This window comes from Lutra lutra, chromosome 2 (genome assembly GCF_902655055.1).
Source record: "Lutra lutra chromosome 2, mLutLut1.2, whole genome shotgun sequence".
In the NCBI taxonomy this organism is placed as follows: domain Eukaryota; kingdom Metazoa; phylum Chordata; class Mammalia; order Carnivora; family Mustelidae; genus Lutra; species Lutra lutra.
This window is the reverse complement of record NC_062279.1, coordinates 136,886,509-137,030,687: the sequence shown is the minus strand read 5'-3', so window position 1 is coordinate 137,030,687 and position 144,179 is coordinate 136,886,509. Positions and strand designations below refer to the sequence as shown.

The following is a 144,179-nucleotide window of genomic DNA, read 5'->3' as shown; positions in this document are numbered from 1 at the left end:
AAGCATGCATACTCAGGAGAAGGGGCAGAGGAAGAAGCAGCAGCAAACTCCCTGCTGAGCAGGGAGCCTGACTGGGGTGGGGGTGGAGCTTGATCCCAGGACCCTGAGATCATGACCTGAGCCAAAGGCAGAGACTTAACCAACTGAGCCACTCAGGTGCCCCTAAAAATAGTTAAAAAAAAAAAAAAAAAAAAAAAGGTTCTGGGGCGCCTGGGTGGCTCAGTCAGTTAAGCATCCCACTCTTGATTTCTGCTCAGGTCATGATCTCAGGGTCCTAAGACCAAGCCCCATGAGGGCTCCTTGCTCAGTGAGGAGTCTACTTGAAATTCTCTCCCTCCCCTTCTGCCCCTCTTTCTACTCACTCTCAAATAAATAAACCTTTTTTTTTTTTAAGTCCAATGTATAATGTATGGGGATACACATATTTTGAAATGTCTTTTGTTTCTTAAAACTTTGTGAAAGCAAATGTCCAAAATAGTCATATCTTTTTCTACTACAGAAATCTCAGAATATTTCTGTTAGAGTCTTTTAAACCATAACAAAAATCTTTCAAGTCTTAAAAGTTGGAGGTACAAGTCAATGGCTAAGGCCTTCAAAGGAAAAGAAACTCAGTATCCAGGTCTCTACCAACCAAATAGGTTAGGCTAAAGCTCAAGAGGAATAATCCCCCCCAAAAATGTTTTCTCCTTACTGCTTTCAATCAGAAGAATGAGCTCTGTGCTCCCAGATTCATCACATTTATGGCTTTTGGTTTACTTATCACTGCCAGCACTTAAGTAGTTAAGTATTCAGCTTAGATAATGGACACGTTTTATATTTTTTAAGTGTCTCTTAAATTTGCAACTGATTCATCTGAGATGTTCAAGTACAAATGGCAAGCCATAAGTAGGTAAAGGAGGAAAATCCTAACTCCTCCCTTGCCTCTATTCCCTCTACTTATTTCTTTAAAATCACGCTTTTGGGAGTAAATTCTCTCACCTTCACCGGTCTGCTTATGCCCTACTTTATCTCTGCTTCATGCTTTAAGTGCACAGCCACAGAAGTGATGCTGTCAAAGAGGAGTAATGATGTTAAGCTACTAAGGAAGAAGAATCTTCTTAAGATTACCAATTATGAACCAGTTGCTACACATATGTTCTCATATAATCCGCTCACCTAATCTCATATGGTATTATCATCCCAATTATCATCCCAATTGAATCCCAATATGAATCCCAATTCATTACTATCTGAAAATACGGTATTTTCAGAAAAGAAAATGGTCCCTGAAAGATTAAAGAACCTGTCTTAGGACTAGAGTAACTGACTACCCCAGTTTGCCTGAGATTGAGGGGGTTCCTGGGATACGGGACTTCCAGTTTTAAAACTGGGCAAGTCTTGAGGTGCCAGGGTGGCTCAGTCAGTTAAGTGTCTGCATTTGGATCCCGTCAGGACCCCAAAGTCCTGGGATCATGCCCCACATCTGGCTCCCTGCTCCTTTTCCGTCTCCCTCTGCCTGGCACTCCCCCTGCTTGTATTCCCTCTCTCTCTGTCAAGTAAATAAATAAAATCTTTTTAAAAAAATAAAATAAAACTGGGAAAGTTTTGGGCAAAATTGGTCACCCATCTAAGTACACATAGTCCATCCTTACCCTTTCATAGGTTCAAATTTGGGCCAAGTCAGTTGGGCTCCAAAGCCCATGCACGCTCTCCCAGGACTCCTGCTTTTCCCAAACTAACCTCCTCCTGAAACCTCAGAAGCCCCATTATTTTCCTCACCCTCAGGATTCTGCGCCTAACCTAATTCTGATGAAAAAGATTTAGTCTTTTCTTATTCTGTCTTTTCCTCTGTAGTATATATAGATCTTTCTTAACTCCCTAATAAAGAGTACCCAAAAGACCACCACAGGCAGCTTGAATGGAATGATAAAAGATTAAAATAAAAACTAAAAGGCAAAAGGGCCTATAGACGGCTGATTTGTTTTCAACCCTATTTTTCCTTTACATCATTAGCATTTAAGCCCCTCTGGGGAGGTGGGTGGTGGTGAAGGGCAGCGGTTGGAGAACTAAAAAATAAATTGTTCTTGCCTCAAGGATGTGAAAGAGGAATGAAAAGATGAGTCTGCTTCCCCCACCCCACACGGGACTGAGGTAAAGATGTACATACTAATTTAAGCAAAAAAGTAAATAGTATAAGGAAGGCACAGCTTTTTCCTGGGGTCTGCATGTTTTAAAGGGTGGTATTAGCCAGTGGCTGCAGACTTAGTGGTGGTCTGGAATGAAGAAGCATATACCAGCAGAAGGTCTCAGCCCTGTCACTGATCCTCATTTTCCAATCTAACCATTCCAATCCCTCAGAACCCTAATCTTGGCCTTGGGCCTACTCCCTTCTCCACTATAACTGCCTCCCTAATCTCCAGAGCCACCAATAAGAATTAAGAATTGAGAGAGGGTGGTACTAAGAATGTGTTTTCCGGCAAACCAAGTAGGAACTATTGTGTATAGAATGGTTCTGCAGGAAAATAGACTTTTCTCAACAACTCAATATCAGATTGAAACTTCTGAAGCACACTGCACACAAGAGAACACCTAATTACTTCCTCAAAGGCAATAAGGCTTTACTTCCACCATATCTGAGACAGTGCTCAGACAACTGTTTAATATACAATATTTATTAAATATTTTCCATGCCTGAGAAATTTCACTGTTTTTCCTTCAGCCTTACTTCCCTGACTCCCAACACATGAGACCCTGCCAACGAGTCAACGGATACCTTCTACACTCTTTGCTACTCAAAGTGTGATTCACGGACTAGTTGCATCTGCATCACTGGCGGCTTTACAAATCAGAATCTGCATTAAAAAAAAAAAAAAAAAAAAAAACAAGTTGGCCGGGTAAATCGCGGGACATTAAAGTTTGTGGAGCACTGCCTTCTAAGTTTTATATATATAAATCCTTCCGAGCCCCAGCTCCAATCTCTACATCAGCTTGAGAAAAGACGGAATGCACACGTTGCACAGGGCCAGCGATCAACCCACGGTGGGGTCGGGACCTGTCACCCCAAGGCATCCTTCCTCCCTGACACTGCCCCCTCCGCTCACCTTGATGCGCTCCCCATCTATCTCCACCGCACGTTCTCGGAAATCCACCCCGATGGTAGCCTCGGTGCGGTCGGGGAAACGGCCGGCGCAGAAGCGGTAGGTCAGGCACGTCTTGCCCACATTGGAGTCACCGATCACGATTATCTTGAAGATACGGGAGCGAGCCGGAGGCAGGAACACTGAACCCCCTGACACTGCACCGCTGGACGAGAAGCTCGCCTCCAGAGACGACTCCATCTCCGAAGCCATTCTCCGGACCCGCCCCAAACTGAGGCGGAGGAAAGGAGACGCAGAAAGAAAGAATACGCCACCTCTAGCGAGGGCGCCCAGTGTCCGGGCTCGAAGCGTAACGTCGCAGGAGCCACCGCCCTCCGGCCCCGCAGCGCGCGTGCGCACCTTTCCGCCCCCACGTCGCGCAGGTGTGGCGTCCAGCGGCCCCGTCTCGCTGCTCCTCCCACCTAGCCCGCGGCTCCGCCCCGCCGTCTCTCCCCTCGGCCCGGTCTACCCGGAAAGGCTTGACGGCCGGGGGCCCTGCCCGGGGGCTTGACGGCGGGTGCGGAGAGCCGACCTGAAGACGGCTCGGCAGAGCGCCCTAGGCCCGGCACCCAGACTGGACCGGCCTCGCCTCGTCCAAGACTCACGCCCTCCGGAGGAAGCCGCGCAATCACTCTGGGGGCGGGGAGAGAAAGACAGCTGAAAGGAAGGAGGTACCACCAGGCCTCTCTCGCGAGAGAGCCGAAGAGCCGCCTTAAACGGGGGCGTGTGCCTGGTGAGGAGTCGAAAGGTCTTCGGAAGGCTGGGATGTGGGGTTCCGCGCTGTTGTTGACGTTGTTGGGGGTTCCTCGGACTTGCAGGTGGAAGCGGGTTCTCTCGGCTTGCAGCGGGGGAGGGGGCGCGGAATCGGCTGTGCCGCCTGCCCCCTCGGGGTTCCCTGGACCCCAGGACTTGGGACCGTAGCAACGAGGACTGTAGGGGGTGGGGCGTGAGGTGCCGCCGGAAGGCCCGGGACGCGGGTGGAGGCGAGCGCCCGGCCTAGCGGAATTGTCAGTGAGGCCGTGGGGAGATCGAGGCCGCCGCCGCCGTGGCACGGAGATTTCCTCGCCCCCTAGGCCATGTGAGGGTATCCGCTGGACTCTGGTGCCCAGGGCTCGTTTTGCGGATGCCCCAGGCCCAAGAAGTAGAGCAGATCACTGGTGGGACACTTAGGGGCATTGAACCGGGAGTTGTTTCCAGACGGACTCTCTATGAGAATAAAACCCATTATGCCCTAGTTATGTCTTAATGCCTGGGTGATGATGATGTGGCCGCTCAGTATTCCTGAGCGCACGCAGTTGTTGTCTTGGCCCACTAAGAAAAACATTAACAGACGAGACCACCCAACCGGAAAGAATCTTCTCTGGAATTCGTCAGATGAAACCTCCCGCACAGTAACTCAAAAGGTCCAAAATGTGCGAACTTTGTTTTTTTGTGAAAAGTTGTTTTGTTTTGCAGTGACAAGACTCCCCCCCCCCCCGCCCCCCTTGAGCAAATGCTTATGCCGCTTGTAAAGTCAAGGCCTATGGAGAGGAGGACATGGTAGGCTTTAGAGTAAAGGGAACAGTACAGCACTAAAAGTTCTAGGAAAGGAGATAAATTGCTTATTCCATTAGGTAAAATGAAAATGTAGTCATTGGAAATTAGTGGAAGAACCCGAGGCTATCCAGAATTACTAGGAATTTGCGATAGCCCTAATATATAGTAACTTCTTTTGCTGTAGAAAAACTATACAGTCACTAATAGAGCAAGTTATGTTAGCCAGGAAAAAAAAGTTTACTCACCTGGTTGAATGTGTATGCCAATTACATTTATTCAGTATCCTGTTAGAGAAACTAAAACACGGGCTGGAAAATTCTAATTGTTTATCTGTGAGGTTATTTCTGTGAGGATTGATCATCCCAGACACTATTAAAAGGCCTTGAAATATATTCCTCTAATTTACTCTACCTGTAAAGTACCCATTCAAAGAAGCTGAAGATTTAGGACAAAAACCAGTTGAAGAATTCAGAGCTCTGGATAATTAGATAATTGCAAAGGATGAGTTAAAAAAAAGCATTAGCATCCTTGCATCCTAAGACCCTTTTTCTTTTGTATTGTTAGCTTTTTCAGATTAGCTCTTACTAAACGTGTTAGAAATTTTTTTTGTCTGTTTATCCAAATCCTATTCTTACTTCAAAAGTTTCACCTCTGTGAAGCTTTTCCTGATGACTTCAGTTCAGAATGTTCTTTGTTTTTTGGGGTATTGCTTATTTGGTCTTTGAATACTGTCTTCACTGTTTAAGTTTCATAATTATATGTTGTGTCTTACCAGCCAGATTGTCAGCTCTTGAGTACTGACGGAAAGCTCATTGCTTTTCAGCAAGTGATGAATAAATTAATCAAGTGAGAAAATTTTTTGCATAAAGTTTGTCAGTTTGAACCCTTTACTAATTATACACATTTCAGCACTACTTAAAGAGAAGAAATACTATAAACACTTGACACCGTTATGAAGCATTTTATATTTTCAGCTTGAAGTTTGAGAGACTCTGTGTGACTGAAGTATGTCACTCTTCTTAACTGAATAATCCCAGAACCTCCAGGTTGATACTTGGAGATTCTGCTATTTGAAGAGTGGATGGATTATGAAGCCTTGTTTTCTGAAAATTCATTTTGTCCTTGGAATTCTTCTCTATTTGCTGGCACTACCACTTGACCTCAAAGTATCATCAGCATGTAACTTTTTCTTAACACTTTGCAATATAGCTGAGAAGAGACTAAATTTGAACTTATAGCAATACAACTTAAAACTGGAACATTATAGGGGCACCTGGGTGGCTCAGTGGGCTAAGCCTCTGCCTTTGGTTCAGGTCATGATCTCAGGGTCCTGGGATAGAGCTCTGCATCAGGTTCTCTGCTCAGCGGGGAGCCTACTCCCCACCCCACCCCACCCCGCCTCTCTGCCTACTTGTGATCTCTGTCAAATAAATAAATGAAATCTTTAAAAAAACTAACATTATAAACGGTTTAGGGTACTTATTTAGGTTTATAAATTTATAATTTAGGGTACTCATTTAGATGTATGTTTAAAAATACTTTTCGGGACGCCTGGGTGGCTCAGTGGGTTAAAGCCTCTGCCTTCGGCTCAGGTCATGATCCCAGGGTTCTGGGATGGATTCCTGAGTTGGCCTCTCTGCTCAGCAGGGAGCCTGCTTCCTCATCCCTCTCTTTCGGCCTCTGCCTACTTGTGATCTCTGTCAAATAAATAAATAATCTTTTTAAAAAATAAATAAAAATACTTTTCTAATGGAAAAAAGTGAATGAATATTAGAACCACAAAATAAGGGTAATCTTATGTACAAAGTATAATTATTTTCAGCTTTTTCTGCAGAGATGCTGCTTCCCCGTGGCAGAGGCCATTTTTAAACTGATCTTACCATGGAATAGCTCCTAGGCAATTTCACTCTTATGTTCAGGACTGAGCACCGAGGATAAAGGAGAGTTCTCTTGCTTGCCCAGGTAACGGTTTCTCAGTTTCTGCCCTGAGGACATTTTGAGCCAGTAATTCTGTGTTGTGGGAAGCTGATCTGAGTATTGTAGGATGTTCAGCAGCATTGCTGGCTACCACCAAATATATGCCAGTACTATTCCACTCCTAGTTGTAATAACCTAAACCCTCTGTAGACATTACCAAATGCCCCTGAGGGGCAAATCTGTGGCCCCTCCCTGCTGTCACTGAAAACCACCTGCCTATGGTGGGACTCTTCTCACAATTCTGGTTAGCTGTCCATCCCAGCTGATAGTAGGAGTCACTAAGAGAGAACTCAATTCCCCAGAGAAGTATAGAATTGGTCTTATGGGTCTCCACAAGATTAACATACCACTGTGTTTAATAGTAACCCCAAATATAAAATAGATACTGCAGGGGCGCCTGGGTGGCTCAGTGGGTTAAGCATCTGCCTTTGGCTCAGGTCATCATCTTGGGGTCCTGGATCAAGCCCGGCATTTGGTGCTCTACTCGGCGGGAAGCCTGCTTCCCCCACCTTCTGCCTGCCTCTCTGCCTACTTATGAACTCTCTCTGTCAAATAAATAAAATCCTTAAAAAAAAAAAAAAGATACTACAGTATAAATAGCAGAGTTTCATTTTAGTACCTAAACAGTAAATTACTACTACCATTTTATAGGTTGGTTAGCTTACTGAGTTTTAGAATTAAATCCAGAAAAATAAAACAGGTCAAAAGGGAAAGAGCTGGTTCTTTGAAATGATCAATAAAATATGGCAAAACAAAAATGGCAAAGATTTTTAAATCAGAAGATGTGAAGAATGAAAAAGGAGTTAGATTCAGAGGGTTTTTTTTTTTTTTTTTTTAAATAAGCTCTACACCCAGTGTGGGGCTTGAACTCAAAACTGACAAATCAAGAGTCACATGCTCTACTGACTGAGCCAGCCAGACACCCCTAAAGGGAATTTTATTTTTACTTTTTTTAAAGATTTATTTATTAGAGCACATGCACGAGCACAAGCAAGGGGAGGTGGAGGGACAGAGGGAGAAGCAGACTCCCAGCTGAGCAGGGAGCTCAACATAATCCCAAGACCCTGGGGACAATGTCCGGAGCTGAGGGCAGATGCTTAACTACCTAAGCTACCCAGACACCCCAGGAATTTTAAATATAAGAGAATACTATGTATAACTCCGTATTCATAAAAATATTTTATTGAGCACCTACCACATAAAAAACAGGCACTATATGAGTTGCTAAAGATACTGTGGTTAACAGACCCAATTTGTGAAACCTGTTTAACAATACCAGAGAAAAAAGGGGTTGGCACCTCTAACCCCTGCATTGTTTAGGCTTCCACTGTATATTTTATATTACGTGTGTTGTAGTACGATATTACTCGAAGGTAAGCTGTGATAAGTTAAAGATTCATATGGTAGGGGCGCCTGGGTGGCTCAGTGGGTTAAGCCGCTGCCTTCGGCTCAGTTCATGATCTCAGGGTCCTGGGATCGAGCCCTGCATCGGGCTCTCTGCTCAGCAGGGAGCCTGCTTCCTCCTCTCTCTCTACCTGCCTCTCTGCCTGCTTGTGATCTCTCTCTGTCAAATAAATAAATAAAATCTTTAAAAAAAAAAAAAAAAAGATTCATATGGTAAAACTTAGAACAGCTACAGTAAAACACCGAAGCAGCCAACAGAGAAATTAAAATGAAATACTACGAATTAATCCAAAAGAAGACAGGAAGAAAAAGATGTAGATTGAACAAGTAGAAAATGATATATCAAAAACTAAATTAATTGTAAATGGTCTAAACACTGCAATTAAAAGGAAGACATGCCTCCCTAAATAGAAAAGCAAGGCCTAGGGGCTCCTGGGTGGCTCAGTGGGTTAAAGCCTCTGCCTTCGGCTCAGGTCATGATCCCAGGGTTCTGGGATCGAGCCCCGAGTCGGGCTCTCTGCTCCTCAGGGGGCCTGCTTCCTCCTCTCTCTCTCTCTCTCTCTCTCTGCCTGCCTCTCTGCCTACTTGTGATCTCTGTCTGTCAAATAAATAAAATCTTAAAAAAAAAAAAAAAAAAAGAAAAGCAAGGCCTAATTATGTACTAATGCTTACCAAAAAAAAAAGTCATCATCAACATAAAGACACAGACAATTTCAAAGTAAAATGATGGAAAAAGATAAGCAAACAGAATAAAGCTGGAATATCTAATATCTGACAAAGTAGACTTCAGGAAAAGGAATTTGGCCTATCTTTAGGAAGAGATAAAGAGGGGCATTTCATAATATAAAAAGATCAATTCATCAAGAAGAGAGAGCAAGAAGGCTTAAAATACATGAAGTAAAAACTGATAGAAAAGGGAAATAGACAAATCCAAAATTATAGCTAAGATTTCAACATTTCCTTCTTGGTATTTGATAAACAAGTAGATGTTTAAAATCTGTAATGATGGGGCACCTGGGTGGCTCAGTGGGTTAAGCCTCTGCCTTCGGCTCAGGTCATGATCCCAGGGTCCTGGGATCGAGCCCCGCATCGGGCTCTCTGCTCAGCAGGGAGCCTGCTTCCCCCTCTCTCTCTGTCTGCCTCTCTGCCTACTTGTGATCTCTGTCTGTCAAATAAATAAAAAATTAAAAAAAAAATAAAATCTGTAATGATAAAGAAGACTTTAACAATATTATCAACCCATCTGACCTAATATTCAGAGGAAATTACATCAAACAATGGCAGAATATGCATTTATTTCAAAATGCACATGGAAGATTCACCAAGACAGACCACAAACTGGGAGATCTTTTTTTTTTTTTTACTTCTCAATAAATGTAAAAATAACTGAAAATTCTATCAATCAATGTCCAGTCAGGAAATAGAAACCACATAGGAATTTGGCCATGTAATGTTTAATATAAACAATTATTAACTATGATGGGATTGAGGTAATAAGGGATTAGCTGGTAGAAAATAAAACTCTATTATCGGCATATCAGATATAAGAAGCAGTTGCTATCCCTAAGTGGAGATCCCCAAAGCACCCCTCCATACACACACCCTGCCCCCAGCTCCAGGCTGAGATCTAGACCTTGTAACAGAGGACAAGGCCCTGGCTTAATGACTGGTAAAGGATTTGTTGTGGTACTGTGCCAGTGAAACATGATGGTAATCCACTCTTTGGAACTTGCTGAAAGTCCATCCTCTAGGGTACCAGAAAAGCTGTTCATAGGTAGGTATCCTGCAGACAAAACAGTCTAAAGGTGGATTTGCGGGAGCTGCCAGGCGCTGGAGAAATTGCCCATACCGCTGGACCCTTGTGCTGCAGGAGCCACTTGCACTATAGGAGCCAGGCAAAGGAAAAGTAAGCAGTGCAGGATAGGGGTTGCTAGAGAGGCTATGTGTTTGCAAGTGCCAGCTAAGAAAGCAAGAACTAGGAAGGAAAGTTTTTTCCAGCATCCTCTACTGACAGCCTCACACTGTGTCATCTAGCAAAGGAAAAATGTTTAAAGAGCTTAGTTCCAGTTTTAGGACAAGCAGTGAATCTAGGAGATAGAATAATTCTTAATAAAAGCTTAGAGGGGCGCCTCGGTGGCTCAGTGGGTTAAAGCTGCTGCCTTCGGCCCAGGTCATGATCCCAGGGTCCTGGGATCAAGCCCCGCGTCGGGCTGTCTGCTCCGCAGGGAGCCTGCTTCATCTTCTCTCTCTCTCTCTCTCTCTCTCTCTCTCTCTCTCTCTGCCTGCCTCTCTGCCTACTTGTGATCTCTGTCTGTCAAATAAATAAATAAAATCTTAAAAAAAAAAATAAAATAAAAGCTTAGAGATGCTACATCTACAGATGCTAAAAAGGTATTTGATACAAAATTTAACATTCATGTCTAATTTTAAAATCCTTGGTAAATTAGGAATAGGATACTAATAAAGGATATTGAACATTTTCTTCTAGAAGTATGGCTGGTAAGGTTCTTTGAGGAACCCTGATGCCAAACAGCTATAATCTGCATGAGACATGCACTAAAGGGCATCATTGGTCCCCAGGAGACTGAGAAAGTCCTAAGGAATCCCCACTACCATCACACACTCAAACCCTTGGCACAGGCTGATCACCAAGCAGACAGGAGGACATGTGTCTGTAACAGCTGCAATCCAGACACAGAACCCTGGATTAGCTGCAAGTGACAAAGCCATACATAGAATATCCTCACCCTCCCATAAAGAACTGAATTAATATGAAGTCTGTGTTGCTCCCTGGCTACAAGCAGAAAAAGAAGCAAAGTCTCCCGGGAGGAAAACATCCCCAATTTAGGTCAAGAGGACTTTCAAAATTAAGGTCAAGCAATGAGCTCACAATCAAATAACCCAAACACAAAGAAACCATTTGGATATCTGTAGGAATAACATTCAGTAGATATATTAACTCCAAGGCCCTAGAGAGTAGAATTGAAAGATACAGAGTATAAAATATCTATGTTCCAAAAGTTTCAAAAAGTACAAGATGTAATCACAAAGATGAGCAAAAGACTAGTAAGAAAGAACAGGCAGATTGAGAGGCAGGTAGGAGAGGGGAGAATTTCTAGACAAGAAAAATAAATGACCAGAATGACAAAACTCAGTGGAAAGATTAAAGAATAAATTAGATATAGATGAAGAGAGAATTAATAAATGAGAAGATACACCTGAAGAAATTATATAGAATATACTATAGAAAGACAAGGAACTAAAAATATGGAAAAGATATTAAAAGATGGAGGCTAGGGGGTGCCTGAGTGGCATAGTCGGTTAAGCATCCAACTCAGTTTTGGCTCAGTTCATGATCTCAGTTGCAAGATGGACCCCTATGTCAGGCTCCATGGTCAGTGCAGAGTCTCTCCCTCTCCATCTTCCCTTGCCCCCACATTGGTCACTCAAATAAGTAAACTTTTTTTAAAAAGTTTTTTTTTTTTTTATTAGAGTGAGCAAGCATGAGCAGGGAGGAGGGTCAGAGGGGAGAGGGATAAATAATCTTAAAAAACAAAAAGGATGGAGGCTAGGATGAGAGAGTCTATCACATAACTAATTGGAATAAAAGGAGGACATAATAAAAGAGAAGCAGTATTTTTCCTCAACATTTTATAAAACTTCAAACATAAAGTGGAAAAAATTTTACAGCAAATATTCAAATCCACCACCAAGATCCTAGAATTAACATTTTATTTCATACACTATATCATTTATCTATTCTCCTACCCATCCATCAAAGCATTATATTTTTTGATGTATTTCACAGTACATTTGCAGTCCTCGCCCTTAAGATGTTTACCATTAACTAGTGTCCAATATTGTGTTACAGGGTTTTTTTACACACATACACACACACACACACACACACACACACACACACACACACACACACACGGTAAAATTTAAGGACAATACAATGCACAAGTTTTAAATGCATCATTCCCTGAGCTTTTACAAGTGCATATACTGGTGTAACACAAATGCCTATCAAAACATAAAACATATGGGGCACCAAAGTAGCTCAGTCAAACCTTGTATTGGGCTCCATGCTGGGAGTGGAGCCTCCTAAGAAAAAAAAAATAAAAACATATCCATCACCCCAAAAGTTCCCTCATGTCCCTTGTCAGTCAAACCCTGTCCCCTACCTCCCATTGGTAACCACTGCTATAATAAGAGGCAACATTTAAAGAAACAGTACCATGACATTTGCAGTAATGACAAAAAACATGAACCCAGAGGTTCAAGAATCACAAAACCAAAACAGGATAAATAAAAAGAAATGCATAATAACACACTGTAAAGAAACTGAAGAATTCACAAAAAAAGATCCTAAAAGCAGCCGGAGAGAAAGGGCTGATCACTTGCCAAAAAACCAGCAATTAAAACCACAATGGGGGATGCCTGGGTGGCTCAGTCTGTTAAGCATCAGCCCTTGGGTCAGGTCATCAGCCCTTGGTTCAAAGTCCTAGAATGGAGTCCCACACTGGGCTCCGTGCTCCGCGGGGAGCCTGCTTCTCCCTCTGCCTGCCACTTCTCTGCTTGCTCAGTCTCTCTCTCTCTCTCTGACGAATAAATAAAATCTTAAAACAAAACCATAGTGGATTTCTCATCAGCATCAGTGGAAATCAGAAGTTAATGGAATAATACATTTCAAATGCTGAAGGAAAATAATGAACAATTAAGTTGTGTACTTAACCAAACTATCTTTCAAGAACAATGCTGGAATCGAAACATTTAAAGGTAAGTGAGAACTGAGAGTTTACCTCAGAGCCCTGCATTAAGGGAACTCCTAAATAATAGATTTGAGTGGCAGGATTTCTAGAGGTTAAGAACATTTACTTTGGAGAACCGCCTACATGCAAATCCCTATTCTGTCATTTGCTAGTTGTAGGGCTTTAGAAAAGTGAGTTAACGTCTTTGGGCTTCAGTTTTCTCATTTGTAAAATGTTGACAATAATAGTATATACTTCATAGAATTGTTAAGTGAGGATTAGTTAATAGAAAATAAAACATTTAGTACAAAGCTGAACATAAATACTTTGTGAGAGCTTTTTAAAAAAATTAAGAAGGAAATTATCCTAAAAGAATGTTTGAGATACAAGGGAGAATGGTGAGTGAATCAAACAGTAAAAAAGCCTGTCAATCCAAACACTGCCTTAAGAAAAAAAAAGTCCAACTTATGAGATTTAAAAAACAAAACTAATATCTTGAATATCAATAGCATGTAGGTGTTGAGAGGATGAGTGGTCAATGGAGTTAAATTATTCTAAGATCATTGTTTTGTTTGGAAGGAGGATTAATATGCTGTTTACCTTTACATTTTTAAAGTTAGAGTTATAAGAAAACTTCTAGAAAAGAATATAGAATTATGAATTCCCAATAAATGGAGAAAAAATGGAATTAAAAAAAAATCTAACCAAAAACTCAGTTTAAAAAAGTGCAAATAAAAGGGTGAAAAAAAATTGCTTAGAAAAAGCAAGGGCAAAAAAAAAAAAAAAAAAAAGTGCAAGGGCAAACATAAATTTAAAAAGTAAGATGTAAAAACAAGTCCAAATATATAAAAAATCACAATAGATATGTGTCTTAAATTTACTAATTAAAAGATAAAATTTGTCACATTGAAATAAAGAGGAAAAAGTCTAGTTATTTGCCATGTACAAGACACTCGAAACATAAGGGCCTAAACAGAAGATATGGGATAAAAAAACATATCAGGAAAATCCTAACCCAAAGAAAGCTCACTTACCTATATTAATATCAGAGAAAAAGATTTTAAGACAAAAAACATTATTAGAAATAGAAAGGATCATTATCTAATGAAAAAAGGTTTCATTCACCAGAAAGATAAAATAATTCTAAACCTGTTTGTAACTAATAAAATGGACTTGGAATGTATACAAGAGAAAAACTACAGATTTTTGTGGCAAATTTCCAGGCAACCTTCTCAATTCTTGACAGGTTAAGCAAAAATAAATAAATAAATAAAAATCAGTACACTGGCCTAGGCACCGGGTATACTGAAGTCAGTGAGGTAAAACATTACCTTCATAGAAAGCCTGTATGCTAGAGAAGGAAAACATTTTAACAAAAATATAATAAGGGGTGCCTGGGTCTCACAGTGGTTGGGGTGTCCAACTCTTGGTTTCAGCTCAGCTCATGATCTCAGGGTCCTGAGATCAAGCCCTGCATTGGGCTCCATGCTCAACCGGGAGCTTAGGACTCTCTCTCCCTCTCCCTCTGTCCCTCTCCGCCACACTCTCTGTCTCAAATAAATAAATCTTCAAAAATACGTATACCATAAATTTTGGCTAATGATAAATAAAAGTAAAATAGAGCAAGATAAGCAGTGAGAGCATGATTGGAAGAGGTGGCATTTCATGTGAGTGGTTAAGGGAAGACTTCTTTGAGGAACTGGTATTTATGCAGAGACCCCATTAGGTGAGGGAGCGGGTGATGAATATATATGATGTGATGGGTTTTCAGGTAAAGGGAGAAGCAACTACAGAGACCCTGACACAAAAATAAGGTTCAAGGAATGCAAATATATGTATTTATATTTTTAAAACTTACTTAGAATCAACACAAGTTTTTCCATTTTAAGTGAAACGCAGAAACCCTACCATCATAATAGGCCCAAACAACCTATCCTCTTTATGTTATAGTTGTCATCAGTTGCATCTACGTATGTTGAAAACTCCATGAGGAAATGTAAATTTTGCTTCCTATGTCAAACATATTTTAAAGAACTCAAACGGAGAATGGTCTTCTATATTTATACAAACATTTACCATTTCTGGTGCTCTTCCTTGCATTCCTGATGTTTAAAGTTTCTTTCCAGGGTACTTCTCTTCTGTCTGAAGAATTTCCTTTAGCAATTTGTTTAGAACAGGTCTGCTGGCAATGAATTCTTTCAGTTTTCTTCCTCTGAGGATGCCATTATTCCATCTTAATTTCTGGAGGATATTTTCACTGGATATACTATTACATGTTGGCCATTCTTTTCTTTCGGCACTTAAAAAATCGTGTGCCACTTTCTATTGGACTACATGACTCCTGATAAGAAGAAATCTGCAAATTGTTACCCTGAAGATAATACATTGTACCCTTCTGGCTTCTTTCAAGACTTTGTCTTTATTTTTCAGTTCAATTATTATGTATCTGGGCAGAGATTTCTTCACGTTCATCATGTTTGGGCTTTGTTGAACCTGACTATTTTTGTCTTTTGCCAAATCTAAGACTTTTCATTAATTATTTATTCAAATTTATTTTCAGCAGGATACCTGGGTGGCTCATTCGGTTAAGTGTCTACCTGCTGCTCATGATCCCAGAATCCTACGATCAAGCCCCACTTTGGCGGGGAGCCTGCTTCTCTCCCTCCCTCTGCCTGCCTCTCCCCCTGCCTCTGTGTACTTGCGCTCATGCTCTCTTTCTCTGATAAATAAATACGTAAAAATTTTTTAAAACCTTATTTTCAACCCTTTTTGTCATTGTGCCACAATCCCTCAGATTCCATTCACTGTTAAGCCAGTATTTTTTTTTTTCTCTCTGTTGTTCAGATTGGGTAATCTCTATTGACTTATTTGCAAGTTCACTACCACTTTTTTCTGTCATCTCCACTCTGCTTCTGAGACTACCTCATTGAGTTTTTTAAAATTTTGGCTACTATAGTTTTCAATTCTCAAATAACCATTTGGTTTTCATTATATTTTTCATATCTTTGCTGATACTTTATATTTTCTCATTGGTTTCAAAAGTGGTTTTGGTTGCTTGTAAGAGAACATCTTTTTAAAGATTTTATTTGAGAGAGAAAGAGCATGAGTTGGGCTGGGGCAGAGGAATAAGCAGACTCCCTGCTGCATGTGTAGTCCAGTGGGGTGGGGTGGGGCTTGATGCAGGGCTCAATCACAGGACCCTGAGATCATGGCCTGGGCCAAAGTCAGATGCTAGACCGACTGAGCCAGCCAGGAGCCCGACTTGTAAGAGAATTTTTATAATAGTCAAGAACTTTGAAGGGCCTGAGGTTTTACCTTACCTGCAAATTAATAAGTTAGGCTGCCTGCAGTTTCATAGATAGTGGCAGAAATATCCGGGGTCCAAAGCAAAGAACAATCTGTTACCCACAGCAGTAGCAGGAAGCAAAGCATCAGCATTTATGCCAGTTTCCTGAATCCCAGTTTCCACAGAATGATGCCTGGAGGACAAGGTGATACCTGTACCTGAAGTGAGTTGCATTACAAGAGAGGAACTCTATGGGAAACTCTCCTAATGAGGGGCTAGCAAACTATCCACCTGTGCCCTGGAGACAGATACGATATTTTTTCATCCTGACAGCAAACAAATCTACTTTTATCCTCAGAGGAAGATGTTATCTCTATTTTTCAAGGATGTTTGCTATATAAGCATCCCTGAAAAGACAGCCCAGGAAAAAAGCTATTAATGCCTTTGCCCAAGAAAGGACATGTGGAAATACAGGAGATCGATGGAGAATTATCTCCCAACAAATAACTGCTTTAAGGCTTTTCTAAGATAATTCCATCATCTCTGTTCTCTCGATTGTTAGCATCTTTTTTTTCCCCCATATAAATTGAAAATTTCCTGGTTCTTCGTATGCTTAACAATCGTGGATTGTATCCTCAACATTTTGAATATTGCTTTGAGACTCTAGGTCTTGTTTACATTCTACTGAGAATGCTGATGTTTTTGTTTTAGCAGGCAATCACCCTGGATTGGTTTAAAGTAGCCTTCTGTGGGCGGGAAAGGGCATAGTAATATAAATACCTAGCAAAAAAAAAACCCCAATGTTTACTACATTCCAAGATAATAAACCTACAGGTGACTTTCTCCTCTCCTCTGGAGGAAATCTGCTTGCATTTCAAGATAATGAGTAATTCTCCTGAGGGGGGAATGATCCAGTAACCAGCAGCCTTGATAAAAGCTCAGACTCCTAAGTTCAGATTATTCTCCTGTGATGCAGCCCACTGCACATACATCTGGCCCTCATCCTGTCACCTGTGGGAACTGAGACATGAGGAACTGACATAAAATATTGCTGTAAACGCTATTTGCTATGAGTAACCAATCCTCTATGTCCCTGGCCCAGGAGTTTGGTGTCGTCCGTCAGTATATGTGTATGAAACTGTGGCAGGCCACCCTGCCAGCTCACAAGGAGGATACACTCTCAGACACCTCCGTTTCTGTCTTAACAGGGGCAGGATGTAGAGGTTGAAGTAGGCAAAGGCCAGATCATGTGGAGCCATAGATCAGGTACTGGATGGGTTACTGAGGTCAAGAATAATGACAGGACTAGTGGTGGAGAGAAAGGCAGGATATCACATGCTGAACTCTTCTGTGATAAGAGCAAAGGGACTGCCAGACCAGTAGGTGACTGTCACAAGAAGGGAGAATGGATAATGTAGCATAACAGTATGCACATAAGGGAAGAGGATTTTGGAAGGAAGAGGAAAGGTGTGGAATTGGCAATAGGGAGCAAGCAAGCCACGTACCTCATCTTTAGGCCTTTTGTTTAGTGGAGTGAGGGATTAAAAACAAAAACAAAAAACCACAACTCAAGAGTACTGCAGAGGAGAGGCACCTGGGTGGCTCAATCATTAATCTTCTGCCTTCAGCCAGGTCATGATCCCAGGGTCCTGGGATTGAGCCCCACATGGGGCTCTCTCCCTCTGCTGCTCCCCCTGCTTGTGTTCTCTCTCTCTGTGTGTAAAATAAATAAATAAAATATTTAAAAAATAAATTAATAAAAGTATTGCAGAGGAACCCATGTTTTTCGGAAATGGCTAGGTTTTTGGTTAGAGTAAGAAAATAAAGGGAATGTTTACAAAAATTGTTAAAGATATAGGGCATTTGATCTCAGCACAACAGAAGAATCAAGTAGATTAAAAGAAATGGGAAGTTAGGCTAGATTAAAGCAAGGCATTTTGGGATTAAGAATCTGTATATGGGGCGCCTGGGTGGCTCAGTGAGCTAAAGCCTCTGCCTTCGGCTCAGGTCATGATCTCAGGGTCCTGGGATCGAGCTCCACGTTAGGCTCTGCTCTGCAGGGAGCCTGCTTCCCCCTTTCTCTCTCTCTGCCTGCCTCTGTGCGTACTTGTGATCTGTATCTGTCAAATAGATAAATAAAAATCTTAAAAAAAAAAAAAAGAATCTGTATATGGTCTTGACCTGTAAAAAGAGGCAAAGAGGCATATGAGATATGGAAACTAAGTAACGTTCAAATTTTACTGACAGAAGAATTGAATACATAAAGAAGCATACCCTGTTGCTGAATGGAAAAGCATATTTTAAGGATGTAAATTTGCCCCAAGTTAATCTATAAATTTAACACAGTATCAGTCAAAATCCCAACTAACAATTTTAGGAAAAAGGGAAAGGCAAAAGTTGACAAAAAGATTTTAAATTTCATCAGAAAGAGTAAGTGTTGTAGAATAGTAAATTAAATTCTGAGGAAAGGTACTAATCAGGGACCTTGCTCTCCCAGACGAGAAAACATGGGAAAAGACAAATTGTATTGAAAGCTTAAAAAAAAAAAGTGTATCCTTTAACCCGGACATTCCACTTGTAGAAATCTCTCCCAAGAAATAGTTATTGAAAGGTCCCCCAATGATAGGTCCATGATCAAAGGAGCGAGACTGATAAAAAGCAAAAGTCAAGCAAAGCTTTATTTTGCGCCAAGCATCGAGAATCAAACCGACTGTTTGGAGCCACCTCTTACAGAGAGTGCGACCCCTCCCAGCCTCACAGACTAACTTTTATAGAGCAAAGGCCATGTGGTTGAGCCTGGCCACACACAGGTGGCCAATGAGATTGCAACACACAGAGAAAGCTGCACAGTCATGCTAGGTCACACACGGGTGGCCAATTGAATTACAATTCACCCCGCAGTAGCTATTTGAACTAGCCTATCACCTTGGTCAGGATTGGCGCCCAAAAGGCGGGGCCCACACTCCTTGGTAGCTAGGGAGACAGTATGCGGGCTTTACTGATTGGATGTCTCCACCTGGCCCGACTCATCCCTACATTCGGGCTCTGTTACCTCCACCTGACCTGCCCTGCCCTTGTATTTGGGCTCTGTTATCAGGGACTGGTCGACCATATTTTACTGGTTTCCTGGACTTGCTTTTAAGTAAGTTCCCCTGGGGGGCAGGGGGCAGGGTCAGTTTGTTTTACTGCATAAACAAAATCACTGTTTAACTGGATGGAATTGCTCTGGCTAAATAGGCCCTTACAGTTATATAATATGGCAAAGCTGTTTATCAGAGCAATGTCTGTAATGCCAAAACAACAGGAACAATTCGTGTTCTCCAAGTAGAGGATGGTTCAGACAAATCATGGCTTAAATACCTGGAGAACGTCACGGAGCCTCTCAGAATTATGTAGTGTAGAATTACATTAATTACTATGGAAGTTGTTTGCATATTCCCTTTGTTAAAGAAAAAGCTGATTATAAAACAGGATATACAATAGTATCCTCATTTATATAAAATTTAAAAATAATAATTTATATACATAGGTGAAGAAGTAACCTGGATGGAAGGTTATATATCAAAATGTTAACAGTGGTTCCCTTGAAATAAGAATTAAGGATGATGAAACAATTCTTTTTGCTTTTTGAATTTGTATCCTGAAAAATTAGTGAAGTTTTCTCCAAAATGGGAGAGCAGTTAAACTCTTCACTGTTGCCACCTGGTGGCTACCGCAGAGAGGTTTCTTACTTCTTTTTCTGTCACTATAAGAAACAGTGCACACAACATCATAATTCTAAGTAGTAAAGAAACCTGCAGTATCACCTAGTTCTATCCATCATTTTAGAACTGAGGAAATAAAGAAAAATTTGAAGCCACTTGTCTGAAGTCACGCTGCTGATGAAACTTATTATTAGTAACAAACATTTGTTGAACCAGTTTTCTAAGTACTTTACATGGATTATCTCATTGTATTCTCATAGGAATTCATGAGGTAGGTCCTGTTTTTACTCTCATTTATCCCCATTTTACATGTGAGGATCCTGAGGCTCAGAGAAAGTGAGTGAGTCACACAGTGGGGCAGAGCTAGCCACTCTGAGGTCCACCTGCAGCTGCTCTACCCCAGTGCCTCTTCCTTCCGCACTTTTGGTGACAGCTCTCAGCATATCCCCAATGTCACGTTCCTCATAGTTGAAAAGAAAGTATAAACACTTACTGAGAGGAATATGAGGAAACAAAGAATCTTCTGTCAGAGATTTAGGACTATGGATAGACTTTTTTTGGGTTCCCCTGTGCCAGTTTTACCCATGCTATGCTCCCTACTTAAATTTTTGATGACCAGAGCTTAGAGTTAACATCACTAGGTACACTTACTTGTTCATGACATTTTCCCCTTTCTCTTTAGCTCTTGCCCAAATTCTCAGGGAAAACAGTCTCCAGCTCTGCATCTATTTTTGTGCTCAAAACCAAATGGCATAAGTGCTAATAAGTGCAAAAATTGTATTCAGTGATAAATCTTTAAGAAATGAAATTGAAAGTCTGAAATAACTAGGGCCATTACCCTCTGAAACCCTAAGAAAACCCAAAAAATCTTTCAGAATTGCCCCCCAAATGAATACACTTTGAATTATCATCTAAAGCTGCTTTTCCTCAAGTACCATCTTACTTGAAAATAAATTAAAATTTAAAATTAGTACAAGGATTGGGGCATAAAAGTGTTTTATTTTTCTGCTTTTTATTTTTAGAGGACAGTGTGTGAAAAGACCTTAGGTGTTAGTCTCAAGTTAAAATTCACATATTAACTGTCATACATTAACTATGATTTAAGTAAATTATTAAATTTTTTAACTTAAAATTCTTATCTCTAAAATTAAGAATCCTAGCATCACCAAAGGTGGTAGAGGATTAAAAGAGATGACATAAAAAACTAGGACATACAGGCATCTAGCAGGTAGACATTTTCTTCCCTTCTCCCTGCATTATGCACTCATCCAGATGTTCTTTGCACACTTGGGCTAGGATTTACTTGAAAGAATCATTTACATCTTAGCCAGTGTTCTATTTGAGGTGTTGCAGACTCTTTTTTATATGATATCCCTTTTTCAATCTATCAGTGAGTGCTGTGGGCTTCATTTTCAGAACAGATCCCAAATTCAACTATTTCTTATCCCTACACAACGACCCCCCGGTCCAAGCCATCCTCATCTCTCATCTGACTGGTGCAGCAACTTCCTGACTATACTTCCTGCTTCCATTCTTCTCCCCACCATCTACTCTATGCATGCTGACCGTATTCTTTCAAAAATTATATCATGTCACTTCTTTGCTCAAAATCTTACAAGAGATCCTCATCACTCTTAGACGAAGAATCTGAAGTCTGTACCAAAAGCTAAGAGACTTCCATGGTCTGGTTCCTGCCTACCATTCTTGTACCTCTCTCCTCCCTTTTCATACCATTGCTGTTTTTTGCTCCTGCCAAGCACACTCCTTCCTCAGGGCCTTTTTATCTGTGGTTTGCTCTGCCTGGAATGCTCCTCCTACCTAGATCCATCATGCCTCGCTTTCTCATTCCTCACCTCAGAGAGGCTGAAACCTAGGCACTCTGTTTAAACAGATACCCTTCCAAAACTCTCTTTATACTCATTTTTCCTATAGCATTTACCATACCTTGGCATTGTAAAACACACACATACGTATATATTTACTGTATCTTGCCACCTGAAATGTAAGTTCTAAGAAGATGAGGACTTTATATATATATATATATTCCTTACATCTAGAACAATGATTGGCATATACCAGGTATTCAAAAATATTTTTTTAATGAATCCATGAAAAAAACTTTTGACTTCCTGCCATCAAATTAGCACTTCTAGAGCCCTTCTTTCCCCTCTTCCTCCCTTTAAGTAGATGATTTTTTTTTCCTCTCTGAATTTGTCTCCTGTATTATTCGGCCTCCTTAATGATCTTGACTTAGCCTTTACATTCAAATCTCTAAGTGTGTACATTTTTCCTAGCAGCCCCAAGTCTCTCCCATTTTAAATAAAACTCAGAAGAAAAAAAATCCTCTGTATTCATCTCTGGTCAGCTGCCAAACTCCCTTGCTTTTTTCTTTTTTTTTTTAAGATTTTATTTATTTGACAGAGATTACAAGTAGGCAGAGAGGCAGTCAGAGAGAGGAGGAAGCAGGCTCCCTGCTGAGCAGAGCCCGATGTGGGGCTCGATCCCAGGACCCTGGGATCATGACCTGAGCTGAAGGCAGAGTCTTTAACCCACTGAGCCACCCTGGCGCCCCTCCCTGGCTTTTCAAAGTCAAACTTTCTGAAATATTTCTTTACCCTCTTTGCATTGCCTATCTTTCATTCATTCTAGTTTCTCCAAAAGTCCTTAGAAACAGCTCACTCCTGCTTTAATTTTCTTCCCTGAGCTTTTCTAAGACATACTTCTCTTACTGTTTTTCTCCCACTTCCCTGCTACTCTTCTTGTCCCACCCTTAAATTCTGTGTATCTCAGGTTCTGATTTGGGTTTTTCTTATTCTACACATTGTCCCTTGGCAATCTTTCCCATGTCCATAGCTCCAATTAGCACCCAAATCTGCATACCTAGCCCACATCTCCCTCTGTTAGGCTCACAATTTACATGACCTAGTGCTTACTTGATCCTCACTTAGGTTTCCACAAGTGCCTTAAAATAAAGATGTCATCTTCCTTCTCCAAACTTATTTTTCTTCCATTGTTAACTTATTTTAGTGAATGGTACCATCGCTTTCAACCAGGCGTTCATGGATTCTATTCTTGGTTTCTCCTTCTCCTTCAACTTCCCACACTCCCAGTCCAGCCAATCATTAGGTTCCATTAATTTTATATTGGATCAAACTGTGCCCCCCAACAATGATGTCCAAGTTCTGACCCCCTGGTACCTGTGAATGTGACCTTATTTGCAGATAGGATCTTTACAGATGTGATTAAGGATCTGAAGATGATATCATATGACTGGTATCCTTATATAAGAAAGAAGAGGAGGAAGGAGAGGGAGAACTGAGATCCAACAGCAGGAGAGAAGGCCCTGTTCAGGCCCCTGAGATGCCAGGAGCTACGGAAGTCATGTTGCCAAAGGCCAAAGAGCACTAAGGACTGCCAGCCCAGCCCAATCAACACCTTGGTTTCAGACTTCTGGCCTCCAAAATTGCGAAAGAACAAATTTCTATCCTTATCACCAAGTTTGTGGTCATTTGTTATACAGTCCTAGGAAAACTAATGTATCTATCTTCTAAGTATCTTTTGAAATCCATCCATGTTTCTCCATCATCACTGCCCCTATCTAACTCAGACCACAATTAAAACAATCCTCTGTCTTGTCTCCCTGCCGCTAGTCTCGGCCCATCTTCCTAAAATGCATGAAATTTACCGTCCTATTCACCATCTGTGAGTGGTTTACCAACGACTCCTGGATTAAGACTAAATGCCTGGTATCATGGTTTATAGGACTTCTACTTTGGTTTCTGCTTATTCACATAGCCTTATTTTTCACCTCCTTTCACACTTACCCTCAGTTTTATGCTCTAGGCACAGAAGTAATTTCTGATATATATGGGACACTTACTCTCTTCAGACACAGCTAAACCTCACGGCAACCCTGTAAGACAGAAACAAGCTTCTTTCAATGTCTCAGCCTTTTTTCATCTTGCTCTGGGACTTTACATATGCTGTCCTCCACCTAAAATAATCCTGCTTCCTCTTCACCTGTTCTTTGCGCTCTCTCCTCATCTGGCTACTTCACACTTGAACTCAGCTTATACGGCATTCCCTCCATGAAGCATTCCTAGATCTTCCTAAATTGGGTTATGTGTCCCACCCCAATTACGCATATTCTCATTACACTCTGAGCTTCTCCTATCATAATATAAAATATAATCGTCTTACATTTCTATTTTTTTTTTAAAGATTTTATTTATTTATTTGACAGAGAGAAATCACAAGTAGGCAGAGAGGCAGGCAGAGAGAAAGGAGGAAGCAGGCTCCCTGCTGAGCAGAGAGCCCGATGTGGGGCTTGAACCCAGGACCTGGGATCATGACCTGAGCCGAAGGCAGCGGCTTAACCCACTGAGCCACCCAGGCGCCCCACATTTCTATTTTTTTAGTCCATCTGGGCTACTATAACAAAACATCACACCTGGGTGAGTTGTAAACAACAGACATTTATTTCTAACAGTTCGGGTTGGAAGTCTAATGTCAGGGTGCCAGTGGTGAGTGAGGACCCTCTTTGGGGTTACAGACTTCTCATTGTAACCTCACATGGTAGAAAAGGTAAGCAAGCTCTCTCGAGGGCCCATTTTGTAAGAGCATTAATCCCATTCATGAGGGCTCTACTCTCATGCGTAATAACCTCCCAAAGGCCTCTCTTCCAAATTCTGTCCCCTTGGGGATTAGGATTGCAACATATGAATGTGGGTGGAACACATTCAGACCATTGTAACTAGCCTGTATCTCACACTGTTTTATGCTTCCTGTGGACTGAGGCTGTACCTATCGCATACCATTGTAACCTCACCCCTACAATCAGGCATCATGCCTGGGACATAAGAGATGCTCAATCAATATATGTTGAATAAGCAAAAGAAACTTGAATAAAGGTTGCTAGTAGCATTATGTCTCTAACACCAGCTAGGATAGAAAGAGATGTATTGCCAACTGTTGCCAACTGTTCCCTTCCTCAGAATTGATGCCTCCCAGGCCTTTGCCTTGGGCCAGTCCTCAAATATCATTTCCAAGTATGGCCTGAGACCTGTAAGATCCATTAATCCTCACTTCCCTATCATACTCAGCAATTCCCCAGTACAAGGCTCTCCAAGTGGCCATCCTCTCCCATTCTGCCCTACAATCCTCCTAAGCCCTAGCTCTTCTTGCTCTTTATCCCTGTGTCCTCTGGAAATCCTGCGGATTCAAAACTAACTCACCTATTTTTCTCATCCGTGCAACAAAATACTCCTTCTATCTCTTGGCTTTAATGAAAAATTGCTTTCCCTTGAGAAGACTACCTTTTCTACTTCCACCTTGGTGTCCTACTGGGTTGATTATTCTTTCAGAACCCTGGCATAGAACTCATCCTTGAGGTTTGAATTTAGTTCTGACCATTTCCAAGTATTGGCTATTACATAATAGAAGAATTAGAGTTGTCTATAAGGACTTGACAACAGCAGTAAAGATATTGTGGAGAGATCCTACAACCCTGAATTGTTTAAAAATTTCACTGAACCTAACCTCTGAAATTCAGCCTCTGAATTTCTCTCGCAACACCCAAATTCAAAATGAAAAATAAAACAAGTGGTGCCTGTACCTTGGAGACATGGAAACACCATGTAAGCTGCTGAAACTGCTCCTTAGCAAACACGAGGTTTCCTCCAGGTGTAGGATCCTGGGCCCATGACATACAGCTACTACAAGTAGGGATGGAGTCTTATCAGTTAAATATCTGACCTAGAGCAGTACTCACATACTGATTTAATTTCTAAAAGCCCACGATATGCTTGACTTTGTGGCAAATTCTAAAAAGCATAGCTTTTTCTTTTATGACTTACCTAATTTCTAACCTTACATGAACAGTTAAGACTTTCCAGCTATTAAGCTCCAGGAGGAAAGCTCCTATAGTCCAAAATACAGATTGAAATGACTAGTGATTTTTTTTTTTTTAAGATTTTATTTATTTGTCAGAGAGAGAGAGAGCGCACAAGCAGGCAGAGGCGGAGAGAGAAGCAGGCTCCCCGCCGAGCAAGGAGCCCGATGCGGGACTCGATCCCAGGACCCCGGGATCATGACCGGAGCCAAAGGCAGCGGCCTGACTGACTGAGCCACCCAGGCATCCCGACTGGTGATCTTTTTTGAGCACTTTCTGGTTGCTTATGTTGGCTCACTGAGCCATCTTCTGAACTATGACTTGTTTAAAGTGGATTAGTCACCCTGTACGATGACCTTTCTTTTTTTTTTTTTAAAGATTTTGTTTATTTATTTGTCAGAGAGAGAGAGGGAGGGAGAGCAAGCACAGGCAGACAGAATGGCAGGCAGAGGCAGAGGGAGAAGCAGGCTCCCCGATGAGCAAGGAGCCCGATGTGGGACTCGATCCCAGGACGCTGGGATCATGACCTGAGCCGAAGGCAGCTGCTTAACCAACTGAGCCACCCAGGCGTCCCATGATGACCTTTCTTATGGTAAGTTAATATATTTAAGCTGGCAGTCTAATTTATTCAGATGTTCATGTGAACTAGTCTCACCAAGCTTTATTACCAGTAGATAAACTTTTAAGACAGAGTTCCTGAACCTGTGCTTTAGCCACATATCAGGCCCAACCCTGTTGTCTAACATATTATTACTTGAAGCAATCCATTAGCTGGTCATACACAAAACCGTGACAATGTCAAGTAATATGGAAATACAATTCTTTTTGATATCTTACAGGCTGATTTTGATGATAGAAATTATCTACCTTCTGCTAATCAAATTAAAGGCATACATGAAGTTTATAATACATTTCTAGGTGAGGTAAAAGTCATTCACTTAATAAATATTCAGTGAGCATTTCCTTTGTGCAAGGACTTATGGTCAGGATAATAAAGTATATAAGAAAAATACAAGGTGCCAGGTACAAAACCCAGTTTGGTAGCAAAGATCTCAATAAATAAAAATGCCAAGTAAATCAAGAACTAAATACAAACTTGAGCTGTTACAATCAGATGTTTTCATGTGAGTAGTAAGACAGTGGTTGAATTTCCAGGAAGGGGGCATCACTGTGGCTTAAAATGGTGAGGGATGCTTCACAAAAAAAGTGAAAAATACGTTTCTGAGCTTTGGAAAGGAATGGGAACTGCCAGGCTTTCTTTCTTGCTAAAGTATTACAATTAGAAACCAAGAATATAGGATCTATCTGTACTTACCTTATACCCCAGTTAAAATATTATACTTCAGGTTGAAGAGTAACTCCTCCCGAGTAAAATTAGGGAAAACATTACCATTACTGAAAACTATTATAAACACAAATTCTAATGCTAGATTTTGTTATTAGACATCATCTCTTAGCAAAATTAGTTTCCACAGAACGGTGGGAATTGAAGCCAAGGAACAAGCTGAAGAAATTGGAGATGAGGACATAGACTTCAAGAGAATCTCTCTTTCAAAATATTTTGGAGGTAAGATGGAAAGGAGAGATAGAGGGCAGAAACCAGAAAGAAATAAGCATTAAAAAGAGAGGGGTCATGGGGCGCCTGGGTGGCTCAGTGGGTTAAGGCCTCTGCCTTCGGCTCAGGTCATGATCTCAGGGTCTTGGGATCCTGGGATCGAGCCCCACATCGGGCTCTCTGCTCAGCAGGGGGCCTGCTTCCTCCTCTCTCTCTGCCTGTCTCTCTGCCTACTTGTGATCTCTGTCTGTCAAATAAATAAATAAAATCTTTAAAAAAAAAATAAAATAAAATCTTTTAAAAAAATTCCTTTAAAAAAAAAAAAGAGAGAGAGGAGTCATGATATTTGAGAGATCTGAGTATGATGACAATTTGAATGAAAAGGAGCTTGTAGAGAAGGGGAAAGAAAATTGGAGCCAGGTCCCAAAGGAGACCAGAAAGATGGCCCTTGAAAAAAATACCTTTTCTCAGAAATCAAGGGAACAGGGGAATGGTTACAAATAAATTTATAGCTGTGAAAGGAAAGGTTTTTTACTATATGGCCTCATTATTTTTTGTGAAGTAGGAAGTAATAGTTGATGTTATTGTGAAGTACGAAGGAGTGAAAAGGGGGTTTAAAGAGAATGGAGACATTCTGAAATAGAAGACAAAGGCATTAATGGTGGTGTTAGCTACCAAAATGAGTTTGGAAATCATAAAAGTATAGTGGTTTTATGATTGTTTCTAGTATCTTAGCTGAATGGCTTATAGGGCCAGATATTATAGGACTGATCCAGAATTGTGAGTTGGATGTCAGATCGAGGAGAAAGACAAGGAGGAAGGGAATTGAGGGTATTGATGCCAGGCATAATACAGCACCGTTCTAGAAATGTGCTTTGGGAGAAAGATACCAGGAAAGGAAAAATATGGAAGGGGATGGGAAGCACTGGTGAGAGAGCAGGTCATGTGACCAATTAAGAGATCAAGGCCAGATATGGAAGAAATGTGACCAAGAATAAACTGGAAGGCAGTATTACAGGAATAGAGCTCTTGATGAGATTCTGATCAGGCATACTGGGGATAATATGGATGGGAGAAGGGTACTGAAATCACTCAGAACTATTCTATAACAAAGTAGGGAATATGGCCAAGGGAATGGGTTGACGTGGCCTGGGAACTGTGATATTTGGGTATTGGACAGATCATCCACTTGAATGCTGAAATCTCCTAGAAAATGATTTTAAAAATTGAGATTTGAAGGGTTAACATGATCAAGGTACAAAGACAAGAAAGCCTGGCAATGTCTGATAATTAATACATCTATAACCTACAGCTCTTGACCACGTTACTGCCGGTATCCTATCCACTAGTGTAGTTTCTTTTGCAGGACACTGTGTTTCACTTGAGGGATACAGGGATTGTAGTTCTAATTTATGGAATTGGTAAATGAACTTAAACATTTATCTTCACCATTTTAAAGATGGTGATCACTGCAAAAGGAAATCCAAATGCCAGCATAACAGGGGCTTATGGGGAAAAAAAAAAGATAAGTCTGAAACATAAAGCACTATCAGCATTAAGTATGTGGTATGTATCAAAAGGGATAAACAGGGGTGCCTGGGTGGCTCAGCAGGTTAGGCCTCTGCCTTTGGCTCAGGTCATAATCTCAGGGTCCTGGGATCGACCGCTGCATCAGGCTCTCTGCTCAACAGGGAGCCTGCTTCCCCCTCTCTCTGCCTGCCTCTCTGCCTACTGATTTCTCTCTCTGTGTCAAATAAATAAATAAAATCTTTAAAAAGCGGGGAGGGGGGGGATAAACAGATACTGTATAAAAATGTATACTTAAGAAAATATCCATATCTCATTTCAACAATTCTTTCTTCTAAGGGACTTCTCAATAGCACAAGACATTTAACTTCACTAATAGCTCTCTGGGCAAAACAGTAGGATCCAGGAACACACCATACATAGTTTTGTGTGCCTTGAAACAAAAAACCTGGGCTCAAGTTCCTGTTCTAACATCTACAGGTCTGTAACCTGAATACCTAATGCACCACTCGCACTACTATTAGCGGGTTCCCTCGGCAAGTCATTTAACATCTCTGAGATATTCTGTAATGATTATACCTACATATGAGTAATTATAAAAGTTAATAAATTTAGATATTATGGGAGCCACTTTTCCTCCTGAAAAATTATGTCACATACCCTGGTGATCGTCCCTTCATTTTCTCATTCTTGGTACATCAATAAAAATATCAAAGCAAAATTTGGGGCGCCTGGGTGGCTTAGTCAGTTAACCATCTGACTCTTGATTTCAGCTCAGGTCATGATCTCAGGGTTGTGAGATCAAGCCCCATGTCAGACTCTGTGCTGGGCATGGAGCCTGCTTAAGATTCTCTTCCCCTTTCCTTTTGCCCCTCCCCCCTAAAAAGAGGAAATTTTGTTTCAATTGTAGGGGCATTTTTATCTATTTTTTTAGTGGGGCATAACAAATAAAATTGTTTTTTAAAAAATCAATAAAATTATTTAACTTCAACAAAGTATCTTATATAGACCCAAAATTAACAAGGACATCAAATCTTAATGTTTTGCCACATTGAAGAATACTTTTTAGTAGAAAGTATGGCTACCTATGTGCCTTTCCCTCCTATAAAGAGAACCCTGGTCCTGAATTTTGGATTTATAATTCCCAAACCCGTTTTTAAAGCTTTACTTTTTTTTTTTTTTTTAAGATTTTATCTTTAGGGGCACCTGGGTGGCTCGGTGGGTTAAAGCCTCTGCCTTTGGCTCAGGTCATGATCTCAGGGTCCTGGGACAGAGCCTGTCATCCGGGCTCTCTGCTCAGCAGGGAGCCTGCTCCCCCACGCCCCACCGCCCTCTGCCTGCCTCTCTGCCTACTTGTGATCTCTGTCAGATAAATAAACAAAATCTTTAAAAAATATATTTTATCTTTAAGTAATCTCTATACCCAATGTGAGGCTCGAACTCACAACCCCAAGATCAAGAGTCACATGTCCCACTGAATGAGGCTGCCAGGCACCCCTTTAAAACTTTACTTTAAATGAATATATCCATAAACCACACAGTATTGTCTTACATTAATAAATATACATATAAGAAATATAATACGCCATTAACTTGCTCTTTTTTTTTTAAATCACCACTGTTTTGGAGGGTAAATGATTCACTTAATGCTGGCTTACTCATTTTAACTGGACAGCATTCCATTAAATGAAAATATAGCACAACTTATTCATTCTTATGTTACAGACACTTTATTTCCAAATTTCATTATTATAAACAATACTGTGATGAACATTCTTCCATGTCTCTCTGGCAAATACGTAGGAATATTTACAGGGCATATATATGTGTGTGTGTATATCCTAGTGGAATTGCTGGTTCATATGCACACATTTAATTTTAGTAAATGAATATTGCCAAATTGCCCTCATAATGACTATCAATTTATACTCCTGAAGACAGTACCTGAGAGTTCTATGTTTTTTCAACATCCCCGCCAACATCTGATATTCAGACCTCTGTTACCATCTTGACTAACACAAATTTTAATAACTTGATTTTGACCCCATTGATCCTAATTGTTGCAGAACTTTGATTTCCCAACATTATTATCTTCTACTCCTAACTTTCTATTATTTCTTGGTCTCTTATGTTAGTTTCTTTTCCTCTACCCACTTCTCTTGGCATTGCAGGTCATCATCTTTGTTTATTCTCTTTTGAGCAGTCTTGTCCAGCTTACACTACTCACAACTAATTCCTCAAATCTACAAGTCACCTCTCTTCTAAACTTCAGACCTATATGCCTAGCTGCCTACTAATCTTATGGGACTTACATGTCCTATAAACAACTAAAATTCATTCTGAAAAGACCTCTCTTTCCCCCTCAATTTCTTCTTCCCAACTCTTACTGCTTAATGATACTCTCAAAGACAAAGTGTTTCATGCCCAAACGCTGGACATCATTAACTTTTACTTCTCCATCCACTGCCCTCTCCCCTCCAACAAGTCAGCTGATTTTTTTTTTTTTTAAGATTTTATTTATTTGAAGAGAGAGGAGAGAGACTGGGAGAATGAATGGGAGGAGGGGCAGACTTACTGCAGAGTAGGGAGCCTGACTCTGGGATCAAGACCTGAGCCAATGGCAGATGTTTAACCAACTGAATCACCCAGGTGACCTGTAAGTCCCACCTTTTTAACATCTCTTGTATCTTGCTTTCCTCCCCATACTTACTGTTGTTGTCCTTACCACTTTTTGCCAGAGGTTATACTGATCAGAAACAAGCACTTTAGAGTTAGACGCACCTGGGCTTGAATGCAGATTTTTATCACTTATAAACTGTGTGACCATGAGCAAATTATAATCAAGTTTTCTGTTAAATGGGAACAATATCTACATCATGTGTTCTCTTCAAGGATTAAATGAGCTAACAAATGCAAAGTGCTCCCTACATTGCTCGGCACACAGTAAGAACTCAGTGATAGCTATTCTTCATTAGCTCAACTTGAGTGTTGTAATTAGCTTTGGCGTCTACAATCTTTCTCCCCGCCCTCATGATCACAATGCGAGCAGAATTCTCTCATTTACCCGTCCCTCTTTCTTCAATAACTGTCCTCTGTTTACACAAAGCCAAACTGAGCCTTCTAATAAATCTAACACACTTTAATCCAAGCCCCAGCCTCATTTCCTAGATTCTATTCTCACTAGTTAACATAGTCCCTGAATACATGTTTCATGTATCTGTGCCATTAAGTACATGCTACCTACCTACTATATGTCTAGGAAACTGATCTTTATCTTTCCAAGCTCTAGGGAATATTATGTCAAGCTTTTCCTAGCCCATTCAAAAAGAAATGAGTACTGACTCCAGGGCTTTATAAATTGCTGCTGCACTCATTTCTTGATTTGTCTGTCTCCTTTACTAGCCTGTAAAAAATGTGAGAGCAAGGACTAGGTCATCTATTTCCAATATGAAGCACAATTCCTGGGGGTAGTAGGCATTCATTAACTACTGGATAGACACTGGAAGGACACTGGAACTGGCCTAATTCCACACCTTCTAAATAACTTTAAACTGCAGAAATCTGTCAAGTTCGCTAACACCAGTAAACATTTCCAAGAATGTCAAAATGATCACTGAAGGATGTAGGTATTACAGGTGGTTTTTCTACTGTGAGAAAAGGCAAAACAATGTAAAGTTCTCATGTGAAGTAAAATACTAGGGAAAAAAATAAAAAAACTGAGCCGTCAGTATTCAGATAAAGATTATAAACTATTTCCTGAATATGCTGGCCCAATGTACTACAGTCAACAAATAAGGATAACCAAGTCAAATACTCAAACAGAAAAGAACATCCTTTTGCAAATAATAGTATTTATAATGAATGCTTACTATGTGTCAGGTCAGGCCTTGTGCTAATCATTTTCTATACAGTATATATGTTACTTAATCCTTCCAACAACTATAAACTAGAAATTCTTATTATCTTGCCTAAGGGAACTGAACCAGGAGTTAAACCTAGTTCTGTCTCACCTACAAGCTTATGTTCTCAACTACATCACACTATTGTACCAAGCCACAAAGTGGGCATTTAGTCACAAGGATCAGAGAAAAGTAACTAACACATAAGGCCAGGCTTCTATGTGAAAAGACCAAAACAATTTAGATTTTCTAGTTTGCAAAGGTGAGGGAAGATCATCCACCTCTAGGAACTCAAGAATGGTGACGAACAGTATTAAAACCAGACTCGTTTATCAAATCCTTTAACCAGCCAAGAACAAGCTAGACAGAATTGAGGCTTGTCTATAAAACAATTCCTATTTTACTAAAAAAACCCATACTAGATTGGATAGTTTTGGGTTATCTACCCAGAATGTTATTTCAACAGATCTCACAAAGCAGGTTTTAGTTTGATATAGGACTGCATGTTATGTAAAGCTCCTTTCCAGGTTCTACACTAACAGGCCAAGACTTAGCTTTGAATTCTGTCTTTCCAAGAATCATGGTTCTTTTCACATCTGATCTGTTAACAGTAATCCACTCATTTATATAAAATGTCCTTTAGGGAGAAAAAACACATGTATTTGATTGGGGGTTAGGTATGCATGGATTTCCAGGGAGTACACTCTAGCACCCATTCTTATTTAAAAGTCCATGCTCTGCTTTGGTACTCATCCACTCAAAAATTCAAGCATCTATCTATCCATGGCAATTATGTTTTAAAACTTGCTTCAATGAAGACAAGTTACCATGACATCCAATAAAACTATTGATTTTTTTTCTTTGAATGCCAGCATCTCTGGTAGTATAGTAGCAGCATGATTTAAGTAGGGAAAAGTCTGTCATAGACTTTGAAGAGTCTTGACAGAAGCTTGACAAAGGTCTTGACAGAAAATTCAAACCTAAGTTCTTCCCCTTAATGTTAAGATGGGGGAAAGTTCATCTTTTTGCACTTACATAGTTGCTTCCTTCTTCAAGCTAAGGGAAAAACTCAGTACTAAAAAATATTTTAAATTTCAAAGACAGTGGTCCTCAACGTTGGCTATACCTTAAAATCACTGTGGGGTATGGGGGAAAGGAGACAACAACCCATGCCCAGGCCTGACTCCAGATCATTCAAATCAGAATCTTTGCAGGTAGGCCCAGGTATTGAGGGTTGTCTTTTTAAAATAGTGCCCCTGAAACTTTAATAAACAGGGTTAAATTTATGACATAAAAGGATTAAATTGCCTACCTTAAGATCAACTGTGGACCACAACTTCTCCTTGTGATGAACATTGGCTGTAGGTCATGTGACTAGAGCTAACCATTGCAGACCTTACCCCAGTGTCTCCTTACTTGTAATGATTAAAAGTAGAGACAGTAGGCTATAGACAACAGAGCTCTCTAGACAGGTGGTTGGTGTGTGTGTTACCAATCCCTTTAAAATGTTGGAAAGATGAAAAGCAACCACTGAATGACAATCTCTGTAGTGACTTAATTCCACGGGATGGGATGTTACCTGGGTGGCTGGTTGCTAAAGACATGAAGGATGAGTAGATTCACTGCTAACTTATGCGACAATGAACAGGCAACTGAAAAAGTTAGAGGATGGTCCTCCAGTCATCTGCTTCCTACAAGGCCAGTCACAACCATTGCAATGACAAACTACAGGAAAGAAACAAAAATTAGATGTGAGAAATGTACTTAGAATAAGTAAAATATAATGATCTGTGGTATTTTGAGGAAATTCCCAAAGACCAAGAGAGAAGCACAAGATGAATGGGAATACCCTAAATCAGATCTAAGCAAATTATGCTTAACAGTAAAAAATGCCAGCTGAACACGTTTCTGAATACTTCCACTACTGTTATTAATGCATAGTAAATTTTATTAGAAGTTAATGAAGGGAAGAATTTGCATTTTATATATCCATAGTTCAGAACTTCAAATATAAGATATGGGAGATGTTTATTTTTTACTTCTTTAAATGGCTCCCTTTTCATTTTTAAAGATATCAAACAGTAGTCTGTCTACTAGAAGGCAAGTAAGTAGTTTGAAATAAAGAAAAAAAGTGGTAGCTAATTTAATTACTCATTATTAATGAAGAAACACCAGAGTTCTGGAAAAACACTTTAGAAAACCCAGCACCTATCTCAATTGTGATCAAGCATCAAGCATTAAGCAATGGACCTGGTAAACTGGCAGATTAAACAAGTGGCAAGTTCATAAAAGCCCATTAGGAAACTATAGTGGACTGGAAAGATAACACAGACTGGTGTGGAGAAAGGCTTCTTGTTTGTTAAGACAATGCACAACTAGATATAGAAGGCAAATGTAATTATTAGCTGAAAGCAAGCCAGGGGACCCAAATCATATTCCCCAAATCTCTTTGCTCCTATGTTGTTTCTAAATGAGAGGATAATTTGAACTTACTGAGACCAAGCTGATTTAGCAACAGCAGAATATACATCACAGGAAAATTTTCATCACATATTCAGGCTCAAGATCACTATTTTTTAGTTAAGAATTGTACCACCTGTGTGAAATAATACAGACTGTTAAAAAAGACACAAGACCTAATATAAAAAAATACAAGAACTACATTACAGTCTTTGTTAGACTGCCAAGTACCAACTTTACTTTTGCTTTACAAGCCACCTTAAAACAGTCCATATTGTTTTTGGCATCTAGCACTCTAGGAAGAGCACTGAACATTAATATTGCAAGCTTAACTATCACTGACAATTTGGTAAAAATTCTGATATCAACAGTACCAATTTTTTCTTCTGGCTACAGTCCCAAGATGGTGTCATTCCAAAGGCAACTGGATAAACCGAGGCTGCAAACCGTGAAGACCCACTTTCTACCCCATACTGCTCCCTTTCTTCCTGCCTACCTTTATGTCATCATAAAAGGAGCAGAACTTGATGGAGGTAGTAGCAGTGTTAACTCAGCTATATAACCTACAGTATGTAAGATACTCTTCTGCTTTATTGAAATGAGCATTTTCTCCCAAACCTTCTGCACACTACCAATACTTTTAACATCCACCCTGTAGGCTGTATACTAAAAAAGGTGAAAGTGCAATTCAATAAAGAACAATGGCCTTTTCCAAAAATGTTTTATTGCTACAAGTAGTGAGATTTCTTAATCATCAAAATTGGAACAAAACCTAAGGTTTCAGCTCCTTATGGGGCAATACAGCCATTTCATGTGACTTTGTTTTTAATTTAGTTTCGGCAGTAGATTCAACAAAGTTTAGATGGTAGCTGGATGGCATCAAGAAAGCTTGCCTATAACTTCAAGTGGAGCATGAGCTAGAACACGAAGACCACCTTCCATCTGACAGGTCAGTCTTTCTTGGAACTCATTTCTTAGAGTTATTTCAAAATTTAAGGCTCATAGTTACTAGACACATCATCTTGTAAGAAAATTTAACACTTCACTTTTTACCTTTTCCCAAACAGACTCTACACATGGCAACTGGAATATTCCTAGAAATTGTGCAGGAGAGAGACCTCCCTGAATTTATCACCACCTACCTGAAACTAGACCACAATTTCTGGCCTCCTCCTACAATCACAGCTTTAATTTCACAGCTCTAACAGCAACACACCATGGAGTACAAACATCACTGGAAAACAAGGGCCTGATAAAACCCACAGAAAAGCTATTCCCTAATATTGGGACTACTTCTAGCCATACTATTATAGATCACACTTTGTGCATAATAAATATAGAAAAATGTTGAAAATGTAGGACTCAACCATCTAATTAAAGCTGAGTAAACTAACCTAGTCAGAATTTAATTTTTAAATGAGAAATGACAAGAGTAGTAAATATAAAGAAAAACAAAAATAACTTTACTTTCCTATGTTAATACAGGTCAAGGGACCCTTTCTTCTGAAAAGGGTTGATAACACCAGTTCTCAGCAATAAACATAAGGCACTTGTTTAGAATACAACATCACTGCATTTCCCGCCCCCCACTTGTTTTTCTAACCCTGTTTTCCCCCACAGTATCATTTGGAATTAATAGAGTGAATGAGGCAAATGTGAGATGATCCAGTTGATACTACTCAGAGCAAGACAGTACAGTACAATGCTTTAGGGTTGCTGTCTGGACATAAAATGAACCCTGTCAAGATCTTCTGACACCAGACAATGTATCCACTATCAAGTAAACCTGAAAGAAAATAAAATATTTATTCAATAGTTCCAGTAAAATTGGGTTGGAGTACAATATACATGTTAGGAATTTAGCTCCTCACGGGTGGCATCTGCATCAAGAGTTCTGAGTATTTATGAATTTTCATTCTAAGACAATCTACATCATTTGAACATTATCAAGACAAATATATGAATTTCATTTCAATATACAGTAGAGTTTGAACATAATTCACACATATACCCCTATTATATGGCTGGTGCCTCCTCCCAACACCTCAGTAGTGGCAGAGGTAGCACTAGTGTTCTTTCCCAACAATAAGAACTTCAGTTGCCACTCATAGGAGAAGTTGAAAAAAAGTTTGTTTGTTTTTTGCCATCTGTTAAGATGTTCCTGAGACAGGGCCAGTTAAAAAAACATAACAAAGCACTGGAGTTCAGTTTGTACTTCTCTTTACATCACTAATTCGTCAGACTGGGACGCGGAATGCAGGTCACGTACTATGAAAGGTTGAGTTTAGCACAACTGTTCAGTCAGTAGGAGCAGAAGGTCTCCTGAAAATTCCCTTTAGAATATACGTCTTATAAACTTAAAGTACCACAAAAAGGTCAATTATATATACAATTGAGTCACTTAATTTGCTCGGATCTTGCAAACGCAATGAGAATATTGAGCCTGAGGCCGGATCTCAGTATATAGGTTTAACATTTTAAGGCTCGTTTTCTCCATCAAAATCGCAGTATTCAGTTTTCCTCTCAAATGATGAGTTAGGAATTACATTCATAGTACCTGCCACCATCCTAGCCCTCGATGAAATCTTAATGCAGGAGAGGCACTACACCCGCATTACGGAGTTCCCCTGACATCGGCACTTGGCCCATCCTAAACGCTCCCATCAGCACTAGTTGTACAGCAAGTTACATTGCCTCTGGCTTGCACCTCTGTTTCCACCTGTGTATTTTCACAGAAGCCCAACACAGATTAGTTGAAATATTCACACAACTGTTTTTCAAAACAATTTATTGCATCATATTTGGTACCTTATGTTTGACAACAAAAAGGAAATTACATCTGTAACTGCAGGAAAAAGAAGCTGGTCTGTTATTGAAAAAAAAATCTTGGGCCCTTTAAAAATTACAAAGTCTTGGGCTTGCCTGAAACGACTGAGCAAGAAATATATTCTTAGAAATGTAGGGCTTCAAGTATTACAAACCTGTGACACTGTGGAAAAATTCCAGAGGTATCTAAACTGCAGCACTTTTTTTCTGCATATCGTGAACAAGGCCTGCTGAGGTTTTAAACTATTAGTCTCTTGATCAGTCATAGAATGGTAGTCAGGAGTTCTGCTCTTTAACTTCAAGCCACGGTAGATTTTCTTTTTTCACTCTTGGGTGAAAAAATTCATGCGTGCTAATTAGTTGGTGCCACATCACAGTGCATTTGGTTCTTGCATTACAGTTTTAACAAGTTTGGCCAAAACAATGCTGAAAGGTTTGCATTGCTATTTTAGTTCTTCAAGTTTTAGTTAAAATTGAGATTGTTCCAACTGGTTCCTTCAGTTAAAAACTGTGGTACAAGAACACCAAACTGATCATGTACAGTGAATTTTGGAAACACAACAAGCGTATTGAACACCCTCTAGGTTTCTTATAGTTCTGCTTGGTATCTATATGTCCCAGCTTCTACAACATCAAGCATCTGTTGTAGGTTTCTCTGTAAATAGTGATTCACATTGCATACTTCCTATGGTCAGAATCAACCCCGTAACAAAATCAGTCAGATGCTAAAGCCCCAACAACTCTTTGTGCTCAGTGAAAGAATCCAGTGCTAAAACAGCGTTTTTGCTGTCTGAGATATAGTAAAATCTCACAAGACAAATTTTAAAGTAATATTTCTGCCACACACCTGCTTTGTTAGCTGTAACAGCCTCCAGATTTTATATAAATTAGTTAAAAAACATGGGTGGGTAGGTAGGAATAGAATAAGGTATCTTCTTTTAATCCCTCAATTTTAGCAGCTTTTAATTTTTTAAGAAACTGAACCTATATCCTGTAATATGTTAGATATTTTATATATACTTTTTCAGCAGGATAAAAAAACGTAAAACACTATTTGAAGGCAAGAACATTTACTCTTCTCATTCTGTGTAAGTTAGAGCAATGCAGCAGGTGCGTGACAAAAATATTATACACTAGATATGGTCCAAAGTCATTCCAATTGCTTGTTTAATGATGTTCAAATTTCATTGGCCAGTTCTTCAGTTTCTGCAGAACTATCTCCATTAACTGTGATCTTCATATCCTCTTCATATCCAGGAGGCATGAAAGCCAAAGCATAGGGGAAAAGCTTATGACAATTTGCTCTATAAACTTCAGCAGCTTCTTTACAGTCTCCTAGGCTACCATCACACAAGGCTTCTAATACCTCCATACAAGTCTAAAGAAAGAGAAAAGGTCATGTTATAACTTGTCAAAGAAGAAATTTGTACTGTGAATTTATTAGACATTTCATTATCCACAGATTTTTCTAAAACACACATATTTAAGATACACAAAAGCATTTCACTTGCACATATATATCCCGTAAGAATTAGTTTCTTTGGAATTGCAGGGTTTACACAAAAGGATGAATTTTGTTGCAAGCAAAGTGTGCAGGGTGCTGCATTTAAAGACCCACTCACTCTGAGCAAGTGCTCAAACACAGGTGGAAACCCTGCCTCAGCCCAGGCTGGCCCTGTATATAAATGCACAACTTTCTATGGTAACGTCGGTTACTTACACCTTCCACAGTTTTGTTTTTTAAGAGGCTTAGAGATAGTTGGCAGTATCAAACATTGTTTTTCACCCTTGTATTCAAATTGTAGTACTCTACTAACGAAGCAGGAAAGGAAATCTCAAACCAAAGGGCATATACACAAGAAAAATTTGTTCATAAAAACTGACAACCGTTTCAACCAAACCCCTTACTGTATCTTCTTATATTTTAAAATATCTTATATGTTGACTTGCATTTCCTATGTTTTATCTTTTCACCTAAAAAAACATTATGTAGTTTGCAGATATATAGTATCCAACAACTTCGCCACTCTAGAAATGTTCTAATCTAAATGATGTATTAAAATATTAGCAATCAAAAAGTCAAATGTTTCTTGAAGGTACTTACTTTATTTGCTATTAAAGCAATATATCAAATGCTTATTTTGTCTGGCTAATTATCACAGGAAGTAACACTATGTCCTTTGTTTTTAGTCTAAACTAGAATCTGTATTTTGCAAGACATCCATTTGTCTTTTACTCTATTTAATCTCATGTTACATTACAAGTTATGAAATGAGTGTTTTAATTTGACCCTTGGCATATGCATCTTCAACATGTCAGAATCTTCACCGAGCGGGTGCCTGGGTGGTTCAGTCAGTTAAGCGAATGACTCTTGGTTTCAGCTCAGGTAGTGATCTTGGGTGGTACTATCCAGCCCCGCATGGGGATCATTCAGAGTCTGCTTAAGATTGTCTTCTTCCTCTGTCCCTCCCAACTCCTGTGTGCATGCATGTGCACTCTCTCAGTAAATAAATCTTAAAAAAAGAGCCTCACAGAGACCACTGCTTGCTCAAAAATGCAGATAGGGCAGCGCCTAGGTGGCTCAGTCGGATGCGCATCTGACTCCTGATTTGGGCTAGGTCCATGTTCTCAGGGTGGTGAGACTGAGCTGCCCTGCTTGGGATTCTCCCTCCCCCTCTACCCCTCTCCCCAACTTACATACACACTCTAAATAAATTTTTTTAAAAATGCACAGATATGAAGTGAAATCTAAAATTAACTATGGAATATATGATTTTACTAAAACATATATCTAGAAAAAAATAAGTAACAGATGTGGAACTAGCTCTTGAATGCCAGGTAGCCTGCTATGTGTGTGTGCACACATAGACAATCGTACATAAATTTAAGATAAGGTTAGTTTCTGATATGTATTCATAATGGTTTGGTAAACAGTATGCATAAATTAACAAAAAAGTTACCTGGGTAAAAATTATTCTCTTCGTAAAAAGAGAAATTCTCGTTAAAAGAGAAACAGAGAAGTAATCAGGTACTCTTAACAGAGATTATGAGAAACTCTTTACCTGGAGGTTTCTGTTAGTGAGGGATTCATCAAGCGTTGTTGCCAACTCTACAGCTCGTTTCTGACTAGAAGGATCTAAATAATATACCATTTTGGCAGCTAAAGGACAAGTAAAAAGGAAATCTGTTTTATTTCAAAGTAAAATCAGCATCTTATCCTCTATCCATTCAAATATAAAATGTAACATATATGTGAACTCAGTGAGGCACTTTATTAGAAAAATAGGAACAGTCATTTGAAACACTGTTTAAAAAAACCCTGAAAGACCAAAAATAGCTTAAACTAGGATTAAAGTAAAAAAACTATGAAGAAATAAAATATTCTAATAATAGTTGTGTTTGTGCAGCGGAACCATGGATAGTTTTCTTTTGTAAAATGAACATAATTTGGGGCTGAGGGGAACACTCCGCAAAATGTGATGGGGATGGGGATGTGGGAGGGAGACATCCAACCTTGATGGTTGGGCCATAAAGCTGAATTCAGAATTCCACAAAGGCATACAAAGCTGCTTGCATTCTTAGCCAGGTATTCTAAAAGCATCCTATTAATGCACTACCCACACGGTCCCATCAAGTCCAGACTCTGGACTGCCAGCATGGACCCCCGCCTGTGAAAAGGTTTCTAGTTCTGCATTGTTTAGTTTAATATCTTATATAAGCATGAGAAATAAAAGATGATGGTCACATCCAAGTGAATTTTAAGAACACACTGAAGGGAGAAAGGAAAAAAAAAGAATGCTTCTCCACCTTCACTATATGTAATATACAGCTAAATGCAGTATACTTGCTTTGTTGTAAAGACAATGCTGAACCAGGAAAAACTACTGACCTTGTTGCACAGGAATAATTTTTGTCTAAAAGATTTAAAAGTTTATAGGAAGCATATTTAAGCTGCCTATTTTCATAAGACTAAAATGTGAGATAATTGCAATACCTCTTCCATGAGAAATATGTAACCTTGTCACTGATTCATTACGATAAAAACTGAAATTGTTTTAGAAGGTTAAGATAAAAAGAAAATAACGTGATTACCTGATAATCTGTGTGGCAATGAATCAGAATTCCTTTTCAGAAAAGTTTCATTAAAATTCTTTGGATTCGTTGCTCCAAAAAGACGATTCATTTCTTGTTTTAATACTGTTCTAACTGTATCAGGTAAATCTTTACTTTCACACACTGCTGAACAAATTAAAAACAAACTCAATTAGTAGTTAGATACTCTGATACAGTTTGCAGAAGTTAAAAAATTACGTGGAAGAGTCTGATGAAATACAGCAATTATATGTAAAAACTAGATGAACCTACTTATAATTCAACATTTAAAGAGCTTATTATATAAATGTAAAGAATGTGTGTCAGCAGAATAATCTAATGATTTTCTAATAGCATTCAAAGACATTTCATTGATAAATGATTCATTTTCAGAAAAAAACAGAAAGCAAAACAGATAATGAAAGATGTTAATTCTGCAGCCTTCCAAGCCCAAAGGGCTGCCCCCCTCAACTTCAAATCAAGTCTGTGAAGTAGGGGCTTTGATGACACCTACCTGATAAATACTGTCACAGTAATTATGCAGTGCTGAAGACAACAGAATTTTCCTCACCTCCATCTTCTATACCCAAGTAAGGCATTATAAAATTTAGCAATTTTAAAAGACAACATGACTGACTTCATTGACCTTTATTTGCAGGGGCTATTTATTTATTTATTTATTTATTTTTAAAGATTTTATTTATTTATTTGACAGAGAGAGAGAGATCACAAGTAGGCAGAGAGGCAGGCAGAGAGAGGAGGAAGCAGGCTCACCACTAAGCAGAGAGCCCGATGCGGGGCTCGATCCCAGGACCCTGAGATCATGACCTGAGCCGAAGGCAGAGGCTTAACCCACTGAGCCACCCAGGCACCCCTGCAGGGGCTATTTAAACTGAGTTATCACTATATAATAAATTCTAAAGGATCAACAAAGTATTTTCCTGTAATGACTACATGCTAATAATAATCTTATTTCCAGGGCTTGGGATTTAGAGATGGAAAAGCTGACCCCCCGCCCCAAACGCTGACTGAATTTTGGTGTGCTTTTTTCCCATCATTATTTTGGTATAGAGAGAGAGAGTCTGAAGCTTTGAGCCAGACAGACCTGGGTATGGATCTAGGCTTGGACAAGTCATAACCTCTCTGAACTTATTTCTTGATCTGTAAAATTGAGGAAATACCTAACCTAAAATGATCACAGTAAAGAAAGGTTATATATAAAAGAGCTAATTATATAATACCTAAATATATAATTTGACAAATTATTATTACTTTTGTCATAGATTGAAAATATATCTTCCTTATGGTTAGAAACCATGGTGGTCACTTTTTAAATATTGTACTGATGAATATGTATCCTATGTACTTAGCTCCTTATGTGAAGCAAAAGTTGCACAGAACACTAACCCTAACTTTGTGCTATGCATTCTGGTATTTTCTACTCTATTTCTATTTTAGATTTTCAAATGGTAATAATGACTTACTAAACTGCTTTCATTATCTCCCTAATGGATCACTATCCTAAGTTTAAAATTAAACATGAAATCTTGGATAGCAAACATCTACATGAAATATTCGACATATAATTATTATGTACCTGAATAATTAATTATAGGACTTTTGTTGGTTAAATAACATTTCTTCTATCATTCTATAGAATTGAATGGTTCAATTAAATGAGGGCTTTTCTCCCCAATTAAATGAGTTATTAAAGAATATAGCTTAAGCTCCATCATGGCTGTACTTTCAACTTTTGCAATTTATCAGTATTTGATTTTCAGGGGAAGCAGGAGTACAGAGAGAACTGAAAGAAAAGTTGGTAAAATAGATTATAGCCAATTACAGTGAACATTATGTCAAAACCACAGGTTTTCTATAAAATGTGCTACTTCCATGGGCTTTGTTGGTTTGCATTAAGTGCTTTCCGGACACTATATGAAGATGGGAAAGTAACCATATAGTTACATTACAGTTGGTTACAGGTGGAAGCTAAACTTTTCATGTTTTTATGCTCTTTATTAAATGTTTTCCTCAGATTAAAACAATCTTCCCAGCAAAATTAAAACTGCTTTAAAAAAAAAAAAGCCCACACAATTAAAAAATCTATATATTCGGGATATATAAAGAGGAAATATTTATGTAACTTCCAACTTCCATTAATAGCTATTTCCAAAAATATTTGTCACTAAATCATAAAATGTTTGAGGCTGACTCTGTTTACTCCCCTGTGTTATGTAGATTGGAACTGTAATTTCCAGGAAGATACTAATTACAACAACAACAAAATTCTGCTGCAGCACAACTTAAGAATGTTGTATGGAATTCTATAGAATGCAATTTTACCTGTATCTTTATGAAAGGAGCAACCTCAAATGTCACAATCTATTAGATAAGCTTTTATTGCTAAAGACTAGTGGGCTGCCGGATCAATCTAAAAATCCTTTGAAAGTGATTAAAACAAAAAATATTGAGGTCTTAGGAAAATAAAAAATCCCAGACTATTTATCTCCCTTGCTACTTCTGATTGAACAATGTCTTGTGAATTACGGAAAAGCAATACTTGAGGGAAGGGTAATAAAACCTTCTCTAAGGCTTTTGATTTGAGTCTTTCAACATCTTAAAATTAAAATAATGGTTGATTCATCCTAAAGTAGATTAAATTAAGTTAGCACTCATCAATGGTTAACAGTCGCATTGAAAAGGGGGCTGATTCTTAGCAAAAAGAATTTCTCTGGGGCACCTGGGTGGCTCAGTGGGTTAAGCCTCTGCCTTTGGCTCAGGTCATGATCTCAGGGTCCTGGGATCAAGCCCCACATCGGTCGGGTTCCCTGCTCAGTGGGAGCCTGCTTCCCCCACCCTCTGCCTGCCTCTCTGCCTTCTTGTGATCTCTCTCTGTCAAATAAATAAATAAAATCTTAAAAAAAAAAAAAAAATTTCTTTGGATTCCCAGGCTAGCTGGCATTTTCGTTTATAATTTGGGTAGAAAATGTTCATATTTTCGGGACACCTGGGTGGCTCAGTCGGTTAAGCCGATGCCTTCGGCTCAGGTCATGATCCCAGGGTCCTGGGATCAAGTCCCACATCAGGCTCCTTGCTCGGCAGGGAGTCTACTTCTCTCTCTGCCTCTGCCTGCTACTCTGCCTGATTGTGCATGCTTCTCTCTCTGGCAAATAAATAAATAAAATCTTAAAAAAAAAAAAAAAAAAAAAAAAAAAAAAAAAGCTCGTATTTTGTGTAAGCTAAAGACTACTCATTACTAGTTAAAGGACAACCTAAAAGTGATTACCACTCAAAACAGTAAAGTAGGTAAATGAGAGTATTAATGAAGTTTTTAGGAGAGAAATACATTAGTACAGAAGAAAAATAATCTGCAAATAAAAGAAAAAAGGATTTTGTACAAATGACAGAGGAAAAGACAAAAGATTCATTGTAGAACAAGATGACCAGTGATTTTAAAAGCATGTAAGTGAATAATGAAACAACTGAATACCTAAGCTCCTATCTTTTACTTAGCACGAGCAGGAATGTAGTAGTTTCAGTTGCTCTAAGTCCTACAACTTAAAAAAAAAAAAAAAAAAAAAACTTGAAAATCATCTTCATAATTAAAAGGGGGAAAGGAAGATGACCTGTATGGTAAATTACTATGTAGCAGATACTAATTACATTGGTAGTATAACAATATTCGGAGGATTTTGAGGGTGCTCATAACCAGATTAAAATGAGTATATTTACTTGGAGAAGTTTCTATAATAAAATAGGTGTTGATGCACCTTATTATCCCCATACTTCCCAGAAAGGTGTTACTTTGAGAATTTCTTTGTGAAGAAGGAGTTAGTATAATATAACTTGACATGACAAACGTGTTCTTGAAAAATTACTTCAAAGTTAGTGTTGTTTTTTTTTTTTAAGTACCAAATATATTAGTTAAAGGAACCCTGTGGGGTATATCAAAGATGCCCCTACTCTGTGCCTTTGTAGTTTCACAGATATTTTTATACAGTACACACCTGTTTTTAACAGAGGTAGTAAGCAGTCTACCCAATTCTTGAAGGCTTTTTAAAGAGACAGTGCATCTTTATCACTCCAAATTATCACTTAACTGTCTAAATTTCGTCAAAATCAAAATTACTATGTAACTCTCTTCCTGACAATGCTGTCAGCTAAACATCTGGAGCAACGGGTATAGCTAACAGGGACACAAAATAATTCTACTTTTACATCAGGACCATCCTGACTTTGTTCTTCTGAAGTCCAAGAGCATTTTAATTCTTGAAAGAACTGTTCCAAGGAAACAGTCGTATGTTCATCAATCCACACACATACTGTAAGTAAATATATTCAGATATGCCACTTTTAATTCCTATTTCAAAGGTTAGTTTCCAAATCCATAGAATTTTATGTATTATTTTACTACATATTTTATGTATTATTTTATGTATTTAATTTTATGTATTATTTTACTACTATTTCGTTTTAGGAAAGAGCTGATTACACAGAGTAAAGTGTTTTCAATTCTGAAAACAGCTTAAGTGCACTCCATCCTAACCAGGAATGGATTTAAGACCATTACTCTTGGCCTTCATCTTCTGACTCACAATTTCAAAAAGTTTAATACAAAAAAAAAAGACTAGAAATTTTATTTTCTCTAAATACAGCAATTCTGGGCTTCTGGGTGGCTCAGTGGGTTAAAGCCTCTGCCTTCAGCTCAGGCCATGATCCCAGAGTCCTGGGATCGAGCCCCACACTGGGCTCACTGCTCAGCGGCAAGCCTGCTTCCCCCCTCTCACTCTGCCTGCCTCTCTGCCTACTTGTGATCTCTCTCTGTCAAAAAATAAATAAAATCTTTAAAAAAAAATAATAAATAAATACAGCAATTCTTTCTTCTATTTTCTATAAGGTGGTTATGTTATTTATTAATTTCATAATTTAAGAATCTGAGAAACATTCTATGATTCAGTGTCTAGAACAGGAATCATTTTTTTTGACAAGCATAAATATAATTTAAGTAAGGTTTTATTTTTTCTCAGAAGTCAAAAGAATGTTCTTAATCAGGACAATTTAGCATTTCTCAAAAGACTGATTGGGATGCCTGATTTACTCTCATTATTTAAATATGTATGGATTCATATGTTGAGTATTCAGCAATGAGATAGGTAATTTAACAGTATTTGCAGATTGTTCTATTATAAAGATTCAATCACTTAAAAATTAAAACTACCACCATCACTTGACTACAGGAATACTTTACTTTAAATGTATAGCTCTTTAGTATAAAGAATAATATGAAGACCTGAGCTCTCATTCCTGCTTCATTACTAATTATTTGTGTTACCTTGACTAAGTCATTTAATCTTTTAAGGTCCTAGATTTCTCAACTATAAAATGAAAAATAATTAGCATAAAATTCTACCTTTTACATTCTCATATTCTTTAGTGCTACTTCACATTAAAAGTAATATATGGATCTTACTATGAAAATATTTGAAAAGTAGTGACTACCTTAAAGTTCTTTTAAATCTATATTTAGTAACAAAAATTTTATGACTCCAGGAATTCTGAAGATAGATATGCAAGGAGGTAGCTAGTCAATTTCAACGAGATTTTTCAATTTTAGAACAATTTATTAAAAAGCTTTACACAATGAGTATGATTCAAAGTTTCAACTTACATGTAACTTTTTAGAAACAGGAACAAAGGTGATTCTCTATTTGGACTGAACAATTCTATATCAAAATCATGTAACATTTCTAGACTTAAAGACCTTCATCACAAAGAAAAGAATCCTGCTTTTCCCCTTAGCTAATTTAAAATCCATCAGCTTTAAAACGATTGAGTTTATGACAAAGTTAAATAGAGCACTTATACAGTCAGTACCCACTACTGTAATCAAATACTTAAGTAATGTAAAACAAAAACATACCAGCACTAAAGAGTCGAATCATACACTCATGAAGCCAGGGATGACTAGAATCAATAGCAAATGCCCTCTTTACTGATTGTAGCATCAAAAGAAACTTTTCTATAAAAAGAAAAAGTAAGATATATTTTGATCATTTGATAAAATAAGCTGCCCTCCTTTGGAGGATTAATTTAGAGAATTACAAATAGAGAAACTAATTTAGAGTCAATCATATGTGAACTGCAACATGACTGAAGCAAATGATTTCCTCAGATTAGAACATTAGCTAATATTTTCCACACAATATTAAGAAAAAAATGTTCTATGAAGTACAAAAAATTTAGATAGCATTCAATAATATTTGAACTCATGCCATATAAACAAAATTTAAGCCATTTCTTAACCTCCTAATTTAATAGAATGGATTTTCTGCACTACTTATAAAACTTCATTACTTATACTTCAGACTAGCTCTTTTCTTGGGTTTTGTGACATTCATATGAAATGGTTTCCCTCCTTTGAGTGTCCTCTCCTAATCAATCCCTGGTTCTGCTTCCTCCTCGAAAGGTACAATATTCACTAAGGTTATGTTTTCAGTGATTTCTCATCTTTCTACACTATCCCTACACTCACACCCCCATGTTTCCCAAGCTTCAGTAGTGTTTCCATCTGTTGAATGGAAATTTCACCTGATTACTCACTGCACTTCCAAGGCCCATCTAAAAACTAAAAACCACTTCTTTGTTAAGACTTCCCCATTTGGTACCATTCTCCAAATAACAAAATTCAAAACTCCAGGCTCCTCTGACATTTCTTTTTCCCTTACTCCAACACTCAGAAAGCTAAAAATACTGCCTTATCACACAACTACAGTGGATTCCAAATGCTGAAGAGCCCTTCAGAGGTTAGAACACAACCAAGAAGCCAATTGTAAGGAATTCAGATTGCCCTTCCACACTTTAAGGAGAACAGCTTTTTTATACTTCAGGATTCTGTTTAAGAACATTTGTTGTATTGCAGCACATGGGTGTCTCAGTAGGTTACATGTCTGACTCTTGATTTTGGCTCAGGTCATGAACTCAGAGTCATGAGATCAAGCCCTGCACTGGGCTCCTCCATGCATGGAGCCTGCTTAAGATTCTCTCTCCCTCTCTCCCCCCAACCCTCACACAGCTCCCACGCTCTCTCTAAATAAAGAAAAGAAAGAAAGAAAAAGAAAAAGGGGAGTTGTGTTAACTTTTCTTTAAAAGTTTCTAAATTACTGGACTATTTATTAAATTTCTTTTCCAAATTACAACACAATCATTTTGGAAAACAGAAATATAATGGAAACCACTGTAATCACTCAAATCCATCAAAAGACCATCTGTTATTTTTTTATCTATTTTTTCCTGGCCCTTTCTCTATCTTACATACCCATGTAAATATCTTAATAAAAATTAAAACCAAACTATAGTTTTGTGTCCTATTTCCAAGCAATGCTATATAGCAACCTTTACCCAACATTATTATTAATTACTTTGGATAAACTTGATTTTTTAATGGATACTCTATAGAGGTACCATTTTATTCAATCTCTTTTAGAATAGTTACACTGCTTGGAGCAAAAACCTTCTGTCAGATCTTACTAACCAATTTCTCTTCCCTTCAGGATGCGTCACCCTAATGATATACTTTTTTTTTTTTTTTTAAATGAACTACCTGGATTATAGCAATTCAATACCACAAAGTCTTAGTATCTATATATAGTCTAGGCATTCTAAGCAAGACAACCAAGACGTTCCATTATATCTTTTACCTGACTCAGGCAATATAGACAACCTCAATATTATTTAAGCATATTTGTGTTTTCTTAATGCATCTTCTTCCTTTCCATGCATCTTCTTTTAGAAATATCCATTTTTCAAGATACACCTAAAGCACCACACCTTCTAGCAATAGTTAATAATAACCAACATTTATTCAGTGCTCCCTCTGTATCAAGCATTAATCAATGCTCTGTATCATTAACTAATTTTATTCACACCTATACATAGTAACTACTGTATCTGACCTTAATCTTAGTTATGTATGTATATCTATTGTTGATTTTAATGTCCTAGGAGACCCACAATATCGTACACATGTAACAGGCATTTCTGTGAGAAGCTACATTGGGAAAAAACCCTACGGTGGTGAGAACACTGGATTTGGGTGACTATATCTAAGAAATACAGTGATCAATTTTGTCAGGGCCACTATACCCTAATTGCCTACCTTTCCTAAAGTAAATCTCAAAGGCAAAAAGATGCGTTTCTATCTTGTTCTTCACCAAGTTCTTCAACGGTGTTAAAAATTTAATAGCTTCTTCCAATGGAGTTTCAACCTAACAAAAATAAAAGATATTATACAAATGGAAGCAAGATGGAGGGAGGGGAAAAAGGATGTGACCTTATTTTATTAAAAACACTTCACTTTCTGGGTTTTTTCTTTTTGGTAAAAATCACTTACCCATTACCCAGAAATACTGTCATATTTTAACTTCCCATAATCTAAAGGAAGGGGAATTTGAACTCTACAACTCTTCACAGGTTTTTAACCATATATAATACATTATGTCCGGATAGAAACTATCCAACAAGTAAAAAGAAAGATAAAACAGAACCAGGCAAAGAAAGACAGTGAGATGAACAGGTAAGGTAGCCACGGGGTAGGATGGGGGGAGGACAGAAAAGAAATATTAAATAGGATGCAGAGGGGTTGAGAGAGAGAGAGAGACAGAGAGAATATTACAGAATGAGTCAACATTCTTTTTAAATTCAAAGTAAAGTATGATCAAGCTATTAAAGGCAGTAAAATATCCATTCTATCTTGCTTTGTTCTCATACAAATTCTATAGAATCCATATTTATTCCAATGCCATACTAATGGTGAGATAGCATTTAAGAAGATTTATATTTATTGAACTGTCTCTGTCACCCTTTATTAATTATGTAGATGTCTTATTAATTATATCCTTGTAATAATTCCTGGACAGGAAATACTTACTACATAATTGTGTTACTGTTACACTCCTAGACTGAGTATCTAAGACAAAATTCATCTCTGTAGACTGGGATGGGGCTGGAGAGGAATACCATATTTATCAGAAAGGCACTGACTATCCATGCCTGTATTTGCCTTGTCTCATCACAGAGGTAGTAAGATTTATCCTTGGTGGAATTTGTATTTGCCATAACAATCCAACATGCCTCTACCAATATGGTAATTGTGGTTTTACCAACACAGATTCTGGCTAAGGAAATTATTTCACAGCATTAAAAACAAACAAACAAAGAAATAAAAAACACCATAGGCAAGAAAGTGATGTCTAGGAGTTTTACCTTATACTAGCATGTAGGCAGCTGGCATTATTCTGAAGGACACATGCTCTAAATAAGAAATCACTATATGGCACTGTCAGTCTACGAGGCGTAGATACCAAGAGACAGCAGGGAGAGAGGAGACCTTCTAAGTGTGCCTTTCTCATACATTTGTATATATTTTGCTTCTTATTTCCACAATTTTATGTTCTACTGATTTGGGATTTGTGGTATACAGAGGAGAAAGGTCTACCAGGGAAAGGTAAAGAACTGAAAACTGAAATTGTAATGGAGCTGTATCAAGTTTTTTAAGACTTCCAGAGCACAGACTGAAATGAGGATCACTGTAATGACCAGGGTAATTTACTACCAGGGAGATATGTCTGCTGTCACAAAATGGAAACAAGGAATATAGTGAAGCTAAGTCAATATGAGCATTATACTTACTGAAATCTTAAGTATTTAAACTTAGAAAAAGAAAAGAGAAATTCTGCCTGCAATCCTAATAAAGAACATATGCCACCACAAAAAAATCTGGACCTGTTGTCCCCACATGTTTCTGTGTGCCTTGTATAGGTAAGATTTTTATCATTTTGTCTGACAAAACCATACACATATGGTTATGTACATAACCATAATAAAGCTACCTACATTCTATATTCATATATACATAATGAAATATGAAGTTATATATACAAAAGCCTATCAACAGGGTTGAGTTCTAAAATCAGTGTTTAAGATAAAAAAAAAAAACAAAGAAAGAAAAAAGAACCATCAAGTCCCTAAAGCTGTAAAGACGACAAGATGCATAGAAATAAATCTCTCTCTCTCTCTCACAACTTTGCATTCTGTGCATGACAACCCTATTAAGTACCAAAATGAGACTCAATATAGCAAAATGTTCACACTGGGAGAGGCACACAGGAACTGACATGGACTAAACAAATGGTAGTCGTAATTCCTTGGTCTCAAACTCAGCTAGGGTCCTGTGTTCACTGAGTGGAGTACTGGATGAAAATTGCCAGAATTATGCATACTCATTTTTGTCTCTCAAACTTACATCTAGTCATGAAGATCTGAATTTACTTAAGTTGGAAGAGATACAGAATGGGACTGCATTGTGTTGATGGGCAATGAAAGAGATTTGCAAGGGCAGTTTTGATCATATGCGATTTTTAAATTTATAAGCTGATGTGAAGTCTAATCTGTATTACAATATGTTGTATAGGAATACATCTCCCTATACTCCCAGAGTAGCAACAGAAAGTTTAAAACTCTTAAACCCCATACAGACAGAATAATAAGAATACACTGATAAGGAGAAACATATGTGTGCACAGAAAGAAAAAAAATAATCCAGCTGAGATGAATACTACCTGAAGGCAAGGAGGAACATGGCATAGGTGGTACATGAGGGAATTCATAAATACCAATTACTGCCTCATGGTAAGTTGGAGAAACAAAGACTTCAGGTTTATACTCAGTTAACTGAATATTAAACTCACTAAACCTCTTCCTATTTTCCTTTTTTCTTTAAGTGGAATTACTGCTAACTTAATAATGCTTTTATTTTATATTACATATATAAAATCCTGAACTGGTGACACTAAATTTACCATTAATAACACTAAGAATGATATAACATTAATAATGATATAACATTAAGAATGATAAAATATAGGATCACAAAAAATCAGAATCTAGACACTGTAAATCCAGATTTGGCAAGCAGCTTTTTAAACAGCCTATAATGCCAAACCTTATTATGATGGCTTGGTGTAATCTAGCGCTGCCACCACACTGGGGATATAAGTAAGTGTGGATGCTATTAGAAGGGGGCATCCTGGAGGTAGTTATCCTAGGAAGAGAAGTGTGCCATGTGCCTAACAGGCAAGAATAGTATGTATTAAATGGCAGCCTATGAAACTGGGTACCTTTCACTGGGCTCTTTCCAAATAAAGCAATTTCTATAAGGATTATTTTCTTCTGAGACTCTATAATCTCTAGCTATAAATAATTAGACTATAACTTGGTATCTGGCATAAAAGCAGCTATTTTATGGTGGACACAAGGTCAATAGTCTATAAGGAGGCTTGGTATAAAAATTCTGCTCTGTGGGGGTAAGTAACCTTTATTAGACAGTAGCTAAGCAATCCAAATAGATCCTCTCTTTAAGAAGTATAATGGAAGATATGAAGTGTTACAAAGAAAAGTCATTAGGAAAAATTATGGGCTATAGAGAAAGCATGTAGAAAAAATGGTGGTGGCACACGGTCAGTGACAGTGGAAAAAGTGGTAGTAATAAAGCTGAGCAGAAAGATGGAAAGCTCTTAAAGCTGATATTACCCTTGAATAACTGTGTAATTCTCCATGAGGCCTAAAAGGTCAATTTTCTGTGCTTCCTCACTATTCTGTATATTCTTCCAATAAACTCTCAACAATAAAAAGGTAGTATCTTTGTGCCTAGAAGTTATACATTTACTTGTGAAAAGATGTCAATATATCCTTTGAAATCCAAGCTAGATTTCCCTATGGTTCTTAGCAATACTGCTATGAGATATTATCGTCCATCTGCTCTGATTTGATCCTAAAACTATTTTCAACTCTACTTATTGTATTGTATTGTAATTTTTCTTAGTTATAAGGCAGGTGATTTTGACTTTTTAGTTACTAGTGAGGCTAATACTAGTGCAATGTGCGTACTGTATTTACTGCTTTAACATAATAAACTATGCAATTATTTTCACATGGAGTAGCCCAACACCAAGGGCCAGAAGAAAACTGCATGGATATGTTACTAATCAAAATGGCTCATCTGACAATGAATACCTTGGTTTCAGCTTAACAGTTAATAATGGCAGATATGATTTTTGGCGTGGGGGAAGATATTTAGGGGCTTTTAGAGAGATTAGGTTCAAATCACAAAGTCCAATAAAGAAATACCGTAAACTGACACACTGTTAAGAGATAAGCTCAATTTGGTCTAGATATAAAAAGTTGCATGGGGGCGCCTGGATGGCTCAGTGGGTTAAAGCCTCTGCCTTCGGCTCAGGTCATGATCTCGGGGTCCTGGGATCGAGCCCCACATTGGGCTCTCTGCTCGGCAGGGAGCCTGCTTCCTCCTCTCTCTTTGCCTGCCTCTCTGCCTACTTGTGATCTGTCTCTGTCAAAGAAATAAATAAAATCTTTAAAAAAAAAAAAAAAGTTGCATGTTACCACTTTTAACAGATGCTTCATTCTTTGCACATAAAGTTCCTTTAATCCTAACATCCCTGCCTAGTAGGGATTTTTTCCTAGTCCCATTTTATACAAGAGAATACCATCAGAGAGGTTAGACAAAGTGTCCAAGACACACAGTGAAGTATAAGTGCTGATATGTGGACCCAGATCAGAATGACTCAAAAGCCCAAACATTCCACTATACCATACTAGATTACTCTGGATCAGGAACATTATTCCATGAAAGAAAAAAAGATAGGAAGACAGAAAGACAGAAAGACAAAGGAAGGAAGGGAGGGAGGGAAAGAAGGGGAAGGAGAGACAGAGGGAGAGGGAAAGAAAGAAAGAAAGAAAGAGAAAGAAAGAAAGAAAAGGAGAAAGAGAAAGAAAATAGACAAAAAATTAAAATGATTTTTCACTCTAAAATCTATAATCAAATTAGTTAAATAAGACAGCATAAAATGACAATAGCTGGTCACAAAATTTCACTCAATTGTGCTCAACACTATTATTAAGTACCTTGGCTAGTTTCTCAGGGATAAGCTCTTCTTTTGGACCTCCAATTTCCTCATCATCATCATCCTTTTTCTTTTTCTGATTTCTCTGCTGCTTTTCTTTTTCTGCATTTTTTTTCTCTTCTTCTATCTGGGCTTTCTTTTGAGCTCTTCTTTGTTTATTCCGTAGCTTCTTTAGCTCTTTGTCAGACATGTTTGCTGTAGGCAATATGTTAATTAATGAAAAGCATATTAATCAGGTTAGTAACAACCAATCACTAATTTAACATTCTCATTAAAACTCCCAGACAAAATATGACATGTTATACAAGTTCATGTGCCTATGTGTACCTTGCCATTTAATGGTTTCACAATGGCTAGAGAACACTATGATCCCTTCAAAAAAATGTTCTGAAACTAGGTGGAGACCTGGTGTCGCAATCATAGCAAAACATAAGAGCATGCAAGTTCCCCCAGCAATTTATACTTGCAGTTCTAGAAATCTAACAAGCTGTTTCGTATTTCTACGGCCTTCAACTACACTTTTTCTTAGTCATGCCTCTCTACCCTTGTGAGTTATTCATTCTCTATACTCAGTGCTGCTACTATGACATATATATTCACTTGTCACAATACTTCATTTATACATGTGCTTCTCTTTTAGACTGTGAACTCTTGGTGAAGAGACCCTGTCTTATTCATAAATTTGTATTCTCAGGGCCTACCAGAATACTAGCAGAATATACAGAAAATATTCAAATATTTGTTCATGGAATAATAAATAACTATATGGTAAATCAAAAGCTCGACACTGAAAATTAACAATAGCTCTTGTGGTACAAACTATGGAGTGTCTCAAAAGAAAGACTGAAAATCACAAATATTAGATAATAAAGTAAAAAAATCTATAGTCTTCAAGCAATAAATATGAAAGTTACGTGTGCAACTGGTATTTATTTGGGTAATACTTAGTGAGAAATGAATAAGGTCATTCTAGAGTATATCATCACGGTGGTGATTTTCAAATATGCCCATAAACTCTTTCCTTCAAAAGGTGGAACCTATTTCCCCTTCCCTTAATTGTAGGCTATACTTAACTCACTTCCAACAAATGGAATATGCTAGAAATCAAACTGTATGACATCCAAGATCAGAACATAAAAGCACAGTGGATTCCTCCTTGCTTTCTCTTGGACCACTCAGAAGAAACCAACTGCCATATTGTGAAGATACACAGACAACCTTATGGAAGGACACGTGTGGCCAAAAAAGGCCTCCAGCCCTTAAAGTAAGCCATCTTGAAAGCAGATTTTCCTACTAAAATCGACCCTTCAGAAGTCTTTGGCTGCCATCTTGACTTCAATCTCCTGAGAGAACCCACATCTTTCAAAATCCTACAGCTAAGTTAAGTGACTTCTGAATTCCTGGCCCACAGTAACTCTGAGACAATAAATGTTTGCTATTTAAAGCTCTGTGTAAGCAATCTGTTAGGCAGCAATAGATAACCAAGGCAGATTTTGGTACCTGGAAGTGGGGTGCTGCTGCAATAAAAACCTAAAATGTAGGACTGACTGTGGTTCCAGAGCATGGCAAAAGGTGGAAAGACATGGAAAAAAGTATTAATGAAGCTCAAAGGACCCTAGACTATTTAATAGAGTCTGGATTTTGAAGAGGCTGCAAATGAAACATGTCATACTCACAGAGAGGCAGAAAGTTTAATAACATGTATTTAGTAACATCATAAAATGTATCAAATGAACTGAGTGATCTAGCTAGAGGGATTTCCAAACTGAAAAAAAAAAAAGGTTGTTCAGGTAGCACCTGATTCCTCTTGCAGCTTGTGATTAAATGCAAGAGAAAGAAACAAATGGAAGAAGGATTTGACAGTGTTCAAAATTCTCAGCCTCTTTGGAAATGGCTCCTAAGCAAAGGTCAAATTCAGAGAACTGCCAGGAAAATATGTCAACGGGGAAAGCAGAGTTTGCCTTTAAAATCCTTTGAAACTCAAAAGATGGTGCTTCAGCTACTGGTCACCCAAAAGGCTCTTTTCTCTTAAAAACTTTAAGGGTATGATTCACTGATCCTTTCAAACAACAGAGCTTCTAAGAGACTCAAGGGTGCTGTCCTCTCAGCAAAAACTCAAGGTAGACAATGATATTTGTGCATGTGGCTTCCAATAAAATTCACAAAAAATCCATAAAGTTCTTAAGAGAATTCTATGGGCAGAAACAGCAAATTTGGACTGAAAGGAATAGAGATAGTATAAAAGACCCCCAAATTTTGGAAGCAAACTGAAAAACTACTCAGTTGCAAACAAATGTTAACTTTTTAAAAAAAAATTAATTTTAGTAATCACACTACCACCCAACATGGGGCTTGAACCCCCACACCAGGATCAAGAGTTGCAAGCTCTTCCAAGTGAGCTAGCCAGGCACCCCACAAATGCTAACTTTTAAGAACAGGAAAGAAAATGCAGAAGGTGGAACCAAAAAACCAGAGCACAGAACCAGGAACCATTAGAGAATTAGTCCTACATCGTGAGCCCTCATCAAAGAACAGCTATCCTCAACTGGACTTGAGAACTGACAGAACCAGTAACTCCTGTGTTCCTTCCATTTCCCCTTCACCACCCACTTTTGACCAAGAATATTCCTTTGCAATCAATTTATATTGGACATGTACTTGGCACAGGATTTTTTAAGATTTTATTTACTTATTTGAGAGAATGAGCAAGGAGCCCCGGCACAGGATTTCATATCAAGAACTACACTTGAAGAGCTATACCAGCTATACTAAAGAACCATATTCAAGAAATCACATCAGCACCAGTACCTCATATACATATATAACTAACTAGACTTCAAGTTAATGCTGTAATGGAATGAGACTTCTGAAGGCCTCGGAAGGGGCAAGTGTAATCTGCATGTAAGAATAATATAAATAGGGCGCCTGGGTGGCTCAGTCAGTTAAGCGTCTGCGTTCGGCTCAGGTCATGATCCCAGAATCCTGGGATCAAGTATCGCATTGGATTCCCTGCTCCTGCTCTTGCTCTCTCTCCAACAAATAAAATCTTAAAAAAAAAAAAAAAAAGGGAAAAAAAGAATAATGTAAATAATTTGTGTCCAGAATGTAGAACATGGCAGTTAAAAATATGTCTACAAATTGTTTGATTCTTCTCCCACTAAAATATAGGTTATACTTGGTGACTCACTTCCACCAAACAGAACATGTAGGAAGTGATGGGGTGTTATGTCAAGAGAACAGAACGTTAAAAGTGTTGTGGCTTCTTCCTTGCCCTCATGGCTAGCTACTATGTATCGTGGAACCGAAGAAATCCTCTAGAGAGACTAACAATATTAAGGTCACCTGCCAAAAGCCACGTGAGAAAGCCATCTGGGAAATGGATCTTCTAGCCCCAGTTAACCTTTTTCTTTTTAAATATTTTATTTATTTATTTATTTATTTGAAAGAGAGAGAAGGAAAGAGAGCCCACAACAGGGGGAGTGGGAGAGAGAAAAGGAGAAGCAGACTCCGGCTGAGCAGGGAGCCCAATGTGGGGCTCAATCCCAGGACATGGTATCATGACCTGAGCCAAAGGGGCAGAAACACTTATCCAACTAAGCCACCCAGATGCGCCCCCCAGTGCCCCATCAACAACTTAACTACAGCTTTATAAGAGACCTTGAGCTGGAACAACCTAGATAGTTCTAAATTCCTGAACTATGAAAATGGTTGCTCTAAGCTGCTAAATTTAGGGAAATTTATTATGTGTCAATAGACAACAACCATCAAAGATAAATACATACCCATTTCTCTTTTTCCTAGTAAAGAAGCCCTTACTACTAAGAAAGAAAATTTTAAACAAGGACCAAAAATTACATTCTGGAAATACAAGACATTTATAAATGAATAACCACAAGAATTCAGACCTTTTAATGACTTGTAAAATAACTGCTACCACTTGCATCCTTACTATATACTAGACACCATGCATACATTTTACTTAATATCCTCAATAATCTCATGGATTAGAGTATAATATTATTTTATGTATGAGAAAACTGAGGTATCAGAGGAAAAATATTAACTCAAGATTAATAATAAAAGGTAGAACAAGGATTTAAATCCACTTCACTCTGACTCCAAAGTCTGGGTTCTTTCTTTCCACTATGCTATACCAGGAGTCAATAATCTTTTTCTGTAATGGGCCAGATACTAAATATTTTCAGCTCTGTAAGCCATGGGTCTCTGGTGCAACTAAACGCAGCTGTTGTAGCACAAAATTAGCCATAAATAATACATAAACATAAGTTAAGTCCCAATAAAACTCTATTTATCAAATCAAACTGCAGTATGGATCTGGCCCACTGGCTATTCTGTGATCTTATTCTGTATTATCTACCACTGCCTTGAAAGGACTCACCTAACTCATAATAACAGAGTTGCCACACAAAAACAGAGAAAGGAATAATCACATCAGAAGTTAACACAGAAACTAAGAGTTCAAATCCTTTTTCACTTAATGTAGCACTAGTTATCTGGATAAGCACGGTGTCTCAACTTTACATGAATTACCTACTACTTGTGTGTACAAAATAAAGGCTCAGAATTTTCACTTAGGAGGAGCCAGAGGAGAATTCTACTATGTTGGAATATTGCACTATCATGAAAAAAAAATTATGTGTATTTGTATATGTATGCATACAGAAGTGTATACATAGCAAATAACACCCAAATCTAAACTACTCTATACAGCCAAATCAACATTCACATAAGGCAAAATAAAAGAAATCTGGCCACACGAGTAAAATTCTAAGTTTACTGAAAATAGATAAAAACACCACAACTTCTCAACCAAATGAAGGGTAACTACCAGATATTTACTACAAACAGCAGGCATTATGGCAGACCATAGAAACATTAAGTCTAAAGTTAAAAAAAGCAGCAAGCATACTACTGCTTCCATTAATTAGCACTTTTAGCAACCTTTACCAATGCGATAAGGCATGAAAAAGAGAGGTATAAATACTGAAAGAAAACTACCAGTGTTTACAGATTAATTGCTTACTTAGAAAATTATTTAAAAATCAACTGAAAAAACTATTAAGCTTAATATCAGAGTTCAATAAGTATACCAACAAAAACTACAACAATATTCATTTAGAATACTGTAATGGGGAAAAAAAAAAGACATGTAGAGATAATGCTAACAGTAAATTCGCCAAAGTTATATGACAATTACACTAAAACACAAATAGGAGATACAATGCATTCTAGTATGCAAAGATGCGATATTATTTAAGATATCCCTACCCCAAATGGTAATCTGTATCTTAAATGCAATTCAAATTAAAAACTCCAAAAGAAACTTTCTGACAAGCTAATTCTACAGTTCAAATATAAAAGAAAGTTGATATAAAAGCAAGAAAATTCTAAAGACATAGTATTAGATTTTTTTAAGGAGACAAAGAGATCATAATAGAATCCTGTATACTGATGTCAACACCACAGTTTAATATCTTTACAAGCAGCTCTGATGTATGTTAGAACCAGACACCTACAACCCACTACGTTGTATTTCACAGTTTAGTTCATGATAAAGGTGGCATTTTATTTTTTTATTTTTAAAAATTTTAAGTAATCTCTACATCCAATGTGGGGCTCAAACTCAAAACCCAGAGATTAAGAATTGCATGCTCCACAGACTGAGCCAGGCAGGTGCCCCTTTTTAAATCAGTGGGGAATATGACAATGTACCAATAAATACTGTTGAGGAGCCAGCAGTCTATTTGGGGGTAATAAGCTACCTTCTACTTCACATCATTATGTAACAATTAACTCCAGATGAGGGGTGCCTGGGTGGTACAGTCAGATGAGCATCCAACTCTTGGTTTTGGCTGGGTTTATGATCTCAGGGTCATGGGATGGAGCCCCATGTCTGCTAGGGATTCTCTCTCTCCCTCTCTCTCTACCCCTCCACCACCCTCTCAAAATAAATAAATAAATCTTTTAAAATATTAACTACAGATGATTGTAAACATAACAGAATATTGTAAGGAAACACAGAAGATAAATACTTCTAAAATATATTTTAAATTCTGAAGTAAAAAAGCCTTTCTATGCAAGACTTAGAAGTCACAAAAGACTAAAGAAATTTTGTCTCATAAAAATACTTTTCCATAATAAAAGATACCCACCATAAAGTTAAGACTGAAGTAAAACAGGAAGAAAATTTCTACAATACAAAAACAAGGATCAAAGTCCCGAACATGAAGAGAACTTCTACAAACCAAGTTGAAAAATAAAATGGGAAAAGGCATGAACAGGCAATTTACACAAGAAAGCCAAAGGCCACATGAAAATATATACAGATGTTCCATTCTTAAAAATCTTGGAATTAACTGGCACAGCCAGTTGAGTGTCTGATTCTTGATTTCAGCTTGGGTCATGATTTTGGGGTTGTGAGATTGGGCCCTGTGTCAGGCTCCACACTCAGCACAGAGTCTGCTTAGGACTTTCTCTCCCTCTGCCCCACCCCCCAGATGAGCGTGCCCACATGCGTCCTCTTTCTAAAAATAAATAAATCTTTAAATAATCTAGGAATTATGAATCAGGTATTTTCCCCAAAATAGTGAAAATGTAAAGGATGGATAATTTTTTGAGTTAGCAAAAAAGTAAAAGATAAGCTCAACATAGTGTCTGTGATAATAAAAACTGATGAAATCTTTTATGGAAGGCAATTTGACACTATTTCAAATTCTCATACTCTAACCCAGTAATTTCCACTTCCAACAATCCATGCTAAATAAACAAGTACAAAATGATGTACAAGGACATTTACTATAGCACTGTAATGGTGAGCGGGGAAAAAAACCCCACACAGGTTCCTACATAGCCTTTAAAATGGGGCGCCTGGGTAGTTCAGTGGGTTAGGCTGCTGCCTTCGGCTCAGGTCGTGATCCCAGGATCCTGGGATCGAGTCCTGCATCGGGCTCTCTGCTTCAGCAGGGAGCCTGCTTCCCCCACCCTCTCTGCCTGCCTCTCTGCCTACCTGTGCTGTCAAATAAATAAATAATCATAAAAATTTAAAAAAAAAAAAAGATTTTTAAAAAAATAAATAAAATGACTGGTGACTGTAATGGGTTACATGTAGATATGGAGCAACACTATGAAAAAACAAGTCTAAGTTGTAAAATACTGGAGAGAACATCACTCATTTATGGGATTAAAATTAAAAAACAATGAAAACCAAAAACTCAAAGAACTGCCCTAAAATATGTGTTTGGAGTTTACATACACATAAAACAAATATGTAATTTTGTACAAAAGCAACTGAACCTTTTATAGGGATAACTTCTGAAAGATTATCTATGGGTACGAAGAATAGTAAAAGGGGATTTTCACACTTGCTAGTTGTATTTCTGAATTGTTTTAACTTTGTCTAACTAGAATTAATTGCATGTCATTTGTATAATTTGAAGAGGAGGAGAAAGGCAAGAGGAGCGAACAGAAAGGTAAACAAAAGAAGCCACAGGATCACAGCTCTCAGCTTCAACTGCAAATTGTTCTGTAGATTCTTACTGGCATTTGCTTTCTAGTTAAAGAAGCAACAACAGGAAGAAGGTCAAATGAAATCTATACAAGGGTTTTAATTTATGATTTTAAATTTTAATAAAAATTAACAAAAGGAATCCAAAGGTCTTTAACAGGAAGAAGGAAACCGAAAACAACCAACCATAACTTCAGAAGAAAAATAAGCTCAGGAATGAATAATAAAATCTGACACACATTTTCCTTCTACATGCCTGTATCATTTTTATTCTGAGATCCCTTCCCAAATAATTATCTAAGGAAGACGATACATTCTGGCATCATGGCATAAAAACAGCACTTTAAAAATTGGCCAAATGATAAATCATTAGGCAATTTCACTAGTTTGATTCCAAGCTGGCTTTTAATGTTTAAGCAATATTCAACTTTCAGTAGGTTAATTATAAATATTACAAAGAAGACTAACTAGATATACTAACAGCCAACACTTATGTAGAGTGCCGACACTAATGATACTTAGCAATTTACAGTACAGGGTAAATCAGATTTTAAATGTTAAACTCATAAAATTCAACTTCTTAAGAGCTAATGATCAGTTACAAATTAAATTCTTGCTTAACTTTTTAAAGTATAAACAGTATTTTTCTTTTATTGCTTAGGGAAATCCACAAAATGTTGATCGTTTTCTAAGCATGTATAACATCTTCCCACAAGGTGCCTACTAAAAATCTCAAGAAAAATTTATGCTACACAAAAATACAAAGACGCATATACACACCACAGCAAATAATAAGATATCTTTGAGGATTATACCTGTATCAGCTTCATGTTCTTTATTCTCATCTGTAAGGGGGTTGTCATGAAGCTTCAAATAAATCTCTATAGCAATTCTTGCTGCTTTAAAGTAAAATGGATGTTGTCGAAGTACATCTTCTAGTTTTAGTAAGTCCACGTATGATCTAAGGGTAATCTTCCTCATACAGTATGTATGAAAGTCAAACTGGTCGTCAGTGATTTCTATAAAATGCTAACAAAATTATCTCTTTTATTATACTGAAATAAAACAATGTCAAAGAAAACTATAGAACTCAAACTCCAAATTACTTGTTTCCTATGCATGAAAAAATTAGTAAAATAAAAATATATTAAAAATTACAATCATCCAATATAAATACTTTGCATATCAAATAAGCAAATACAACTGGCCATCCCCTAGCACAATATATGGCATACACCAAGCACTGAATTATTTGCTGAATGAAAAGTAAACACATGATTTGAAATATATGTATTTATTCCTTCCTTAATCATACGTAAAGCTAGCATGACAAATCAATTAATTAACATAATCAACTAATTAACATAATACACATAATGATGTAGTACATTTGCACATTAAACATTCAGTTTTTATATTTAGAATAACCTGCAAAGACTATGTGTAGTATTTGGCAATTTTCCTAAAAATACAAATTTGAATCCTACATAACATTATTCTGGTATGTGGGAGAGAAATCAATTAGCATTTCATTCGAGTAACCAGAACCTAACACATTCAACTAGCTCTGGGGTTCTGAGCTTAGTAAGAGAACAGCATGAAATTATATAAATTATTTTTATCTGTGAAAAACAGAAAAAAAGAAAACTAACCATTCGTGATAGAAATAAATCAGAAGAGGACTAAGAAAACAATGCATGTATCAGAAAATGAGGAATTATACAGGCTACAGAAATACTGTAAAAAGGATTCAAAGTTTATACTTTATGACTATCAAAGATATATTGTATCACCAATCAACCCCTGAAACAAACAGCTTTCTAGGATAACTTAATGAGCTTAGCATTATTGAAGATGGAGCAGCAATGTGAAACATTCAAAAATCAATAAAAACAGCCAAGCTACAAACTTTCTATCAAGTTTTTCAAATGAATTCTTGCCAGAAGAGTAGATAATGGGCAACTCTGCTGAAAATGTGGTCTATAACATTTCCGTTAAAAAACCGTAGAAATGTGGGCACTGATACTTAGAAATCACTTGCTGTGAATTATAAAGAAGAAAAACTATAGTTTTTCTTTCTCAAAACCTTCAACATATAACAAAAAAATGAGAAACTCATATATATATAGTACTTACTCTCTCAATCTCATGACACTTCTTAAGTGCTTCACCAAATTTATTCATTGCCTTATAAGCCTGGGCACATTCTGTCTGGAACCACATGCACTGCATTTCATTCAAATTCTCTACTGCTGATGTTCCTTCCTGTATGAAAATTATAAGACCATTTCTTACCAAATACAGCACTTCATCACAGAATTTAAGAAGGAAAATATGGTCAACTGATAAACGAATTCTTTCAAAATCACTTTCTATCTTTCTAACCATTTTCAGAATTAGAGGAAACACTTATGGGTAAGGAAGTGGAATTATATTTCTAATCACTGAAAAAAAAATGTATCTTTGTAAATAATCAAAAGATCTACATAACTGGAGTTCGAGAGTAACATAAGTAAGAGAACACTAGCACCCAGCAAACAGTCTTAACATTAGTTCCTTTCACCCCTAAAAAAAATTCATCTGAACATACATCAATATAAATCAGAGTTTAAAAACCCACAACCAACTAAAAAGAAAATTTTATTTATGTTTTATACTAATATTGATTTGTTTTCTTCTCCTATGGCAATTCAGCTAAAATCCTACTTTCATACTAAAAATACTAAAAACAAATTTTGAAAAATATACAAGTATAAACTATTCATGAGAACATTAGATGTACAAACCCTTGTAAACTTTGAGCACATTTCTTCAGCCTCTTTTATCAGATTGGCTTTTAGCATGTACTTTGCACACTTAGAATTGATAAATCTGTCTGCTGTGTCCAAGGCCTGGGCCTCATCCATCCACCTCGCAGCTTCTCTAATATTTCCAGCATGCTTATAGAAAAGCAAAATAAACCAGTCAGTATGCTAATTTTACCATGCAGGTAATTAGTTACCTACTGATAAATAACTAAAACACAAATGAGAAAAAAAGGTATTCTTCTGACTGATCTTAAGACCCTAATCAATGCAGACGCATACATTTTGATACTTTTCTGGCCATGTAGAATACAGGCTCTCTGACAGTAAAGACTTGTTTTTGTTTACAGTTATATCTCACTGCCTGTATCAATGTCTGGCACATAACAAATACCCAAAAGTAATGGCTGAATTTAAGAATAAATAATAATTAAAATCTTTAAGTCAGAACAGCATACAGTTCATAAAAGGGTTCATGGTTGAATACCAGGGAAATTCTATTAATATATAAAAGTGCTTATTTTTTTAAAAATTATTGATCAATATTGAAAAGTTAAAAAAAAAAAAAAAAAGGCAAAGATATGGCCTGTAGGGTGGCCTAAAGCAATCATGGAAACATTACTGCCTATTACCGGACGTTCCACGATGTGTTTTAATTTACATTACTAGTCCATCTGTCAAAGCCACAAAATTAATGAGCATAACCTGGCTTTGAAAAGTGCTTTCAAAATAATTCTTAATTTTATTAGTTTTGGTAAAGAAACTGTAAGTTTACAATCTCTTCCCTAAGACCTATTATTACTACTTTATATTTGTATTAAGAAAAAGAAGAGCCAACATTATGATGATGCTAAAACATATGACTGGAGATTTTCAATTAAGACCAAGAAGTTAAGAAGGCAAGTAAAATAGTAAAATCTTCAGTTTTACTTCACTGAGATTACCAGATACTGATCATGATCATACTCCAATATTAACAGAAACAAACATGTCGCAGCAAATTACTTTCAAGTAACTATACTGTTATTACTTAAACCCAAGAAAATAACCAGATGTGTGTGTATCTAAGAATATGTAATATGAATAACCACATATCTGAATAACCACATGCATGTATGTATATCTGCGTGTATACAGAGATAAAAATGAGTAAATTATGACCATGACAAATCTAAAAGTAATCAGACTGAGAAATGTTCTATACTTATTCCAGGTTTTACGAGCCATCAAATGTATCATTTTAATTATCGCTTTCAGAATCTACAAATTATAGAAAGAAGTTTTTATAAGACTCATTACCTTATAAAAAGGGGGGGGGATTTTTACCTTATAGATTTTAGCTTTCACAAGAAAGAGTTCTATCAATGTAGGTGTACTTTCAATAGCAGTATTTATGTATTCCAGAGCAATCGATGGCTGACCAATTTTGTCATAATGTTGTGCCAAGTAGTACTGGACCCAAAGTAATGTGGTTGGTGGTTCCTCTTTTCCATCATCTTTAAAAAGTGGGGGAGGTGGGTGGGAGAGGAAATAAACCAAGATTAGTCATTACATATATTAATAGAGTACCCACCTCCAAATGGCTTTATCTTTATTAAAACGGAAAAGTAGTTTGAACCATTTATTTATGTATCTAGCTACAAAACCATCCTTAAATTTATAAGATCTTTGGAAGGGACCATGTTGTCTGTTCTGTATCATTATAGCCCCTAACACAAAACCTTGAATTTAGTAAAGACTTTATATAATAAATATGGCAGATAAATGAGATCAAAGATATAAAAAAACTACCTAAAAAAGAAACTGAAAGGAATGGGGAGGGGGAGAGACAAATTGTGCTAGTACTATGAAACTATAAAGATCAGGATGTTATTTATGAGGGGTGAAACAGGTATCAGAAGAAACTTTGATTTTCCATTAATGTGAGGTTAAAAAAAAAACCAAAAACGCCTGACTGCTTAATTGGGTTTCTAGCTAATGTACTAAACTATACATAAATATACTTGTGATGTGGGAGTTTTGGGTGATTATACTAATATATTCTAATATTATGCTGATATGCAATGATGCTAATTTAGGTTGAATAAAAACTATACCCCAAAATTGAGATAAGTAAAAATGCTTACTCTACATTTTATTTCATAATTTTTATACGCTCACAAGAAAATGTGTAAGTTAAATATACAACCCACACACTATAAAATACTTTTTTTAATACCAATATCTAAAATCTAAGAACTGTTAATTTGCTTTCAAAGAAAGCAATAGATTGCTTATTTTTATCCTAGTAAAAGCAGGATGGCTCAGTGGACAAACAATAGGAGTGGAACTCACCAACTCCCGATCTGATAGATCTGCAACTAAAGTGCTGCATATTCTTGGGCATGTCATTGAACCTCTTCCACATTTGTAAAATATGTAGGAAAATGCTGATAATCAAAGGAACATCATGATGATTAACCAATGAAACCATGGTAACGCCTTCTAAAAAGTATTATTAAAATTAATCTGAGACCTAGAAACAATGATCAACCCAATAGCAATGAGCACCCCAGGTCCCATACTGGGCTTTCCCACTGTAAGAACCAGGGCTCCTTTGGAATAACAATTGATTCCAGGTCTGCTATGGGCAGTGTACCAGATAAACTGGAATATCTTGTCATACCAAACTGCAAAAAAGCTATCAACTACTACACCATGGTATGTGAAGGCTGGAACCATTCGAAACTGCAATGATTTAAAACATCAAGTATGTTTAAACCCATGAATTCATAATACCTTTAAAATGTGTACTGGCATCTTTGAAGGATGCTACTAAATGAATCCATTATTCTGAAAACTAGTAAAGAAAACAACAAAAAGTAGGAGATAAAGGGGAAAGACGCAGCATTTACCTTGCTTTTCCTATACAAACCAAAATACTGGATAAACAGCTAACAGATGAAGGGAAATTTCTCTTGTAAGATAATAGAAGATGAATGATAGACTATCACCAGTTTGTAATTCCTGACAGTTGCTAACATACAAAACACTAAATGCCTCCTGATGGAAGAATATACTATCACCCCCGCCGCCAAGAAATAACCTTGTCCACCCCCTATATTTAAAGGGGGAAAACAAAAAAAAAGTAGATCTTATTAATCCTCTACTCAGACCTGTCCATGAAAAGCTTAAACAAGTTTGGAAACGTTCTGTATTTGCCCTGGCCAATATGGTAGTAGGAATTGGCTTTACACAGTTACTGAGCAGCACCTGAAATGTGGCTACTGCAACTAAGGAAAGTTTTTATTTTATTTAATTTTAAAAATTTTAATAGTCACATGAGCCTGATAGCTATTATACTAGACAGCACAGCTCTACATCCAACTACCAATTTACAACAAATTCAGAGGACAGAGGAATAACGTGTTAAGCAACACCATAAGAATCCATTCAAGAAAATATGGACTATGGAAAAACTTTAGAAAAAACCCTAATTTTTTAAACAAATAAATTGCAGGAAAAAGAGCAAACAGAAAACCTATGGATTTTTTATAAGAGAGTTGAGACATATCAAACTCAAAGCACAGATTTCACATGGATCCTCATTCAAACAAACTTTAAAGACAAGGGATGTGGGGGGTGATGACATTTCTAAGACAACTGGAAATGTTAAGCATGGACTTTTTTCTTTGATCTTAACAAAGTACTAATGTTCAGTGTAATGATAATATTATGGTTATAATCTTAGACTACTGAAATAGTCATGGATAAAATGATGTGACTGGGTTTGAGATTTTACTTCAGAATACCATGGGAAAAGAGGGAATCAGGTAAGAATATACATGAAATATGTTTTCCCATGAGTTAAAAATTATTAAAACTGGAGGATAGGTAAATGATGGAGGATCATTGTATGATTAAGTCTAGTTTTATAGATGTTTTAAATTTTATATTTTTTTCCAGTAAAATACGATTCTTTTCTTAGCCAAATATTTTCACACAGTGTGCAAATTAATGTATCTCCATCTTAAAAAGAAAAAAAGTTTAAATATACTAAGCTTACTGTCTAAATAATGAATATACTGACCTTCTGATTAAGAATTTCGTAATATATTAAAAATTTCAAGATGTTTTAAAACATAAAACTTGAGCACTTACCATTAGGGTTAAACAACCGGCAGCTTTTTAAAGAGGTTTCATAACCTACTACTAATTCTTCTATGATTGCCACCTAGAGTACAAACAAATAAGCACACTTTAATAAAATATATATATACATGCAGCCACCATTCTTGTACAAAATGTTATTTATTATTTTAAAGAGCTGCATCAACATTCCAAAAACTGGTGTGTGTGCGTGGATGCACGCGTGCACACACACACACGCACACACACACACACTCTCTCTCTCTCTCTCTCTCATGTACACACCCTTTTACAAACCTCTTAACCTAAGGATAAAAACTTAAAAGCAGGGGCACCTGGGTGGCTCAGTGGGTTAAAGCCTCTGCCTTCGGCTCAGGTCATGATCCCAGGGTCCTGGGATCGAGCCCCGCTTCGGGCTCTCTGCTCAACAGGGAGCCTGCTCCCCCCACCCCCTGCCGACCGCCTGCCTCTCTCCCTACTTGTGATTTCTGTCTGTCAAATAAATAAGTAAAATCTTTAAAAAAAACAAAAAAAAAACCAAAAAACTTAAAAGCAAGTAAGCCATACATTTTTGAAGGTATTAAGATGTAACTTTCAGGGTGCCTGCGTGGCTCAGTCAGTTAAGTGCCCAACTCCTGATTTTGGTTCAGGTTATGATCTCAGGGTTCTGGGACTGAGCCCCACATCAGACTCTGCGCTCACTGGCAAGTCTGCTTATTCTTCTCCCTCTGCCCCTCCCCCTGCTCATGCTCTCTCTCTCTCAAATAAATAAAGTCTTAAAATAAAATAAAAAAGATGTAACTTTCTAGAAACTTACTGGCAACTTCTTTCCCTTCTAGGAAGGAGGGAATTTGCATCAAGCTAAAAATCAGGAAAAGGTTGGCTAAAAAGAGGTAATACTATAGGTAACACTACAGATGACTCTTACCTCGGTTCATTTTTATCTCAATTCACATAAATAACACCCACAGTTAACATCTGCCCTCTAAGAATCAAAATTAAAAACTATGTGAAAAGAGAAATTCTGAAAGTACAAAATACCATCAACTCTTGATTTTAAAATGCAAGGAAAAGCATTAGTAAAAACAGAACAGCAGGTGGGTTTCTGCAATCCAGAATAGTGAGTGGATGTCCAGGTTCTGGTTTCTTCTGAGTCATGACTATACCACTTGCTCCTGGCTTTGTAAGAGATCTGTGAACACTTTTAATTTATTAATTCCCTTCCTCACTTAATCCATCTATAATGGATTTGTTACTATAGAAGCTCTCCTAAATGACCTCAACTTAACCGACTCAACAGATTAACACCAGCACTCTCCATTACCTCGAAAATTGTGAGGACTGAATGGTCATAGCTAGGTTATTCTGGTGTGCCCATGTTCTTCTGCTCCCACAAGGTGAGCTACCTGCTTACTAAGAGTTTTGTTTTCCCAAACCTGTTTGAATCAGTTCCAGTTATTATCATCATTACAGAATTCAATATTATGCAAACAATAAATGAGAATGAAAGAAAAAACTGTTTTACGTTGAATACCATGGAAAGACTCAAGGATAAATTAGATACTTCTAACAAATTAAGGTTTCAATGATACAACCACAAAAGGGAAAATCATTAATAAAGAGGCTTCTATAATCAAGATTGCTTTGTAAGCATCCAGTTCCCATAATATTGGTACTGAAAACAAGAGATCACATTTTATGAATGTGATTTATGCAATTTAAAAAAGAGTGAAAGTCATCATAAAGCCTATAGCTTGGGCCTCTCAACAAAAGACTGGAAAATAAGCACACCTTCTGTGCTTTAGGTTAAAGTGTTCAGCATGTTCAATTTGTCCCATCTTTCTAATTCTTCACTGTAAACTGATTTCTATTTAGTCAACCAACATGTCTTGATGTCACTGTACTTGCAAGCAAAATAATCTAAATTAAAATTAAAACGGCCTCTTAAGAAGCAATTTGAGCATTTTTATACATAGCTCAAAGAGTAAGTTAACTTACTGGAACAGCAAACGAACTGCTGACAGAATTTTCTTTCCACCAAATAAAGAAGGAGAAAGATTACTAAGCAAAACCTTAGTTTAAAAATCACATCTAACTTTCACCATGAACAAGGATTAGAGAAAGTACTGAAGAAATCACTACCTTACGAACTTTCCATTCCTACACAGACTCAAAGTAAATAGCAGAAATAAAAGAGAAAATAGGAAAATAAAGAGGTACAGAAGCATTTAAACTGCAAGACAGGAAAACAAATACCAGATTCACCAAATGTGTACCATGTACACAGATAATCAGGAATCAACAATTCCAAATACTGAGCAAAGAAATGATAGTGGGGGGGGAATGGTATTTTGCTTTACCTTTTCTTTATCTTTGTATAATGACCTCAAAGTATTGAAGACTGGTGGACAACCTTTGCTGAAATTCATCCTTAGAAACTTATCCAAACATTCTTTAAACTTCTCACCTTGGAAGAAAAAAATTCTGTTGATTTGCATTTACCCAGACAACTCTAAAATGCATACTTTAATATTAATATGCATATTCATATATCTAAAACCAAGAAAACAAACTGTAAATCCTAACATCATTTTCATTCCTTTGCAATTACTCTCACCAGATAAAAAGTTCAATGGTAGTCTTCTTGGCACCAGTCCCCTGGGATATTTAGTCCAGGCTTCCTCATAAATTTTTAGTCGTTCTAACATATTAGCTGCAAACAAAGAAAAAATTATTTTTTATATAACTTGTATGTTTTTTCTCACAAATTATAAATTTCTCCAAATATATATAAATCTTATTAAGCAGAAAAGTTGAAGGTGAAAAGAAAATTTCAAATAACCACCCAAATACACCAATCATTTTAGAGTATTTTTTCCTAATATTTTCATATTTTAAATATCTATAATCATCTAAAATACATAATTTTTTAATCCATTCTGCTTTAGGTACCTTTCAGAATCTAAGGACTCAGAGTTTACTTTATTTCTAAGAAAATCTTGGTTATGTTTCCATAGCTTCTCTACTATTCTCTTCAGCCTATCCTTTATTACAGAACTTTTGGATCTATCCCCTCATCTTCCATTTTTCCTTATTTCTTTTATATTTTCTTTTACTCTTAGCTGAGAGCTCTCCTCGGTTTAGTCTTCCAGTTCACTAATTTCTCCTCACTTGTGGACTCTCTTCCATTCAATCTGTTAAGATTTTTATGTCGAGAAGTAGGCTTCTCATTTCTTAAATTCCTAATTGTTACTTTCTCAAAACTTCATAGTTCATGGCTACAATTCCCTTTTTTCATCTTAGATTCCTCCATTTACTCTCTTTTGCTGTACTAATGATAACCATTCCTTGTTATAAGGTTTCTCTTGTATTTATCAATGTATCAGTAATGGCTCACTTCCAGTCTTGAAGGAGACAGCCTCAAATCAGATTATCATGGCTAAGGACCTTATTTGTAGATGACATGTTTCTAGGTCTGTCCTCCCAAGTAGGTCCCGTTCATGGGAGAGGGTGAAGGGAAGTTGTGGGGAGACTCTCTGGACCCAAGTTCATTTGAGTGATGGAAATTTAGTCCCTCTTCCCACATAGGAAACAGTATTGCTCTTTCAGCTTGGTTACATTCATATGCCCTTGGGAGGCCATGCTGCTGTGGACACAGAAGTTAGGCTTGTTTCTTTCCTTTAGGGAGATATCTCTGTAAGTAAGGAGACATTTCTATCCGTAGGAATTTCCCTTTCAATTTTTGTAGCTGCCATGCCATTTGTGAATTTCTGCAAGTTGTTTCTGAATTCTTTTCTCAACTATTTCTATAAATGTGTGGAAGAGAAGTTTCAGAAAATGCTCACTCTCCCATTTTAAATGGAAGTTTGCTACTGGACTTTTGTATTCAGATTCTGAAACCAATTCTTTTTTTTTCCTGAAATCAATTCTTAATGACTATTTTCTAAGTTATGCTTTTCAATGAGTTAATAAAATATTTATCAACAAAAGCTGCAACTAAAACTTAAAAGTTTTAATACTACCTGGTTTGAGTGCCTTTTCCAGACCTTTGTAATAGGCCCAGTTTTCAGGATTTCTCTCTTGTAATCCTCTATAAACATCGGCTGCATCTTCCAAACGACCTAACTGCAACAGAAGTTCCCCTGATGAAAAACAAATTAAATTAAATAGATATCTTCTGATTATAACTTTAACTTTTCCTTAAACTTTCTCTTAAAGCCTCTCCAATGTTGGGAATTGGATTCGGTATCATCCTAAATTCCCAATACCCTTCAACAAGACTACCGTATTATTGTCTCTTTTTGAAGTTCTTATGTAGAAATGCCATCCTTTCCACATCCTCAACTGATTAAGGTATTTGTCTAACTACAGGCTATTCCCAAATTCACTAAACACAGTTACCAAGCCACCCACCTACTACTTAATTATGCCTGACATAACACAATTTCGTATCTGAATTATTGACCAAATCCAACACTCTAACCTTATGATGTCCAAATAAATTATAAAAGGATTCAGCTATAGCAGCCCACAGTCATGGCCACATTCAAAACCTGCTTTTTCTAGCTCTTCCAACTACCAAATAGGGCACCTATCTTGCTTTAAGCTTCACTGTCTTGTCTAGCTTATTACTGTCTCACTAATCTTAGAGAAAAACCAATTCCCTTTCCTTCAGACCCTTCAGTAAGTCACAGATTCATTGCTGGTTTTCTCTGAGCTGCACAACAAATCTCATCCCCAAATGACATTGAGAGACGCAAATATCAAAATCCGTCTCAAAACACAAGGCTCCCTTATTTACCAATTTCAAGGCCTGGATCATCCCAAATGTTTGCTTGCTACACACCTTCTCACAAAACGCCATTAGAAGAATGGACAGAGACACCAGTTTCACTAGAAATCTATGAGTTCCAAAGTCAAATGAGCTTCAAACACTGCTCAGATACACGTTTCCTTATCTTTAATGGGTTTCCATCCACCAAAGGCATTATTTTCAAACCACAACTTCACCCTTGCACGCTCTGCTCTCATCAGACAATAAAGACAAACACAGGGTATTCACTGTGTGCCAGTAACTTTCAATGGTTTCACATGCATTAAGTTATTCAATTCTCAAAACACTATTATTTTTGGGGCACCTGGGTGGCTCAGTGGGTTAAGGCCTCTGCCTTCGGCGCGGGTCATGATCCCAGGGTCCTGGAATCAAGCCCTTCATCAGCTCTCTGCTCAGCAGGGAGCCTGCTTCCTCCTCTCTCTCTCTCTGCCTACTTGTGATCTCTGTCAAATAAATAAATAAAATCTTTAAAAAAAAAAAACCATTATTTTCATCATTTTAAAGCAGAGAGAACATAAGCAAACTTGCTGAGGGACTTTCAGATAGTTAATTGTTGGAATCAGGATTTGAATCCAAGTAATTTGGCTTAAAAAGCCCATATTCTTAACATCAGTGGCTCTCAGCCAAAGGCACTTTTGTCAATATCTGGAGACATTTTTTGGTTATCACAGTAAGGGATAGGGTTGTGCCTCTGGTATTCTGGTAAGTAGAAGCTAGGGATGTTGTTAAACGTTCTACAACATATAGGAAACTTCCACCCCCAACATCTCAGTCCCAAAACAGTGCCAAGGTTGACAAACCTGCTCTCTACTAATCAAAAGCCTACCTCACTAAGAACAAAAAAATCCTGCGACTTTTCTCGCCTATACTATACCCACCCAACATTTCCTTAATTTTCTCCCACCTCTTCTTTGTAGAAGGAACCGGTGATTTAAGAATCAACAATGAAACTTTCTGCTATTATGCCCTCTCACCCACTCCAGAAGTTTGCAAATTATTCAGACCACTAACAATGCCTTTATTACTGGAGTTTCCAAAGATTAATGTTCTACTACTCTCAGTTCCTTTCTATTCTCTTTATATACCCCATCTCCATCACCTGACTCACTGTAATTATCAATACATACTTTTTGGAATGAAATGATGGCTGTTTCCTATTTCACTGAGAACATGGAAGCAATGAGAAAGGAACTCCCAAATACCCACTACATCTATATATCTACTTGCCTATATATTCTACCTTCTCTTGCTACTGTGAACTATTCATGTTGTTATCTAAAGCTAATCTTTCAAGTTATCCACTAGATCACATCTTCTCTGTTGTATCAAATATTCTGTCTCTACTGGATCATTCTCCAGTGAGCCTAAGCAGATACTTTTGATTCTGTATTCTATTTCACCTAGCACAACCCCACTTATCTGTTTTCCTAGATAACAAAACTCCTTTTATGAGTCATCCATGCATTCTATCTTTAATTTCTTGACTTCCAATGTCATTTAATTCTACTTAATTTGTTTAACTTTTTCCACCCTCCTTCCAAATGTTCAGAAAGAAAATGCTTTTGTTAAGGTCACCAATGACTTCCAAATTCCTAAAATCCACTGATCAATTGTGAATCCTCACCTAACTTGATCTGTCATTCTTTCTTGCTAATATAATTATCAAAGTGATCAAATGAAATGAGGTACTTAAGAGTATTTTGAAAACTAGCATGTATTTTGACAAAGAAACAAAGGTCCAAGCCTTGTGACTGGTCATACAGCTAGTTATAGTAGCCAATACAGAAATCCAAACTAGTTTTTTCCAAGCTTGTGATCTTCCCATGAAGTCAGAAATACCCTTCCTTTATAACTAATAGATTGTTACAGAATGATCAATTCAAAGGAAAGTCAGCTCTTCTGGATCTATAGCTCACAAATGAGCTCCAGCAGAGGTACAGACTTCCATTTTTTTTTTCTTGCCAATAGCAGTATCCTCTGCTGAAAGCTCATCTGGCAAATAATGGTCATATCCACTATGTAAGCAAGTACTGTACTTTTTTTTTTTTTTTTACTGTCCAAAGTATTTGTTAGTTGTTTATTTTTCAAGACAAACAATTCCATAACCCAATATCCGTGCTTCATAGTTCAGGAACACAGGTCAGTGACAAACTTCAACTGAACTCAACCCAAAGCAATTCTATACATTCCAAAATCCCTTTGCACTCTGAAAGATACCAGCCTTCTTCATCTCAAAATCTTTCATGGAATCATAATTTCTGTAGAAATCTGCATATGCTTTCTTTCTTGGTTCGGCCACAGCAAACTTAGAGAAAGCTGCAACCCCCAGGGATACACAACAAAGGCTCCAACAACATAAAATCACAGATGCTTGGCCAGAAGGCCTCGCATCGGAGGTTTCATCAAAGCACTGGAAGTCATGGTAGTTATGCTCCTCAACACCAACCTCAAACCTAACCAAGTACCGTACTTTTTTAGTGTTCAACTTCAACAGGAGCCAAAGGAATCTGAAACCAAGCAAATATCAGTTCCCTGGACTAACCCAGGCAAAGAGACATTTCAGATGGTAATTCTTAGAAAAGTACTTCTATTTTCAGTTACTGGTTATTCTTCTTTCATTTTCCATAATAAGGTCCTCAAGTTTTAAAACCGAGACTCCTTTTTTCAGCCTTCTAATAAATGGCAGCATTAGAGAGCTTTATTGAGGGATCTATCCCTCTTATCACAATCCAAACACATAAAGCCAAATGTCTGGTTTCAATTCATATTCTATGTCCAGAAAGACATCCAAATAAACTAGAAAGACCTCATTATTGCCCCATATATACTTCAGTAATGACTGATTATCAACAAATATTACTGTCAATATAGCAATAGTTTTGCTAATAAGCTGTTCCTAAGAAATTAATTCCTGCCTTATAAAATTAAGCAATTACCTCCTGTATTTTGATCAAACCCTATTAATATTTTCAAGCCAAAAACTTTTTAAAGAAAAATATCCTGAGTCACTTCATTTAATCTTGTTTTTTACAATTATTCTTTCCTATATAAACATCCATTGTTTAAATGTGTATTTTCCAACATTACAAATTATTCAGCACGTATGAGCAAGAAAGAGATTTTCTATCACCAAAAAGCTGAATTATATTCAGTTATCAGCAGCAACTAGTTTTTTAGTCTTGCTCTTTGTCATAACTTAATACTAGCATAAATGATATCCTTTAAAGAAAAATACCTTTGGGGCACCTGGGCGGCTCAGTCAGTTAAGTGTTCAACTCTTGGTTTTGGCTCAGGTCATGATCCCAGGGTCCTGGTATAGAACCCCACATTAGGCTCCCTGCTCAGCAGAAGTTGGCTTCTCCCTCTGCCCCCACCCCCACACTTGTGCGCGCACAGGCTCTCTCTCTCTCTCTCTCAAATAAATAAAATCTTTAGAATAAATAAGTAAATAAAAATAAAAAATTTTTAAAATACCTTTGGTTTCTTCTACAGCAAGTTTATCACAAATTTGCTTTTCATAGGTACAAAGATGTTCCAGGGCTTCTCTATAGAGACCTGCTTCCCGAAGAACTTGGTTCTGATATAAAAGGAGTTCACTATATTCATAATCCACTTTATCAGGGGATGTCTATATATGGATATAAGGAATACTAACAGTAAGAATTTTGTTTTCATATTAAAAAACCATTTAAACACTCAAAATACATTTAAGAAATCAAAGGATAATAACTGACAAAATTCATTTTCTAAAAAGTCTTAAACATTTGTCTAGAGAGCAACTAAGTAAAAAATGACAGTATTAATTTATTAACTGAATAAACTTAGAATCCTTAAGTCCTTACATATAATTAGTAAACAGGGGAGAAAGGAAAGCTCTTACTTAAGAGTAGAATGTCAAATAATAAATCTAGAAAAAGTAAGAGAGTTAAAGAATCACCACTTTTTAACTATCATAGAACAGTTGATTCAGGCAAGAATCACAATCGATGAATGTTAAAACTAGTGGTAAGTTTGATGAAGAACAGGCTACTCATAAAATCTCAAACTGTTTACTAAATACAGAGAGGAAAAAAATAACAATTTTTTAGTATAAAAAGCCGGCAGGCACCACCCTAACCAAGTAATTAAACAGAACAAAAAAACCTTCTGCACTTCTCAATGTGATGAACAGAGAAGGAGTAAATATAACTCCTGTAGTTTCCTCCCCCAAATTCTTAACTATTTCTAATAATGAAGAAACATCAAAGAAATCCAAATTGATGGACATTCCACAAGCACCTGCTGTACTCGTCAAAAATTTCAATGTCATGAAATACAGATAAAGTCTTTGAAATTTTCAGATTAAATCAGACTGCAAAGAAATGATAACTAAATGCAAAGTATGATTCCATTAATGGGGGGAATCTTAGAAAGGATATAAATAGAGCAATTAATATATTTTTAATATGAGCTGTGGATTAGATAATAACAGTCTATCAATGTTAAATTTCCTAATTTTTGATAATCTATATTGTAGTATGTATAGAGTTAATAACGATAAGAATTATTCTCAGGAAATATCACACTAACATAACAGATTTAGGAGTATAAGATCAGGGTGTCTGCATTACTCTCAAATGTTTCAGGAAAAAAATTTTAAAAGATAAGTAAATAATAAAAATTGTAAAGTAAATGTGCCAAGTATTATCATTAATGTGACTGAACTCCTATATGGAGTTCTTTGTACTAGTCTTGCAACTCTTCTTGAAGTTTGAAACTATTTCAAAATAAAAAATTTGCAAGTCTCTATGCACTTCTTTTTTATGATTATACTTAGAATTAGACCCAGTTTACTAGGTCTGGCTTCTGGTTGTTACCTGTTGTGTTTTCCTAAATTCTTCTAAAATCTTTGCTGCCATTTCATAATCTTCTAATAAATGGTAAGCAATAGCATAACCAATCCATGATGCTCTCTGTGCAGGGCGAAGCTGAAGTAATTGATACCTCGTTTCCTTTAAGGGGGAAAAAAACCACTTTTTCTTAGGTTTACAGTGAAAGCAAATGCTCTTTAAAAAGATTATATTAATTTATCCAACAATGCTGAGTAATTTGCAACACAACACTGGGAATAATAACAGAAAATAGCTACAGACACCCATATTGTATAGCTTTATAGGAGCAAAACAATATTTGGTAAGAAGTACAATGAGCTTCCAAGATAATCTTGTAACTGTTTTAGAACTTAAGACTAAATATGCTTTATTAATTCCTGAACTACTTTAAAAAAGAGAGAGACAGCATGAGAAAGAGTACATAAGAAAAACATTTTTTAAAAATACAGGGCCCAACTACTGAGTTAAGATCTATAGAAAACAACTGAGCAGGTACTACATGAACTTTATAGATTTGAATTAATAGACTGATGTTAAGGGTTAAAATATAGGCACAAAGGGGCGCCTGGGTGGCTCAGTGGGTTAAGCCGCTGCCTTCGGCTCGGGTCGTGATCTCAGGGTCCTGGGATCGAGTCCCGCATCGGGCTCTCTGCTCAGCAGGGAGCCTGCTTCCCTCTCTCTCTCTCTCTCTCTCTGCCTGCCTCTCCGTCTACTTGTGATCTCTCTCTGTCAAATAAATAAATAAAATCTTTAAAAAAAAAATAGGCACAAAGACAGAATAGTCTCAGCAGAGGTAAAAAGAAGAAACAGGGACGCCTGGGTGGCTCAGTGGGTTAAGCCGCTGCCTTCGGCTCAGGTCATGATCTCAGGGTCCTGGGATCGAGTCCCGCATCGGGCTCTCTGCTCAGCAGGGAGCCTGCTTCCCTCTCTCTCTCTCTCTGCCTGCCTCTCCGTCTACTTGTGATCTCTCTCTGTCAAATAAATAAATAAAATCTTTAAAAAAAAAAAAAAAAAAAAAAAAAAAAAAGAAGAAACAAATACGCTTTCCAGAAAAATGTGAGAACTAAAGGTTGTATTTACACGTTAACAGCAGACTAAGGCATTGCCTATTTGAGGAACATCAATGTTAATTTTCACTGAATTAACTCCATTCTACACAGTAATCCAATTCTGCCTCAGTAAAATAATTTATTTAAAAAATCTGCTTAGTCTAGTCATAACATATACACAATCACTACTAGAAGATGAATAAGAGTCAATCCAATTCTGTTTAAAAACAAAATTTTGTTTTCAGTAAGTACTCACAGAAGTTTTAAATATTTTAATACTACTTTCCCCTTAGAATAAAAACAAATGGCTATTTTACTTACCCTGTAACCCTCAAGATCTCTCATTTGAATCTGTAGTAAAGAAAGGTCCCTTAAGATTTGAAGATTGTCTTTATCCCATTTTAATGCATTCCTATAACATTTAATGGCTTCATCATATTTCTTGTCTGACCTCTGGAGAAGGCCATAAACATGCCAACCTAAAGGATTTAGTTAAGGACACAACCTACAAGTCAAGAAATAATATTCCAGTAATATTTCTCAAGAAACTCAGAAAACTACAGCTATTTATAAAATTATAAGCTTTAAGGAAAAAAAAAGGAGAGAATATAAAGATGGAAGTTTAACACTCTAGAAAACAACCCAGCTTTTTGAGCCAGAGAAAAAAAGGACTCACTCACCAGAGAAAAAAGGACTCTTATTAGCTGTGACCTTGGTAAGTTACTTAGTCTTGCTTTGTTTCCTTAATTATAAAATGTAAACAGAAAGTTTACACAGCACAGTTTCATAACTAAATGGAAAAGACTGGTACAAGATAAATGCTCAATAAATGTTATGAATTATCTATTTATTGAGAGCAAGAGAGAGCGAGTGCACATGCGCACATGAGTTTGGGGGGTGGGAGGGAATGGGATGTGCATGGTACACAGAGGGATAGGGAGAATCCCAAGCTGGCTCTACACCACTGGTCTGGATCTCAGGACCCTGAGATCATGACCTGAGCCAAAATCAAGAGTCAGACGCACTGGGTGTGGTGCATAAACAATGAATTTTGGAACACTGAAAAATAAAATAAAATAAAATAAAATTTAATTTAAAAAAAAAAAGAAAAAAAGTCAGATGCATAACCAACTGAGCCATCCAGGTACCCCTGGAATCATCCTTACTTTTAAAAGAAAAAAAGAGGGAATTGGTATATACATGACATATAATTATTTTACATCATGTACATTTTCTTTAACTAACAATATCCTTAGTATAGAATGTTTAGTGCAGTTCAAAGTTCCTGAAAGTCAATACACAGAAGATAAAAACCACATGTAAGATAAAAATTCATTTAGCAAATAATTAAAATATCTTAATAGGGGCGCCTGGGTGGCTCAGTGGGTTAAAGCCTCTGCCTTCGGCTCAGGTCATGATCCCAGGGTCTTGGGATGGAGCCCCGAGTTGGGCCCTCTGCTCAGCAGGGAGCCAGCTTCCTCCTCTCTCTCTGCCTGCTTCTCTGCCTGCTTGTGATCTCTGTCTGTCAAATAAATAAATAAAATCTTAAAAAAAAAAAATCTTAATAATCAGGGTGTAGGTGACTGAAATGGATTGTTTCCTGCATTCAAAAAATCGGAAGGGCTAGTAAGGGCACAGGTAAGTAAACTATAGTTGGTTGTAAAAAATGCTATAAAGAGGGAAAATATGTAAATTAATTCCACTCCCCTAATAGGTCCTTTTCACTTCAGATCTTGATTACTGCACAGTCACCTATCCTCCTACCTTCGCTCTCTCTACTTTTATTCTCTCCAGAGTAACCTTTCTTTTAAAAAAAAAAACAAAAACAAAAAAACATAAAATCAAAAGAATTCACTTCCCTTTCTAGAAACTTGTAGTGTTTCTCTCTTAGATCAGATTTAAACTTTTCAATCTACCAACTTTTATGCCTGGGATCCTCAACAGAGTCAGTTAAATACATAATGTCCAGGATGGCAATTTAACTGAAAAACATATTTAATACCATACATTTTATTTGAAAAATCCTTCTTTCACACTATAAATGACAAAGTAAAGCTTAACACAATCTTCTCATTTGGCTAGTACATGTTTTTAAAAGCCTAAGGTACTACCCTCCATAATCTGGCCCCCATCACCTTTATTTCAGGACTTTATCACCTCTCAAGCACTGCAACTATCTTTTAACTGCTTCTAAACTCCTATAAATTTATACTTAAGGAGTTTAACATTGCTAAAAATTTAAAGAAACATATGTCCATCAAGAGGAACACAAGTAAATACATACAGAACACTATGTAATCATTAAAAAGGATGAAAAAGTATCTACAACAGTCTTACTAATTAGTCCTTTGATAACCTTAGAGTTTCCACTTACTCCCAACTCATTTCTGATTTACTGGATTAGTTATAATTTTTGAATAAGCTGTAACATTTTATGTAATACTCAAACATGTTCCTATATATGCTTCCAGTAAGTACCTTCTTTCACCAGACTATAAATCTCTCAACAGCAAAATCCCTAACTTTTCTTCATCTGTAGTTTACCAGGTCTGGTAAACACCTGAAATTCAAATATCTCAGCACTAAAAATTGTGCCAGCTCACAAAATAAGTAAAGAAATATTGTTAAAAATGGTTCATAAAAAAAGTAACCTAATTTTAATAAAAATAATTTTTAAAAAAACAAAAATATTAATTTTATGCAGAAAAAAAAAGAGCAACCCACAATTTTTTCTCTATCTTCCTTCAGACATTTGTATTTGCTCCTAACTTCACACGTCTCTTAAAATTTACCTCGTATAATACCTTGGGATTATCAGAAACTATGTTAAACATCTACCTCATCATTAAATCCTCAAAACACCACAATGAGATAGATATGGTTATCCTCCTTTCATACACTAGGAAACTAAGTCTTAAGATCACAAAAAGATGATGAGGTGAAATTCAAACTTAAGGGAAGCTTACTCCAAAGCCTGTGCTCTTCAGCAGTATACTATCTGCCCCTTTATTATTCTTATTGTATAATTTTTTTTCTAAATTTATAATGATGATGAAATCTCCAGGGTGTTACTTTGTTCGTAATTGTGGGAAGAGCTTTCGCAAATATGGTACCCCCACCTGTGGGAGATAGGTTTCAAGACTCTCAAAAACGGCCTGAAACAATCAACGGTACTGAAACCTACATACAGCTATGTTTCTCCTTTACACACACCTATGACAAAACTTAATTTACAAATTAGGCATGGTAAGAGATTAACAATAACTAATAACAAAAGAGTACTATAACAATACACTGTAATAAAAGTTGTGTGAATGTGGTCTCTCTTTTAAATATTTTATTATACTGTACTCAACCTTTTCCTTGTGATGCGAGATGATAAAATGCCTACGTGATGAGATGAAGTGACGTGAATGACGCAGGCATTGTGATGTCGGGTAATACCACTACTGACCTGACAGTGCATCAGAAGGATCATGTGCAGGTGAGCTCGCGGCAGGTGAGCTCCAGTAACTGAAACTGCAGAAAGTGAAACTGCGGATAAGGTGGGACTATGGTATTTTACAAGGTGAGTCCAATGTATCCGAATAGAAGTAATGTGAGAACAGGGGAGGTACACAAAAATGTTTCAAAGTGACAGCTATTACTCAATTTAAAACTCTGGAATTACACAGTAAGAGGAATCTAAGACTTCTGACTCCCAAATTGCTGTCTTAGCTTAAGACATCCCAAACCAATCCTTAAACATCTCAAAAAGGATACACACATGACTCTTCAAGTCATTTCTCAAACCTCTACGAACCAATTCGTACGCTTCTTCCTTTTTCCCCAAACAGTTCAATGTTAATCCTTTCATAGCCAGGGTTTCTATTTTTAAAAAAAGAGAAAGAAAGAAAATGAAGAAAAAAGAAAGTAATTAAACATTAAAAATAATTAACAAAAAAGTAATCATAATCTGAAAAACAAATGTTACATTATCCTAAGAATTTAAACTTTCAAAAGGGTTACTTGGAAAAATTTCAGACTTCTACAGAATTAAAACATTTTAAAATTTGACAAACCAAGAAGAAACACATTTCTATAGTCTAGGCATCCCCAGAAATCTTTTCTAAATAAAAAGATACAAAAATGCATGGATATCTGGTAATTCCTATGCTAACAAGATACAATGACTCTATTATTGTTCTTCAAGGGAATTCCATGGGTCACCTCATGTAATTAATCACTACCTTAAAGTATGGAAAACTTTACCTTAAAACAGACTTTATTTCTGTGAACCTAAGTTACATTAAAATTAAATTCACTGTTCAGGGACGCCTGGGTGGCTCAGTTGGTTAAGCAGCTGCCTTCGGCTCAGGTCATGATCCCAGCGTCCTGGGATCGAGTCCCGCATCGGGCTCCTTGCTCAGCGGGGAGCCTGCTTCTCCCTCTGACTCTGCCTGCCACTCTGTCTGCCTGTGCTCACTCTCGCTCTCTCTCTGACAAATAAATAAATAAAACCTTTAAAAAAAAATTCGCTGTTCAATGGTTAAACAATTCATATAAATTATCTAACAATTCACTTTCATAAATTTTTAAATGATTCTTTGGGATTACTACCAAATACACAACAAAGAAAATGCCAGGCACCTGTCATTCACAATCAAAAGATTAACAGAGTTCAGGGAAATACTAAGTTCTCAGAAAAGGAAAAGAAAAAAAGAATCCTAATTTTATAACATGCATGTTATGAAGCATATAGGAATAAAAAATACTCATTATGATTTACTTAAATTTTTAGGGCTAAAATTTATAATTTATAGAAGAATTAATTAAGAATAAAAAGGATTAAAAGAAAGGTATTACCCTGAGGAAAAAAATCAACATTTATTAGAAAAATACAGTTAAGGAAATAGAAAAGTGAGGGGATCAAGTACAAATCATTATAAATCATATAAAACTTTAAAGGAAAAGGAAGCAAACAAAATATATTTGGCAAGTAGCCAAACTAGCAAGGTAAACAGTATAAAATAGTTCTTTGTTGTCAAATATATAAAATCTATTCATACAAGTTTTACCAAACATCTTAAAAGTGCCTTAATTAATGAAGCCCTGTACTGCTAGTGAGTCTAAGACAAACCATCATTTTATGTACTATTAAAATACTTTCAATTAAATTATGGCACTTCATACAACATACCATCACTCTAACAGAAAGAATATATTTTTTGAAGATTTTATTTATTTGACAGAAAAAGAGAGAACACACGAATGGGGGAGAGGCAAGCAGAGAAGGGGGAGAAGCAGGCTCCCGGTGGAGCAGGGAACTCAGCATGGGGCTCAATCCCAGACCCTGGGTTCATGACCTGAGCCGAAAGTCAAGGCTTAACTGCCTGAGCCACCCAGGTGCCCCAATTTAGACGGTTTTATTCCCCCTGCTTTCCACCTCCAATTTTATTATTACAGTAAAAATACACAGGAGTAAAGAGAGCCGATAAGAACTATTGCTCTCTCCCTCTTCTTCAATACTAAAAGATTATCTAATTACTGAAGAGCCAGCCATGTTTCCTAACTGTACAAATCAGACTTGCGAAAGCTTAGCTTTCCTACGTGTCTTCGCAAGTTCAGCCACACATTCTTACCCTACCAACATCTCACTGTCCAATCTTACCTTCACCTAGGCAAAAGGTATATGTAAATTTTCAGAACATTACTATACACAAATAAGTCTTAAACATGACTGTCTTGAAAACCCAAGATACAATGCTGAATAAAAAGATGCTAGCTCATAAGCTAAGGACAAAATGGACACTTTCTGAGTAAGCTTAATGTAAGACATCAAATTTTTCCAACTCAACGTAAGTTCTAAACCAAAACTGTCAATATCTTAAATGAGCTTATTTATTAAATTTAAACATATCTGTCCCTGTTAATTTCCTCTGCCTTTTCTACAGCACTAATCTTCAAAATGGGAATAAACCAGAAATCAAGTAGAATGTGTCACAGTTTTCTTGACATTAAATTCAAACTAAAGTATTAAAACATCTTCACACAAGAGTTGGAGAGGTCCATTCTGTCTGAAAAATAGTTAGGGCAGCTGAGATAGTTAGGCCTTCACTTACTTGGGTACCCAAGTAAGTGAAGCCAGACATGTTAGCAAAGCTTTATTTACTTGCACTTACTAGTCTATGGTATTTATACTTACCTCCATGCTCTGCAAATTTGGGATTAGAAAGGATTTGTTTACAGAATTTCAACCCATTTCGATACTGTTTATGTTCATAACATCTCTGTCAAAACAAAAAAGAAAAAATTGGGTTCAGCAAGAAATGCAAACAATTTTAAATTCGATCCTCAAATTTTGATTGCTAAATACAACAGAATGATCAAATGTTATTTCCATATTCTCCTAAATCCCACTAAAATTCCAGTAAGAAAATAAAAATACAGAAGATTCAAATATAGAAAGTAAAAGCAAGACAAAGAGAATACAGACAGAGTAGGTAAAATAAGAAATCATTAGCTCACTCCAAAATGTCCAGCAAATGTTATAGAAAAATGAAATCTGCAAGAAAATAAACGTATGGAAATTGTATTATAAAGTATTATTTTCTTCTTACTGAAGGAAAGAAATCTCTCAAGCCACAGGAACGAACAAGTATATGCAAAATAATGCAGAAGAAGAAAAAGATCTATACCATGGCAGATCTTAATGAAATTTCAAAGCCTTGGAAATAAAGAAAAGGTCCTTAAAAACTTCCAGAGAGGGGAAAAAAGGCACATAAAAAGGATCTGTAATTAGAATGTCACTGAACTTTTATTCCAAAGTCACAATGCAATTCTGCTAAAAACTAGAAAACCTCCAAAATTCAGAGTGAAATCAAGTTTTGACCTAGAATTCTAAAGCCAGCCAACTTATCAAGTATGTGAAAATGACAAAGGCTTCTCAGAAAGTTAAAATATTATCTCTATGCATTCTTTCTTATGAAGCTATTAGAAGAAAACAAACAAAAAAAGACAACATGGCACTTAGTAAATAAATTTAATGCAGAAAAAAGAATAGAGAACAACCACTCCAAAATAAAAAAGGAAGCCAAAGGCCACCATGACACAGATTTCCATTAAGGACAAAATGGAACTCATAGATTTCATAATATGGAAATTATTATTCATAAGCAAATGACAGACACATTTGGGAAAAATGAGCAATAGGTCTACAGAAAACCAGGCAACTAAATGAGACAAATATTAACTCTAGGAGAAATAAAGGACTTGTATAAGAAAGAAAAATACGGTCTTAGTGTAAAATGGAAGAGGGGGACATATTTTTTCATCATAAATGTTTTAGTGCTATCTGACTTTCAGGTATCAATGTGTGGTTTCACTAATAATTACTGTTTTTTAATGTTTGTGGTTTTTTAAAGTAGGCTCCATGCCCAACGTGAACCCCAGTGCAGAACCTATACTCACTGCACTTAAACCAAGACCTGAGCCAAAAACAAGAGTCAGATGCTTAACTGAGTGAGCCATCCAGGTGCCCCAATAATTATTTTTTAAACCATTCTACTTGTTACAGAGAAAAGCCTGCATCTTAAAGATGTAATGATCTACGCCAGAACTCACGTCATAAATTTAAGCAAATTTTACTCACAACTTTTAAAACAGTATCTTCAAAATCTGGGAGGGAGGCTTAATGTAAATGATGACAAAAATCAAAGCAGAAAAAAATGTGTAGAAAGAAATCAACTGCTTAAGCTCAATGCTAGGGCCAACTACAGAACTGTTCTATAACCAAGTATGTACTCATCATCTCTACTTCGCTATTTCTCACCTCAAACTTAATATATCCAAAACACAACTGAATTTTCCTCCCAGAATCTCTTCTCACCCAACCAGATATGAAGGGGGAAAAAAAAAACAACCCAAAACCCTATTTATCTTGGGTGCTTTCTTTCACTCATACTTCCATCCTCCAGTACCATTAGTCCTCTATAAGAGCTTCCTAATTCCCTACCCCCTCTCCCTACTATCAACTATACACTTGGCAGGCGTTATCTGAGGATAAGAGAGAAGGGAAAGCAGAAGCAGTAACTTAGGGCTATCATCAACCATATGTAGTCAAAGAAACATAACTAATTAAATTTCGTGTTCCTCTTTACTAAGTAGAAAGCCCAATTACAATATAAGTATATTCTTCTTATAGTAATTATTTATAACCAACTATAATTTATATATATAATTTATAATTATAATAATAAATAATGTAAACACTAGCTAAAAGGGACACTCTTGATGTGTCAATATTTTCCAGGAACTGTATACATACAAGGACCATTTTAAGGGCATTGTTCTTAAACTCTTCAATTACCTTTCTGAAAATTTATTTCTTTATATATATATGTATATATATTTTTTAATTTTTTAAAGAATTTATTTATTTATTTGACAGACAGAGATCACAAGTAGGCAGAGAGGCAGGCAGAGGGAGAGGAGGAAGCAGGCTCCCTGCTGAGCAGAGAGCCAGATGCGGGGCTAGATCCCAGGACCCTGGGATCATGACCTGAGCCAAAGACAGAGGCTTAACCCACCGAGCCACCCAGGCACCCCTATATTTTTAATTTTATCTAAGTAGGCTTCATGGCCGGTGTGGAGCTGCCCAACATGGGACTTTAGATCAAGAGCTGATCAAAAGTGGGACACGTGGGCACCTGGGTGGCTCAGATGGTTAAGCATCTGCCTTCAGCTCCAGTCATGATCCCAGGGTCCTGGGATCGAGTCCTGAGTTGGGCTCCCTGCTCAGCAGGGAGTCTGCTTCTCACTCCCCTTCTGCTCCCCCTGCTTGTGCTCTCTCTGTCAAATAAATAAATAAATAAAGAGTGACCAGAAAGCAGTAAGTTCAAGAATTTTCAGGGTTCACATGGTACTGAGAATTCCAAATAGCCAGAATGGCATCTTCACTGAACACCTGCAGATTTCAGTAAATACTGCAAAAAGGTCTGCTCAGCAGAAAACAAAAACTAACCCTAGAATAAGTGTACTCTAGACCCACTCTAAGCAGAGTCCTAGGCTGATATACAAGTACCCTCACTGTCTGCTATTACCAAAATTCAACACTCTTTAAAGACAATTAAGTCACAGAAAACAATGTAGAATTCATAAATACCCAATATTCAACAAAATATTATTAGATAAGCTAAGAAGCAAGAAAACATGATCCATAACCAGGAGAAATAAGAGAAATGATGAAATAATGAGGTAAAAATATCAAGACAAGTAGATGCTCAAGAGTTTAAGAAAAACATAAACATGAGAAAAGGGAAATAGAACTTATAAAAAACAACCAAACAGTGCAAAATATAATATTATACAATGAAAATGTCATCAGATTAAAGGTACTGACATTGTAAAAGCAAAAAAAAAAAAAAAAAGTAAAAGCAAAAATGAAAAAGAAGACACAGCAATAGAAACTACCCAAACTGAAATATAGAGAAAAAAGATAGAAAAAGTAGACGAGCAGAGTCCCCATGCATCTGTTGCTAAAAACTGTTGAGTACCAGTCTTAAATATGTAGGGTAAAACTTCATGAAGCCAAACAACCCTTCTTTACAAAAGAAAATCCTAAAAGCACCACCAATCTAAATGAAAAAGGTGTTAACAATAAAACTTCCATAAAAAAACCTTTTTTTTTAAGATTTTATTTATTTGACAGAGAGAGATCTCAAGTAGGCAGAGAAAGAGGGGGAAACAGGCTCCCCGCCGAGCAGAGAGCCCAATGTGGGGCTCAATCCCAGGACCCCGAGATCACAACCCGAGCTGAAGGCAGAGGTTTAACACACTGAGCCACCCAGATGCCCCAAAACCATTTTAAAATATCTTCATTATAGGTTGGGTTGACAGGCTCCTTTATCCCTTAAACAAGTAAGTTTAAATGTTTAACATAGTATTAATAAAATGCAAGCCAGGGGACACCTGGGTGGCTCAGTCAGTTAAGCATCTGACTTCAGCTTGAGTCATGATCCCGGGTCCTGGAATCAAGCCCCACATTGGGCTCCCTGCTCAGTGGAGGAAGTTTGCCTCTCCCTCTCCATCTGCCTCTCCACCTGCTCATGCTCTCCCTCTCTCACAATAGATAAATAAAATCTTAAAAAAAAAAAAAAAAAAAAGGCAAACCAGAGAAGACATAAGCAATGCCCAACAAAGATCCTGTATCTAGAATATATAAAGAACTCCTTTAAGTTAGTATCAAAAAGATAGCTCATTAAAAAATTGGTCAAGGGGACAACTAGGTGGCTCAGTGGGTTAAGCCTCTGCCTTCAACTCAGGTCATGATCCCAGGATCCTGGGATCGAGCCCACATCTGCATCTAGCTCCCTGCTCGGTGGGGAGCCTGCTTCCCCCTCTCTCTCTGCCTGCTTGTGATCTCTGTCGTCAAATAAATAAATAAATAAAATCTTAAAAAAAAAAAAAAAACATAATGGGCAGTGTTATTTAAAAAAAAAAAAAAAAAAAAAAAAAAAGAATTGCTTTTATGGGGTACCTGGGTGGCTAAGTAGAGGTTGAGCCTTTGCCTTCGGTTCAGGTCAGGATCTCAGGGTCCTGGGATGGAGTCCCGCATCAGGCTCTCTGCTTGGCAGGGAGCCTGCTTCCCCCCACCCTCTGCCTGCCTCTCTGCCTACCTGTGATCTCTGTCAAATAAATAAATAAAATCTTAAAAAAAAAAATTGCTTTTATGCCTAAGGCTTAAATTTACCAAAGCCAATACAATAAATATGGTACTAAAGGTCTTCTCTGGTAAAGTAAACAAATCATATAAAGTGTGGCCACTATGTCATAATCCTAGAATTAAATTTGTAGGTAATTTTTACAGACTAGTAACATTATGAATAGAAAACTTTACTTCAAGAATTAGTCAAACAGTAAAGAGGTACCTATGGAATCAAATAGCTCTGACTTCAGATAATAAACTAGTTACGTAGTCTTAAGTACTTTGCTGAGTATCAGAAAGAATCCTTAAATCCTGGAGAAAACTTGCCAGGAAAAAACATGTAAAACAGTACTAATAGCTAATACTTACTGCACATTTACTGAATGCCATGTACTGTGCTAAATGCCTTACAAGGAAAACTCATTTACTCTCACAATGTTATGAAGTAAATATTCTTTTTATCCTCATTTTAGATGAGATATCTGAGGTCCAGGGAGATTATATCATTTGGCCAAGGTCACACAGCTACAAAATGATTGAAAAAAAGATTTAAACCAGACGATCTGGATTCAGAGCCATTACACCTAGCCATTATAACTGCCTTTCTACTACAGTTTAGTGTAGCACAGACCAAAATAAAAACAAACAAACACACACAAAAAAAAGGGAAAAGGTTCTTAAAGAAAACCTCTAACAGAAGAAATAGAAGGCCACTGTAGAAAGCAGACAGGCAAGAAAGCAAGCAAGCTAGCTAGCTATATCCCATTACAGAGAGAACTGCTATTAACATTCTGATTTTTTAATAAGGTTTTAGTTCAAAAACTATAGAGCAGCCCACTGTCCCATAGAATAAATGTGAACCTGTATAATTGATAAGCATATAAAAATTATAGACATTTATATTCCCTTTTAAAAAAGATTTTTATTTGACAGAGAGATCACAAGTAGGCGGGGGGAGGGAAGCAGGCTCCCTGCTGAGTGGAGAGCCCGACGTGGGGCTCAACCCCAGGACCCTGAGTTCATGACCTGAGCCAAAGGCAGAGGCCTAAACCACTGAGCCACCCAGGCACCCCTAGATATTTATATTCTTACTTGATATGCAAAATGTGACTTTGTTTTGTATAGTTGAACTTAAAATACTCGGGATTCCAGTTGCTTTTTTCTTGGTCTTACTGAAAATACCTTACATTGTTCACAGCACCACATTTTTCAAAGGGACTGCACACTAACTTCTCATTTACTCTTCATGATACTCCTGTAAACTAGGAATAAAAGGGTTAATCCTTATTGTATAAGTAAGATTTAGAAAACAAGCAATTTACCTAGATAGTGGCAAAATTTAGACTACATCCTAGGCCCTCTGAGGCCCAGATGAAAGCACTTTCCATCATATGTAGAAATTTTATTAACATAAAATGTTATTAAAGGCTATAGTTTTTTGGGGGGGAACAATTGGGTACCTCAGATGGTTAAACGTCTGACTCTTGATTTTGACTCAGGTCATGATCTCAAGGTCCTGAGATCGAGCCCCACATTAGGCTCTACACTGGGTGTGAAGTCTGCTTAAGATTCCCTCTCTCCCTCTCTCCCCAACCCCTGACCCCTACTTGCATTACCTCTCTTTAAAAAAAAAAAAAAAAAGCCTATAGTTTTGAGGTGCCTGCTGGTTCTATCAGTAGAGCATGTGACTCACTAAATCTCAGGGTCATGAGTTCAAGTGCCACGTTGGGAATGGAGCCTACTTAAAAACTAAATAAAAATTTTAAAAGCTGGGGTGCCTGGATGGCTTAATCGTTAAGCGTCTGCCTTCGGCTCAGGTCATGATCCCTGGTCCTGGGACAGAGCCCCAAGTCAGGCTCCCAGCTCAGCAGAGGAGTCTGCTTCTCCCCTGCCTCTCCTGCTCCTGCTGCTTGTGCTCTCTCTCTGTCAAATAAATAAAATCTTTAAAAAAATTTAAAAAGCCTATAATCTTTTAATAGACCTTCTAATCAAATCCAAACATTACCTCTTTTTTTTTTTTTAAGATTTATTTTAAACAGAGAGGCACATGGAGGAAGAGAGATAATCTCAAGCAGAATCTCCTTTGAGTGCAGAGCCCAACTCGGGACTCAATCTCAGGACCCTGAGATCTTAGCTGAAACCAACAGTCAGAGGTTTAACTGACTAAGCCACCCAAGCGCACCTCACCTGGTTTCTTTTCTTTTCTTATTATTATTGTCAAATAAAAGGGTAACAGAAGTGCCAAAGTAAGGTGAGAAAAATGAACACACATAGATTAACTGGATAATTCCTCCGAATAATTCAGTTTACTGAATGAAAATTTAAAAACTCCACTTTCTTTAAATGTGGTAATACTATACTACCTAGCTTTTTATTTTATCACATTTCAAACCAATAATTAAGTTTCAATTCCTAATGATTATGTTCTCAATTAATGAATTCTGACAGTCTTCCATTTTAAAATTATACTCAATGCCATTAAACCAATGATTGCTGTCAATGTGACCTGTAAAAATAATTCAAAATGGCATACTCCTCCCAAAAAACTGCTAAGAATTCATCTCTATATACTTAAGAATCAGTGTGTATTTAAGAGATATGAATCCCAGTCTCTTTTTCTCCTAAAAGCACTACTTCTACAACAGCTCACTCTTTACAAATGAAAGTAGTATTCCTAGTTTAATAGAAAAATAGCAAATATAAAATATATAAAAAGTCCTTTTTTGAACCATTCAAAAAGAGATGTACAAAATGAAAAAAATCTGCTTATTTTTCAAAATCCTATGTAACACTAACACTAAATTAATTCTACAGAACTATATAAAAGGCAGGCATCATGACAAGATTCTTTTTTTTGTTTTTTAATGATTTTATTTATTTGTCAGAGAGCAGAGAGAGCACAGGCACCAGAGAGGCAGGCAGAGGCAGAGGGAGAAGCAGGCTCCCTGCAGAGCAAGCCCAATGTGGGACTCGATCCCAGGACGCTAGGATCATGATCTGAGCCAAAGGCAGTTTCTAAGGAACTTTTACTTAGGAAAAGAAAGACGCAAAATACCACATACAGTATACTTTGAAGAAAAGTTTCATATTCAATTCATTTAAAATAGATTTTAAAAAACAACATGGTAGACAGACATATTAAGTTCTCCACAGTGGAATCATCCAATTAAATAAAAGTACAAGACTACAGGGGTGCCTAGGTGGCTCAGTCAGTTGAGCATCTGACTCCTAATCTCAGCTCAGTCTTGATCTCAAGTGTTGTGAGTCCAAGCCCAGTGTGGAGACTGCTTTAAGAAAAAAAAAAACCCAGAAGCAGTCTACAACCCTATCTCTAAAACTCTTGTATTTGGGAGTTCTTGAAATTCCAGAACTATAAGGGTTTCCCTTGGTATGGAATGAATACCACAGTGTTCTATTTGTTCTCTTACCTATAACACAGGTATATGTTAATTCAAAATTAGACATAATAGTTTCAAAAACAGTAGAACATTGAGACTATTATCTTCCATTAGGAATTAAATTTTAATACTAACACTATGCTCTAGAAAGGGTAAACCATGAGGCAACGGGGTGGCACAGTTGATTAAGCCTCTGACTCTTGGTTTTGACAAAGATGGTGGTCCCACAGTCGTGGGATAGAGCCCCATGCTGGGCTCCACGCTGGGTGTGGAGTCTGCTTGATATTCTCCCTCCTCCTTCTGCCCCTCCAACTTGTGCTCGCTCTCTCTCTAAAAATAAGTAAAAAGATCTTTAAAAAAAAAAAAAAGGTAAAGCAAAATAGGATATAATTAAAATAGAGTAAAATGTCACAGTGCCTGGGTGGCTCAGTTGTTAAGTGTTTGCCTTTAGCTCAGGTCATGATCCCAGAGTCCTGGGACGGAGCCCCATATCAGGCTCCCTCCTTGGCGGGACATCTGCTTCTGCCTCTCCCACTCCCCTTGCTTGTGTTCCTTCTCTCACTGTCTCTCTCTGTCAAATAAGTAAATAAAATCTTAAAAAAAAAAGTAGAATAAATGGTCCTAATAGATTAAAATAAAAATTAAAGGGCACCTGAGTGGCTCAGTGGTTTAGGCCTCTGCCTTCAGCTCAGGTCATGATCTCAGGGTCCTGGGATCAAGGCCCACATTGGACTCTCTGCTCAGCAGAGAGCCTGCTTCCCCTCTCTGTCTCTGTCTCCCCACTTGTGACCTCTATCAAATAAATAAATAAAATCTTTTAAAAAAATTAAATTAAAATTAAAAATTAAATTTAAAAAAATGTGCTAAATGATGGTACCATACTCTGAGACTCCTGCTTCCAAAATGTATAGGAAAAACTGGCACAAATACTACTTCTGGAAAAAAAAGAAAAAGAAAAAAGATGAAACTTCTGCTAAGCATAAAACAAGTAAATATGAAATAACTGTTTTCAGATGTTGGAGAGCCAACACAAGGTTGTCATCTCAGAAGGGAATCAAGGTAAACCCCAAGAAAATCCTTTTCTCTGCCTAGAAGCATTTTCCAGACTGTAGAATGGGGGCGGGGAGATACGGTTGGGGTGGGGAGCAAACAACATGGCAATCTCACTGATCTAAACAGATAATCTGAGTTAGAAAGTGCTCCAATAGTTAGTATTTATGGGGCAGGGTACCGGAGAGAACTATACAAAGATGAAACTTTGGAAATCTGCGCAGGAATCTTCAGTCAAATGTATTTTTTTAAGATTTTATTTATTTGAGGGGCGCCTGGGTGGCTCAGTGGGTTGAGCCGCTGCCTTCAGCTCAGGTCATGGTCTCAGAGTCCTGGGATCAAGCCCCGCATCGGGCTCTCTCCTGAGCAGAGAGCCTGTTTCCCCCTCTCTCTCTGCCTGCCTCTCTTTCTACTTGTGATCTCTCTGTCAAATAAATAAATAAATAAAATCTTTAAAAAAAAAAAAAAAAAAAGATTTTATTTATTTGAGGGGCGCCTGGGTGGCTCAGTGGGTTGAGCCGCTGCCTTCGGCTCAGGTCATGATCCCGGAGTCCTGGGATCGAGCCCCACATCGGGCTCTCTGCTCAGCAGGGAGCCTGCTTCCTCCTCTCTCTCTGCCTGCCTCTCTGCCTGCTTGTGATCTCTCTGTCAAATAAATGAATAAAATCTTTAAAAAAAAAAAAAGATTTTATTTATTTGAGAGCCAGCAAACAAAGGGGCAGAGATAGAGGCTCTCAAGTGAGTCTGCACTGAGTGCAGAGTCTACATGGGGCTCAATCTCACAACCCTGAGATCACGACCGAAGACAAAATCAAGAGCTGGATGCCTAACTGACTGAGCCACCCAGGCACCCCTGAATCTTCTGTCAAATATTAAGCTAAGTGGGTTGACTGAAAGATTCTACAGAAGCTAGGCAAAAACAACTATGAACTAGCATGAACAGAATAACTACTGGTGCTCATTCATACATGGATGGGAGGAGACATCAGAGTTCCTAACAACCAGTTAGAGACTTCATTACATACTCCAAGATTCAGTAGAGACCTAGAAAGCCAACACTTTAGGAATAAGGCTAATCTAGACCTACTTTTATTAAAGCCTTAAAACAAGCCCTGGAGAGAAGCTGACACACAAGGAAATTAACAGTCTGTCAAAACAAAATTCTACTAAGTCAGACAACAGTAGCCAGACGTTCAATGTCCTAGTGTCTGTTAATACCTAATATTATGAAAAAAAATTATTAGAAAGGTGAAAAAGCAAAAATTGTGACCCACAACCTATAGAGAAAAAAAAATCAACAGAAATTCAAAAATAATGATGATGGAAGTAACAGAGATTTAAACCAGTTAACTATTAGGTAATAATAAAGGACTGAAAGGAAAACATGAACCCAATCAGAAAACAGAAAAACTCAATATAAAAATGGAAACTTTGTGGTGGGGGGAGGCACCTGGCTGGCCTCAATGGAACATGTGACTCAATCTTAGGGTCAGGAGTTCAAGCCCAACATTGGGGATAGTTAACTCTTAAAAAAAAAAAAAAAAAAAAAAAAAGGAAGAAGAAGAAGAAAAAGATGGGCTCCTGGCTGGCTCAGTCTGTGAAACATGTGACTCTTGATCTTGGGGTTGTGGGTTCAAGCTCCATGTTGGGTACAGAGATTACTTAAAAATAAAATTTTCTTTAAATTTTTAAAAAACAAGAAAAATCGAAGCTTAAAAAAAAAAAAGACATTGTAGACTAGAAAATACCAAAAAGTGAAAAGTTAATCATATAGGCTTAAAATATTAGACACTGCAGTGAATTTGAAGCCAGTACAGTGAACATAAAACCACTGAGAGAACTTAAAGTGTCAGCAATGAATGTGAAAACATACAACAGAAATGATCCAAAATGGAAGCTAAAAGAGGAAAATGAAGGGGACAGCTGGGAAAGAAAACAGACACACTCAACGACCTGTGGAATAACACTGTCTACATAGACTACAACAAGTAGTCTAAAAGTATAACACATACATGTAACAGGAACACCAAAAGAAAATAAAGACTGAAGTGGGATAAATATAAAAAACTGCAAATTTGGGCACCTGGGTGGCTCAGTGGGTTAAGCCGCTGCCTTCGGCTCAGGTCATGATCTCAGGGTCCTAGGATCGAGTCCTGCATCCGGCTCTTGCTCAGCAGGGAGCCTGCCTGCTTCCCTCCCCCTCTCTGCCTGCCTCTCTGTCTACTTGTGATCTCTCTCTGTCAAATAAATAAATAAAATCTTTAAAAAAAAACAAACCTGCAAATTTGGGGCACCTAGGTATCTGAGTCAGTTAAGCGTCTGCCTTCAGCTCAGGTCATGATCCAGGGTCCAGGGATTGAGCCCCTCTCATCAGGCTTCCTGATCAGTGGGGAGCCTGGTTCTCCCTCTCCCCCTGCTTGTGTGCTCGTTCACGTTCACTCTCCCTCTCTTTCTGTGTCAAATAAATAAATATTAAAAAAAAAAAAAAAACCTGCAAATGTGATAAAAACTCTAAATCGGCAGATCCAAGAATCTCAACAAACCCCGAGCAAGATAAACTGAAAAAAGATGGGAAGAGAATAGAGGCACATCACAATCCAATTGCTGAAAAGTAACAAAAGAAAAGCCTGTATTATAAAAGAAGGTCTCCAATTACCTCAGCTTCTACCTTAAGAAATTAGAAAAATAAGAGCAAATTAAACTTCAAGCAAGCAGAAAGGAAACAAAAAAGATTAAGAGCCAAATCAATGAAATAAAAAGAAGGAAAACTGAGGAAACCACTGAAACCAAAAGCTAGTTCTTTGAGATCAATGAATTTAAGCTCTCGCCAGACACAGGCATTATCACAAAAGTGCAGAGTACAGTGAATTAACTAGAACCCCAGCTTTCTAGCTAGAGGATGAAAAGAGAAGACTCTGGGAAACAGAAAGTACCAAGAATATCACAGAAAAGGAGGAACTAGAGAAAGCAACCCTATAGTCATTTATGAACTCCATGGTTCAACCCTAAACTGCACATACATGGATGGATCTGATCCTATTCATGACACCAAAGACTGAGAAATGAACTAAAAGATACACTGTCCAAGACTCAGATTAGTTACATGGTGGCACATACAGGATTTTAAAACTGACTACAAAGATTTTAAAAACTGAACTGATATTACAACCACAGCCAAAAGAAAGAGTTGCAACTTGCAGCTTCAACCTAACCAGATTTGCTAAAACAAAAATAGCATTCTCCACAGGATCTCAATAAGACCCAGATTCTGGTAAGCTGATATTCAAAATGTCCAGGATAAAATTCAAAATTATATGGCATGCGAAGACACAGGAAAAATTTCAACTTGCAAGGAAAAAGACAACTTATGGGTGCAAGTATGGAGATGAGAGAGATTTAAGACTTTAAATTAGCTATTATAAAAATACCAGAGGAAGCAATTACTGAACACTTTCCAACACTCTTTTTGGGAAGATAAGAAAACTCATCACATGGGCTCAATACCGGAATGGAGATAACAGGAAAGAATCAGTGTACTGGTAAATCAGTAAGAAAAATTTATCCGATCTGAAGAACAGAGAAAAAGACTCTTTTAAAAAAATGAACATAGCCTTAGGCACTTGTGCCAGAAGAATCCTGGAAGAGGGGATCCTCTGGGATCCCCTAGGTGGCCCAGCACATTTTATCAGCCACCAATGCCTGAGGTGAAGCACTATATGGTACCATGAGGTCATAGCAAATCAAACTCATGATGTTAAGTAACAGAACTTTTGTCATAATACTGAAAATTATTCCACTATTCTTCCCTAGGAAAATGATCTCTAATTTGACTAACATGAAGGAGGTTGGAGCACATGGGTGGCTCAGCTGGTTAAGCGTCTGACTCTCTATTTAGGCTTGGGTCGTGATCTCAGGGTTGTGGGATCAAGCCCTGCACTGGGCTCCATGCTGGGTGTGGAGCCTGCCAAGGGTTCTCTCTCTCTCTCCCTCCCTCCGCATACTCCCCACTTGCATGCTCTCTCAAATATATATATAATAAAATGAAATGAATATGAAGGCTCTTAAGAAATCTCCAAACAGGTGGTTTATATAAATAGAATAGCTGGCCGTGCCTGGGTATCTGAGGCAGTTGGGTGACTGGTGCTTGGTTTTGGATCAGATCGTGGTCTCATGGGTTGTGGGACTGAGCCCCCACATGGGGCATGGTGCTCCGTGGGGAGTCGGCTTGAAGATGCTCTCCCTCTGCCCTTCTCCCCACTTGCACAAGTACTCTCCAAAATAAATCTTTAAGAAGTAAATAAATAAAAAAGAATACAATAGTTGGACAAGGAGTGCCTGGGTGGCTCAGTCAGTTCAGCATTTGCCTTCTGCTCAGGTCATGATCTCCGGGTCCTGGGACTGAGCCCCATGTAGGGTTCTCTGCTTGGCAGGGAGTCTCCTTGTCTCCCTTTGTGTGAGCTCTCGCTCTCTCTGCCTCAATAAATAAATAAAATCTTGGGGGAAAAAAAAAACAAAAACAGAATAACTAGACAAGTTGTGAAAAGCCCAGAGAAACTATCTAAGGTTATCTATTGCAGAAATAAAGTTCATCAACCTTTTCTGAATCCTTGTTACAGAAAAAACAGTTCCCTAGAAGTGGGAACTATGACAGGGCAAATAAAGAAACTAGGCAAAAACTGTACATACAATTTAGATTTGGCGTTAAGATTACATGATTTTCTTTAGTATTATATATATCCTTCCACTGCTTTCCTTCAGCTAATGCCAAGAAACATTTCATTCTTTAAACTGAAAAGAATGTAGCTTCAAATCAAGCTAAATGATAAAAGCCAAACTTGGCTTTAAAAGTCAACCATGTTGAAATGATGCCTGGGTTTTCTTCAAAATAGTCTAAGGGGTAGAGGTCACAGATGAAAAAGAATGAACCAGAGTTGGTAACTGTCAAAATTAGGAGATAGGCTCATTATATTATTTTATTTTCACGTTTGAAATTTTTCACAATTAAGTTAAAAAGAAAACAAGTCTTAGGTATGCCAAAATCAAATCAAGAAGTGTTTATTCAGGGGTGCCTGGGTGGCTCAGTAAGTTAAAGCCTCTGCTTTCTGCTCAGGTCACTGGGATCAAGCCCCACATCCCATCCGGTTCTGTGCTCAGCAGGGAGCCTGCTTCTCTTCCTCTCTCTCTCTGCCTGCCTCTCTGCCTACTTGTGATCTCTGTCAAATAAATAAATTTAAAAAAAAAAAAAAAAAAAAGGGCGCCTGGGTGGCTCAGTGGGTTAAGCCGCTGCCTTCGGCTCAGGTCATGATCTCAGAGTCCTGGGATCGAGTCCCGCATTGGGCTCTCTGCTTGGCAGGGAGCCTGCTTCCTCCTCTCTCTCTCTCTCTGCCTGCCTCTCTGCCTACTTGTGATCTCTCTCTGTCAAATAAATAAATAAATTCTTAAAAAAAAAAAAAAAGAAGAAGAAGAAGCGTTTATTCACTTACCAGAAGCCTGACTAGCACTTAGTGCCAGTGTAGTGATTCTAGTTTAGTGATTCTACTTCCGCAGAGCAGAAAGGTATGGTGAAAGACCACATAAAGCCTTTAGGAGTCAGAGATTAGAGCTGTAGCCATTTAACATTTCAGTTCATCAATAATTAAATAAAAATTAAGATTCTTAAGGGGCACCTGGATGGTTCAGTCACTTAAGCATCTGACCCGTGATTTCAGCTTAGGTCATGATCTCAGAGTTGTGAGATCAAGCCCACATGGAGCTCAGGTTGGGTGTGGAGCCTGCTTAAGATTCTTTCTCTCTCCCTCTGCCCCTCCCCCCTTTTCCCTTTAAAAAAAAAATTAAAATTCTTCAGTAAAGCTCTCACACTACCCATATCTCAGGCGTTCAACAGCCGCATGTGAACAGTGGCTAATGTCCTGGAAATTCAGATGTAGAACGCTTCCATCACCATGAAAAATTCTATTGGACAACAATGGTCTAGAGTTCAAATCCTAGCAGCCACTGAAAATAACAGCTTGTATCACTGGCCTAACTATAGCCTCAACTATATCATCAACCACCATGGAGGGTTTAGGTAAGAACTGAATACAAACTTTATAAAGAACCTGAATAAGCACTCAATCTAAGTGTTTAAATAGGGGCACGTGGCTGGCTCAGTCAGTGGAGCATGTGACTCCTGAGCTCTGAGTTCCAGCCCCACATTGGGGGTAGAGTTTACTTTAAAAAACAAAACAAAAAAAAATTTAAGTTTAAATAAAGCACAGTGGTATCAGTTACAGCTTACAATATTTATACCTAACCCAGATTGACTGAGCACAGAGGAATATGAAAGCAGAAACTAAATTAAATTATACAATAAAGAGGAACGAAGGGTCTGAGATGATGGAAATGTTCTAATCTTGAAAGGGGCATATAGGTTTCACAGGCATATGCAATCATCAAAATGAATAGAACAGTACCCTGAAGACAACTAATAAAACAGTACACTCAAGACCCATGCATGTTACTGTATATTATACTTTGACTTTTGAAATTTTTTTTAAAAAAAGAAAACAGAGGGACCCTTGGGTGGCTGAGCATGGAGCCTGCTTCTCCCTCTGCCTGCTGCTCCCCCCGCTTGTGCACACATCTCTCTCTCTCTGATAAATAACTAAAATCTAAACAGAATCTCCATTTACAACACTAAAAGTCTAGTAATTAGACTGAACTTATCAGGTCAAAAATCAATTCACCCTTCTATACAATTTGCACCCTGAGGGATTATATATCAAGTATTTTTGTTTAAAAAAAATAATTAAGGGACACCTGGGTGGCTCAGTTGGTTAAGCAGCTGCCTTCGGCTCAGGTCATGATCCCAGCGTCCTGGGATCGAGTCCCACATCGGGCTCCTTGTTCTGTGGGGAGCCTGCTTCTCCCTCTGCCTCTGCCTCTGCCTGCCACTCTGTCTGCCTGTCCTCGCTCTCTCTCTCTCTCTCTGACAAATAAATAAAATCTTAAAAAAAAAAATTAAAAAAAGAGAGAAAAAGAAAACACAGAGGGACACCCGTATGGTACAGTCAGTTAGGCATCCAACTCTTGGTTTTGGCTCAGGTTGTGTTCTCGGGGTCATGAGATCAAGTTCCAAGTTGGGCTCCATGCTCCGCACAGAGTCTGCTTCAGACTCGCCTTCCTTCCCCTTCTGACCCTCCCTGCTGCACTCTCTCTCTCTAAAATAAATAAATAAATCTTTAAAAACCAAAAAACAACATAGGATCTCTACCTCTATCTTCTTTCCCAAAATTATTTTAGTTGCAACTTCCATTTGCAGACAATATATTGTCCTTCTCATATCATACAATTTCTGGCAAACCACAAGCACCATGAAAAGAAATCCTAAGGATGACTTCTCTCCTCCTAGTTTCATACTATTTTTTTTAATGTTTCTCTTATTTCTACAATAAAAAAACAAAACTAAGATCCACTGAGAGAGAGACTTAACAAGTCAAGGCTATTTTATAGTCTCCAGTCAAAAGAAACCCTAAACATCATCTGGTGCAAGTGGTCACATAGCTCCTATGTGCTGCCAGCTCACTCTATTAAAATGTTTTCAGATATACTGAGCCAAAATCTCACTCTACCTTCTGTTTACTGATTTTAGCTCTGTAAGAGTTCAGTTTTCTAGGGCGCCTGGGGGGCATAGTCGTTAAGCGTCTGCCTTCAGCTCAGGTCATAATCCCAAGGTTCTGGGATCAAGCCCCGCATTGGCTCCCTGCTCAGCGGGAAGTCTGCTTCTGCTTCTCCCTCTCCTGCTCCCTCTTGCTTGTATTTCCTCTCTCGCTGTCTCCCTCTCTTGTCAAATAAATAAATAAATAAATAAATAAATAAATAAATAAATAAATAAAATCTTAAAAAAAAAAAAGAAGAGTTCAGTTTTCTCTTTCAGGCTAATCATCCTTGTTCTTTAACTGTTCCTTTTAAGAAAGTTTTAAGTCCTTTAACAACCTGGGCCACTCTCTGAGGTTAATACAGTATTGTTTCCATACTTGTATAATTTTTCAAAACTAGTAAAATTTCTAAAAAAAGAAAAAGAATCATTTAAATGAGGTTTGTAAATTTTATTTTTCTAAATAAACCATTTTTAAATTGTATTTACTATTTCACAAAACAAAAGGCATTTCAGTATTTTAAAGTAACAAATACACAGTCTCAGAATAAAACAAAGAAAGTTCTGTAGGAATTTTACACCAATATTCTTGTGGCATATCAGCCTGAGGGAGTCTATATCTTTCTTAAATTTTGGACACAGAAGTTAAAATCTGATATGGTCTTACTAGCAGTGGAATTCAATGTGACAATCACCATCTGCTTTCTGGATACTACACCACTGTTAATGCATTGTAAAATGTGTTTTATCTTAAATCTTTTTTTTTTTTTCTCAGTATTCAACTACATCACCTGAGAAAAAAGTTGAAGATTTCAGATTCTGCTTAATACGAACAGAACTCTGCTAAAGAAATGCTGTTAGCTATGAGCTCTAATGCTAGAGATAGGACAAAATTCAGTAAAACTCATGAGTACATACACATTTGATAGTCAACTATATAATAGAACATTGTAATTATTTCAATAATAAATACTTCCAAGAGAGTCTGAAGAGAAACAATGGAGTGGCCATGAAGACACAGAAACAGAAGTATAATCAATTACTCCGTTTATATGTATAAAACCTGAACTGCAATTTAAAAAAAAAAAAGACACCATTATTGACAAGCATAGCACATAAAACCAAAACTAAACTCTTTATAGCATAAAGGCTGCCCACTAATTTCTAAACACTCCACAAATCCTCACAAAAACCACAGGCCAAGAAAGAGAGCAAACAAAATCACCCAAAGCCAGCTTCATAAGATAAGTAAAATATTCCAGCTTGCATATACGTGCATAGCCACCCAAGATCAGAAGCTCCCACAGGAACTGAGCAATAAAACAGGGCCAAAGTGGTGACTGAATATATGTAATATTACCTAGGATTCACTCAGAAGAAGGCCCCATCTTGAAAGAAAGTACTTAGATACACAATGGATGAGTATAATGGCTACTGGACATCAAGAAGAAAGGCTTTAAAGTCTGTGAAGATCATCTCTTCAACAAATGGTGTTGGGAAAACTGGATAGCAACATACATAGGAATGAAACTGGACCACTTTCTTATACCATACACATAAAATTCAAAATGGATGAAAGACCTAAATGTGAGACATGAAACCATAAAAATACTAGAAGAGAACACAGGCTGTAGTTTCTTTGACATTAGCATTAACAACTTCTAGATATGTCTCCAGAGGCAGGGGAAACAAAAGCAAAAATAAACTATTGAGACTGTATCAAAATAAAAGGCTTCTGCAGAGTGATGGAAACAATCAACAAAACAAAAAGGCAACCTAGTGAATGGAAAAAGATATTTGCAAATGACATATGAATAAAGGGTTAGTATCAAAAATACATAATTAATTTGCAAAACTCAACACCCAAAACACAAATAATCCAATTTAAAAATGGGCAGAAGACACAAAAAGATAATTCTCCAAAGACATACAGATGGCCATCAGACACATGAAAAGATGCTCAATATCACTTACCATCAGGGAAGAGCAAATTAAAACTACAATGAGGTATCACCACCTCACACCTGTCCAAATGGCTAAAATCAACAACACAAGAAACAACGGGTGTTGGCGAAGATGTGGAGAAAGGGGAACCCTTTTGCACTTAACTGTGGGAATGCAAACTGGTAGCCACTGTAGAAAACAATATGGAGACTCCACCACAAGTTAAAAACAGGAACACCTGAATGGCTCAGTCGGTTGGCTGAGCATCTGCTTCAGCTCGGGTCATGATGCCAGGGTCCTGGGATAAAGCTCATCAGGCTCACTGCTCAGTGGGGAGTCTGCTTCTCCCTCTGCATGCACTCCCACCCAACTTGTGCTCTCTCATGCGTGCTCTTTCTCTCAAATAAATAAAATCTTTAAAAAACAAAGTTAAAAATAGGGGTGCCTGGGTGGCTCAACTGGTTAAGCATCTGACTCTTGATCTCAGTGTTCTGAGTTCAAGCCCCATGCTGGCTCCATGGGGAGCCCATTAAAAAAAAAAAAAAATTAAAAATAGGGACACCTAGCTGGCTCAGTTGTAGAGCATGCAACTCTTGATCTCAGGGTTGTGGGTTCATGCCCAGTGTTGGAATTACTTTAAAAAGAGAGATTACTTAAAAAAAGATGACTTAAAAATAAAATCTTTTAAAATTTTTTTTTAAGATTTTATATATTTACTTGAGAAAGAGAGCAAGTGAGAGAGAGCATGGTGGGGGACAGGAAAGAGGGAGAGGGAGAAGCAGACTCCCTGCTGAGCAGGGAGCCCAATGTCAGGGCTCAATTCCAAGACCCCTGCATCATGACCTGAGCTGAAGGCACACACTTAACCAACTGAGCCACCCAGGTGCCCCTTAAAAATAAAATCTTAAAAAGTTATCCAGCAGTTACACACTAGACATTCACCCAAAGAATACAAAAATATTAATTCAAAGGGATATATGCACCCCAATGTTTATAGCAGCATTATCAACAATAGCCAAATTATGGAGAGAGACCAAAGGTCCACTGAATGATGAATGGATAAACAAGATGTGGTATATATACACAATGGGAACAATGGGATATTACTCAGCCATAAAAAAGAATGAAATCTTGCCACTTGCAATGACATGGGTGGAGGTAGAACATGTTAGGTTAAGTAAAATAAGTCAGAGAAAGACAAATACCATATGATTTCACTCACATATGGAATTTAAGAAATAAAACAAATAAGCAAAGGGGAAAAACACAGGCAAACCAAGAAACAGACTCTTAACTACAGAAAACTGATGGTTACCAGAGGGGAGGTAGGTGGAAGATGGGTGAAACAGGTGACGGAGATTAAGGAGTATACTTGTGATGAGTGCAGGGTGATGTATGGAAGTGTTGAATCACTATATTGTACACCTGAAACTAATGTTACAATGTATGTTAACTGGAATTTAAATAAAAACTTAGAAAACAAAAAAGATCAAAGACAACAGTTTTAGCAAGGCATAGTATTCTGGGAGAAGGAGGCACCTTAGAAGAAGGAATTGACACTTGAAAGCGTAATAGAGACAGAAACCACTGAAGATGAAGACTCTACTAAAATAATGATAGAACAATCGGGAGATATATAATTATTTAAAAAAAACGATTCACTGTAGCAACAAAAGAGGGTGCTCTCTTGAACTAAGAGACTGAGGAAGCCACACAAACCTCAATCCAAAAATAAAACTGTCCAAGGGCGCCTGAGTGGCTTCAGCTGGTTAAGCATCTGCCTTCAGTCATGGTCTTAGGATCCTGGAATCAAGCCCCGGAGTCGGGTTCCCTGCTCAGTGGGGAGTCCGCTTCTCCTTCTCCCCCTGACTCTTCTCTCCCCCCCTCAAATAAATAAAATATTTAAAAAAAATTAGAAATAAATAAAAAATAAAATTGTCTAAGCGTTAGTCTAGTAAAATCCATCACAACCTGCCAGATGCCCCTATGTCAGTTATTTCTTAATAATAATAGGAAAATATAAAACAGGTACAGGTACAGACTAGACTGAAGTAAAGAAACAAGAGAAACGTGACTGCATCTCAGAAATGAAGACTAAACTTCAAGATATATGATCTAAAGTGATAGAAAATAGGAATGCTTCTCAAGTAAGTGAAAAACAAATAAATGTGAAAAGAATCCAAGGAAAAATAAAAAATAAAAGGAGATCAAACAGGCAAAGATTATCAGAGAATAAAAGAGAACTAACAAACTGTAATTGTACCTGAAACCACATACCAGGGAAAATTTATCCAGAACAGTTAACAAAGAGACATAATCCTAGTAAAATGATAGAAGGAAAACTCCTCAGATCTCCAAAAAGACCAAATCACCCACAAAGAAAATCACAGTGGCATCAGCAATATATACAAGCTAGAGAACAGGAGGGCAATATTTTCAAAAAAACTTAAGACATACATCAAAGGTTTTACATTCAGCCAAACTGTCTTTCAAATATCAAGGCTACAGAAAAACAGTTTAGCCATGTATGAACTTAAAAGATTTCCATAAGCACTGCTGAGGAACGTCTAGTGTACAATGAGCTTTATCCAACCAAGGGATGATTGGGAAAACTTCAGCTAACGGTCTGCTTGTGAATATAAACTATATTTACTTACAGAACTAAATCTAAAACAAAGGTATTGATGAGGGTGAAAGAACAGTACATAAAATTACATACTCTCAACCAAGTAAAAATCACTTTAAAATGTCAAAGGAGGGGCGCCTGGGTGGCTCAGTGGGTTAAGCCGCTGCCTTCGGCTCAGGTCATGATCCCAGGTCCTGGGTTCGAGCCCCACATCGGGCTTTCTGCTCAGCAGGGAGCCTGCTTCCTCCTCTCTCTCTGCCTGCCTCTCTGCCTACTTGTGATTTCTCTCTGTCAAATAAATAAATAAAATCTTTAAAAAAAAAAAAAGTCAAAGGAAAAGAGACATGGGAAAAAATGTAAAGCAGAATAAGCTCATTCACTGCCTCATACGTAAGAAAATGAGAATCAGTGGATTTAATTTACAGCTAACAAATCAAACAGCAAAAGCCTAAATAAAAGAGGATTAAGAGAACTTTTTAAAGGTAAAAATATAAAGGTAACTAAGTAGATATAAACCTTCTTAAATACCAAAAAATATACAAAACAAAATAAAAATATCAAACAGAATATAAGACACATAAAGATAACATAAAACAAAAAGGAAATCAATAAAAAAACTAAAGTTCTTAATACACTACACCTACAACAAAACAAGTACTAATTCACATGCTTAACCATTTGCCAGGTACTTTCATATGTGTCTCACTACACGACCTGTGAGGTATGTCAGAAAAGTACTCTTTTATCTGTTTTTACTCATAAGGCAAACTGAGTCTTAAAAATAGTAAGGAATAAAACAAAGCTGAGCTAGGATTCAATTCCAGAATGTTTTTCTTTCCACATCAGGTTCCCTCTACTCAACACTGAAATTGTTTCAAAACACAAATTTAAGAAATGTGTACTGTTTGTTTCCTGTTTTTAAAATACTATATTCCCACAAAAAATCTTTAGGATGAATTGGCCTGAAACTTTTATATTCTGGGACAAAGTTTCTCTTTAACAAGAAAAACACTGAAATAAGTTTAAGTCTTCACAGTGGCAGCGGCAACTAAGATGGCAAAGAATGTGACACTCTCTCAGGTCTTAAATGCAAGAAGTTCTAACTTAGTAATCCAAATAATCACATGCCAGAGTGAAGAAGAGATACCCAAACCTAGGCTGTGTGATCACTATAACACAAAGTTAGATAATGTATAGTCCATTCTGCTATAATGCTTGTTTGGAAAACACGTTTGTTCCAACATCACTGACACAGTAAGGAGTATTTTGAACACACTAAATTTCAAATTTCGTGATTGTTTCTGTGAGATTTTGTCCATCAGAAGTACTAGGTGAACAAAGAATACTGCACTCAGCTGAGACAAACCACATTGGCATGTAGAGGACAGACATACACCTCAAACACCTACTAGCTACATCAATTCTGGCTGGGTTATGAGCCACACCCATCCCTATCTAGTGTTACAACTTTCCCTCAGATTTTAGATAACTTTCCTTCCACTACTTCAAAACAATCCACAAGCTGCAGTCCTTCTGACACTCCCACAAACTTCTGGTCTTTCCATGGTAAAATACAGTATTTATTCTATGATATTTATGTATTTGTTAACCATTTAACATGTGTAAAAATTGTGCTATCATTTTAATTTGGTTCTTACCTTTGCTTTTTTCACTAATGAAAAAAAATTTTTAATATTTTATTTATTTAGGGGTGCCTGGGTGGCTCAGTGAGTTAAGCCTCTGCCTTCGGCTCAGGTCATGATCCCAGGGTCCTGGGATTGAGCCCCACATTGGGCTCCCTGCTCAGCAGGGAGCCTGCTTCCCCCTCTTTCTCTGCCTGCCTCTCTGCCTACTTGTGATCTCTCCGTCAAATAAAATCTTAAAAAACAAAAAAAAGATTTTATTTATTTATTTGAGAGGGAGAAGAAGGGGGTTCCCTGCTGAACATGCGGCAGCCCATGCAGGGCTCAATCCCGGTCTTCAGGATCACGATCTGAGCCAAAGGCAGACACTTAACCAAATGAGCCAGGTGCCCCTCACTAATAAAAATTTTTTTGAGTGTTGTGCCTAACCCCATTTTTTCCTAAGCCCTGTGGTTTTTATTGCATGATTTTGCATAGTGCAGTGACTTTCAGGAACCCATTTGTCCTGATACAGCACAAGTGACTCTATATAAAGCAATCAGAAATCTACTTTTAACAATAACGTAAGTATGAGCTATACTTATTACAGTTTCCTTAAAGGAGAGATGCAAGGTTTATTTACATCAGCTCATGTGTAAGAAGAGCCTAACATAAAATCTGGCTCAAAATAATCTTCAATAAATGCCAGTTTACTTCATTTCCCCTCTTCTTAAAGATTCTGACTCAGTTTCAAAGCACTGATACTCAAAGATGATCTTGTAATCTCCAACGAGATCTCTCTGAAAAATAAAGAGTATCATATTAAGTGGAAGCCATTACTGTAAGGAGAAAAAAAATTTTTTTAACTGGAACAACCATGTGTGGAAGTAAACAACAAACCTTAAGGGTTTTTTTTCTAGGTCTATACTTTTAAAAGCAAACTTTCATTTCTCCTTTTATATCCAACACATGTAGATAGAATAATTCTAACAGATAACACACAGGAATATTTAAATAATCTCCTACATAATGGAATCTTCAAGATTTAAAATATCACTGGCTAGGGGCGCCTGGGTGGCTCAGCGGGTTAAGCCGCTGCCTTCGGCTCAGGTCATGATCCCAGGGTCCTGGGATCGAGTCCCACATCGGGCTCTCTGCTCAGCGAGGAGCCTGCTTCCTCCTCTCTCTCTCTGCCTGCCTCTCTGCTTACTTGTGATCTCTGTCTGTCAAATAAATAAATAAAATCTTTAAAATATCACTGGCTAGAGGTGCCTGGCTGGCTCAGTGGGTAGAGCATGCAAATCTTGATCCTAGGGTGGTGGTACAAACCCCATGTTGGGCCTAGGGCTTACTCAAAGAAGAAAAAAGAAAAAAAAAATCATTGGCTTGAACTAAGATTGTAATTTCCCCAGTAGGCTTTGACAGAAATTTCAAATTATCTCAACTGAAAATGTGTTCCTATTATACTAACTGAAGAAAATTTCAGTGGAATGGAGCATATCAGGCAACAAAAACATTAATCTTTCCATCATTTATTTCTATACTACAATTTTTTTAAAAAAGATATTATTTATTTGACAGAGAGAGACAAGCAAGAGACAGAACACAAGCACAGGGAGTGGGAAAAGGAGAAGCAGGCTTCCCGCTAAGCAGGGAGCCCAAAGCAGAGCTCAATCTGCTTTTTTAATTTTATTTTTAAATAGTCAAAAAAAATTGCTTTATTAAATTAAAATTTTAAAGAATTATTTTATTTCTAAATTAGCAGGGAACAATATAATTTCTATCTTACCTAAGGAGGAAAAACCATATGTAACAAGTTAAGCTAGTTTTTCAAAAGTTAAAACTTCAACACAAGTTTGCATTATAAAACTGCTTAGATGTTAGGTATACAGCTGATATACCAGGGAAATTCCCCAAAGTCAAGAATACAATCACAGCATAAAATTCCCTCCTCACCAAACATTTATATTAAGAACCAACACTCTTTTAAACCTCTTCACATGAGCTTCTCACCATCAGCACTGGCAAGTGACATTCTTTTCAAAACTATTTTTCACTAAGAATCTTAAGTTTTTCTCTCTTCAGTAGGGCTACTGCCTATAAATAGACAGCAAAGTTGTATTTAGATGTGAATGTTGATGGCTGGCTAGGCTCAATGATTAGCTATGCGGCTTGCTCTGCCACACCAGCCTCCCAGCATACCTTTCCAATTCCAAAAATTCAACTTGATCTTTAGATTTTCTGCAAAAACACTTACAAAGCAACTTTAATCTACAAAAATGTCCCTTCCTGGGTGCCTGGGTGGCTCAGTGGGTTAAGCCGCTGCCTTCGGCTCAGGTCATGATCTCAGGGTCCTGGGATCGAGTCCCACATCGGGCTCTCTGCTCAGCAGGGAGCCTGCTTCCCTCTCTCTCTCTGCCTGCCTCTCTACTTGTGATCTCTCTCTGTAAAATAAATAAATAAAATCTTAAAAAAAAAAAAAAATGTCCCTTCCTGTTTTATGATATCACATGCCCTGGTCCTCAACCCCAAATGTGTGTTGGAATCAGTTATAGAGCTTTCTGAAACTATAGATGACTGAGCCTTACTATCTGATTCAGCAGGCTCCTCACGACAAACATCCTCATTTAATCCAGATGCCATTTTTTCCTCCAGTGCTAAAACAACCAAAACAGAAACAATAAAATTTCCTCTTATTATACTGTGACTGGAGAAATGCCATGTAAACAAACTAATACTATGATTCATTTGTAAATGAAACTTCTAAGGTCTTACCGGGTAATACAGGTTCTGCCTGATATCCTACCATTACCTCATGTAACAATGTACTCTTCAATGCCAAGGCCCAGTAACTCCCTTTTTTCAAAAATCTTTATATAAGAACATAATCCAAAGAGCTTTCTCTCTTGTTACTGTTTATACACTCATTTTATGCAACAAGTACTTATTCAGTGTCTATTATGGTACATTATTCTAACCAATGGGGGTATAGTAATTAACAGAAAAAAGGTCCTATCATCATAAAACCTACATTTTAATTATAGAAGACATGTGATAAATTACTCACACATATATGTCATATGGTAATAAAATGATATAGAAAGACATAAAGTAAGGAAGAAAATAAGATTGAGCTGAGGAAGACTTCTGGTGAAGGAAGGCCTCTACACATCATTTAGAGAACATTTGAGCAGAATTCTAAAAGAAGAAATGTGCCATGCAGGTATCTGATGGGGGAGAAAATTCTGAATAGTCCTTTGCATATGATCCCTTATATAACCTGGCTTTTTATGTCCAAAACCACTTTCAGGTACAAAGACGATATATTTGATTCAATGCTCTGTGAGAACTGCATTGTCAGAGGCACAAATATTAAAGGAAATAATGCACACTAAACAAAGTGATCCCTTTAGCTAAAGCAGGTTGGCCAGTAGTTCTCCAGTCCTCCAACCATACAGGGCACCATGCCTGCCTCTGCGGAAACTGTCTTTTAACCAGTGCTTCAAAGTAATAGCTGGGATAGCAATTCTATTATCACCAAATAACTTAGTTTGTATAATCCCCAATAATGACCCAAGACTGCAAGCCTTTAAAATATCCACAGAATCAAACATTAAAGTCAATTCCCTGTTAAAGTTCTGTATGCTTTTCTGAACATAAAGTGTTATCTCCTACTATTAAAAACTAAACTGCAGGGGGCACCTGGGTGGCTCAGTTAGTTAAGCATCTGCTTGAATTCAGCTCAGGTCATGATCCCAGAGTCTTGGGATCGAGCCATCCAGCCTACATTGGGTTCCTTGCTCAGAGGGAGCCTGCTTCTCCTTCTGCCTGCGGCTCCCCCTGCTTGTGCTCTCTCTCTCATTCTGACAAATAAATAAAATCTTAAAAAAAAAAAAAAAAAAAAAAAAAAACCTAAACTGTGCTCAATTCTTTTTTTTTTTTTTAACCAAAGTATTCTCCTAATAATCTGCATAAACAAGTACTTTAACCCACTCTCAATCCAAAAGAATCACTTTGAGACACTTCAGGTTTCTAACACAATAAACCATTTAAAAAATATGTTTGGGAGCACCTAGGTGGTAGAGTCAGGCCACTGATTATGTCAGCTCAGGTCAGGATCTCAGGGTCTTGAGATCAATCCCATGTCTGGCTCCATGCTAGGCATAGAGCCTACTTAATTAAGTAAGATTCTCTCCCACCCCCCTAAAAATTAAAAAAAAAAACAAAAAAAACAAAAAAAAACCAAAACCACACACGTACAAACACATATGCTTTGTCATTTAAATAAAAACATCTCTTTGTTTGTTTATTCATTCTACATCCCATTCCAGAAAGGATTTCGGGCATTAGTATAAATGCAAACAAAAAAACCATGAATTCACCACATTATCAAAAGATTTTTTTCTCCTAAGATTTTTACAGACTTTTATAAAGAGCATTTTGTGTATTTTATAATATAGTAGTACAGTATAGGGGTGCCTGGGTGGCTCAGTGGGTTAAGCCTCTGCCTTCAGCTCAGGTCATGATCCCAGGTCCTGGGTTCGAGCCCCACATCGGGCTTTCTGCTCAGCAGGGAGCCTGCTTCCTCCTCTCTCTCTGCCTGCCTCTCTGCCTACTTGTGATCTCTGTCAAATAAATAAACAAAAAAAATTTTTTTTAATTAAAAAAATATATAGTACAGTATAGCAAATTTACATTTCCTTTTCTAGTACACTTCCAGGAGAAATTTATTCTGGCTTAAACATTTGATTACCTACAGTGTACAAAAGAAAAGGACTTCAGGGGCACCTGGGTGGCTCAGTCAGTTGAGCTTCTGCCTTAGCTCAGGTCCTGATCCCAGAGTCCTGGCACTGAGCCCAACATCCGGCTCCCTGCTCAGCCCTGCTTCTCCCTCTCCCTCTGCCCCTCTTCCCCTACTCATGTTTTCACTTGCTTTACCTTCTCTCTCTCAAATAAATTAAAAATTTTTTTAAAAGAAAAAGAAAAATGACTTCACTGTAGGTAAAACTTTGTTTCCGTTTCTTTATTTTTTTCTGTTACATTCTGAACACATGCAGGGCAGGCCAGAGCACATTAAAACCAATTTCAAGGTTACTGTCCACATTCAGTTGCCAAAACTACAACTGTTACATAGAAATTTAAATCAATAGACCTTCCATGTACACATGGAAATTTTCTTGACAATTCCTAATCTTAATTTCATCTGCAACTAAATCCAACCTAAGTATTACTGTAAAAAGAGCACTTCTTCCCAAATGCAATAAATCATATGAAATAATTTACCTACAATCTGTAGGTACCTATAATACATCTAGTCACCTACAATTATTACAACACCTTCACCTAACTCCCTCTACCTACAACCAAAACCCCCACCCCACACCACCACCACCAAACAGACAAACACTAGGCAGGTATGGTAAAATGCCCTGAGCTAACAAAAAAACTGATTCTTGAATCTCACACTAAGTGTTAACCTTAATCTCAGTCTGCTTTCTTAATAAAAAATGTCTCCACCTTGGGAAGTTTCAAGAATAAAGAAGGATCCACAAAGGGCACTGTCCAAAACGGCAACCACACACCACCACATGTGGCTATTTGAATTTAAACTTAATTAAATTTAAAAATTGAATTCCTCAATCACACTAGCCCTATCTGAGGTGTACAACAGTCACATGTGACTAACAGCTACCATATTGGACAAGGCAGATACAGGACATTTCCATCATCACAGAAAGTTCTATTGTGCAGTGCAAATGGTAAGTTTTCAGTAAATCACAAATGTTATCACCATGCTACACTAACTTCTCTTGCCACTTTTCTAGGAAAGAAAAATTCTGTCCTCTAGATTTTTAACTAACAACATAAATCATTCAGGCAAAAGTCCAAAACAGATTAATGATGTAAACTATTTTAAGTGCTCCCAACACAGGTTTTTTGCCCTTATAGCTCACATTAACTCCTGAGAAAAAAAGAGCGGCAGCAGCAACAGTCACCAACCTGGCAACACTTGACTGCAAAGCATCAGGGTATACCCAACTTGTCCAAGTGGACTAAAATCTAAAAAGGTGTGAATTTCATTCCACTCCAGCAACTCATTTTTCCTACCCTTAACCTAGATCCTAAAAAAGTGGTATGGAGATCTGGTACTGTTCTCAAACTATTTAGATAAACAAATAGCATCACGAGGAGGCAAAGTCACAATTTTCTAATGACTTAATTTTCCAAATCATTAAAATCGTGTATAATTACAACAAAAATCTCACACACAAAAAAAACTCACTCCTGATAAACACACACAACTCTTGTTTAAAGTAAACTCCTATATGTTACATTAAATTCATGCCCTGCCCTTTCTCTAGACAAATCACACACAAGACACATTTTGTAGACATTCTGACCAATTTATAACAATTCTTCAGTCAGAAAACAGTTAAGTAACATGAAAAAAGGGCCCAATATGCAACAAAATTGAATTTTATTATTTTTTAAGATTTTATTTATTTGACAGAGAGAGCACAAGTAGGGGGAGTAACAGGCAGAGAGAAAGGGAGACTAAGGCTCCCTGCTAAGCAAGGAGCCTGAGGTAGGGCTTGATCCCAGGACACTGGGATCATGACCTGAGCCAAAGGCAGGCACTTAACTGACTGAGCCATCCAGGCGCCCTCAAAACTGAATTTTAAATATCAAAACTAAACTAGAACAAGCCAGGAAAATCCACTACAGAAACTTTCTGGGTCTCCCTTGAAAAATAAAGGCAAAAACATATTTCATTACTTTGAAATTGAGGTTTCAAATATTTAAAAAATACAAACGAACTTCATTTCCTAAAGGAATTTACTACAAACAAGTATGGTACAACTAACAAAGTAGCAGCTCAAAAAGTGAATACTAGGGGCGCCTGGGTGGCTCAGTGGGCTAGAGCCTCTGCCTTCGGCTCGGGTCGTGATCCCGGGGTCCTGGGATCGAGCCCCACGTCGTCGGGCTCTCTGCTCAGCAGGGAGCCTGCTTCCTCCTCTCTCCCTCTGCCTGCCTGTCTGTCTACTTGAGATCTCTGCCTGTCAAATAAATAAAATCTTTAAAAAAAAAAAAAAAGTGAATACTACGGGAATGATTTAACAGTTACCAACCCAGCAACACTTGGTTTACAGGCATTAAGTATGCCCAACTTTTCGGAATTGGCGGTCTTAAAATCAAAAGGGCTAACATACCATAAAAACTGAGGAATCAGAAGGAATTTTGAAAAGGCAAATACTGGGGCGCCTGGGTGGCTCAGTGGTTAAAGCCTCTGCCTTTGGCTCAGGTCATGATCTCAGGGTCCTGGGATCGAGTCCCGCATCGGGCTCTCTGCTCAGCAGGGAGCCTGCCTCCTCCTCCTGTCTCTCCCTGCCTGCCTCTCTGCCTACTTGTGATCTGTCAAATAAATGAAAAAGCAAATACTAACTATACTTTTGGTTCGCAAAGTTTTCTTCATTCCTAATGTAACAGAACAAAAAGAACACTCTATCCCCTTCTCTTTAGTAATTTTCACGTTTCTTCTGCATATACTGTATCATAATAAATCCTTTAGCACTTCGATTTTAGCAATGAACTTAAAAGTTCTGCCCCACCCCACTATCACGAGAAAAAAAAAATGTGCAAAATGATTAATGAAGAAATGCTATTCTATGAATGGTTAAACTGTGGTACACCTGTATCACAGAATTCTACCCAACAATAAAAAGGAACAAAACTAGTATTAATACACCCAACAACTGGGATGTGTCCCAAGGAAATTGGGACAAACAAGGCCAATCCGGGGCGCCTGGGTGGCTCAGTGGGTTAAGCCTCTGCCTTCCGCTCAGGTCGTGATCCCAGGGTCCTGGGATTGAGCGCCACATCGGGCTCTTTGCTCAGCAGGGAGCCTGCTTCCCCCTCTCTCTGCCTGCCTCTCTGCCTACTTGTGATCTCTGTCAAATAAATAAATAAAATCTTAAAAAAAAAAAAAAAGGCCAATCCTAAAAAGTTATATGCTGTATGATTCTTTTCAGTAAACATTCATGAAATGACAAAATCATAGAAATAGGAAACAGAACAGTTAGTGACTGCCAGAGTTTGGGGGTAAAGGGGATAGCAGGTAGGAGGGTGTGGTTCTAAAAGGGCAAGAGAGGGATCCTTGTGCTTATGGAACCATTCTGTATACCGACTGTAGTGGAGGTTATGTAATTACAATTGCGATAACACTGCACAGAACTAAATACACACACAAACTAGTACAAATAAACTCAAGAAATGTGAATAAGATTGATAGAATATATCAATGTTATGATATTGAACTACAGTTTTATAAGGCCTTAGCACTGGGAAACTAGTAAAGGGTACAAGGGATCTCTGTATTATTCCTTAAAACTACATGTGAATCTAGTTATCTCAAAATAAAAAGTCTGATTTTTTTTTTTTTAAAAACTGCTACCCTAACAATTGGGATAATTTGAATATGAACTGGATATTCCACAGTACCAGGGAATGACTGTTAACAATATTATGGATAGACAGGAAAATACCCTTATTGCTGGAGCATTTATGGATTAAATATTATGCCTGCTATTTACTCTTATGTGTATTGGAAGAGCAAGAAGCAAATCTGGCAAAACGTTACATACTAAATTAAGGTAAAGAATCCATGAGTGTTCCTTGTACTCTTCTCTCAACTTTTCTGCTTGAATTTTTTTTAAAAAAAAGTTAAGGAGTAAGATTTAAGACACATTTTTACCCTGAAAGTATGTTACAGTCGAACTGACACACCAGTTGGTCTTTTAAAAGATTTAAAAGTAGGAATGCCTGAGTGGCTCAGTGGGTTGGGCTCCTGCCTTCAGCTCAGGTCCTGGGATCTAGGCCGGCTCAGCGGTAACCTGCCTCTCCCTCTACCTTTGTCTCCCACTCCCCCCCTTTTAGGCATGCTCACGCTCTCTCCCTCAGTTAAGTAAGTAAAATCTTTATAAATAAATAAATAAATAAATAAATAAAGGAAGGAAGGAAGGAAGGATGGATTGAAAAACAAATGAATTGTTCTATTAAAACTATGTAAGAGTTCCATCTACCCTGGTTATTCCTAAAACCAAAAAATGGCAATAAGAATTTCAAAGGAAAAATTACTTGGTATTGGATGTGACTTTCTGGTAAGTTTTTCAACATAAATTGACTAAATCTGTAAAGCATATGGATATTTTTGTAAAATCAAAGTTAGTTCAACATGGATTACGCCTTTCTATTTCTAGAAGACTGGATCCCCAAAATTGGTCTGCTTTTCAAATAATTGAAGCAAATTAAAATTGCAAGGGAAAACAGCTAACACTTTCATACATACACTCCAAGTTTTTAAAAAGTTTTAAGTTTGTCAGCTAATTCTTTCATAAAGAAATCTTCGCATGAAGGGGCAACCCACACACTAAATGCCAAACTAAAAATGTGCCATGATGTATTAATCACAGTGCCAAGGCCACAAGATATATTTTACAATGTCAACAGTCCCTCCAAACATCACTGTATTTTATAGTATTAAAGAAAAATGCAAACCGCACACATCTGAAATGTAAGAAATAAGTGAGTGTGAGCTCGCGTCAATAAAATCCATCTCAAAAGTTCTTAGGTTGCCTTTGCTGCTAAATTTTTGCATCAGTGTTAATACACTTCAGTCTGAGAAAATTCGCGTCTAGAACATCTAAACAAGAAACTCCATAAACTTTTCACTTCCAACCGGACCGCCCCCTCGCAGTGGGCCCCACCTCCCGAGTAGGGTATGGGGTGGGGCTGTTTCCCGCTCGGAAACTAAGAAATAAATGTCCCTTCTCCATACAGAAACGAGGGGAAAAGGCCGATAATCTGCAGACTCAAGTATGAAACTAACTACAAGGAGGCAGTCGTTTAGAAAGCTTCTTTTCCTCTACTAAATCCCTTCCTTCCCTCCTTCCAGGTCATTCAGTGACCCGGGGCCCGGGCGGGGACAGGTGAATATCAAGAGAGGAAGAGGGAGGGACGGACCATGGAGGGAGAGCCGCGCTTGGGCAATGAATGAGCTGTGCCGCATCCGCACCACCTGTTCCTTACAAGGGTGCCACCGCGACCTACCGGCAGTGTTCCTGCACCACCCCGGCCGCTACTCCTGCCCGTGTTGCCCGCTTCCCGGCTAAAGGCCGGGCCTGTCCTCCCTTCGTTCGGGACGGATGAAAACCCGCAGTCTAGAAGCTAGGAAAACGGGGCCTACTCCGGAACCACGGCCTCCGAAGCGTGGAGACAGGAGTAGGAAGCCCGTGGCCCGGGGCGCGCGGGGCGAAGTGGGAACCACAGGGAAGGGACGAGGAGGTGCATACTGCTTGACTAGGAGTACGAAGGCGGGTTTCCTGGCGGAGGTGGCCCCGTGCCCGCCGGGCCGAGGTTAGGGGTGACAGGCCCGTGTACCGGCTAAATCCTCCCCACTTCTTGCCCAGAGTCTCACACTTACCAAGATCCGCTTGAAAAGAGCGTTCTCCTTGGGCGGGAGGCTCACGGCCGGCATCGTTCCGGCTCCTCCCGCTGGTCCCGCCACCGCCCGGCTCGGTCAGTCTGTTTGTCCGACCGCCGCCGCCGCCGTCGTCGTCCCCTGGCCGCTTCAGCCTTGATTGCCCCGATCCACCGCCACCACCAGGCCTCGAGTGTCACCGCGTCACCCAACCCCGACACCCCCCTTCCCCTCGTTGTCTTTTTTCCTTTCTCACTTAACGCTGCCGCCGCCTCCCCCCCCCCACGGGTCTCCGTCGGCGGTTCACGTGGTAACTGAACAGACCGACAGAGGCAGCCAAAATGGCGGACGCGGAGGGCTTTCCCACCCGGGTCACACCTCCTAGCACGCAGGCGCGATGACCTCCTTTCCCCACCTCCTCTGTCCTAGAGCTTGCTGGGAAACCTGGAGGCCAGCGGGTGGGCGGAGGCCGAGAGGGTCGCGGCCGGCCCCGCCCATCCCTCGGTCGCAGAGCGTCTTGCAGGCTCTGGGGGAAGAGCTGGGGTGAGTCCCTAACTGCTGTTCCAGCAGCCTCCCACTCGCAAATAGATTTTCTGCTGCTTGATGCCGAAGCGGCCTTTCGTTCATTGGGTAGATTCTCGTAGCCTGTATGATACTTTGAGCCTGAAGTGCTAAAGTGAAGGTGTTCAAGAAGTTCTGCGTTTGATCGTGGATCAAGTACCTAATTAAAAAGCAGAGGCGAAAGAGAAATGAAGGCTTCACCCCAGGAGGGACTTGAAAACCTGTACGAAAAAGAGAGGGAGTTTGAAAACCGTGAAAGAGTTTGACCAGTTAAATGGGCTGGCTGGCTGGAGGATCGATGATTTAGTTTATTACTTAAGGTGAGCGGGGAAAGAGCCGTATCCTAAGTGCCATATTTGCCCTGCCAAAGAAGCATCTGAAAGTTAAATGTGTTTTATTTCAGTGTTGAGTCCATTCAATGAAGGGTTCACGACTGTTTAAGCCATGTTGGAGTAGAGTTCAGGGACATTGACTCCCCCGGAGATGGCTAAAGTGCTTAATGTTGCGAGTGTTGAACTCTCCATCACCAGAAATCCTCAAATCTTGAACATCAGAGTATCAGGGAAGGATACTAGAGAACCGCTGCAGTAGACAAGATCAAACTAGATACCGAAGTGGACCTTTTCCACATATGAGTTTATGTATAAGTAATTTCATTAACAACTGACAGTAAAGGGGCGCCTGGCTGGCTCAGTCGGTAGAGCATATGACTCTTGATATCAGGGTGGTGAATTTAAGCCCCAAGTTGGGCATGGAGCCTACTTAAAAAAAAAAAAATTTTTTTTTGGTAATTGACAGTACAACTATTTTAAAGCTGGCATTCCATTGATGATCTACAATTTTTCCCTCATATGAGCCATTTTTGCACCTGATTATTTTTTTTTAAATTTTTTTTAAAAGATTTTATTTATTTATTTGACAGAGAGAGATCACAAGCAGACTGAGAGGCAGGCAGAGAGAGAGAGAGAGGGAAGCAGGCTCCCTGCTGAGCAGAGAGCCCGATGCGGGCCTCGATCCCAGGACCCTGAGATCATGACCTGAGCCGAAGGCAGCGGCTTAACCCACTGAGCCACCCAGGCGCCCTGCACCTGATTATTTTTGATGATCTCTCTTCAGATGCTGGATTCTGTCTGTAGCATTCTCTGAATCAGGAATCATTGCATTATATGTGCAATAACTTTGCTCTTTTTAAATGTATTTACCCAGATAGTTTACTGTTTCTTCTTGCTCTTCTTTAACCCTTCCTAGAAGGTGTAAGGTGAGGGAGATGTTTCCCATTGTATAAATCTGGGACTAATCCTCGGGTTTTCAAGCTGCTATCTCAAATACCTGCTCTCTCTTCCTTTGCCTGGATCATAAGTAAGGTTTTATGAATCAAATCCTGCAATTTGTTCGAATTCTGTTATCTTTGTTCAAAAGTTTCACTAAAAAAAAGTTGTATCCACAGGAAACCATGTTTGAGTTTTGGAATATGGCCAGATTTTAACCTTAACTTTTTTTTTTTAAGTAAAATTAAGAGCAAACATAGAATTCATAAAAACAGTTGTCACTCAATGATAATCTTTGAACTTCACTGCCCCCAAGAGGTCTTTCTTTCAACCGGCTTTCAACCAGCACAGTTATTAAGAAGTAGAAAAGTTGGGGCGCCTGGGTGGCTCAGTGGGTTAAAGCCTCTGCCTTCGGCTCAGGTTGTGATGCCAGGGTCCTGGGATCGAGCCCCAAATCAGACTCTCTGCTCAGCAAGGAGCCTGCTTCCCACTCTCTCTCTGCCTGCCTCTCTGCCTACCGTGATCTCTGTCTGTCAAATAAATAAATAAAATCTTTAAAAAAAAATTATAGATACTTGGGTCGCCTGGGTGGCTCAATCAGTCAAGCGTTTCCCTTCAGCTTGGGTCATGATCTCAGGGTCCTGGAATCGAGCTCCACATGATTGCTGTGTTGGGCTCCCAGCTTAGTGGGGAATCTGCTTCTCCCTCTCCTTCTGCTGCTCCCCACTGCTCATTCTCTCTCTCTCAAATAAATAAATAAAATCTTTAAAAAATTTTTTGCAACTATATCAGGAACTGCATCCCTCTCCAGATCCTCCCAAATTTGATGTATGATATTTTTATGCATCATAAATCAATAAACATATTTGTAGTGATCTTATATTTTATGTTTTCAACTTTTGCTCTTCTTAACCCTCCCTAGGAATGAGAAGTGTGAGTTGAGTAAGATGTTGCCTAGTGGAAAAATCTGGGACTAGAACTGTGGTTTTCTGGCTGCTAACTCAAATCTTCTCTCCTTTTGCCTGGGTCATAAAGAAATTTTTAGCATTCAAATTCTGGAAATGCTTAAATGAATGTCATGTAGCAACTTCTACCAAAATACCATAGCTACTAGCTCCTGGCTGGAATTGCTTCATCAGGATTCCTCTCAAGATGGAGTTTCACCTACAGCTGCCTACTCTAAGTGTAGGGTTCCATCAGCTCTAACATGCTGAGAGGAATGTGCTTATATTTCATCACTTTCCCAAAATATACACTAGTAAGAGGATACAGGGACCAAAAGAAGAAAACAGCCTTTTTCCCACAGCAGTACCGAAATTAGTAATTTGCTTACTGGTTCTGTATGCTCTGACTAAATATGGCTTCTGTTTCAACTTGTTGGATACTAGCAAAAGCTGTGTTAGGACAAGCTTCCAAGGGATGACATAGAAAGAATATTCAACTGTCAGGTTGCTGAGTGGACAAGAAGTTGAGAACCAACAACTGATTCAGCATATTAGTTGGGTGGTTTGCTTACTTGAGCATAAGTCCAGAAGGCTAAAACTAGGTTACAAACTATAATGTGATTCACAGTTTAGCAATCCAGTTAGCCATCAGTTGCGTGTAAAAAAGAACCAGAAAACAGTACAGTTACTTTACTCTTTGGTCAATAATTTTTGGTTAAATTTTTTCCCCAGTGATAATGCTAAGGAAAATACAGGGGTGCACACTTGGCTAGCTTAGTTAGTACAGCATGCCACCCTTGATCATGGAGTGGTGAGTTCAAGACCTATGTTGTGCATAGAGCTTACTTAAAAAAGAAATTTTTTTTAAAGAAAAAATATAGAGTGGGGAAAAACGATTTACTAACATTCATTGTGCTTTTAAAATGATCCTAAATGGCCTTAAGTTTAAAGGATTAAAATATTAAAATTCTTTATTTCTTTTACTTAAATACATATTTTTACATGGTCTTTAGACATCAGATTGAATTGACAAGTGAATGTACAAATCCAGTTCAATTGTCAGTACAATGTCTTTGGTAGACAAAAACAAGTTGTTTGCAACTACCAGACACTTTCTAAGCTTCCCAAGGACCATAGAGGTTAGGTTTTACGTTACAGCTATAAAACTGAGGTGTAGAGAGATTAAGTACTTCGCCTAAAAATCAAAAGCAAAAATATGGTCTACAGGAATAGCTTTTTCAACTTGACTCTTTGAATCCTATTCTGCAGCTCGTGGCCTCAGGGGATTGTCAAAGTCTGAGGTGGGCTAACAAGAATCACTAGATCTGGGGTCAGAAGACCTCAGTCTGAATCCCACCTCTCCCAGCTGTGGGATCCTGAGCCTGAGCCGGTCAGGGACTTCCAAAACACGAAGATTCTCCCTTCTTCACAGCATTGTGAAGCTTTACTGTGATAGTGCATGTGAACAGACTTGGGGAACTGTGGGAAGTCTCTTCAAATATATGTTATGTCACCTTGGATGAGTAAGTTGCCTTCTTTGAGCTTTAGCTGTAAACTGAGGATAATAAGGTATATCAAACGGTCGTTTGAAAATTAAATGAGATGATACATGTAAATCATAGGATGCATAATGTACAGTGTCTGAAACACAGAATTCAAAGTGCTGGCGGTTACTCAACACACCTCATTCATTTTCAGTTTTCTGGCTCATGTAGCAAGATTTTAGTAAATCTTTCGAGTATCCCTGGGGCAGGTGCCTGAAATTCTCATGGGACAGCGAAGTGAATAAACTAACTACTCCTTTCCCCCTTTGATCATTTCCTCCCAAACCCCATTTTACAGACATAAGGCTGAGACCAAGAGAGCTCGAGTACCAGGCAATAACCAGGATTCTCAAGTTAACATCTCTACTTAGCGCGGCTGCGCAGCTGGCGAATCCCGCGCTTCGTTCCGCAAGGGGGCGCTCGGCTGGACACCGACTCCAGGGGAGACGGGGTTGCGGAAAGGCGGAGCCGTGCCTAGCAAGATGGCGCTCCCCGTGTTGTTGCGCCAGTTCTCCAAGCTGCTGGCTCCAGCTAGGCTCCCAAGCGGCTGTGAGTGTCCCTCTTCCTTCAGGCCGACCCTGCCTTCCCGTCGCTCACTCTCAGGGTGAATCCAGCCCGCGGGGTAGCGGGCGTCTGGAACCGGGCCCGTCATGCAGTGTGACCTTCGCCGGCCTACGTCCTAAATCCCAGCTCCGACTCTAGGTTCCCCATCACGCGCGGCCGACCCTCTTAGTGCCGACAACTCTTAGTCTCTACAATTGGACTCTGGGTCCTCCCCACCACCCTAACCCGCTGCAGGTTGGGTTCTGCAGACCCTCTCGGTGCCACTTCCTGCCAACTCGGGAGTCATCTGAGTCTCTGCAAAAGCCAGTTCTCCAGGCTTTGAGGGCGTCCTGGAGGACAGGGGCGACTCGGTCTGGCTGTGCCGGTGGCTCAGGGCGAGTTAACTTGACTCTCTGAACTTGGTTCGGGAGCTGTTTGGCGGGGGGGGGGGATTAAATGCAATAATATACACGTTAAGTGTTAGGTTTTTCAATGCAAGGCGATACGTTATCGATTTACAGACACTGTCCCCTTTCAGCTTCAGCGCGATCAAAGTTCTACGTTCGGGATCCGCCACATGACAAACCTGACTGGCTGAAAGTTGGACTGACCTTGGGCACCTCCGTCTTCTTGTGGATCTATGTGAGTTTTTACTCCCTTGATGTCGTGCGACCCCAACACACTGGGGATCATAAATGTCAGTGTGAGATTGTTGCTGAGCAAATCTCCCATTCAATTGGGTATTTATGTAATTGCTAATTACATAAGGGAAATCCCAAAGACTAAAAAGAAATATTCAAGATTTCAGCAGCATCGAGAAAATAACATGAAGCGGAAACTTATGTCATTCATGGTTAATGAGAATGGTTTTGTGATGAATGGCAACTTTACTATTGATTGTCCTTTACTTGGTAATGAGGTTGGAGACTGGTTGGGTTTTATGAAGACACTTTTTTTTTCAGATGACATAGGAACAGATCATCACTGGACAAGCAAGCTATACAAATTAAGTCCCACTAGACTTCGAAAACATAAGATTTTAATCAGTGTTTGGGTAAATACATTGTTGGAAATTGTACTTAGTGTGTAGCAGCCTTTTTTTTTTTTTGTCTTTAGAGTATGCCAAATGCTTTCCATGTAGAAACTCATTTAATCTTTTCAAAAACACTGTGTAGTAGGTACTATTATTGTTGACTTTTTATAGATAAAGAAAACGCTTGGAGAAATTAGTTTGCTAAACCCAGTTCTCCCTGACTTAGAATGACACTATAGACCATTGTGAAATACTGCTTCTCTGTAGATAAATTTTCTTGAAGTTGACTCAAAGTCTGTGTGCTCGATTAGTATTTAAATTTTTGTGTTTTGTATCTAATGTGTTAAGGGTTTTCTCCACTGCCTCCCACCTCCAGTTCTTATATCTCTTACTTTGGATTTTCTCATTGAAATGACTTGTTGATGGGGTACCTGGGTGGCTTAGTCGTTAAGCATCTGCCTTTGTCTCCTGTCATAGCAGGGTCCTGGGATCTAGCCCCACATTAGGCTCCCTGTACAGCGGGGAGCCTGCTTCTCCCTCTCCCTCGGTCTGCTGCTCTCCCTGCTTGTGCTCTGTCAAATACATAAAATAAAATCTCAAAAAAAAAAAAAGTTGATAAGGAGTAAGAGATGTTGATAAGGAGTAAGAGATGTTAAAACATGACATGACATTTACAACATGACAACAGCAGTAATCCTTTTTGAAATAATATTTGTCATGATGAAGTTTTAATACAAAATTTTCCTGGAAAAAACTTGATTGCTGTTGAGAACTCTGAAATTGGATCTTTGATTGCAGCAAATGTCACCCCATCTCAACCATTGTTTTGGTTGCATATTCTGTCAGACAGTTGTTCTAAGAAAGTATCTATCTCCCATGACATCTAATTAATACACATATAGTTGGGGGATGGAGTTGGTCACTCACGGTATCAAACTTCCAAGGTTAGAAGTATAACACTTCCAGCCATCAGTCTAGACCTCATTTAATAATTCAGTTCTGGGGGCGCCTGGATGGCTCAGTGGGTTAAGCCGCTGCCTTCGGCTCAGGTCATGATCTCAGGGTCCTGGGATCGAGTCCCGCATCGGGTTCTCTGCTCAGCGGGGAGCCTGCTTCCCTCTCTCTCTGCCTACCTCTCTGTCTACTTGTGATCTCTCTCTGTCAAATAAATAAATAAAATCTTTAAAAAATAATAATAATAATAATTCAGTTCTGGTTGGCAGTGCTGATTTAGCTCCTCTATGGTAAGTTATTCTATTACATTAATTACCCACTGAATGAAATAATTTATTTGACAGAACACGAATTTAAACTCGTAAGGGGGGTGGGGCACCTGGGTGGCTCAGTTGTTAAGCATCTGCCTTAGGCACAGGTCATGCATGATCCCAGGGTCCTGAGATCCAGCCTACATTGGGCTCCCTGCTTGGCGGGAAGCCTGCTTCTCCCTCTCCCATTCCGCCTTTGCCCTGCTTATGTTCCCTCTGTCTCTCTCTGTATCAAATAAATAAACAAAATCTTATAAGTAAATACATACACATATACATAAATAAACTTCTAAGGGTTGCCTTCTCAAATTTAGTATGTTAGACTGAAATTAACTAGTACGGAGATGCCTGGGTGCCCCAGTCGGTTAAGCGCCTGCCTTTAGCTCAGGTCATGGTCCTGGGATGGAGTCCCACATCGGGCTCCTTGCTCAGCGGGGAGCCTGCCTTTCCCTCTGCCTGCTGTTCCCTCTGCTTGTGCTTTCTCTCTCTGACAAATCGATAACTAAAATCTTTAAAAAAAAAAAAAAAAAGGTGGGGCACCTGGGTGGCTCAGTGAGTTAAAGCCTCTGCCTTCTGCTCAGGTCATGATCTCAGGGTCCTGGGATAGAGCCCCGAATTGGGCTTTCTGCTCAGCGGGGAGCCTGCTTCCTCTCTCTCTCTCTGCGTGCTTGTGATCTCTGTCTGTCAAATAAATAAATAAAATTAAAAAAAAAAAAAAGAAATGAACTAGTATATACCATTCATAGTTTTTGGACTTACATCTCTTAGCCTTTTCTTTTTAACTAGAATAGCTGTAATTCTTTTTTTTTGCTTTTCCAAAATTGTTTAGAAAAGCAAATCCAGGGCACCTGGGTGCTTCAGTCGGTTAAGCATCTGCCTTCAGCTCAGATCATGATTCCAGGGTTCTGGGATGGAGTCCATATGGGGTTCCTTGCTCAGCAGGGAGCCTGTTCTCCCTCAGCCTGCTGCTCCCCCTACTTGGTCCCCTTTCTCTCTGTCTCTGACAAACGAATACATAAAATCTTAAAAAAAAAAAAAAAAAAGCTCTTTATTTTAAAAAAAAAGGGCAAGAGGGGCACCTGGGTGGCTCAGTCAGTTAAGCATCTGCCTTCAGCTCAAGTCATGATATCAGGGTCTTGGGATTGAGCCCCACATTGGGCTCCTTGCTCAGCAGGGTGTGGTTTCCTCCCTCTGCCTCTTGCTCCGTCTGCTTATGCTTGCTAACTCTGTCTCTGACAAATAAAGTCTTTAAAAAAAAAAAAAAAAGTAAGTCCAGATCCCAGTGGCCGAGTGCCCTCCCTCACCCCTAGAATAGTTGTAGTTCCTTTAATCTATGCTTATTCCTCTTATATACCTCTTCTATACCAAGTATAAGTATCACTGGTTAGCCTCTTTAAGTTGCCAGGAAGATTATATTTCTAATTTTAATTGTTACTACTTCTAGCTCATCAAGCAACATAATGAAGATGTTTTAGAGTATAAAAGAAGAAATGGGTTGGAATAAATTATTGAAATACTAATATGGTAAGTATGCAATTTTATAGGATTAATTAATTACGCAAATTAATTTGACCTCTTTTTAAATAATGTATTTTTGGTTTTTTATTGGGTTTATACTTTTCTTTAAGTTTATTTTTTTCATAATCTCTACACCCAACGTCAGGCTCAAACCAAAAACCAGTGATCACATTGCATGCTCTTCCAGATGAGCCAGCCAGGCGCCCCTATTGAGTTTATACTTTTTAGCACTGATACTCCTGTCTCTGACAAATTTATGAATTTTAATACCTTAGCTGAAGCATCTCTCAGTATAATCATTTTTTAAGCATCATTTTTAATCATTATGGTTTGAGTTTGTTCAAAGAAAGTTGTATTTAAGAATGAAACCAAAATCGGGATGCCTGAGTGGTGCAGTTGGTTAAGCATCTGCCTTCAGCTCGGGTCATGATCCCAAGGTCATGGGATCGAGTCCAACATCAGGTTCCTTGTTGAATGTGAAGCCTGCTTCTTCCTCTGCCTGTTGTTCTCCCTCCTTGTGCATGTGAGCGCACACTATTCTTCTCCCCTCTCTCTCCTTCTGAGAAATAAATAAAATCTTTAAAAAGGGGGGCGGTGCCTGGGTGGCTCAGTTGATTAAGCGACTGCCTTTGGCTCAGGTCATGATCCCAGAGTTCCGGGATTGAGTCCTGCATTGGGCTCGCAGCTCCATGGGGAGTCTGCTTCTCCCTCGGACCTTCTCCCCTTTCATGCTCTCTCTCTCACTGTCTCTCTCTCAAATAAAAAATAAAATCTTAAAAAAAAAAAAAGAATAAAACCAGAATCATACCATTTTTGTAAATCTAATGGTACTCTACACAGTGACTTCATAACACTAAAGACAAATTACCATTATTTGTGTATTTCTTAATATCTGTTTGTCATAGACAACACCTGAATGTAAATTCCATGAGAACAGAAACCCTATTTTATTAATCATAATGTACTCAGCAAATTCCCCAGTGCCTGGGCCTACTGATAATTTAATATTTGTAGAATGGATGAATGTATAAGGGTAATAGATTGGTAAATCTTTTACTGTGTGACCACTTCATTGTGATTGTCACTACAACTAACACCCAATTGGACAATTCATACTAAAATCTAGTTGTGAACAAGATATGATACTCTGCATGCCCTGTGATTTAAAGGAAAGAATTTATTTTATATGCCAATATATATGTATCTAAATACATAGTAAATTTCTGAAAATCCTTTTAAGGAAATTCTATATTAATCCTTTTGTAAAATGAAAAATCACTCTTATAAATCAGTTTTCATGGATTAGGTTGACTAACTCAGTCCTTTAGGGTTTGATTATCCAAATTTTTCATTTCTTTTTTCATTTTAATATCACCTTGCTGTCACTACTTGAGTCAGCCAATCAAGAGATAAACATAAATAGATATGCTTTTGCTACTCTCTTATAGGTCACATAAAATATTTTTTATTAAAACTTAAATAAAATGAAGGGTTGTTACTCTTTGTGAATTTGTTTTCTAGACTTTTCTGGATGCTCTAGGTGAATTATTCAGAATGGTCTAATTTTAATATTATTTCTGCTAGTTAATGCTATAGTTTTAATTTTTTTTTCTCTTCATTATAGGTATGTTCCATATAGTGATTATACTAGTTCCTTTGGATTCACCAATCTGTTGAGTTGTAAACGTGAAAGAAAAAGTTGTATGTGAATGTATGTCAAATCAGCATTTGTGTTTTGCATCATTAAATGAAAAAATAAAAATACTTCTGTATTCTTCAGATTATATATGTTGTGACTATATAGAAAATGAATTCTAAAGTGCATTATTAGAAGTATTTTGATGTAGAGGCGCCTGAGTGGCTCAGTGGGTTAAGTGTTTACCTTCAGCTCAGGTCACATCAGGCTCTCTGCTCAGCAAGGAGTCTCCTTCTTCCTCTGTGCTCTCTTTGTCTCTCTCAAATAAATAAATAAAAATCTTTAAAAAAAAAAGAGTATTTCGATGTAGAAAGTACCATCTGATAACAGGGTCAGTGGTAATTAAGGACACATTGGTAAGAAAACTTGTTAAGGATATGAATTAAAAATCACTGCTGAGGGCGCCTGGGTGACTCAGTGGGTTAAAGTCTCTGCCTTCGGCTATGGTCATGATCCCAGGGTCCTGGGATCGAGCCCCATATCAGGCTCTCTGCTCAGCAGGGAGCCTGCTTCCTCCTCTCTCTGCCTGCTTCTCTGCCTACTTGTGATCTCTGTCAAATAAACAAAAAATCTTTTAAAAAAATGTTTAAAAAATCACTGCTGAAGGATTGGTTCTTTATATCAACTCTCCCCCATATCAACTTTTAATTTCTATTCCAAATAATCTTGAGTCTATCAGAGTTACTTTTTTACTTTTTTACTGTTAGAGCTACTTTTTTTTTTTTGATAGAGCTACTTTATTACTCAAAATACTAAAGAACCCAAATACTGTTTCCTTCTAGAGAAGCCATTCTGCTAAGTCAGAAAGGAAAGATGATTCCTTTATTTTTCGTACTAGAGTTTGTTCTGACTCCATTTCCTTGAATTTGAATAATCCTCATGTGGATGACTTTTGTACTCACCAGTTATAGCAGCAGTCTGTTGTTCCTTTTTGTAATATGACTTAGCAAACTCCTAAGAAAAGGGGGAAGAGGAGAGGAGATTAATAGACACAAAATAAAATAGATTTCATTTATCCTTCATCAAAAGCCTTTCTTGGGGGGGGCTTTCTTGTGCATCAGTTAAAATTTATTTATGTGCCATTTCATTCACTTGTGATTTAAACACTTAGTGTACCACACATTTGAAAATTCATTATTTATGTCTCCATTCTGATGTTAAGTGGAAAGACTTACTGCATTATAATTGGTTTTGTGTCTTGGGGGCTGTAGCCAGCACTTGTTTGGGAGATTCATGGCCTAAAATCTTTGGAAGTCACTTCTGAACATAAAATCAGAATTAACAGTATTTCAGAGTAATTATTTAATGCAAATCCAGTGAAAAGCCAGCTGTAATAGTTACCATAAACTTTTGTTAGTTTGGAGCTCTAGCTGATAGAGCTGGAAAGGACCTGAGGGCTTATACAGACCAATCTCATTAATTAAACAAATGCAAAAACCAGAGCTGAAGAGTGATTTGCCCAACAACACTATGGTAGAAAACAGACAGCAGCGCTAAGAGCGAGAGTCTTGATATTTCCAAGGATGACTACTGCCTACTCTTTGGAATCTGTGCATATGTCAGATTAAATGGCCAAGGGGAATTAAGATTACAGATGGAATTAAGTTTGCTAATCACTAAATTTGACACTTAAAAGGGGAGATTATCCTGGATTATTTGGTTGGGCCCAATAAAATCACAAGGGTCCTTATAAGTGGAAGGAAGAGGCAGAAGAGTTTGTCAGTGATGTGATGTGAAAAAGACCCAGCTGGCCATTGCTAACTTTGAAGGTGGAAGGGGCCAAGAGCCAAAGAGTGGAAAAGTTAAATTCTCACTTGGAGTCTCCAGAAAGGAACACAGTCCTGCTGACACCTTGATTTTAGCCCAGTGAGAACTGTGTTGGCTTTCTCACCCCTGCCCCCCCCCCAAAAAAGACCTGTAAGAGAATCAGTTTGTGTTTTGTGCTTATAAATAAATAAATAAATAAATAAATAAATAATTTGTGTTCTAAAACTTTGTTGTGGCAATGTAGGGAACTAATGTCTTCACACAGTAACCGAAAACGATAAGTCAGGTATCAACTCCCAAATCAAGGCACATTCCACTAAAACATTTAAAAATACACCTCCCGGGGTTCCTGGGGGCGTGGTGGGGAGGGATGGGTTGGCTGGGTTATGGATATTGGGGAGGGTATGGGCTATGGTGAGTGCTGTGAAATGTGTAAACCTGATGATTCACAGACCTGTACCCCTGGGGCAAATAGTACATTATATGTTAATAATAATAATAATAATAATAATAAATACACCTCCCAAAAGGGAATTGAAAACTCGAAGACACTTGAGATTCCAGAAACTGATAACCTCAGTAGGAAATAAATTATAAACAATATCAACTGTATGTCAGGCCTTGCAAACATAGCTACCCTGTGTGGACTTTCATCTTGACTAGGCCCGTGTGACTCTAGGGGGAGCCATTCCTGAGGATGGGGCTGTCTAAGAAAGCTTTTCTGTATTGATGGAAATGTTCTGTCTGCTATCCACTCATCTCATGTGGATATTGAGCATCTGGACTGTGATTAATGTGACTGCATTTTGGATATTTCATTTTCATTAATTTGAATATCCACATGAAACTGGTGGCTGCTTTATTGGATAGCACAGATACAGATTATTCTTTGAGTAACCTAGAGTTGTGTATATAGTGGCACTGGTGGAAATGCTTTCTAAGATAAATACTGAAACCTAATTCAAAATGTGTGAAGCTAAAAAAAAAAAAAAAGTTACAAGGATACAGAGCGACAGACACGGAGAACAGGAATGCACCTGGGCCCAGTAATAAGGAGTCTGGTACTCAGATGTTATCAAGACTCTTGCTCTTAGCGCTGCTGTCTGTTTTCTTTACACAATTTTCTTTTCCAGCACAATCAACATTGTAAGAGGCCATAGTCAATAGTTCCTAGATTTACATCTAAGTTGAAGAGTGCAGTTGGACCACACACTCATTCTAATTCTAAATTCCCAAGAGGAACTGTGGTCGGATTATGGTTTCTTTAGTAATGTGAGAGAGTTTACATAAAAAAGAAGATGCAGGGGCGCCTGGGTGGCTCAGTGGGTTAAGCCGCTGCCTTCGGCTCAGGTCATGATCCCAGGTCCTGGGTTCGAGCCCCACATCGGGCTTTCTGCTCAGCAGGGAGCCTGCTTCCTCCTCTCTCTCTGCCTGCCTCTCTGCTTACTTGTGATTTCTCTCTGTCAAATAAATAAATAAAAATCTTTAAAAAAAAAAAAAAGAAGATGCAGACAAATCCTTTGTCAAATACAATCAAGATTTTTATCAGATCAAAATCAGGGATACCTGGGAGATCAGTGGTTAAGTGTCCGCCTTCAGGACGGGTAGTGATCCTGGGGCCCTGCTCAGCCTGGAGTTGACTTCTCCCTCTGCTCCTCCCCTCCCCCTGCTCATGCTCTCTCTTTCACTTTCTCTCTCTTTCAAGTAAAATCTTTTTAAAAAATAAGGTAGACCTGGGGTGCCTGGGTGGCTCAGTGGGTTAAAGTCTTTGCCTTCGGCTCAGGTCCTGATCCCAGGGTGCTGGGATCAAGCCCCGCATAGGGCTCTCTGCTCAGCGAGAAGCCTGCTTCCTCCTCTGACTCTGCCTGCCTCTCTGCCTACTTGTGATCTCTATCTGTCAAATAAATAAATAAAAGCTTTAAAAAAAATAAGGTGGCCTTTTTTTTTCAGATCTAGTAACTATGAGGTAGTCATTTAGTTATTCATTCATTCATTCATTCATTTTTAAGTAAGCTCTACACCTCGTGTGGGGCTCAAACTTGCAAACCTGAGATTAAGAGTTGCTTGCTCTTCTGACTGAGTCCACTAGGTGCCCCTAAATTACTGTTTCCATGGAAAAAACAGGCTATATAAATCCAGTTGCAAGTATAGGAAGTAATAGGTTTGTGTTCCCACAAAAGATATGTTGTAGTCCTAACCCTCAGTATCTCAGAATGTGATCTTATTTGGAAATAAGGTAGTTGCAGATGTAATTAGTTGAGATGAGCTCATATAGGCCTAGAGTGGATCCTTAATCCAATATGACTGGTATATCAATGAGAAGAGACACAGACACACAGGGAGATGACTGCCAGGTAGTGAGAGAGGCAGAGACGGATTGGAGGGATGCATCCACAAGCCAAGGATTACCGACAAACTCAGAAGCTAGATAAGGCAAGGAAGGATTCTACCCTACAAGTTTCAGAGCAGGTGTGGCCCTGCTGACACCTTGATTTCAGACTTTGAGTGCCGCAAACTGTGAGAATCTATTTCTGTTGTCCTAAACTGTCCAAATTTGTGCAGATTATACTCTGAGAATTTAGTGTTAAGAGAAACAAAGCTGTGGGGCACCTGGATGGCTCAGTTGTTTAAGCATCTCACTCTTTTTTTTTTTTTTAAGATTTATTTATTTATTTATTTGACAGAGAGAAATCACAAGTAGGCAGAGAGGCAGGCAGAGAGAGGAGGAAGCAGGCTCCCTGCTGAGCAGAAAGCCCGATGTGGGGCTTGAACCCAGGACCTGGGATCATGACCTGAGCTGAAGGCAGCGGCGCCCCTAAGCATCTCACTCTTGATTTCAGCTCAGGTCAGAATCCCAGGGTCCTGGGACCTGCTCAGCGGGGAGTGTGCTTCTCCCTCTCCCTCTGCTCCTCCCCCCACTTGTGTTTTGTTTTCTCTCTCTCAAATAAATAAAATCTTAAAAAAGAAAGAAAAAAGAAAAGCTTTTTCTAACTTTTGGTGGAGCGCAGGAAATCAGTCTTTGAAAATTGCTTTTAATTTATAGACTTAAGCCTTGAGTAAGTATGATGAATATTGCCAGTAGAGGACCCTTACAATATGTTTTCAAGACTGATATCTTCTTTGTCAGCAATCACAATTAGGTGGAGTCCATCTTAGATAAGCCAAGTTATCCCTGACCCTTGATTCTTGTTTTCCCAACCAGACCAAGAAAAATGTCAAGGATGTGCTGAAGGGCAGTATTAGAAACAATATGACCAACAGCCGGGAAATCATTGTCTGAGCTTCTCAGTCTTCTACAGCAAATACCTATGTTAAAATTTTCTTGTTTGGGACAAACAGCTTGCCACAGAGTGAATTTGACAACCCACGGGTGTGTACTCGCATGTCCTCATGGGAAGCATTTCATCAAGATGTGAAGAGTTGGTCATCGAAATGGAAAACCACATATTCTACAGGAGCTGTAGAGTGGGTAGAAAATTCCCTTTGATCCAAGAGACGTTGAGTTTGGGGCGCCTGGCTGGCTCAGTCGTTGGAGCACGAGGCTTTTAATTTCAGGGTTGTGAGTTTGAGCCCCATGATGGGCTCAGAGCTTACTTGAAAAAAAAGAGAAAAGAAATGAAGGGCATGGAGCTTTTAATTAAGATGAGTAGGACCTGGAGAGTGGCGCTTTTTAACTTATATTTCTTGCCTCTCCCCGCTGGCATGGCCACATCCAACCTAGAGTACATGATAGGCTCCCCCCTAGACCTTACCATATGATAAGAGAGTGGAATGTGATGGATCTTGTCGTGTGTGCATTGAAAGGCAGCAGAATATGGTAAAAGGAGCCTTGGAGCTCCAGCTTGGGCCGGAAGTCAGAATCTTGGGGATCTAGGGGTACACATTTCATACTAATGTGCTTTAGAGCTCACACCAGCCCTATAAATAAAGGAATTGTCCACATTTCACTCAGACCAGTAAAATAGACCAGGTATCTGGCTTCCAAACTCATATCTTAACTATTGTGCTATACTACCTCAGTTTTTCTCATATGTGATAGAGGGATAATCACCATTATCCAATATCCTTCGGGATTGTTAAGAGGATAAAGTACGAAAATAGATGAGACAATACTTTAGGAAAAGCTTTTGAAGGCCTATATATGTGTGTTATTCTTGCCTCCTGTAAACCAATCAGTTGCATTATTAAAACTAGTTCGGTTATAACCCAAAGGCATTAGATTACATTTATTATTAATATCTGATCAGAGATTTCTTTGTGATCACTTGGTAACTACCTCTGAGAAAAGATGTTTGTTCCATGTCTCACTATAATATCTGTGTGATAGCAGAAATTTTTTCTTGTTTGTTGGAGAATGCCTTGGAACAGTGCCTAACATAATAGATACTCGATAAATATTTGTGAAATAAATAACAAACTAATCTCCAACATCCAGCATGGTCCCTAGCATCTTGTAAGCATTTTGACAGATACTTAGAGTTTAACTGACTGAGATTGAGTGGTTACTATGCAGCCTAGAGGTGATCTGGAAGACCTCAGACTATACTCAGAAAGAGCATACAACTGAATCTGAAAAGGAGCCTAGAACAGTGTCCCAAGAGCCACCCTCATTTACAAATATTTACTCAGAAAGAATCCTTCTTAGGGGAGCTTCTAACACATTAAATAACAGTATAATACATGCATTAATTCATTTAAATGCATTTACTGCCTTTGACTATTCCCTCCCTGACAGCCAAGTAAAAATTCATCCCCAAGTACACCAGGGAACGAATGAGCCATAGTGGAAGGCAGATTTGGATTATTTGTCCATTGGTCCCAGCTGCTAGCAGTCCGTTAAACATCCTACACCCCAGGAGATAGCTAATCTCTAGCTGCCAGCCGATGTATACTCAATGTTGGTGAAGGTAGTAAGTGCACTAACCTGCATTTTGCTACTTTCAGGAAAGTGCTTGGAAATCAAAATTTGATCACTCATTAACTACGGATTACCTAATTGCTTTTATTCAAGTGTTTAATCACTAAGGATAGCTAGCTACTCTGAATATTAAAAAAAAAAAAACTAGCTCTCTCTCTTTTTTTTTTTTTAGGTTTTATTTACTTGACAGAAAGAGCACAGAGGGAGAGTGAGTGGGAGAAGCAGACTCCCCACCGAGCAGAGGGCTTCATTCATGGCTTGACCCCAGGACCCTGAGACCATGACCTGAGCCAAAGGCAGACATTTATCTGACTGAGCCACCCAGGCACCCCTCAAAAAACCAGTTCTGAACATTGACTTTGTATTCTTCAAGTGAGAGTATGTGAAATATTAACATACATTTTTTTGGGCAAAGAAGCAGAACATCTGGGACACCAGGGTGGCTCAGTCAGTTGAGTGGCTGCCTTCAGCTGGGGTCATGATCCTAGGGTCTTGCCCCGTGAGGAGCCTGCTTCACCCTCTGCCTCTGCCTGGTACTCTACCTGCCCGTGCTCTCTCTCTCTGACAAATAAATAAATAAATCTTTTAAAAAAAGGAGAAGTAGGACCTCTGAGCAGTGTCTATTCACATAGCAAATGTGCAAATGTGCCTGTAACATGCCAAGAGAACTTGAAACTAGAACTATGATCATGTCCTTTATTTTTTAATTCATGACCATCAGTTCCTGGACATTCCTCTCTACCACCAAACCATTTGCTAAAGGTAATAATTACCATCTTCCTCAGAGGGTTGAAAGGAGAATTAAAAGAGATAATATATGTGCAAGTGCTTAATAAACTATCATGTGCCAAACACATATGAGGGATTATTATAGGAGGAAACGTGCCTTCCAAAATTAATCATTTAGACAATGTGATAAGCATAAATTATTGGTTTCCATATTCGAATCATGACAAATTCCTGTAGCCACCATGAAGCAAGAAATTGAAATCTGGGGGAAGAAACTAATAATTCAGCACGTTTAGTTCATGTGGAAATACTAATTTCACAACCCATACAGGAATGTACAGTATTTAGGAGTTTATATTTAAAGTTTTCGTAACAGTGAATTGCCTAGAGAGTCAACTATTCCTGGGGATTTTCTTACGATTCTGAACATCACCCAGCGCGCTAACGGAAGGCTGACGCTACTCCTCTCCTCATTCCACCTCCCGGAAACTTCCACTACCTTTTCCATTCCTAGGAAAGCTAACGGGGAGTGTGATTTAAAATGGGTTCAGACTACATCCGACATGATGAACCATGTCTATCTTATTCACGATGCAAGTCCCTAAACCATCTCCAGCCTATTCGCCGGAGTTCGGCAGATGATGGTGACTTCTCGATTCCCGATCTCTTTTCTGAGAAGGCGCGTACAGCTAGTTTCTCGGACCCGGGAGAGAGCAACAGAGTCGGGAGACTAGGTTGGGGGAGGAAGAAGCGGGCGAACAACCCGTCCCCACCTCCCGGCGGCACACGGGCGGGGCTGGGCAGGGGTCCGCGCTCCTCCCCGGGGCGGAGCTCGCCCCGGCTCCCCGCGCCTCGCAGCCCGAGCCGGCAGCAGAGTCTGCGGCGCTGCGGGCAGCGGGCGCGATGTATCTCCGCAGGGCGGTCTCCAAGACGCTGGCGCTGCCCCTGAGGGCGCCTCCCGGCCCCGCGCCGCTCCGGAAGGACGGTGAGTACCGCGCCGGCCCCGGCGTCCAAGCCTGAAGAGGACGGGCGTCTCGCGCGCAGATTGGCCGGGGTCCCCGTGCCCGCCGGCACCCGGGAGGTGGAGGGGACAAACCCGGTCCGAGGGCAGAAGCCTGGGATTGGGGCTAGGGGAGAAATGGAGGAAAGTCGCGGGGAGGACGCCCCGAAGTTCTCCGAGCCTTGGATAGTAGGCAACCTTTCTAGAGCGGCTTCGGAATCCGGACTAGCCTTCGTGGGTTCGAATCTTGATTGGGCGAGGGATTTCACCTGTTTTCTTATTTCTAAAATGGGGACAATAATGGTTGTGAGTTTTAATGAGTTAATATGCCGTTAAAAGCGCTTCGAAAAATGGCTGGCTAACTCCCGCGTAGCTTACTCCTTTTATTATTATAGGGACCTGTGCGCTCTCCAACTTCACGAGGAAACAGAGGAACGGGTGGCACGATGGAGCCAGGCAGGGCGCGGGAGGGAGTGCGGGCCCACTAAATGTTGGCTAAATGCCCCCGAGTAAATAAACTTATGGCTTGTCCGGGGCTCCGCAGCCGGAACTCAAGGAACCTTCGAAGCACTTTCGCTGGGGCTGAGCAGAAACCGGGAGCTATCCACCTGTTCCGCTCAGCCGTCCCGGTATCTGTCACCTTTAGATTTGGCGATGCATGGGAAAAGGGATAGTATTCGGAAATTTCCTAAAGGGGGAAGTTGCAGTTCAAGCTGGAAGCTCTTTTTTTTTTTTTTTTTTAATTCTGTTTATTTACGGAGAGAGGGTGAGAGAGAGCATGAGAGGGGAGAAGATCAAAGGGAGAAGCAGACTCCCCGTGGAGCTTGGAGCCCGACGTGGGACTTGATCCTGCAACTGTGGGATCGTGACCTGAGCCGAAGGCAGTCGCTTAACCAACAGAGCCACCCAGGCGCCCAAGCTGGAAGCCTCTTAACTAAAACTTGAAAAATACAAAAGCGCCTACTATAGTGCCTGGAACACTGTAGGGGCTGTGGGCATGCGTGTTTTCCCTCCCTGCTGCGGGCCGGCTTCGCGCTCCGAACTGTGCAGTTCTGCCCCTGCGGCTCCTTCGTAGACCTCCTTCGTCTCCCCTGTCTTTGCCGTCCTGCTTAGCCCAGCGGCTCTTAGACAACCTCTTGGAAAGTTCTTAGTTCTCCCCGCACTTGGCCTCCCTTTCTAAGGCTTGTGAGGTAGTTTAGCCCAGAGCGTGCATTGGAGCCGACAGAGAAAGAAACACTGCCGCGGAAGATTCCATGGGCCAAGTTCCCCCCACCCTCTCGCTTTGATTAGGCCTATGGTGGTGATGGCGGTGGGAGGGAAGGAAGGTCTGTCCAGATAGCTTTATTTTTCTCTTAAAAAGCTGGTAGGAAGCCGTTGCCTCACCGATAACAGAATAAGGCATCTTCGTTTTCCTCGATCTTTATACTGAGTAAGATAGAGCATTTTTTCACTGACGAAGTAGAACCCATTAATTTTAAACTTCGGAAGATAACGAGGCCGTTGTGATTGGGGGTGAGGAGGGGAGAAAGATGAGCCCCCTGACCGTGGCCTTTGGCGTTATCTTCCGCATGCACCATCGGCTTCAGGCACAAACACGCACAAACACACACACCTCTTTTGTAGCGACGCGTTTCAGATAATTTCTTCCCAACTTGGGGTAAAAGAAAAGCAGGTTAGACATTTTAAATCGGTAGTTAGCAATACTGGCTGTAGCAGCCCTGATCTTTCTCTCATTTTCATCTAATTACTTTTTTCGTAGCATTTATTTGTTTATGTATTTTAAAAACTATTATTGACCAGGAATCTGGCTTCAGTCATGGAGATTAATTGACCTTTTTGTTGGTACTTTCTGTTTTGATGAACTGAAGAGTAAAATTTTAGTTGTGCCTCACCAAACTGTGTTCTCAGGCTTTTGCTTTTTAAAAATGTAACTTTTTGATGAGTAAATAATTGGGGTTTGTAATAGATCATTGGAAGGAACGCAGAAAGGCAAAAGAAAGGTCACCTGTAATCCTGCCACTCAGAGAATATCACCATTTACATTTTAGTATATATAATGTTCCAGAACTTTCTTCCTCTTGCATTTTATTCTTGTGCACATTGCTTCCACAAACGGAGATAGCCCTCTATAGATTATTTTGCTATAAATTTGCATTTACTATATTGTAAATATTTTCTCAGGCAAGCAAATATTCTCCTGCAAAACTTCTAATATCTATTTCACATTACATCGATATGCTCAAATTTAATTTTTATTAAATATTTATTTCCCATTTCATTGCTCTTTTATTTTTATTTAAGATTTTTTTTAAAATTTATTTGACAGAGATCACAAGTAGGCAGAGAGGCAGACAGAGAGAGAGGGGGAAACAGGCTACCCACTGAGCAGCGAGCTGGATGTGGAGCTCCATCCCAGGACCCTGGGATCATGACCTGAGTCGAAGGCAGAGGCTTTAACCCACTGAGCCACCCAGGCGCCCCTCATTGCTCTTTTAATTGTCATAATTGTATTTGTGTTTAAGTCTTTACTTACATCTCTGATGATTTTCTTTATTGCTTCCTATTTAAAATAATCTTTTTGATATTTATGTCTGGTTGACAACTACAGAAGCTATATATTCCCTGTTTAGTAACAGATGTACTTTTAAACCAACAAAAGCCCCACTACAGGTCAAAGCCAACCTCTTAAGATAACCTCTTTGGCTACATTGGTGCGGAAAAAGTATTTTTTCCAAGAGATGATTGTTTATATATAAACTGAAAACAGGAAGTCTTTCCAGTATTGCTAATACAAAGATTTGTAATTAGGGCAACTGCAAATCAAAACTTCTCCCCAGTCCTCATGCACACCCTGTGTGTCAGGCCACATCCGATTACTTTGCACTTTTTTAGCTCTCCTGACCTTGCATGTGTTGTGCCTTTTGCTTCTGGTGCAATTTTCTCTCCCTTATTCATCTGACAGTCTCCTCTACTTTCCTTCAAAACCCAGGTGATGTCTCTTTAATTATGACAGGTCCTTTAAGGTTTTTCACTGAATTTTCATGCTGTTGTTGCAACTTCTGCTTGCTTCTGTTCCAGCATTTGTCGCACTGCATTTCAGTTATTTGTGCATTTCTTCCCTCCTTCAACTATGTGAGCTACATGAGGCTCAGGACCTTGTATGTCTTGTTCAAATTCTATCCTTAATGATTCTGATAAGACCATAGTAGGTGTTCATAGTAGGCGCTCAACCCTTTTTTGTTGAGTGAATAAATTAATGTTTCTACTTTTTTGTATCTTGAAAATAAAGAATTTGAGCTATATGAACTTTAAGCTTTTTCTATCTCTGAGTCTATTATTAAAAATTTCAATCCGAGGGCGTATGACATTTACAAGTTTTCTGTATTTAGACGTAATAATACAGTACTCTATTTCTATTGGTTTGTACAGAATTGTACTTCTCCTTCATACATGACCATGTTGTAACATCTTGTCCTAAACAAGCTTATATCTGCTCATCTTTAAAGGCTTTTGTTAGAAAAATTAAGATTTCTGTCTACATAGGATATTTGTATTATAGATTTGTAGAAATGCGTTGGGCTTCAACCTGTTTTACTTAACATGTAAGTTTCAGTTCAGATATATTTAATTCAATTTTTGTAAAGATAATCTTTTCCACTGAAGTAGTGGAGTACATACAGCAAATGGATTTCTTTTGCATCTTGTTGGACTGTTAAAACTGTTCAGTGCTTTTGTCATTTCTCCTTACTCACGCCTGCACTCTTTCCAAGAAAAGCATGATGCTAAGCACGAAGGTGACAGGTTTCATAAGTACTTATCAAATGAGATTGGGAAAATGTCAAATGGAATTATTACCCTACCTTGTGATATTGTATTCCCTTAAGCTAAAAATCACTTGATGTTAATAGTTCACCGAAGGGGAAATTTTTTTAAAGGTATAATTATTTTAAATAGTTTTGCTTAAGTGGTAGAGCTAACTGTGTTTCAACTTGTTTTCCTAGCATCTCTTCGCTGGATGTCATCTAATAAATGGTTTGGATCATCTGGATCAAATATGATCTATTATCTGGTTGTAGGTGTCACGGTCAGTGCTGGTGGATATTATGTAAGTGTTTAAATAATCATGATGTTCAGGAATTCATATATTTCATGACCTATGTAAAACTCAAAACATTATCAAAGTCAGGACATGAGATTAATTAAATATACAAGATGGTGGGAAATCAACATTTCTTACACAATATACACTGCCAAATACAGGTGACTTCCAGTAAAAATGACATTATTAGGGGCACCTGAGTGGCTCAGTTGGTTAAATGACTGCCTTTGGCTCAGATCATGATCCTGGAGTCCTGGGTTTGAGACCTGCCGGCTCCCTGCTGGGCAGGGAGTATGTTTCTCCCTTTGACCCTCCTCCCTCTCATGCTCTCACTCTCTCTCTAAAATAAATAAAATCTTTTTAAAAATGATGTTATTATAAATAGTAATAGTCGACCTATGAGTGTTTATCATATGACAGACTCATGGCTCATTTAATAATTACAGCAGTTCTATAAGGTAGGTACTATTATTAACATTTAAACAAGAACCGTTTTGAAAGATTAACTTAATAGACTATTTTTTTTAAAGATTTTATTTATTTATTTGAGAGAGCAAAAAAACACCAGTAGTGGGGAGGGGATAAGGGAGAGGGAAAAACAAGCTCCCTACCGAGCAGGGATCCTGATGTGGGGCTTCATCCCAGGACCCCAGGATCAGGACCTGAGCTTAGCTGACTGAGCCACCAGGTGTCCAATAGACTATTTTTTTTTTTTTAGAGCATTTTAGGTTTATAGAAAAATCAGCAGAAAGTATAGAGTTCTCATATCTCCTCTCAATACTCCATCAACAACCTCACATTAGTGTGGTACATTTGTTACAACTGATGAGTCAATATCAATACATTTTAACTAATTAAAGTCTATAGTGTACCTTAGGGTTCATGGGTTTGGACAAATGTATAACAATATATCCATTATAGTATCATATGGAATAGTTTCAGTGCCCTAAAAATTCCCTGTGTTCCATGTATTCACTCTTCCCTCCCCAAGTCTTTGTACTGTCTCCATGGTTTTTATTAGTTTTATATATCTTTGTATACATTCATTATTTTAAAATGGTAATATTTATTCATATATTTTTAAAAATTCAAAATAGACATATGCAAAGTTAAAAGAATGTTTTACCCACTCCTTCCAGGTAATCACCGAAAAATGAAGCTTTTGATAGTATGATTTTGGAGCTAAAGAGATTAAATATTTGTTCATTAAATAAGTAATAATAAGTCTATTGAATCATTTCCCATTTTGTCATAAACTTTCTAAATCAAAATTTAATCTTCATTATGAACAAAAGGAAAATAAATATAAAATTTTCGGAAACCCTAAGAGTACACAAGGGTCACTACATTTTGGTTTGACCCTACAGAGATATGCATAAAGGGACTTTTAGGCATAACTAGGAGCAGTTTGTATGTAGATGGCCAAACCAAAATAACTTATCCTAATCTTCAGAATTTTGAGAGCCTCAAGAAACCAGAAACTTCAAATATGTCACATATATTATCGTCCTCCACTGATCCACCAGCTTTCACTCATACCCAGATTCCTTTCCTTCTACCATCTACTGCTTAATGTTGAATTCACTGCCCAGAGCTACTATTGTTGGAAGTAGGCCATTGGAGAAACAGAGATTAAACTGGGC

At 38.3% G+C, this 144,179-nt stretch overlaps 4 protein-coding genes and 1 long non-coding RNA gene across 8 annotated transcripts in view; 3 read left to right on the top strand and 2 right to left on the bottom strand.

The window, feature by feature from the left end:
• Window positions 1-3,719, bottom strand: part of RAB33B (RAB33B, member RAS oncogene family) — a 17,339-nt gene extending 13,620 nt beyond the window's left edge. Inside the window, exons 1-2 of the mRNA XM_047718475.1 lie at window positions 3,586-3,719; window positions 3,081-3,348 (exon numbers count right to left, since the gene is read on the bottom strand). Of these exons, the coding sequence (XP_047574431.1) occupies window positions 3,081-3,329 (249 nt within the window). The 5' untranslated portion in view covers window positions 3,330-3,348; window positions 3,586-3,719. The remainder of the gene's footprint in view (window positions 1-3,080; window positions 3,349-3,585) is intronic.
• Window positions 3,720-35,657: 31,938 nt separating this feature from the next.
• On the top strand, window positions 35,658-36,501 carry LOC125093406 (uncharacterized). Its single transcript, XR_007125230.1, has 3 exons — window positions 35,658-35,783; window positions 35,943-36,057; window positions 36,176-36,501. It is a non-coding gene; the product is annotated as an uncharacterized LOC125093406 (long non-coding RNA).
• Window positions 36,502-36,889: 388 nt separating this feature from the next.
• Window positions 36,890-119,999, bottom strand: NAA15 (N-alpha-acetyltransferase 15, NatA auxiliary subunit). Of its 2 annotated transcripts, none has more exons than XM_047718471.1 (20): window positions 119,655-119,999; window positions 86,399-86,483; window positions 83,977-84,081; window positions 80,536-80,693; window positions 79,151-79,285; window positions 77,769-77,922; window positions 73,483-73,602; window positions 72,078-72,173; window positions 71,821-71,927; window positions 69,473-69,545; window positions 66,659-66,828; window positions 65,315-65,467; window positions 64,665-64,793; window positions 63,344-63,557; window positions 55,005-55,198; window positions 50,182-50,290; window positions 47,947-48,045; window positions 42,027-42,173; window positions 40,997-41,094; window positions 36,890-39,312 (listed from the first exon to the last, which is right to left on the bottom strand). In XM_047718471.1, exons 1-20 carry the CDS (start codon window positions 119,706-119,708, stop codon window positions 39,112-39,114), a joined length of 2,601 nt encoding a protein of 866 aa, XP_047574427.1. In that variant the 5' UTR covers window positions 119,709-119,999; the 3' UTR covers window positions 36,890-39,111. The 2 variants fall into 2 exon arrangements, with proteins under 2 accessions (XP_047574427.1, XP_047574428.1); XM_047718472.1 differs by having other exon boundaries at window positions 42,027-42,170.
• A 92-nt stretch (window positions 120,000-120,091) lies between these two features.
• On the top strand, window positions 120,092-130,111 carry NDUFC1 (NADH:ubiquinone oxidoreductase subunit C1). Of its 2 annotated transcripts, none has more exons than XM_047718477.1 (5): window positions 120,092-120,194; window positions 124,267-124,517; window positions 125,050-125,153; window positions 128,254-128,333; window positions 129,952-130,111. In XM_047718477.1, exons 2-4 carry the CDS (start codon window positions 124,451-124,453, stop codon window positions 128,311-128,313), a joined length of 231 nt encoding a protein of 76 aa, XP_047574433.1. In that variant the 5' UTR covers window positions 120,092-120,194; window positions 124,267-124,450; the 3' UTR covers window positions 128,314-128,333; window positions 129,952-130,111. The 2 variants fall into 2 exon arrangements, with proteins under 2 accessions (XP_047574433.1, XP_047574432.1); XM_047718476.1 differs by lacking the exon at window positions 120,092-120,194 and adding an exon at window positions 120,196-120,532.
• Window positions 130,112-138,272: 8,161 nt separating this feature from the next.
• MGARP (mitochondria localized glutamic acid rich protein) overlaps window positions 138,273-144,179 on the top strand; it is an 11,740-nt gene continuing 5,833 nt past the window's right edge. The window contains exons 1-2 of one of the 2 annotated variants that reach the window (XM_047718474.1): window positions 138,273-138,422; window positions 142,439-142,521. In XM_047718474.1, the coding sequence (XP_047574430.1) occupies window positions 138,341-138,422; window positions 142,439-142,521 (165 nt within the window). In that variant the 5' untranslated portion in view covers window positions 138,273-138,340. Of the gene's footprint in view, window positions 138,423-142,438; window positions 142,543-144,179 lie in introns of both variants that reach the window. The other variant, XM_047718473.1, reaches the window with a different exon arrangement.

What these genes read in the sequence shown, in the direction of transcription:
- NAA15 (XM_047718471.1), bottom strand. Translation starts at nt 119,708, where the DNA reads ATGCCGGCCGTGAGCCTCCCGCCCAAGGAGAACGCTCTTTTCAAGCGG. An exon ending in TGACTTGAAGAGTCATGTGT is followed by an intron (nt 80,694 to 83,976) that starts GTATCCTTTTTG and finishes TAAATCCTTTAG; the next exon opens with GTTGGCATGTTTATGGCCTT. An exon ending in TGAAAGCTAAAATCTATAAG is followed by an intron (nt 65,468 to 66,658) that starts GTAAAAATCCCC and finishes CTTTTCTATAAG; the next exon opens with CATGCTGGAAATATTAGAGA.
- NDUFC1 (XM_047718477.1), top strand. Translation starts at nt 124,451, where the DNA reads ATGGCGCTCCCCGTGTTGTTGCGCCAGTTCTCCAAGCTGCTGGCTCCA. An exon ending in AGCTAGGCTCCCAAGCGGCT is followed by an intron (nt 124,518 to 125,049) that starts GTGAGTGTCCCT and finishes GTCCCCTTTCAG; the next exon opens with CTTCAGCGCGATCAAAGTTC. An exon ending in CCGTCTTCTTGTGGATCTAT is followed by an intron (nt 125,154 to 128,253) that starts GTGAGTTTTTAC and finishes TACTACTTCTAG; the next exon opens with CTCATCAAGCAACATAATGA.